The sequence below is a fragment of the Schistosoma haematobium genome, chromosome 3 (genome assembly GCF_000699445.3).
Source record: "Schistosoma haematobium chromosome 3, whole genome shotgun sequence".
NCBI classification, from domain to species: Eukaryota; Metazoa; Platyhelminthes; class Trematoda; order Strigeidida; family Schistosomatidae; genus Schistosoma; species Schistosoma haematobium.
Window position 1 is genome coordinate 10,588,998 of NC_067198.1, and position 131,158 is coordinate 10,720,155.

Here is a 131,158-nt window from a genome sequence, read left to right on the forward strand (position 1 = left end):
TTGATTATCACTGATAAACTATTACATCAATAGACATGACGTGACGAAAATGTAGATCAATAGTTTAACTAGTGAGGTATAATTTCTTTCTTTTTCAAGCCACAGCCCATACTGCAACAAACTAATAAACGATAAGCAGTCAATTCCTTTTTCAATACATTCTAATATATTTCTTATAAGTGTTATTATTTATTTTATTTTAACACACAGATATTGGTACAAGGAGGCACCAAATACATATGCGCCACACAGATCTCATTTGATATGTGTGAGGGTTGTGATACTGCCCGGGTGCCCAAACCGAAGCAGGTGGTTTTCTTAGGGGACCACACCCGGAGCCTTCGACCTGATCCACAGGGCATTGGAGCAACATAAGGAGATGCATTCCCATGGTAGCCGGGGTCCAACGATTGGTTCATACGCCATTTGTTCCTTCAGGATACTGGAGCCCATGTGTACCATTGGTTTGAAATCAGGGTTTTCCAACTCCCCTAGGTGGACTCACCGTGTCCACCAACCCGGTTAAAGCGCTGGACATTCGCTTTTCGTCCTCTCAATTTCGGAAACAACACCCGTGGTGCGAGGAGTCAGTGAGTAGGACTTCCCTGGCAGAGGCTATATACGCGTGGCCATGTGAGAGCATTTCGAGAGGTATAGCGGACTCTCCCCACTCTCGGCCGTACCAGGGCATTTGGGGGCTCTTATAAGTGTAGTTGTCAGTTAAACACTTAGTCCAATTGACAGATCATGAGTTGTCTTCTTTACAGTAATGTGACTAGATGAGACGTAAGTTAACGACATGTAAGGCAGAAGCCAATAGTTTTCATTAATCATTAATCTGATTCAACGTAATCTATACCAGCATAATGCATCACTTCACCAGACTACCTGTGAATAACCTGTACAAACAATGTACCCAACTCTGTCCAAACGCTGTTAGCTTATTGGAGGAGACTGAGATAGCGGCTCAACTAGCTCAGTGATTACAGTTCAAACTATGGAACTAAGTAATGTAAGTTGATATTCCAAAAAGAGAATTGTTCCCATCAAAATTATAAGTACACTTTGCTGACAGGTGTCAGCTAGCACGGAACCTAGATCTGAAGTTTCCTGGAAAACCACCTGATACTAAAACATACTGTAACTAATGTCGAGACATTTCAAGTGGTGGTCACATAGCACCATGGCCAACAGAAGTTAGTCAGCGCCAAGGACTAGACAAACATTAAACTGGTCACTACTTAATGATTAACCAGTGCAAATATTGTCAGCTATGGGCGTTTATGCATAACCATAACTTATGAGATTAATCTTAGGTTCATTTTTTGTAATCTGGTAAATTATAAGCACAGAATTTTACAGCAGTATTGTAATGTATTTCGAATTCTTGTTTGTTCATTATATTAACACTAAAAATTATTCAAAAAACGAGAAAGAACACTAGCAATCATACTGCTTTTAGTGGATTCTATTTGATACCGGTTGATATTGTCGATGAGGCATGGTGAAATATAGTTCCTTATTTAATCTTGCATACGTTTATCGACTTACTAACGCTAATGAATAATGGAATAAAATAAGTTAAATACGAGAGTACTTGAGAAATATGTATTTAATGAAATCCATCAGTGCATAGACCAGAGATGAGAATCGAAGTAGGTAAACAGACCTACTCAAAATACTACTTATTACACGTATTAACATAAATCAAAATAGATAACGCGTAATGCGGCAAAGAGACAGGCATTGGATAAGATAACAAGTGAAGAACATACAAAACACACATAATACATATATACATGTAGAATCACAAGGATACGAATATAAAGTATATGTAATGATGATTACAATTTTCGATAAAAAAAATGAAGTTATAAGGAGGGTAAAGAAATAATCCAATAATCGCATCTGGTCAGAGTGATTAATTTCTGTCCAAAATGTGGAATGAACTCAAACAGATGTTACAATGGTGAAGCTGTGACGTTCTTCCCGTTTTTCTAATACTCCTGGAATCTTTGCCATTATGTTAACGGATACTTATATTATGCATATGAATAAATATTTACTGAACATATCTCTATCATATGAGGTTATAATAGTCAGTTGTACAGATCAACTGTGCGTCATCTTCATATTGTTAAATGTTTTTACATCAGACCGACTCTTTTTTAGATTTCCATGCTTTCAATGATAACTCATCTGTATTGGTTATCCGAATCTTCCAATTGATCAGTCTCTTATTGGCATATGTGAGAACTGTCTCGATAGTCCCAGTAAATCACAGGCATCATAAGCAGAGATGGATGGTAGTGGCTAGTTGTAGAATCCAGGACGCACGTTTCGTCTTATTTGGGACCCGACAACTGAATCCACCTGCATCCCAGAGTTGATGTTCACTACCGAACTCTAATTAAGTACCGTTCACTTCAAACTCCATCGCGCTATATTTTAGCTACTGTGTCCAGCTAGCCACTGGATTGTGCAATAGGGTGAAGTTTAATTCAAATGTATTGGTTAATTGGATGTTCCATTTGATGTTTAGAACTAAAACTGATCAGTCATTTATCCGCGTATGTGCATCCTGTCCCAAATAGGACGAAACGCGCGCCCTAGGTCCCACCTCTAACTATCATCCATCTTAATGGTATTATTCAAATTTTTAAAATTTAATTCACTATATTACGTTATCAACTTTTAACATAATTCATTAACCTGGATAGCATTTTGATTATCTTTGCTTCATTTATAATCCATTAAATTTCGGTACTAAAGAATGCGCTATACAAAATGGAACGAAGATATTGTGAAAAAAGTGGTGAGTGAGTGGTAAGGTCATATGATCATTAAATAATCAAAAATATCATTTAATAAAAGGCATTTCAATTAAAAGGTACAATTATGATAATTTTTTGCTGAAAACGATTTATCTTACTTAGACGAAGAATGTAATGTTCGGCAAGATCAGCTATTAAGTTGTATAATCTCAAGAACAATAACCAGGTAGTCATAATGGACTAAGAGATGCTAGTTACTTAAAACTGTCGTTCGTTCAGTAGCACCACTTCATAATTGATTAACCCCTTCAGTTTTTCATCCAGTTGCATAGTTAGTAAACAATAGTGTGGAAACCGCCGGAATGACATTCCTGAAACATGTTCAAGCTAAGTTTGTGTATTGAGATTGTAACATCAATGAATTATCATGATCATCCTTGCCGAACCAGACCGTTACTTACACATTCTTATCACTGAATATAAGCAACAGTTCGAAGATAACCATGATCGAGCTCGGAGTCAGCGAATATCCTCAACTCTCAAATCAGCTTTCACTAAGAGAGCAGAACTGCTTTCACCAACCCGCTATATACAGAAATCTCTACATCCCGAATAAAGTCAAGATGTCGATTATTCACATAATAAGTAGTAGTCAGCATAAATAAACGAAATTGATTCTCAGATAATACAATTCAAAGTATATCGATGGGTATGATTTTATCTAGTCTATGTACTGTCAGCTGATGAAAATGAAATATTCATGAATCAGTTTAAAGTTTACACTTTCTACTAACCAAAGTGTTTGTTTAAGAAATGTTTGAAAATCATTATTCGCATCAATATCTAAAGTTTGAAATTTGTTAGGTTTCCATAATAATATCACTTTAAAAGTTCTCAAAAAAGAGTTCAGTTGGTTTTGTAAATTCTAGTTACTTATTTCAGGCTCCATGATTCTTCAAATACATAAATAAACTTGTTGTACATTAGACTCAGACAAATACGATATATATTAAAGAATGACTTAAGGGTTAATGAACAAAATAGTAAGTTAATTACACTTCTTGTTAGGATTCAAAGGATTTCTGAAAAGTCAAAAGTTTAACGAAAAATCTCTAGTTTCGGCACTTCATCATAATTATATAAATTTCACATATACAGGCTCCAAGCCACAATATTCAAGTGAAAGCTAATGACACTAAATTAGGCGGAAAAGTCTCAATCCTGTGACTTGCCGCCGAGAAAACCGAATACTTTAACTTCAAATCCGTCACTAGACTGGTGTTTAGGCAAATTGAATATGTCGATGGACACGACACATATTAGGAATAGTTCAGTGTTTAATAATTACGGATCCTCATAATTCGTATCATTCATTTTCCAACTGAAGCTGCTACTTTGACGTGATGACTCAATTGAGTTACGTTGGTTGGAACCATCCCAACGGGTTGGTTAAAGGGCGAACAGACTATAAGGAGTTAATTCACAGTGTGGAAGAGGTCGTGCTTCCGGCTGAATATGAGTGTGATAGCCCTAAGGTCTTTCTGCTAGACAACTAGCATCTGCAGTGATACTGCCCATCCACAACAGGAAGGGATGAAAAAGGACCTTAAAAATAGCATGTCTTACTTTGCCCCATGGATTTTTATTATCGACGACAAGGCTTTAAAAGTAAGTGGTTAACTCATCTAAAACTACTCAAAAAAGGCCATATATGACCGGCCTCAAATTGTTGCGTTTTGACCACTTCTAATTCGTTTTATTTTCAGGTACTTTAAGGTGTGGACAATTGGGAAATGACCGCTGCTCTTATGCTTCTGGCGGCACACGAATTCATTCACTGAAAACCTATTCCAGGGTTTAATTGCCTATCAAAAAATTGAATGGTACATTCTACAAATTATATTTCTGACCGTAACTATCAATATCCAATTTTTCACCAATCTTTAGTGAACACCTATGATACATCTAAACAATCTTTTTTTCTCCAATAAAAGCCAATTCATAATTATGCTAGATATTTATATATACATAAATAAGTAAGATAAGTAAATAAAATTACGTAATATTAAATGATATCTATGAAAGAAGATAAGAGTCTTCAAAACACATTCAAGAGTATACGTTCTTGTTTAGGTCAGCTTTTACAACCTGTTCGTCGTGCAGATACGATAAACACAGTGTTGTAGAACTTATGCACTTCTATTTCCATTTAATGGATTCTGATAAGATAACACTTGCCAGAAGTTTGAAAGATCCCAAATATCTATTCACAACCATATTCATAATGATATCAAAAGATTCATTACACACTTTACTGTCTTCTTAAAGAATAACAATTTTTTTGAATATTGAGGAACCAATAATGAGGAACAGTAAAAAATAACTAGTAATATACAAGAATTTACAAATAGTTAAAGTAAATATTGAATACATTTAGCCTCTTCAGAAAATAAGTCAAACGAAAAACTTCCACAGAGATAAATAATATTTAATATGGTTTTTACTACCGAATCTTCATTGGTGCGAATTTCACGTGATCTAACAACGTGATTGAGTGCTGTGTATGTTTTAGGTTAAAGTTGACAGCTAGATATTTAGAGGGATTTAGTGCAAGGCCATTAGAAATAGACTATCGTTTAGTGAGCGATAACAGTTCCTTCATTTCAAGGAGATCCAAATAGGAAGAAACTGGCGTACATTGTCCGCATACTTAACAAGTGTTCTTTGTAGAAGATAGAAGACCACGTAGAAAAAGGGAAGGGGAGAAAACAGCTCCTTGTGACACACCAGGTTGAATACTTACCGCTATGAAAATATGGACACAAGCAGTTAGTTACCCAGCTCTCAGTATTAACGCTAGCAAACGTGTTTAACGTCAGTTTTGGAGCGAAATTAAAAGCAGAGGTATAGTCTAGAAATCCACATCTAATATACTTCACACCCTTGTCCAAACTGATCATTATACTATGGTCCGAAACAAGTACTTTGTTCATATTTATAACCAAACTTATGTGGATCAGTAAGCTTCTTTAACCCCAACTGAAGCGGGAGGATATGCAGAGATTTACTACTTACTTTACCACTATTAATAAATGATAGTGCAAATACGGCGTAAATGAGTTGTCCGGACATCAAACGCACTATTTAGTATACTTAGCATATGACTAGTAGTGGGATCAAAAACGGGCATTTCTTCCTATTTAACACTTCACAGCTAGATTTATCTGAATATCACATTTTTAATATTCACGTTAAGACTCGAAACTAGTACCTATCGCTTTAAACATTGATTGTATTATCTACTTAGCTACTGACTACACATAGCCACTAACTTGTTAAACAGGTATGAAGGCCATATTAAACGACTCGCTCAAAATGTACACATGAAAAGGGAGATTGGTCAACTGAAATCCTGAATATCAAAGAAAGGAAATTACAAACTCTTACTGATACTAACACACTGTGTCCCAATAATATATGAACATTGAAAAATCTTGAAGTATTAAATAGACTAAATCTAAATTATATAATACGTATGTAACTATCAACTGCATGTAGTCAAGATTTATTAAATAACCAATCGATTACTCAAGTTGATTGTGAAGTTGTTACCCATTAGTGGAATTGAAAGATTGTTGCATAATATCGCAAACTGATTGAAGCGTTAAACAAGTAAACTATTGTAGGTCAGCTTAGTGGTTCTAATTGTTAAACGCTCGCTACGAGAGCTCAAGGTATCTACCTAGTTTTAGTCTATGGGATAGCAAAACAGGCAAATCAGTGCTTTCTGATTTTTAATGGTTTTGTCTAACGAAGACTAACCCGTGGTGAAAACAATGAAAAGATGCTAAGTCACTAACTATAGAGTCTTGAACCATTCGATAAAGCATTGTAGACTTGATTGTGTAATGACTGAGCGTGATAACTGGAAATTTTTATCCATATGTAGTACAATTGTTGGGGATGTTAAATCCCTATAAGTCACTTGGTAAACGTCTTATTCTTGTAATTTTATTTTGGAAATTTGAATTCGTCATTTTGACATCAAAAAGGCCCACTTTTACCTTCAGATTGCATTTTCCACTTGGAAGGACCTTAAATGTCATTGGTTCGTCTACTCTTTTAGTACGCAATTTTGTGATGTACATTTTAATGCTGTATATGTATCCATGAGTTTTGTGCTTGTTCGTTCGTGCTTCAGATTGTTTTCGGAGTATATATTGCTCCGGGATAAATCTGGTCTTCTCTCTCTAGTTAGCAGAGCTGGGGAGCAGTGAAATAGCTTAGCTTGTCTGGTTATTGTGTTGCTGTATTCGTTCCGTTTCGCTGGTTCTAGGTGATATCATAATCTCTTCAAACGTAGCAACAATAAAACTTTATGCACACGTATATACAATTTGTGCTGTCCTTAAAACCGACAATGACGAACTCGAACTTCTTAAAAAGCAAAACATAACTCAACGAATACCTTCAATCAATCCGCGATATCGTGTGACCATTTTCTAATTCGATTGGTGGGTAACTGCCTTCACTGTTGAAGAATCCCAAAACAATAACGAAACAATTATCTAGCACTTTCTAGTTTAAAATGATTACCCAGCCGGGATCAGTTCGTGATGTATACTTCAAAATTCGACAATCTCCACAGACCCTTTTACACCAGTAATTTAAAGAATAAACTAGAGAAAGAGGTGAGAAGTACGGAAAAAATCAATAACATGAATTCATTAGTAAAGAATGTAGCTCTTCAATATTTGATCAACAACATTGGGTGTGCGCTCTTTTATTCGAGTAAGAAAGAAAATGACTGATTAGAACACTACTTTTTTTCTTGAAAAGCCAAACAAATACAGCCACATTTATCATTATTATTATTATTATTATTATTATTATTATTATTATTATTATTATTATAAACGTGATCTATAACGGAATAGTTAGATGAAAAGGGGAAAACAGCGCAACAATTAAAAATGGTAGGGAAGTAAACTATCTTTTACACACACACATACACACACACACTAGCGATCACTATTATGTACTCAATGACAATGATTTTGATGATTGTTTGATTTTTTGTTCAATTAACGTCACAAAGTGTTGCTTTGGTGGTTGACTATATTTACCTAAAATTTGTTCCACCCATAATTGACGTTCACCCAGTGAATTAGACCATGTACCTTAAACGATATAGTATAACACATATGAAGGTATTTTGTATACATAAATGTAACAAAAAAATAATACCATTATACAACTAATCAAAGAATACACAGAGTTAAACAAATTTCTCATTTGCCTATTAAAGCTAAGGTTTAATGATAAAGATAGTCGTCAGTTGGTCAAGCATTTCAACCTCGTTACGCTTACTGAGGTTTAAATAGTTATGCAGTACATAAATCATTATTTTTAAGTGTATGGTTGAAAGATTTACGATTAGCAGCAAGCTAATATTACATTTATTGATTATTGATTTATAACCAATATGTTTGTCTAGACTAGTTCTTAGTGTTGATTTTACGATACAGCTCAAGTTGAAACAAGATCATATGACCAAGTGATTGGACATTGTGGTTGGAGGTAATCTGTAGACAACTAGTTCCAGCCTCCGATTCCATGCAAATTGGTTCGAAAAATACCAGTGAGAGCAACACTACCTTCAAGATTGCAGATATACCTTTTTAATGAATGTCGACAATGGGCCCGAAACTTGAGATAATTACCTAGGTAAAGATAAATGTAATTGGTTATGAAACATAATATAAGTTTGAGGGTTAGTAATACTATCAGTTGCCCAGAACGAAGTTGGTGGAATAAAGTTTGAACCCAGAACTTATTGGTTGATAGTCGAACCCCTTGCTCACTGACTTATCGCTACAAACTGACTAGGACATCCTACCAACTAATTTCAAATAGCAAATTAACAGATGGTATTAATTATTACATTTTAATAAAGTTGACAACCATGAGAAAAAGACTTGTAAACTGTATCTGTAGTATCATTAAGCAATAATGTTATAGACTAGCTATCTAGGATATTATTAAACATAATAGACATTACTGACCAATGGTTTGAGCCGTATTGATAGATGATGTAAATTAACAAGTGCTAACCGTCACCCAGTGAACCTAAACTTACTTTCCGAATTAAATTCTCTATTAAATTTTGATGATGGCTAAGAGTGGGGATTTGGGACACGTAGCATTTTGTCCTACTCGGAACTTGTTAGCTGGACGTAGGAAAAAACATCATAGTGTTGATATCCAGTGTCAAACTCGAACATAGAGGCCTTCGTTTTAAACAACTATGCGTCTAAAGCAAATGACTAAATGGAAATATTAAGGCAATTCACTCAGAATGTACATACACTAACAGAGATTGGTCAGTTGTAATCCTCAGTGGGGAAGACAAACCGTAAGTAACATATTCTCTATGTTTACCATCATTGATACTACTACGATTTTAAATCATTTAGACTATTCCCCTCGTTCGTTTGATCTGTCTGTGTGGAAACTGGAACCAGAACACACATCTTTTTGTCTCAGCTCCTATGTACACTGATTATGACCGATCGAATAGCTGAAACAATAACCAGAAGGAAGAAAATAAGTAAGAGAAATGATTCAAAACCTTTTTTAAATTACCATTTGTTAAAGAAAACACTTACTATATGAATTCAACCCTAAATAGCTAGCAACTGAATGAACCAATAATCTTTGAAATGGATCCAAGCACAATAGATCTGGATGTGAATAATAATTCTTATTATTATTCGTACAGTTGTTAGTCATTGAAGGTGACATTGATTGTGACAACAATGATAATGATGGTGTCCAACGACCAACAATACTATTTGAATTAATTTGAGAGAAAAAATGCTGTCTCAACTCAACTTCAACTCGTTGCATTAAACAAATATCAGTCGGAGTAAGTGGACGTTTACAACGTTTTCGATTGTGTTTTAAATTGTTCATCGTCATCGTGTTTGTAGGAATAGAGTCTGATACAAGCGATAATACACGAGTAGGAATACGCCGTTCTATTTCTAAATCATGCAAATTATCTTTGGTTACATTGTTATTATCTTCTGATTGAACAGATACACCTAGTTATGTATTTAAAAATAAAGATAATAATATTAAGTTATCATATTACTGCAGATAGATGCTAAAAGAAAATATAACCTCTGAACAGGACACGATCAAACTGTCCGTTGGAAATAAAGAAATGACCAGGATCATGACTGGAACACAGCAATAACAAACTGAACGCTTGAAAACGTCAATTTTTCGCAGTGATTAAATTGATTCACAAGCTTTAGCACGGTAAACATACAACTACTACATTTTCAATATAGTATGATAGAGGGGGTGGTTGATAGGTGAACGAGGTTTGTAGTTGTTAAAATGAATAAACCCGATACCGATTGATAGATGATATGTAATGATACAATATGACCAAGTTGATGGCTGTATATGACACTAAATTATCGACTAGAGATTGAATACAAGATACTATGGCTTTGCTTCGTTAATCGATCACCTCGATCACCGCTATAACATAAATCTCAAGGGTGTTTGAAATCAGAAGGCAAACAGAAGCGGCAACTACAGTTTATTAGCGGACACCACAGATCACAAAGCTACAGTCACATCAAGCGAATTTGAAGCGGAGAGGCGAATATGTGTGTGCGAATAAACACAGGTAAATTTGTAGTCAAATAGCATAAGGGCACAGCAAAGGCTAATGATAAGATTTGATTACATATATACATGGGGAGAAGGATGAATCATTGAGTGATATTTAAGCGATCAACATTTTAGTTAGAGTCTGTCATGTGATCTAGTGATCAAAACACTGCAAATAAATAGACAAATTGTTACTGTTCCAATAATATTCTCTGTTAAGTCAATAAAAGAGCTTAACCAAATTTAACCATAATTGAAATTGGTTGTAGGATAGTTGGCATAATACGCATTAAACCATTCCTTTAATAAAATAACGTGCTTAAATGTAAATTATTGATGAGGTTACAGACATGATTAAATTGTATAGGCAATTGGTCACCCGCACTCCAGTCATTTAAGACCTTGCCTAACATATCCGATATCATTTAGTGTTAACTTGGAGAAAAAACACTGAAAAACACAACATTTATGAAATCACACTCGAGTGAAACTTTAAAAGTTGACTAAAGTAATGTTTTGAATGAACAAAGCTTTGATTAGACAACCCACTAGCGTAATCTATTTGACTTGTGGTTAAAAGATTAAAATATGGTCGAGAGACCCGAGAGGTTTTGAGTTTGGTCCTCAGTGGGATCATGGATCGCACTCCTGAAGAGTTCATGATGTCAACAATAAAATTTAAAATATCATTCTCCCTAGTTACAACAACAACAACAAAAAACATTTCGACTAAACGGAAATACTTTCTTTTTCTCCATTATGCGTATAAATAATAGTATCATATATATTACGTATTGGTCATTTCATGACAATGGTGTTGATATTGAATAATCTGAGAAAATTCATCTTAAACTCTCATTTAAGCATTTTCTACAATTTTATTAGATACAAGTACAGAGAACTATGAAGTGGCTTAGTGACTAAGGTATTCAGCTATTTGCCTTTAAGTCCCAGGTTCAAGACTCGCTTTATCTACTTTGATTTGGACAACCGAGTAGATAGTATGATTAGTCCTCATATTTAGTGTGAAATGGTTAGTTTTTCTTTTTTTTCTCAGTATCCTTGAATATAGATGGATCAAAACAAAGGCTTATATATGAACAATGAATATTCTTTTCACAATAAATTCTCATCAGGTTCTACAGTTATGATTCTAAATCAATGTCTTCCTACAGTTAACTGTTCTTCGAATTGTTCTGAGCAACCTACGTATTGATATTTTGCAGAGTACGTCACTTCAGTGATTTCCTTACTTACTATTTGGACTTACTAGAGGAGTGCACGAAACTAAAAACGATTTGTGTATTATCTTATTTTTCTTGGTAATTTATCTATTCTCTTCATCAATAGAAAATCTACAAGATGCATTCTACCTTCAGTTTCTTACTCGCCTCAGATCACAAGCATTGTAAGTAGAGATGAATGGTGATGGCTAGCACTGGAATCTAGGACGTGCGTTTCGTCCCATATGGAACCCTTCAGCTGAATACAGCTGCATCCCAAAGTTGATGTACACTACCGGACTCCAGATCCAGTACCGTTCACTTGAAACGTCATTACGTTATTCACTTAGCTACTGAATCCAGCTAGCCAGTGGCTTGTGCAACGGGGTAAATTTTAATTCATACATATTCGTTGTTTGGATCGAGTCCCGGAGTGAACATCAACTCTGGGGTACGGGTACATCCATCTGACAAGTTCCAAATAGGAAAAAACGCACGTTCGGGAATTACATGGCTGGTCACCATCCATCTCTGCACAAATATCGAAAAACATATTAAGTGGGAAATTATACTTGTGAAATATCTTGGAGTATCAAATTGAATGATTAAAATGTACTTATAGCTTTAATTTGACCTTGGTTGTATCCAGAATCGTTATTTATCCACTTAAATTTAACAAAAAAATCTTCACACATAATACGCATACCATCACACGGCACATCTTAAACAGATGTCACAATAAAATGAATCACATTCTCACATCGTACACAAAGTCAATATTGGAAGATGATTGGACGAACAATTAGAATAGAATTATTTTCGACCTCATTTCTCTTCGATAACTTCCGTCATGAAAGTTGGACTAAATTGCTAGGTTGTTTAATTTCAAGGCCATAGATTTTTACAAATATAATTTCTTTATTAATCAGCACGATGATTGTTCAGATTGTTGAGTTTTATTATGATCACAAACCGATCTAAGTTAAACAACCAGTGAAAACCTGGAAACACTGGACAGTCTGTTCATCCTAGTATGGGATTCCTCAGTAGTGTGCGTTTACACCATGGCCACCGAGGGCCGAACCTAGGACCTTTGGCCTCGTGCGAACACAACCTCTAGGTCACTATGGGCCACGATCCAGTGGTGTACAAGTCTAACTTCAACTAATCAGTAGTAACGCGTGACGACTTTCTATTATCTTTAGTTATTTAGAATTTTATACCACTGAATCCCAACTCAATGATCTAGAGAATAAGCGTTCGAGCGCGAGGCTGAAAATCCTGGCCTCGATCTCCGGTGGTGAGGTCATGGATGTACACTGACGAGGAGCCCGACATTGAGGCGAAACATATGCCCAGTGTTTCCAGATTTTCGATGGTTAACTTAGATAGGCTCGAGATCTCAATACGATTTCACTTTTGATGAATTTTATATACTCGGTGCCCAATTTATTGTGAAACTATTTATTTAAAATTGTACGAAAGTTTTTGTGAAAAACACTGAAAAAATGTACGCAAAAGTACAGTGCCCGTAGCTCAATTACCTAATGTGAAACATATAACAACAGGAAGTTTACTTCAACTTCAATCACTACACATAAGAGGACTTTCGTAGACAGCAAACGTGAGGTTTCAGGAGATTAAAAATAGCAGTTTGTGAACTCGGTCGTTAGCACTAGTCGGATAGGGGAAAAAAGAGTAAGCCATAGAAGAAAGGTCGATGGTAGGGAAAGAAAAAGTATGAATTAGTGAAGAAGGAATTTGATAGTTCATAAAGTAGTCCAGAGCGTTGTTAGAGGTGTGTGAATGGCTATCGCTATCCGGTCCCGAAACTGTAGAAAGATACTTCTTGAAGTATCTGGGTCATATTGGCCTAGGTAGGTATTCCACTGCTAATGATTTACCGACCGACAGATCACATAAGTCTCGTTATATCATTTGTATAGATTATGGTGCCATAGCATAAAACAGAAAATGGTTTAAAAATCTACCCTCTGTGAATAAAATTCGCAACTAGTGAAATGATACTGATGAATATCTATTTACTTATCTGACACTAGTAAATAAGAGGTTAGTGAAAGACTTTCATTACAAATGGAAATTAAACGTTACAGCATTTGTGGTTACGACACAGGTATACGATAACTGTAAACAAAACAGTCCGAATATAGAGGCTAAATTATAAAAAAATACCTGAGTACAAATGTTGATCTTCCTTATCTGTAATGAGATTAGCACTTCTGTTAATTAAATCTTTTATAACCGTGACTTTCGTACAAAACGCATGAGCCAAACCATAACCTCTCAGAATGTGTTGATTTCCTGAATACATTTACAAAGTAGCGTTTCTCGATTGTTTGATTGAATGAAGACATAATAATAAGTTGGAAATAAATGTATTAATCTCGTTATAGATAAGGAAACCAACAGGTTGAATTATCTAAACTTAGGGATAACGATTACCTCAGAGTTTTTAAAGATTATTCATGAAAGAAAAACTGAACTAGAATGTATACCGAAAGATTGGAAGTCCACCGTAGTCATCCTATACCGTAGTGAAACATCGGAAGAAATCGAGAGGGTTCTAAACAAACATGATATAAGAGTGTATTTCCACGTTTGTGACACTATAAGATCAGCATTAGTGGAAGTTAAGGATAGGTTCCTAAAGGAAGAACAACAGATGTTGTTTATGAGATCAACTGTCATGATTACAGTGCAGCTTATGTGGGAGGAACTTTCAGACAATTGAATGTGAGATTGAAGAAACATAAACAATGTTTGAAAAATATTCCCAAATCCTTGGTTGATCTAAAGAAACTTGAGAATAGGCCGGCAATAGCGTTATATGCGTCGGAAACAGGACACAAGATCAATTTTGAAGGGACCAAAATACTTCAGAAAGGTTTTAACACAAATAAAGAAAGATTGACAACAGAAGCGCTGTATATGTGGGCGAACAAGAACAGCCTGAACAGAAATAATGGTATTCAACTAACAACTACTTGGCAAATATTCATTAACAAATAATTGAACCCATTCTCTATCTAACCTGTTTATTTCACATGGATCGTTATTTTGACTGAAATTAATGTAGGTTATTCTAGCAACACAATGATGTATTTGATGATTCTCATTCTAAATGCACATCAATGATTCAGAAACAATTTTTCTCAAACTAACTTGTACTTTTATTTTTCCTTCATATGAAAACATATTAACACCTAATATCAACTATTAATAACTCAATCTTACACATAAACACACAATCCATTCAGTCATTTGTTTTCACATTGTGAACTTTTCACATGATTTTCATTTAACTGACTCATCTTATCCCATTTACTAAAGTCAACATCTAAATATGATTGCACTAGCACAGTATAAATTTGATTTAATTGTTAAACACCATGTGTATTCACTTGATATTGTTTTACTTGAATCTTCCCGTTGATGTTTTTGGACTGAAATTGATCAGTCTCTTATTGGCATATGTGCATACTGTGCGTATGCCTCGATATTAAACTTCAACCCATTGCACAAGCAAGTGGCTATCAGGAATCATTAGCTGAGTGGATAAGGCGATGGCGTTTGAAGCGAATGGTACTGGGTTCGAGTCCCAGAGTGAACATCAACTCTGGGATGCAGGTACATCCAGCTGACGAGTCCCAAACAGGACGAAACGCGCGTCCTGGATTCCACTGCTAGCCACTATCCATCTTTGCTTATAACACTGTGTATTTCTTTGATGATTTTGATTATTAGCCCGAAGAACTCCAGACAAGTTTGCTGGACGAAACGTTGGAATTATTTAAATTTCATTCGCTGAGATTATCCCAAATATAATTATCACATATAATGACTTATCTATACTCGGCGCCCAATTTTCGCCAAACTATTAGTTCTAATCTTGACGAATATTCGTATATCAGAATGGGTTTTGTGGATATTATAGTAATTTCAATAGTTGAGATCATGAGTCAATTGAAGCTAGATCACCATGGAAAACCTGGGAGCACTGGACGGTCGTTTCGTCCTACTGTGGGACTCCTCAGCAGTGTGCACCCATTATCCCGCCTCGCGAAATTCGAACATGACCTATCAGTCTCGCGCTCGAGCGCTTACCCATTAGACCACTGAGCTGGCCGGCATCCAACGGTGTTAATGTCTAACTTCAACTAATCCCCGAAAGTGAGCGACACATCCACCATTGTCATCAGTGAGTTACTATCTCATTCGTATAAATTGTTTGCCACTGAGAACGATTTTGAGCCATGTTACCCAAAGTCTCTAACCAATGGTTGCAACAATCACACGAACTGCAACCTAGTAACACTGCTCAGTCCAAACGACAAAGATTTCATGTACTGCTACCACACCTTGGTTTGGTTTCCCCTAGTTTTCTTTCAGTCCACTCCTACACCAACATTCCTGGTCGAGGTAGGCGGGGGTTAGACATACGTGGCGCATGTCTTGACCTCCTTAATTAATGAGCTGTCTGCATAAAACTATAAAGCTACGCATAAAATTATGACATTTCTATGTAGAAATTCATTAGCAGTTTATGTCACACGATAATAATGATCATAGCTTAATCTTGAATTTAGATTATCAAACAAAATTTCTACAGATCTAAAACATTTTAAAAATGCATACTTCTTTGTAGATAAACACTTGGGTTATTTAGAAATTCATCTGTAGTTTGATTTACCAAGTACAAATTTATGTACTCAGTTAGTTATGAGCTACACGCCTGGTGCATGGAAGTTTTGGTTGGTGCTTAGGAAATTGAGTCCAACTGAGTTAAATAAGTACTGTAATCTAATTTTATCTCCAAATCTATGTGACCGCTCTTTCAATGATGCAGTGAGCTCAAATAGGCTAGCAGCCTGGAGACAAGCCCTAATTTATTCAATACCCTACACTGATAACTGAAGTTGGTATTCAGAGAAGCTGAAGACTTCTCGATACATAGTGGTATTTTAAGCTGAAAATATGAACGATTTTGACTAAAGACGTGTTTCCCGAGGGTAAATAAAATCTGTATCTCCCACCGGTTTTGCCTTCTTCTTTGAGTCTCAGTTGTTGCTGGTTCAAGTGACAGCTCTTCGCAGATTACGCGATAGTGATACTTACCTAGCTGATAAAACCGTAAAAGCTTGAGTGTGAGGGATTAAAAATTCGACCAAATGGTTGAAGGCCAATTTCTCTAATCACTGTGACACTTAGCCACATTTGTAGACATCATTGGTGAACTATTCGCATAGGAAAAGCTGACATCAAGCATAAAATTGGCTAATATATAAAAAGAAACATCAACTCACTAAATGATACCAAACACTACAATTGTCATGAAACCCAATTATCGAGAATTTAACTTGACCACAAGAACTTGGTTCTGATTCCACACACAAAAAAATGAATAAAACATTAAACACAAGTGGAAACTACTTTTTAAAACCAACGCTGATGAATTAGACTTACACATATTAATATTAGATTGTAGAAGTGAATTCACATCATCAAATCGTTTCTTCCTCTCTTCACGCTTAGATCGTCTACATCGATGTTTCACATGACGTTTTGTATGAGATAAAGAAGGCGGGGTATGGTAAATAGCAGAAGAATATGATGATATATCATCTTCAATATCATAATCATCACTATCTGCCATCTCATCATCATTTATTTTGTTTTTTACACGAAGTGTACCAAGAAGCTTCTCTTGTTCTTTTTCAGATAACTGAATAAATGCATCCCAAGCAGCTCGAATACTACGGGGAGGGATTTAAAAAACACAAGGAATTAAATTGCCCATAAGTTTAACGCAACATTCTATGTATCCATTTTAAAATAATAGACAGGAATCATTTGATTGTTTGATGATTAAAATGTGTTGAGAAATGCTATATTTTAGTTGAGGAGATATCGTAGAGATTGGTTCCATTGGTAGGCTGTATTCATCAAAAAACCCCTTCATGTAAATAATAATAATAGTCAGCTCCATATTGGCTTACTTTAAGATGTTTCTAAATTTCTAATGAGAGGTTAAAAGTAGTCGAGTTTAGGCACATCTAAAGTGGAACAATTTTTACCGATGGCACTAGATAATCATTATGGTGAAACACAAATTATATAACAGGGTCACAACCCAGTGATCCAAATGGTTGGGCGTTCACCAAGGGAACTTCAGGTCCTCAGTCTGATCTCTGGCGAGGTCGTGGATGCGAGTCGTTGAGGATTCTCGTACTAGGGCCAAACAGCTGTGTTCAGTACTCCCAGGTTTTACAACAGTACCGCAACTAAGACCATTCTATAAAGAAAATGTTATATTTCCCAAATAGTCAACAAGAATTAATTAAACAAGGGATAAAAATCCTAATCATCATTGGAAAATCCAAAAAACCAACTGCAAAAGAGTGGAAGAATTAAGCTCCTTGAAATTAATACCTGTAGCTCAAAACAACAAAAATATCACAATAAGCTCTCTATGAATACCACCCATAAGTTTGCTATTGTAGTTGTCATCGGCTGGAGTATCAAATACACTTCCCTCCAAAAAATCCAGGTTATAGAATAATTTTGAGAAGAGAGCAAGTTTGTATTGCTGGCTACTGTGTCCTTGAATGATGAGTAGAGTTACGTAGCGATAATATGGTGTATAAGAGAATGCTTGTATGAAATGCAACCAATACAATTAGTGATTATAGTACCAATTGACAAGTTTGGGTCAAGTGATGAACAGAAATACCAGGAAACAATTTATGACTATTATAACGTCATAAAAATGCGAATTTAAAGATGCTTCTGTGTTAAAACTAAAGTCTTCCCACAATTGATAACATTCAGCTAACTGTCCCACCAAAGGAGGGAATATCTAAGGTCAAACCTGATCTACAGTTGAATATGACTTTTTATTTTGTAAAACATTAAACTGCTAATTCTTTATTTTATTTATTTATTTGAACACATAAATATTAGTACAAAGGGGCGCCAAACACATATGCGCCACACAAGTCACTTGATTTGTGTGTAGGCTGTGATACTGCTCGGGTGCCCAAACCGAAGCAGGAACTAGTAATTCATATTCCTTCAATTAATTTATAAACTCAGTTTAAAAATAGGAGAAACATAACAACTAAAGAGTATCCGAAATGACTTAATTTGTAGTGAAAAGTAGTTTCTAATATGTAAACTAAATTGTGAAGTAGACGAGAATTGATTAAAATTATTGATCCTAATAATGAATACTGTACCACTTATTTCCCAATTCAGTACAAGACCATAATTCTTACATATTTTTGCATGTGACTGATTTCACGTGAACAGAATAATGAACAGGAATTATTCAAAATGTACAGTTTAATCATATAAAATTGTTAAGCAATAAAACTCAGTACAGTATTGGCTAAGGTTATTGGTAATGCTCAATAAGTGGGTTGTATCTAGCGTTTTTGACCAATTTTCTGTTCATTTAGTGAATGAGTGCTAGATATTAAAGAGAAAATTTCAAATCATAATTTCACCATATATGTTCTTTATCCGACAAGTTGAGTCGCACTACACTGATATGTTTATAATAGACAGTTACAGACGGATAACTTTAGATACATAAAATGAAATCCACAATAAAATCACTTAGACATGCACCAATAACTCACTTAACCCATGATCCACATGGAAATTCCCAGAGGCCAATATACAACAATCAATTTAATCAATTATATGGACCAAGCTGAAAATAACCCTTTGATATATTTATCATATGATCAGAATAATTATCGGGACTAACCACTTCAAAAGTATCATTTTATACATTTTGTTATGTATACCAATTACATACAAGATACTTAACTGTTAGAGTTGATAAGACTTTACATATTAGTAGTGTTTTTAGTTAAATGAACTATTCAATTATTATATACTATAAGACCTTTCAAATATCTATAACGCAACATCTGCAATAATGTTCAATTCGGAAATAAAATAACGTTCATTTAATTTTAAATGGGTCGGTTTATCCCGTTGTTCAGTCTCAGTTGCATATGTGCATTTTAAGAGAATCACCTCTAGATAGCTAATTATGACAAGTTAATACAGAATAGATGGAATGTGGCTAACAATGGAGCCCAGGACGTGCATTTCATCCCATATGGAACCCTTCAGCTGAACCCACCTGCATCCCAGAGTTGGTGTTCACTACCGGACTCGAATCAAGTACCGTTTGCTTCAAACCTCATCGAGTTATTCACTTAGTTAATGTATCCAGCTAGCCACTGGCTTGTGTAACGGACATGAGCTTTAACTCAATTTGAAATGGATTGGACTCTTCCGTTTTGAAAAGAAAACTAGTAACAATTTGAGTGTATCACCAACATAACTATTAGTAATATTGATAGTTTGAGTTTAAAACCTACTTCTCATCTTCTAGTAATTTAGTAAACGTTGAACAATAATTAAAACTTTCAGGCCAACAATCATCAATATTATCTCCATCGGTTTCAGTAATCACAGCTAATGTATTTAAATAAACTTCTAAAGAAAAAAAGAGAACAAAATATATCGGTTGATTAACAACACACATACAATTTAGTTTATTGTGTAATTTCTATGGTCGAATTTTGTCAATTTAGACGATTTATCTTATTTTTAAACGTGTTTCTTTTACCTAGAGATACTGATTTCAAATTCTTAAAAGTTCAAGTAACTTGATGTATGTATTAATGGCTAAAGCGTACGTAACCTGAGTCAGCCTGCCTAGAAATTTGAACATAATTACTATTATAAAAAATATTTAGTGAGTGTAGTGGACTTTTGTTAGATTTGAAGATTTCAAATAACTACGTGACTTGAAGCGTTAGTATCCACTACAGACTGGCATACTTTTTGAATAACTCATTAACCAGGTACACATTTGTGCAATTGTTTTAGAACCATACTATTAGTATGAAGGTTAGTATGGTAGTAGCCATCTATCCAAAATGGAATAGATGGAACGAGGTTCGAATATACGACCTAATGGCCGGAAGTTGAACGGCCTAATCACTGAGCCACTGCTCCATATCATATTGAGTCACTGAAAACCAGGAGGAACTGAACAGCTGTTTCATTCTAACTTTGGACTCTTTAGAATTGTGAGAATACAACTCTTGCCAACGATTAAGACTAGATTTTCCAGAGTTTAGATAAAGAAAAGCTTGTAAAACCCTATTTTTAAGGCTGTTACGAAGCAAATGTAAAAACTGAACCACAGTTTATATATGTATATTATTATAATGGAATACTAGTTTGAAATGATTTAGTAATAAAAAACTGTTAAACGTATTACAGCAGTATGAATCAGTGCCACGATATGGATTCACTTCCCATTCTTAAATTCCATACCCAACTTTTTAGAAAATATAGTATAGAGTTAATAAATCTTCACCACTGAATCCAACTTCCTAGTTAAGTAATGATGAGTTCCTAGCGAGAAATAACAATTTCCAGCTTGAGTTCATGGTATAAAGGGGTATAACAAATGGGTTAAAGGCTTGGATGAAACAATTTGGCTCTTTATACCACTCTTAAACGTTGCAAAATTGTGCTTGCTTCATAACAAAAAGCAATGGTGAATTGAATAATCCTCTAGACCAATATAGGGTAAATATTTAAAACACTGAATCCCGTATCGATCAAAAAATGTCTTCATACCATTTTCGTATCTTCTCATCGCCCTTGCTCCAAGCCTTATTTCACCAGGACTAGCTTTCACAGGTTTATTCCTGGTTAAAGATTTCTTCGGACGATAAGGAAGAACGTATGATAAATCAGAAAGACCACTCTCTGAAGTTGTATCAAAATCAGAGTAGTGTGGCAATGACTGACAGGCCAAAGCTGATCTGAATAAGGTAAAATGGGGAAGTAATACACACAAACATAAACCCACATGAACTATTGGATAAAACGAATTTTAATGTGTACCATGGACATCAAATACTAAATTGAAAAGGGTTTACACTTAGAGTGACCACGTGTGGCGCATATATATTTGGTGCCCTCTTGTACCAATGTTTATGTGTTCAAATAAATAAATAATAGAGTGACTACACTTGATTAAGTGAACCCTATAATAAAAAGTCTGATTACTATTTTGATCTGCAACTCAGCACTCTGAGTACTCCATTACAGCCACTGAGTTGAAAGTTCTGAATATCTTGATATTTCGCGGATCACTGAATCACATTGCAACCACGTCTATAACATGCACGCGAACACGACTGATCAAAGTTAGGCAATGGAGGAGATGGATTTACTACTTGTCTACGCAGACTTAGTTTCTAAATTATTTTATACATCATTTTTCTCAAGTTTATTCTTCTAGAATTATCTCTGTCCAAGCTTTTAATCATCACTGATACCACTAAAATTTCTACTACTCTGATATTCGTCTTAATAAATTTTGCATTGTCGGTGTGTTATGGCAACTTCAGTATGTGCCACACCCTACCTGTCTTACGACCGACATTCTCAATTGTTTAGTAGTGCTGTAATGTATACTAATCTAATTTTACGTTTAAAACACTCGTTACCCTAGACAGATTGACTGAATGGTCAAACAGAATCCCCCAGATTATAGCAAAACCAAGTCACGCTTGAAAATGATTACGAACTAAATAGTGGTGAGGAGAAACTCAAATTACAGAATGTTACGAAAATGAAGTGGTAATTTGCTCAAAATTTGAACTTGTAGACACTAAATTTTATGATTTGCTTAGGTTTTACCGATATTCAATTGTTCGTACAGAAAATTAGCAATAGACCTTTCGGTATAAACGTGAAGAAAGTACAGAAAAAGATGATTACATCACCAGTTTGATTAGGTAGACATATTACTAATTAGTCGAGCACAAACTAAGGATATTACATAAAAATGCATTGCCCAAGTTACCACATATGCCTTACCACCACATTCAAGAAGAAACTCCGGCCCACCACTTAACTTACCATCTTTACCTAGTACCCTAGCTCAAACTTAGCACAACTGACCGATTAGTTCCACCATAAGCAAATAACGCAACAAGGGAATCTAAGGACAAGTCCCAGCAACCTATGTTTCTAACCTCCCACAATGCGTTTCACAACTGCGACTAGAGACAGAAGGAACCAATGCCCAGTAAACTTATATGGTCGAGATTTTTGTAATCACCTACCTGATCAAAAGATGACACCTTCGTAACAAATGAAAAGATAATGGGGACGAATAACTCGCTCTATAATTTAACCTTACCAAGGCGAGCTAACCTTCCAGCAACAACTTGCATTTGAAGTTAGGAAAACTTACTCTGAAGCTTATTTTATTGTCACTAAAAGATTTTAGAAGACTATGCTCTTGGCCAGTGTCTTAATTAAGCGGTACTCCTTCTCAGGTCCTTGCTCAGTGAATAGTAGATGATAAAACTATTGAGTGGATACTATTGTCACTCCATTCGGTCATCGAACGAGCATAGACTAAGTTTCCTTTTATAGGTGTAAAGTAATATTTACTAAACAGTTCAAAAAAACATGGCATCGAGTGCAAAGAAAACGACCAGTGAAATGGAGAACGATGATATTACCAGCACTTATTCTCACTACCAAAACTTTTGTGTCGGATATTCTATGGCTCGATTTATAGCTATATACTGAAAAATCGAGTGCCAAATTATTCTCAGATTTCAACAACTATGTCCTTACTTAAGATTGTCAAAATGAGGTTTTGCAACCATCATTATTGAAATAAATGTGAATTAAGGAATGAATGAAGACAAATAAAATTCGATTTAGCATCGAATTGACACAACAATCTACTCACGTCAACATTTTCTTGATGCCTTCGATTTTTTGTGAGTTTCTGTTCTGAATAAACGTTGTTTGGACGAGTGATAAAATATTATGGCCCCTAGGATCGATTATCACAAGAGGCAACCGACAACAAAGAACAGCCACAACGACCTACAAGTTGAAAATGGAGAGTTTCGCTTTCAATATCCGGCATTCAATGACTCATATGAACTACTACAGTCAGATTCAGATTTGTGTAGTAAGGACAGAAGGCCTACGGCCTATGTTATTCCTTTTCTAGTATGCTTCTGTGAGTGTCCAGTCTTCTCTTGAAAGAGTCAATTGAAGGTGCGGACACCACTGCTTCAGGCAGCAGTTTCCAAGTATTGATGACTCGGTGTGAAAACCTGTATGCCACGGGTATTTTGTTCGTTCTTGGCTTTTCTACTCGCTTGCTATGTCCTCTGAGGTGTCCCGATCTAGTGGGAAGAAATAGAGAATAAGTTAGGTCCGAAATCATTTCTCAGTATTCTGTACATCAAAATTAGATCTCCCCTTTGTCTGCGATAGGACAGAGTAAAGAGGTCCAGTTTTTCAAGCCGCTCTTTGTATGATGAACCCCGGAGTTCCGGAATTGCACGGGTATCTGCCCTCTGTACTTTTTCTAGTATGTCCGAGTCACCTTTTAAGCAGGGGCTTGCAGCCTGAACTCAGTTCTCTAGCTTAGTTCTCACTAAGGATGTGTATACTGTGGTGAAAATGGTAGTACCTAACTTAGTGAATGTCCTTTTTAAAGCCCAGAGGGTTCAAAACCCCTTGGCTGCGACCTCCTGGCAACGGGCCGTCGACTTAAGATCATTAATCACTGTCACCCCTAGATCCTTATGAGACCGGACTACGGGTAATGACACATCCCCTATGTTGTACGTATTAACCTTTGAATCCCCCAAGTGCATGTAGACACACTTTTCCGAGTTGATAGGCATCAACCATTCTTTAGACCAGTTTATCATATTATTTAAGTCTGCCAGAAGAGTAAATGCGTCTTTGTCTCCAGTTACTACTCGCCAAATTTTTACATCGTCAGCGTATATAACATTGGAGACTGTACTATACTTGTGAGATCATTAACGTACATTATAAAAAGTAAAGGACCTAAGACGGAACCTTGAGGTACTCCACTAAGTACTGGTCTCCAGATGGAGCACTTTGAATTTATTCTTACGTTTTGTCTACGACCTACTAGGAAATCTTTAATCCATTTTAAAAGAGGTCCGGCAATACCATGGTTTTCCAACTTCAGTAGCAGTCTATTAGTTGGCACCTTGTCAAAAGCCTTACTGAAATCTATGTAGACAACATCCACTGAGTTTTCCTTGTCTAGCGCATCAATCCAGAACTCCCTAGCTATAAGGAGGTTCGTTGTACAGGATAGACCCTTTCTAAAACCATGTTGTGCCATGTTCAGCAAGTTATTGGTTTCCATAAATGCCGTTTTGGTCCGTTTGATTATTCTTTCCAGTATTTTAATTACAACACTGGTGAGGCTTACGGGTCTGTAATTCGATGGAACTTGTCGTGGACCTGTTTTATGTATGGGAGTGACGATTGCGTCCTTCCAACCCATAGGTAACACACCTTGGTCAAGTGACATATCGAATATCACAGTCAGTGGGGCCGCAATATGTCTCAAGATTTTGGGGTGTAGTTCATCTGGTCCTGTTGACTTTTCCATGTTTACGATGCTAAGAACCTTAAGCACATCGTCTTGATCGAAGTCCACGGTGAGCAGCGGGTGGTTTGTTGACTCTTTATTTTGGTCGAATTCTTTATCTAGAGGAGGTTCCTGAGTGAAAACTGCCCCAAAATATTCAGCCATAGCCTCTGCTTTTTCCTAATCTTCCTCTATCATTTCAGATTCACTTCCTACTTTAATTGGGTTGGGAATCCAATGATGCATCCTTGTTCTGTAGTTTATGTACAAGAATATTCCCTTGGGCTGCTTCAGTGCAGATTGTGCCAGCTGCATTTCATATTTTCTTTGAGCTTCCCGAATTTTCGTTATACACTCGTTTCTTATCGATCTGTAGCGTTCCATCGTACCTGCTGTGCCAAGGCGGATGGCAACATCCCAGCATTTCTTCTTTTGTCTTAGTAAGCGTCGAATATCCCGCCCTATCCAGGGATGTCCGTGCTTTTTTTCTTTGGGACAGTTCAGGGTATGTATGGTTGAGTTACCCGATTGTATAACTACCTGAATAGGGTCCATGCCTCTTGTACTGATGCCTTTGAGTCAATTTCCCAGTTTTCAGCCGATGCCTCCATATCTGCCTTCCATATGTTAGGACAGGCAGGCGCAACTGTTTGACAGGCACTCTCAGCCATGAATTTGAATAAGATGACTGCATGGTCACTTCTCCCAAGTGGTGGGAGAAAAGCCATTTGACCAACGTCATCACCGTGTGTGAAGACTAAATCTAAAAGAGAAGAGTTTCTTAAGTCGTATCTTGTGGGATCTCTAATGTGTTGTCGAATAGACTTCTTTGCATTTTATCCTAGGAGTCAAGGTACGGGTCGTGTTGGTGTTCTGGTTACTTTTCTGTACTAAGCCAATTGAATACGATAGTTTTCAGATTACTATATACAGAGGATAAATGAGTGCGTTCATTCTAGAGCAGTGATGTTGCTAAGAATATGAGGTATCACACTTCACGGACTGTTGTATTAGTTAAGATTGTATAGTAAGAGGAAAAAATGACAGGTCAGAGATAGAAATCCAGATAAATAAACAGGTAACTAAATTTACTAATTGACTAAATCAGCAACGAAGAATAGTTGAGTCAAACGGAGATAATACTATATGAGTTGGTAAAGGGATTTCCGAATAATAATAAGAAGAAATAATCATGGGAAGATGGAGAAATGTAGCGTAAGTGGGCTAATAAGTACTCTGTGAGTGCGTATAGTTAGACAATGTGCAGGGAGGATTGTAAACCATCAGTACGTCCGTGATCATCGAGTCACCTCTTAAAAACATAAATTGGGAGAGCTTTAGCTACGCTGACCAAGAAGGTGTCAAAGAGGCCTCCCGCGCAATATTAAGAAGGAATAGGCTTGTTTTGTTTTTCTCATAGCTGTTACTGGTATCTAGTAACGTCACTCTCACAACAATGTAGCCGAAACTGTAGCGACGAGGCAACTTACCAGGACTCAGTTTCTATAATTTTCTTAACTCTATTCCATGATTTATCCGGGTTGCACTTCTTGCTGTTTTCGCCCTTAAAACATCTGTTAAAACTTTTCTGATCAACGCCTGGCGTAAGTGTTCACAAAAATGGTCCTTGAGGACTTCGGTGGCTTTGAAATTAATGAACGTCAAGCCTTGATGTTCGGCGATGATCAAAGTTATCTTTTTGTGCTTTTTGTGAAATAAGTTGACACAGGCAGTTAATCCGATTTACAATTTCCAGTAAGGTTTGTTTGAACATATTTCCTATCCTTCCGTACCCCTTTATTATGCTTTTTCCTAATGTAATGTTCAAGTTAATGTCGATATCTCTTAGTGAGGTTCACCATTTATTCCAGACACTCGTCCTTCCCTGAAGCAGTAGTCCTATTCCTCGATTTACCTGGAGCATTTACTTGCCTAGATAATACGGAAACCTATGAGCTGTTTTTCGAAACAACCTCGTGAGTAACGGTCTCTTCAACAGTCCAATACTCGTCGATTGATAGGTCTAGGAGTTTCTGAGGTCATGAAACGTATCGAAGGACGATCTCATGGACGAAAGTTTTCTCGACTTTATCGGAATCATGGATCAAGCGATGTTATATAATTTAGTTTTCATGGCTCTCTGTCCCTCTCCTGTCTTATGACACATGGATTATCTCTCCTTTGTGCGTTCTCACTTGCAGGAAAACCGTACATTTCTTTGATTGTATATTTGGTGTATTTTGAGACGAAGTGGTACCACATGAAGTCCTGTAGCTCAGACGGACCGTAACTATTAAGATCCATGACCCTGATGTAAGTAAACTTCCACCCACCCCTTGGTTTTGTTCTTCGTTACGTCTACAAAGAATAACACCTGACATCCTCCCTCTAATACCCATAATGTCAAAAGATAACTAGTTTTCGATTAAGATAGTGATCTTCAAATCCAACCTAAAACATTTAATTCGGACCTCTTCTGTCTTATCTATTGGTCTTCTTAATGTAATATAAGAAGACTTGGTTGTTTGGCGCTTCACATGGTAGTGAATAAGAACACAGGCAAGCACAACTAAGTGGATTTGAACATGAACTTACAGAATCTCTTGGAAACATTTGAGACATATACAGTAAATAGTTCATTTGCAAAATTTCAATCAGTCATCTCGTAATTTATTGTTCTTTCATCTCCACACCAATTGTTCTCTGTTCTCGTTCTCTTCTTCTCGATCTTCTTAATCTTCTGCCACCAGGCATTTCACTTTCAAGTGATGATAATATTCTACTTATGTCTGTCGACATCAGCAGCACACACAACAACAAAAGTATCTTTTTTGTCCAAGTCTCTCTGAGATGTATACAGAAGGCTTCTTTTGACAGTGCAGTGGTTGGTTCGAATAGCTTCTTAACTGGTTGACAATTCATTAGGGATTTAAAATTATGATATACAGTACGTAAAGTATTTGTTATATCCTAGCAAATATTAAATTACGAGTAACTTCTGAGAAGTAGTAATTGACTAATATTATATGTATATATTCCTTTTATTATAAGCTTTATTTTGACCTATAGATTATTATTATATGATTTGCTGTTCTTAAGTTATGTCCAGTTTATTGATTACTGTCTCCCATGTTCACAGCCGCTTTTTGGCCTGATCTTGTATAAATGTTATTTCCTATTTTATCGTGTGATACGATCTGTTTGGCTGGTATATAAGCCAAGTATGTTTGAAATAAATGATTCGTATAGTGGAGGCTGTTATTGGTATTCTGGATTCAGTTTGGACGGGCTAGGCGAACGAAGGATCAATAGGACGCTAGACTGATCAGACCGAACAAACGTCATTAGTTTAGCACAGTAAAAGTGTGAATAAATCATATTTCAATTGACGAATAAACTACGTGATGATTAGCCGGACTTAAAGTCACGACAGTATTTATGTCAAGTTATTTTAAGTAAATTGATTTTCCAAAATTTGTTTTAAAGAAATGCTGTCGTGAGTCCGGGCATTCTACTAAACTGACTCCAGTACAGCCAGAAAGAGGTTATAATTTTAACAACTAGCTCAGAAAAATTCACTTAATATAAACAAGATTTCTCGACCCCTTAGGATGAAAGTCAGTGGATAACTGCTAAACTAGTTATTCGAAATTACTCTGTTATCAGTCTGTTTATATTCGCTCATAATGTCTACCCAAATATTGGTAACTTCTTTATCAATGGTAAAGAGGCAATCTATTCATTTACTATATGATACTCTCTATCTACTTACTGCCTTTGCAAATTAAATGAAACGAATGTTATAACCGGTTTTGGGTAACCGATAAGCTCGAGAATATCATGAAATGAGTTCACATCTCAGTCTTACTCGCTAGGGAAATACACAATCTCAAACCAGTAGTTATCAGAAAATGCCTAACCTTATTTCAACAAAAGTTTCTATGTATAAAGCCTTTGATATCATGTCAAGGCAGTATTCTTAAACAAGAAGTGTATAATCTCCACATTAAACAACCATCAAGCACTTTGTGCGGATTAACTATAAGAGTAGAAGTAGCTTATTTATAGGTTATCGACGTCTGAAAGTTGAGACAGTAATCCCAGCTACCTATCTATCAGTGCGACGGGAATCAATCGAGAGAAGCTAAGAACTGACTATTACATTAGCGAAAGTTGTAGATACCCATTACACTTGAAATTGATTGTTTTTAAAATGTAGCTCATTTTAATGAATGTTTTAATAGATTACTCAAATTATCAAATGATATTCTATCACAATAAAATCCACTATTCCTTTTAAAAACTGTATACATGGTAACAGTTCTATGAGTTTGAAACTATTCATCGGTGCAACTCCACAGGAGAACAAAATGTGAACCTTCACAGTTATCGCAATATCTATGAACCGGTGAAATCTTATTCTAAATTCACAGTGATGTGATGTCTGTTACTGATATCGAGAAATAGAAGCAAAATATTATCATCACTTGAAAGTGAAATGCCTGGTGGCAGAAGATTAAGAAGTTCGAGAAGAACGAGAACAGAGAACGATTGGTGTGGAAACGAAAGAACAATGAATTACTAGACGACTGATTGACATTTTGCAAATGAACTATTTACTGTATATGTCTCAAATTTTTCCAAGAGATTCTGGAATCTCGTGTCCAAATACATTTAGTTGTTCCCACTGGTGTTGTCGTTCACTACAACACTATATTCAGAATAAAAGTGATAACACTACTAGCACTGTTACATAAAGTAGCTGTTACACAGAAGAAGTTATCTATTGTGTTGTCAGTAAAATATGTTGTTATCATATCAATCCATTCGGTGATATTAACAAAACATTAAGAGGAAGTTGTTATTTCAGTAATAGATTTTTATCAATCAAATCATTAATTCAAACATTAACTCAAATACTTCTAATTATCATAAAGATCTATTCACTTGACAACAAAATTTATATAAATTTAATAATTGAATTCATGAGTCAATTGAAGCTAGACCACCTTGGAAAACCTGAATGCACTGGACGGTCGTTTGGTCATAGTATGGAACTCCTCAATAGTGCATACCCAAGGTCCCATGTGATAATTAGGAGTATTTGAATTATAGTACGAACTAAGAACCCCAGAAATAACGCAATTGGATCAAGAACTACGAGATAAGCACGAACGAATGTATTGTATTTGGAATTCGAAATCAAGCATTCAACAAGTACAAAGGAATCATTAGTTCAATCAAACACCACATCCCACCACCCGAGATTCGAACTCAGGACCTATCAGTCTCGCGGGAGAGTGCTTAATCACTAGACCACTGAGCTGACCGGTATCCAACGATGTTAATGTCTAACTTCAAGTTAATAGACTGTGAGGGAATAAGTAAATGAGGGAGAGAGAGAAAACGTAAAAATAAGATTTGAATTGTATCATGATTATCTTTTTTTGCTTGTTATTTTCTATTTTCGTTATAATGAATCTAGTGCTGAAGACAATGGAATGTTTAAGTCCAGTTTACACATTGTTTTGGTGTATATTTTTATGAGATTATTATTAAATAACTGGATTATTGTATTTCGATATTTTAATTATTATAAGCTTCCACTGGATCTATTAACTATTGCTGTACGTTTTATTATACACCAGTTGTGGATAAATAATCATTTATCTTTTTTCTCTATTCTCTCTCACTTTCGACGTTGTTATGCCTACGTTGTAATCTTCTATCCATGTTAATGTGAGATCAGGAAAATAATTTATGTTACTGTACGAGTTGATTCATATAAGATATAATAAAGACTACTGCTTGATGTGTTCTGCTATAGAAACATAAGAGCTTATATTGGCCGGCCAGTGGTAGTTAAGATTATCTTATTCATGCTTTAGGTTACTCGTACAACTAGCCTAGTTATCCAATTAGTTAAGTTAAATAATTAGCATATTATGACTTGAGAAGAATAAATTAGGATATTGATAGGTGCGTTTATTTCTGAGTTATCGATTTAAAAAGTGCAGGTTAGCGAACGTCATTACAATGATCCTATCTATAACCCATTTGACATCAATGAAATGTATTAAAACTATTTTTAAAAATGTCTCTAATCTGCTTTCAGTCACTTAATATCCAACGTAACTGAGCACTTGTCAATTGGTAATTTCTTTTTGAAAGACCTTATACAAGGTTCAAGATTTACTGTATTCTGGAATTTTCGGGATCCAAGTAACAAAACTATGTTCGGATTCACTGATCTCTTAACAAAGATTAGTTTTATGATACTAGTTTTTATTTGAACAAGGATGACTTTTGGATGACTTTTCTCAATCATTTATCTGAATTTCTCATGTGAGCATTTATTGATAAAGCTTACTTTGAACGTAGGCACGTAAAATATAGTTTGGGATGGACTTTAAAAAACATCGCTTGGACCAGATTGCATGGTGCTTTTTGTTGTTAATGTGATGTGCTATTGATATATTTGTAAGTAGCATGAAAAAAATGTCAAAACTTGTCATAGTTATTTCCACCACCCTAAAGAATGTATCGCCTCAATTGTATGCATTTAAGATGAATGTTGTCTATATTTCTCCCGACATATCTATATTAAGATCTTCAACCATAAAATTCTCCAAGCTCAAACATGAAGAACCTATATGGCATAGGATTCATCAAATAAATATACTTGAGAAAAGTGTCAAAACTCAAACACAGTTTCTTGTAGATAGCTGTAGAACAGATGAAACTTTACATATGACAATTCACTGAAACGATAGACTTTGTAACCTTTGCCTAGAAATGAAATGACTCTATCAAGCCGTCTATAATCAAGTATTTATTGGAAAATTCAGGGTGAAAACGATGTGTTCTATTGAAGCGTTAGATCAACTTAAAGATTATTAAAAAACATAAATGCTCGCAAGTAATTATCAACAACAAGCCATAAAAACTGACTGAGATGTTAGTTTACTCTTTTAAGCTTCAAAAATGATACCGTCAAAGAAAGCATTAAGAAGTCAAGTTTGTTTATAGATTTATCCTTCAGTGACATCAAGATATTTGACGATTGAATTTTGACACAATCATGATACAATTCAAATCTTATTTTTACGTTTTCTCTCTCTCCCTCATTTACTTATTCCCTCACAGTCTATTAACTTGAAGTTAGACATTAACATCGTTGGATACCGGTCAGCTCAGTGGTCTAGTGATTAAGCACTCTCCCGCGAGACTGATAGGTCCTGAGTTCGAATCTCGGGTGGTAGGATCTTGGATACGCACTATTGAGGAGTTCCATACTATGAATAAACGGCCGTCCAGTGCATTTAGGTTTTCCAAGGTGGTCTAGCCTCAATTGACTCATGAATTCAATTATTAAATTTATATAAATTTTGTTGTCAAGTGAATAGATCTTTATGATAATTAGAAGTATTTGAATTAATGTGCTAAGTTGGAAGTTTCAAAATAGTGCATTTTGAAGTCAGATAGTACTAGATGAGCATTAATGAACGTATTATATATGAAATTAATAATAATATGGCAATCAAGTCGAAAGGAATCATTAATTCACACAAATACTACAAACTTGTTCTTAAGAGTTACATTTATGAACGAACTAAAATGTAATTTTCTTAAGATGCTTACAACTTTGGACACTTTTTGTATATTATAGTAGTAACTGTTAAACACATTTAAACATAGAAAATAAGTCTTGGCTATACTAGTTTCAAAAATGTCAAATAGGGAAATAAGGTTTGAAATTTTCATTAAATAATGTTAGTCAGTTAGTCAGCTACAACGTAGGACCAGGCACATATATGCATTGGTCCAAGTTACCACACCTCATTAGCACAACAACATGAAAACTAAATCCATAGAAATAATTACTTTATTGGTAGCAATATACAAAAGAAAGATTGCATATAAGCAAGAAGGAATTAGTTGATAGAAAGAAAGATATAAAGTAATTTTAATCTCACGCTTTAAGGAAAGACAGAGAGTGTATACACCTATGCCATTGTGATAGATTCTGAGCCATGTCACACAGAGTCTCCAACCATTGGTTACGATAGTCACGCGGACTCCAACCAAGTAGTCTGCATCTACCAACATGGCTCAGACTAGAAGCTAGTGACTTCAAGCACGGATGCCACGTTTTGGTTTGGCCGTCCCTAACTTCCTTCCAACCATTCCCAACACTAGTCAGCATTGCGCGTCGTGGTAATCGGTGTTCAAGTATAAGTAACGCATGGCCCAACCATCTCAGTCAATGAAGGTTCACAACCTCACCAACTGATTTGCCACCATTCCCCAATGCCTTGTGTCTAACCTCACTATTGCTTGCCCTGTGATCTCAGAAGATGCCAGCAATATTTCTAAGGGATCTGTGCTCAAATACTATTAGCTTACGAGTATCTTCTACTCTTAATGGCCACTGTCCTCAACCGTCAAGTAGAACAGAACGAACTGCTTCACAACATACTTGCCCCATGTTTGATAGACGGATATCTAACCTTCGCCATAGGTGATGTAAGTGGGAAAAAGCCAAATAAGCCTTTTAAATCCGTGCAGAAATTTCGTCAGACACCAACTCATTAGTGCTAATCAGACTTCCAATATAAGTGTTGCCAACGCGTTCGACTACTTCACTCCTTATCCTTAGTTCAGGTATTGACGCAGGCCAGTCCTGAAGCAACAACTTGCATTTAGAGGGGGAGAAACGCATTCCAAACATCCTGGCATTGTTGCTCAGTGCTACCAAAAGACTACATATTATCAGCGTCTTCACCAAACAGAACTATGTCATCTGCGTATTCTAAGTCGATAATGAAACTTCCTGAAAGGAGATCAATTCCTGAGAATCCAGTTGACGAGAGCGTTATTTCCAGTAGTAGGTCTATGATGAAATTAAACAGAAATGGAGATAGTGAACTGATAATGCACTGATTGATTGCCTATTGTTCGATTACAAGAAGGTGAATTAATACATAGTAATGACATGATAATTACATAAATCATAAACAATCCATCGAATAAAAATTTGAGGGATCACAGTTTGTGAATCATTTTTTTAAAAAAAAAACACTCGTTCATTTGTACTGGTTATTTGAATTTTCCCACTGATATTGAAGACTGCTATTTATATCTCTTTCTAGCGTATATGCATCCTTTGAAGATTGTCTCGATATTTTCATTAAGTCACAAGCATTATACACACAGATGGAAGCGAACAGTATTGAGTTTGAATCACAGAATAAATATCAACTCTGAGATCTAGGTATATCCACATGACGCGTCCCAAATAAGATAAAACTTACCAGCTGGATTTCATTGCTTGCCACGATCTATCTCTGCTTACAATACCAAATATTCACTGTAACAAATTAGAAAATAGTATAGTTGCATAAAATTAGTTCAGATAACAGTTCGTAAATAGAGTCATTTATATATATACCGTTCCATGAAATCTAAATTGTTTATGCTTCATTGAGATCATAATTCAAGTTTTGTTTTAGATAAATAAAGATACTCTATCCTTTCAACTTAACTTTGCCTTTTTTAAATAAGAATTCTAAAAGAACTAATTTCAAGTTATTGAATAATTTGTAAAATTACCATATTCAATATTATATTGACCTACTACTCATTATAGTTTACCAGTCAAAGTATAGTTCACTATCTTTCTGACCAATAAGACTTTTATTGAAGTTAGTTAATCCGTTGATATTTGTTCCTCCCATGGGAGTGTGGACCCTACCACCACCATCACCACCACTAAAAAAAAATAAAAGAAAATAAACACAGAAACTCTAATCTCCCAAAAATAAAATATTTGCCTTACTCACATTCTGTCCTTTTCTCTCTTTCTCTCTCTCACACCCTGTTTTTCTCTTATAATCCCGTTTCTCTTCCTCCAACCAACATATAATGTAACAGGTAAGGGAAATTTTTTAAACATACTTTTTGAGGGGTGAAAATATCGGATAGGAATTGCGGAATTTTTAGACTAATGAAAATGAACCAATCAAATCATCACAACCCACAGGTATTAGTGAATTTTAGCAAATAACATAAAATTTCTGTGACCTTTATATTATCCCATGGGTTTTAATAGACTCTCCAAGGCATAATGAGAATTTTTGTAATGATATGAATGAATGTAGAAAAGTAGTTTGTTAATGATTGGTTAAAAAGTCTTTTAGTCTATTTGTTTGTATGTACATATATCCCTAATGTAACTTATTGTACACCCCCTATTTTCTAGTACATTTCAATTTGATAACCTGTAGTTATATAAGATGAATTTTAACCTTGTATCCTTTCTATATAACTATTCTGACCACCACCATCCCTATGTATCATTCATCTATTTTGTTGTTGTTGTAGAAATAACATTCTCACAAAACTTCTCAAGTTAATCTATTGATTTAACTTATCAAGCTTCAATAAGTATTTCATTTTTATTTCCCAACAGTCTTACTCCCGAAGGATCAGCTATACCATATATCTCATTATATACAATAAGCAAGTAAATGAATGAATGAATGAATCTCTAAGGGTTTTATTGGCCTAACAGTATAATTTCTTGTTCATCTACTTGTTCAACTTCATTGATCGTTCAAAAATATTTCTAATAACATCAACTATTTCATTCAAGATTTGTGTTTTCCCTTGAGGTTTATGTAGTTTAACTGAGAACTTAGTTACAACTAAATACAATCTATCATTTTACTAATATACTTTATGAAATCGATCGATTATCAAATATATATCACTAATATTACCAAATATACAAATCTATCAATTTTAACCTAGTGATCATTATTTTGATTCATTGTTAATTCATTTTATATTATGATAATTTTGATTATATGGTATCTATATTCATTAAAGCGTGAAATCATTAACAGTGTTAATAATTTACTTGATCGATATCTAAATCAATATTGTGTTCTCCCAGTGGAGTTAACGACCTAACATTCATTTGATCTCATTATTTATATTCATAAATATATATATATATATATATATATATATATATATATATATATATATACATAATACACTGACATATATTTGTGACAAATAAACTGAAGTAAACGTGATCCAATTTATTGATCATTGATAACCAACATTCTTGTCTATGGAAACAGGTAGGAAGATCTATATATAATTTAATCTTGTTTTGTAGTTGAAGTTTTGTTCTTTTTAGAGAACAAAAATTGTGTAGAACAAGTTCATAAATCAATAATCATTATCATTATTTTATCAATAATTTTGATGATGGAAAAGAATTATAATTTAGATGGATACTTTATTATTGAATCCTTCAAAAATTAAAAATCATCCAGTTGTAGAGCTTTTAATATTGTTCAGAATATAATTGATGTAATAAGCTCAGAAATTAAACAGTCTAGTTAATATCTTACATACATCTTATGTAGGATGGGAAATATTTCGTTTATAATTACAAATGTTACAATGAAGTTATTTTATGATATGTCCTAGATCAAGTACAATTATAAATAATCTCCAGTAGGACTAATCATCAATTTATAACATTTACTGTTCAATGTTAGTCCATAATTGAAAATCTGAAAGCACTGGATGGTTGTTTTTTTGTTCGAATATGGGATTCCTTAACAGTACACACTCACAATCTCACATGCAAGACTAAAACTTCTGGAATCGAATGAATGTACACTGTTGAGGAGTCCTATACTAGGATGAAATGGCCATTCAGTGCTTCTAGATTTTCAATAACGGACTAACATTGATCAGCTTATTATTTTATTGAAATTCAACAATCTCCATAACCTAAAATTGAAAATCATAGCATGTAGTCACATATTTTCATCTTATTTATTATTACAATCATTTCACAACTAGTTCATATTAGATATCACATTTAGATAACTGAAATAATATTTAATAGAGAAAGAAAATACAATAACTAATCAGTCAATAAATTGTATAATTCACTTTTCTAATACTTTTAAAATAACTAGACTGATTTTTAAGCAAAAATAGATAGTGGCTATTAGTGGAATCCAGAACATTTGTTTCGTCCTATTTGAAACTTTTCAGGTAGATGTACTTGCATCTTAGAGTTGATATTCACTCCGGGACTCAAACCCGGTGCCGTTCGCCTCAAATGCCACTTAGCTATTGAGTCCTGATAATGATTTGCCACAATACTAGATGAATTTAAACTTCACTCCACTACACAAGCCATTGGCTATCTAAAATCGGTAGCTAAGTGAATAACGCGATGACATTTGAAGTGAACGGTATTGGATTGAAGTCCGATAGTGTACATCAATTTTAGGATGCAAGTAGATTCAGTTGACGACTTGTAGATGAAACGAAACGCATGTCTTGGATTCTACCGATAGCCACTATTCATCCAAGCTTAGAATCCTTGTGAATTAAGACAATATCGAAGCAATCCATACAGAATGCACATCTATCAATAAGAGACTGATCGATTGCAGTCCTAAACATCAGTGGGAAAATTCAAGTAAACAGTACTAAGTGAATTTAAATTTATTTCAGTCAATATATAAAAATACATCAACAGTATATAACGAAGAATCATTTCGAAGTGAAATCAGTGATTTTTTGTTACATAGTTGGCAACTGAAATTATTGATTATTTCGGGAACATCTTTAGGTTGTTAACAAGTTTGATAGTTGATGTAAAAAGAAAAAAAAAGATTTCTTGACACTTTAAATCTAGATAAACCATTAAAACGCAAAGCATAGACTTTTCTAAAGTTAGAACTTAACGATATACGTGTACAATTTGACAATGAAATTAGTTCAGGTAAATTCCCTAAGTTTAATCTTTTGTAGAATAATAACTTGATTAAAGTAATACTTACTCACTTACTTACATACGCCTGTTACTCCCGATGGAGCATAGGCCGCCGACCAGCATTCACCAACCCACTCTGTCCTGGGCCTTCGTTTCTAGTTCCATCCAATTCTTGTTCATTTTTCTCATGTCTATCTCCATTTCCCGGCGTAATGTGTTATTTGGTCTACCTCTTTTCCTTTGGCCTTGAGGGAAAATACGATTAAAGTAATAGAGTATTTATAAATCGATTATAATGTATGCTACTTATATCTACATAAGTAGTATATAAAAACCAATCAGACGTGAAATGTTTGACAGTAGAAAGTTGGGAAGATAAAATCGAAGAGGACGCGAACAAACAGTAATTATTATGGCAATAAAAAGAACAATGAAGTTTGAGACAGTTGATGGAAGATTTGCAAATGAATTATCGAACGTATGATTTTTTTACAAAGAACTCTGTAATTTTCGTGTTAATATAGATTGATTGTCCCCAACTGTGTTCTTGTTCATTACATGAGTACTTTTCTATCGTTGTCATTGACTTGATCTTCTCTAGTATTCACAATGGTCATAATAAATATTTAGTGATATCCAGATTTTAGTTAAAGATAATTGATAGATTATAAAACGTTTCTTTGTATAGAGAGCAATTACTGAACGAGAATGACTTGTCAGCCTTCTTTTTGAAAACATTTATTCTCTTAAACAGAATATATAATTGACCCAACAGCAAAATGTCTAAAATGAACATTCCTTCACAATGACATTTTAACATTAAGCATATAATTTAGAAAATTGATCAAAACGAATTTCTATGTTTGATCTGATGTTTATGTATCTGATCCCTAGTTTAAATTGTTATTACACACTACAGAAGAGTTTCACACTAGATTTATTTATTTGTTTATTTGAACACATAAACATTGGTTCAAGATGGCAGCAAGCATATATGCGTCACACAATAACAATGGGGCCAGTAGTAGTTATCATTGATATGTATGAGGGTTGTGATACTGCCCGAGTGTCCAAACTGAAACAAATGGTTTTCTTAGGGGGCCACGCCTGGAGCCTTCGACCTAAAGTCTGATCCACAAGGCAGTGGAGAAACGTCAGGAAATACAGTCACGTGGTGGTCGACGATCAACAATTGGTTCGTACGCCATTTGTTCCCTCAGGTTCCTGGTGCCCATATTCGCCATTGGTTTGGAATGAGGGTTTTCACGCTCCTCTAAGTGAATCCTTCATATCCACTAACCCACTTAAAGCTCTGAATATTCACTTTTTGTCTTCTGAATTTCGTAATGAACACCTGCTGCCTCGAGAAGGCAGTTAGTAGGACTTCTGTAGGAGCGTCTGTATAAGCATGGCGATGTGAGAACATTTAGAGAGAGATAACTGACTCTCCACACCCTTGACCGTAACAGGGCATTTGGAGGCAATTGTAATAACTATGCAGTATAAATATGGGTGGTAACAATGGAAGAAATACTTCCGAAAGTCCCAACTCTATCAATATTCGTCCCGTTATAACAGTATCTTAAATGCTTGCTTCGAATCTAAGTTCATTGTACATGTATCATGCACCTGTATTACTTGCTTAAACCAATCTTCCTTGATTTGTACTGAATAACTCTTTTGCAGTAACCAGGGCTCAAAGCGAAGTGATGAGTTATTGACGTTATTTTGAAGATATACATCGATTACTTTGTTAGTTAACACAACGTATTTCTGTCCTAAACTTTTCTTTTTAATTTCCAACTTTTTAGGTTATAACGTATTTCTTTCTTAGTAAGTATATTCTTAGTAAAGTTGAATAGTGGCTAGCAGTGGAATTTAGAATGAGTGTTTCGCCCCACTTGCGACTGGTCAGTGTTACGTATCTGTACATCCTTTTGTTGATGTTCACTGTGAGACTCGAAGCCAGTACCTATCGTTTCGTACACTCACCTCGTTATCCACCGAGATATTGAGTCCAGCTAGTCACTATCGTGTACAACGATTATGAATTTTATTTGTGAGATTTTATGTATTTCTATCACTAATGTTAACGATTACAAATGATCAGTTTTGTTTAGGATACGGATTGCCTCAGTAATAGGACAACTAGTATCCCAAGTAGGTTATAGCGCTTATCCTGGATTTCAATGTCAAATACTATTCAACTTGATTAAAAAGGAAAAAGATTCGAGCGAATAATTGTTTTCAATAACTTCATCATTAGGCTCTACAGTTATAAGTCCATAATTATGATATTTTACAAAGGCCAAAATAAAGCATGTATTGATGAATTTGACAATGTTATACGTTAAAAATGGTGAACGTTTGCATCTGTTACGACATATATACTTCAAAAAAGCATGACCAAGTGGCCAATATCAAGACAATCCACAGAGGAAACGCATGCATTGAAAAGAATAATCATTGTTCAGATGTCGATTTCTGAACTGCTAACATCTAGCTGGTGATCACTCAATATTTATCGTCAGGATAGGTGGAGAAATAAGGAAAGGAAACTTGTTGAAATACTTTATGCTAAGGATTCTATATTGTACCAAAAATATAATATTGAATAAAGTCATTAATAAAATGAGACGGATCAATTACAAACCTTATTCAGTTAATAGTTGGTTAATATGAACCTGTAAATAGTAGAATACGGTAAAAATATGATTAGTTTTGATAATTTGATCTGGCTTTGGTAATACAGAGTGTGATATTTTGCTTATAATTGATTGATTTGGTGAGACTATAATTTATGGACGACCTTTGAGCGACGTTAGACTGACCTTGAGAGTGTCCGCTTAATAACCAGGACCAAATGAGGGTTATGAACTTGTATGAGGAATTAGGATTGTAATTTACAGTTGACGATTAAGCTTAGGAATCAGATTTCGGGTTTTCATCACGAACTGACGTCGGCTATAATGCCAAGACTCTATTTATCCAAATGGATTAGTGACTTTCGCGCCAAAATCTGAGACCTGTTATCTCATATTTGATTGATTCAAACATAAATTTTAGTCTCGCCGTTGTTTTATTCTAGTTCAAGGTGAAAAGGATTTCAGATCAGACACTTGGTTCTTGTTGTAAAACTTAAAAATCTCAAGTTTATTCCATGGTGATATCGTAGGTACAAACTAGTAAGATCACATTAGTAGTCATGAAGGCTTTTCAATGATACCTGTTTTTTTCATTTATCTTAATCAATGACGTAACTGACCTTCGAATTCAGTTGAACTATTCACAAATCTCATCATAAAACTGTTTGTTTACCGTTTATACTTATTTTATCGTACATTTTATTACAGGTAATTAAAAGTAATTATTATTAATAGAATATAATGCAATAATTAATTATCAGTATTCAATGGCTACAACAATGAGTTTATCTAACTTATCCACAAATATCGATTTATTATCATCATCATCATCATCAGCAGCAGCAGTAGTAGCAGCATCATTACATGGACATGATGTAACTAACCAAACAAATAATAGTCATAATTCATTAGATCAATCAATTACACCACAATTATTTACTCAATTAGGAACAATTACCTCTTCTACAATATCACGTGATCCTAATGAATTATGTACAAATTTAAATATGGTTGATAGACATTTAACAAATTCTAATTTTTCTTCATTTATTCAACAACATTCACAATATCCTATATCAAATCAATTAACATCAAATTCATCAAATTATTTTACACAATCTAATACACATTTATCTACAACTAATTGTGTCAGTATGTTACAACAACAGCAACCGCAACCTCATCATCATCATCATCATCAACATCAACATCAACAACATTCAGAATTGAAACGTGATCATTATGAAATGTTAGATATGTCAACAGATCCAACTAATCAATTTGGTTTAGTACGTTCATGGATAGCTCAACAACAACAACAACAACAAAATCGGCAGAATAATGTTAATCATCTTCATCATCCTAATCCTCATCAAAATTCACCAGAATGTTCTAATTCACCATCGGATCAGTCTAATTTTTTAATTAATACACCTAATCAATCACATGGTTGTCTTATGAATTCACAATCACAAAATAATAATAATAATCCTAATTTTAATCATATTTTATCTATATCACCTAATTCTTTGGGTAATCATAATACAACTAATAATAATAGTAATACTAATAATAGTACAAATAATGGTACTCGTAATGGTTCAATGGTTTCTGCATATTCTGCAGTTGCTGCAGTACATCATTTAACTCAAATGAGTAATCAAATGGTTGGTGCAATAAATGCAAGTAATAATAATAATAATCCTAATAACAATTCTGTTGTTGGATGTTTATTTGATAATACTACTGGTTCAATGATCAATAATCATGTTTCGTTCAATAATAGAGGTTTATCATCGAATCAGTTAGTAAATCCTACAAGGTAAAAATTGTTATATGATTATGCATGCCTCTCTATCTAAAAGAAAACAGTTCTTATTATTTCATTGCATTTATTAGAATGTTTACTTCTTTTAAAGAATTTCACATTTGTCAACAAGCTGAACAAGTAATTCAAATGATACTAGGCAACCAAAAAAACATGTCCATGTAATTAATTTTGGGTCACAAGCTGTGTGTGTGTGCGTATGTGAACGTTAGGGATGGAAATACCACTTGGTTGTTTATATTGGACGGTTAGACATTAAATTAGATTTAAGGTCAGTGTTCGAATGACCGAGATAGTTCACTACTTACAAATAATATCATCATAATCCAAATGATGAATTCATTTCATTATCTTTCACGATCTCACTCAATAATAAAGAGTTTGAAATGAAGTGAGAAAAATGTATGAATTCTGAATTCACTTAGTATTGTTTACTTGAATCTCCCACTTGATGTTTAGGGCTGCAATTGATCAGTCGCTTATTGGCATATATACGTTCTATGTTAATTGCCTCAATATCGCCTTAAATCACAAGCATTATAAGCAAAGAATGATAGTGGGTAGCAATGGAATCCAGGACGCGCGAACAGTACTGGGTTCGAGTCCCAGAGTGAATATCAACTCTGAGATGCAGGTACATTGAGCTGACGAGTTCTAAATAGGACGAAACGCACATCCTGGATTCCACTACTATCCACTATCCATCTTTGTATATATTCTGGTTTTAAATTAGACTGATATAATACAGTATGGCGTATTACTACTTACATTGTTTAATGTTATTTTCCATTATTTCCCAGTGTTTACATATCCCTCTACTTTCTACAATATTGAATTTAGAGCATTTAAAACTTTAGGGAAAATAAATTACAGTTTTTAGATCATTCGATTGGTGTATATTTAATATATTTTAATTAACTAATTAATTCCATAGATTGAAATCATGAGTCAATTGAAGTTAGACCATCATCGAAAACCTGGAAGCACTGGACCACCGTTTCGTCCTAGTATGGGACTCCTCAACAGTGCGCATCGACGATCTCGCACCCCACGATATTCGAACCCAGAACCTATCGGTCTCACGCCAAGCGCTTAACCAACAAGACCGCTGAGCTGGCCCGCATCCAATGGTGTTAATGTCTAACTTCAACTAATCCATAAAATTGAGCGACACATCCACCATTGTCTTCAGTGAGTTCCTATCTCACAACTGACCCAGTCGAACTCCACTGGTAACGGTGCGGGACCGTGGATGCGCACTGCTGATGAGTCCCGTACTAAGACGAAACGGCAGTCCAGTGCTTCCAGGTTTTCCATGGTGGTCTAGCTTCAATTGACTCATGATTTCAATCTGTGAAACTTCTAAAATCTCCACAAACCCCTTCTGATAATTTCATAGTTTTTAAATTATTAATTCAAATAGAAAAAAAAGAAAAAATTCAACTTATGCTGTTTGAACATTTTGTTAATTTAGGGGTTTTTGAATTTTGTGTAGTCATCAGAAGCTGTGAGATGTTGGATTCAACAATGTTGAATTTGAAACAGTTACTCACTCACAATATCAGAGGATGATTTCACAATGTTATCAAAATCAGATAATATAAATTATTGGATATCAACCCAATTTTTTGAAATAATAAGTGCAAATAGAAAAACCTGTAGGTTCTGGGTTTAATCATTGATGAGGTTGTGAATATGTACTGATGGGTCCTGCATTAGGACAAAAGAGTTATCCAATGCTCTTTGATTTTCAATGGTTGTTTACCTGAAGTCAGTTTGTGATATAAACTATGGTAATTTTGTATTGCTCTTTCGTAACAACTATTTGTAACTTTCTATTTTTTTTAAAAAAATTAGTTAGTTAAGGTCTTTTTGTAATCGGAAGTAAACATATTTTTACAGGATCTTAAAGTATACAGAGGGAGTTTCCCTTACGAATTGATATAATTATGAGAATTACAGAAAACTGGGGGTGCACTGAATAGTTACTTTATTTTAATTAAAAAAATTCTTCATAACAAACACTTACTACCACATATATAAAATGGAAGTCAGGACTTTTTGTCCTGATAATGAGTATGATACCATTTGATTCGATGAATAGAAATCCACATATTCATATTATCAATTTCATTCAGTTAATAAAGTGTAGCGTAATCTATAAATGATTGATCACTAGGTTGTGGCCACTTTTATCTTCACCTACTCTTTTAGTGATAGTCAGATTATATTGAATAAATTGCAATATAACCACTAGTCTAAGTAACTAGGCACTATGCTAAAAAGTTAGGTAGTTGAAACTAGTCGTTAGGATAGGCTATTTAATTTAGATTTCGTGTCTGATATCACTCCCCAGTAAGAGATAATCGAAAGTTTGAAAGAACTGATATCCTCTAGTCTGTTAGAATCAAAGTCATTCAACTACACCGTTTGAAATCCTAATACTTAGCTATTTGGGCTTTGATTGATCTTGTATACAACTGGTAAGTTTACAATTAATTGATCTTTAGGTATTGACAAATATCATGTATGTCTAATGTAAACTTCACTCAATATAGTATACGTAAGTTAATGCCTCAGTCTTTATAATAGATTTCATAGTTATATTCAATATAACAGCTTTAAAAATATAATTTATTAAAAAGCTTGTAACTTAAGGCTATATCAAAGCAATGCTCACAGGATGCACATATGCCAACAAAAGACTGATCAATTCGTCATAAATATCAATGGAAAGATTCAAGTAAAACAACACCAAGTGAATTTAAGCTTCACTCTATTGCACAAGCAGGTAGCTATCAGGATTCAGTAGCTAAGTGGATAATGCGATGGCGTTTGAGGTGAACAATACTGGGTTCGAGTACCGAAGTGAACATCAACTTTGAGATGCAGGTACATCCGGCTGATGAGTTCCAAATGGGACGAAACGCGCATCCTGGATTCCACTACTAGCCAGTATCCATCTTTACTTAAAAAGCTTGTGACTTAAGGCTATATCAAGACAATCCGCACAAGATGCATATATCCCAACAAGAGACTAATCAATTGCAGTCCCAAATAACAATAGGAAGATACAAGTAAAAAAACACCAAGTATAATTTATACAGTTTCTATGTGATAATATAAAAGATGGAAAATATTCTTTTTTGTTAGATCTTTAAGCTAGTCATTATTTATTATGTAATTATAGAGGTGAACACTTCCGGATTGCAAGTTTTTTTAAATTTTTTTTAACACCATTATTATTTTATTCACTTCACCTGTCTAACTATTATTAAGATGATTGTGTATAAGTGACTCTGTGAGTTTACTTTTCGGTATATCATCAAAAGAGAAATTTTAAAATGTAATTAAACTCCAAATGATTACGTCATCATCTCTAAAAAGATACTGTGAATATGAACTTGTTTCCAGTGGTGGGATCATTTCAATTTTTTTTTGTAGATAAATACGTATATTTTTATTTTTTTTAAAAAAAAATTTCATTCTCTCTCAGTGAATTAATCATATAGTGTACAAAATAAGAATGAAATTGATATCGGTAACTATCATACACCGTTTCTTTTTTCTTTTCTCTCCTTAAAGTAATTATTACCACCAAGTTTTTTTGGGGGGTGGGGTGGGGTGGGAAACATAGGTAACCTATCATTTATTCTCTTCTCTCTTTCTCTCTATTATGTTTTTTTTTTCGAAATTGAGGATTAAAATTACTGTGATCAAAGATATATGTATGAATATATATATCCCTACCCCCCACAGAATATATTGCAGTTTAATATATTTATTAAGCATTGAATCAGTGGTTTAATTAACATCATCATCATCAGAAGAAGAAGAAGAAGAAGAAGAAGAAGAAATGAAAATTTTGAGTTTTTGATACCCTGTTAGGGTGTGAAGTAATCAAACATAGATGATTAAGCAATCTAATGTCAACTGGTTTGTGAATGACCAGTCACACGTTGAAATCAGCCTGTGATTATCGTCACCTTTGTAATAATTAAGTAATAATAATAATCATAATCAGTACTTTCATCATCCTTAATAAAATTTATCCAAGTTTTTTTTTTCGTTTCCAAAAATAAGAAATGTTCCAGATTAACATATTCTTTAGGATCAGTGAAAATTTTGATTTGAAGTCAAAGAAATAAGTTTATAATGTGCTGAATGTTTAAAGTATTATACAAAATTACAATTGAATGGCTCTTTTGTTAGTTAAATGAAGAGATTTTATAGTTAGTATTTCAATTCATAAGACAAATATTCCATGGTGGTCTAGCTTCAGTTGACTCATGATCTCAACTGTTGAAATTACTACAATCTCCACAAAACCCCTTCTGATACTTATCAACATATACTCACTAGTGATTGGCTTCAAGAGGTATATCCTGGAGTTCTAGTGAGAAGCAGTGAACAGTGGAGTTCAACCGTGTCTGTTGTGAGATAGTAACTCACTGAAGACAATGGTGGATGTGTCGCTCAATTTTATGGATTAGTTGAAGTTAGACATTAACACCGTTGAATGCTGGCCAGCTCAGTGGTCTAGTAGTTAAGCGCTTGGCGCGAAACCGATAGGTCCTGGGTTCGAATCTCGCAGGGGGGCGAGGTCGTGAATGCGCTCTGCTGAGGAGTCCTATACTAGGACGAAACGGCCGTTCAGTGCTTCCAGGTTTTCCATGGTGGTCTAGCCTCAATTGATTCATGATCTCAACTGTTCAAATATACAATAGTTCAGCGGAAAAGATTTTTCAGAGATTCATTTAATTTTTAGTTTGCATTCATTACACACTGATCCCATTTGAAGTATCACTGAACACCGATGAATATTGAATAGCTGTTGCATCACAGTATGAAACACTCACAACCTTATAAGATTGCATAGAGAATACTTAAACATCAGTACCACTAGTTTAGTATACTGTGATATAACTACAATTTATTTCAACTCACAATGCAGCGCGACGATCATTCAATGCTGTTGAAAGTACTCTTTTACCTCCAAGTTATCTGATTTTCATCAGTCACGATTTCATAATTGAAGTTAGACATTAACATTATTGGATATCAGTTCAATAGTATAAATGTTAAGCATCTGCACTTGAAGTCGACAGTCTTTTGTTCAACTCGCAGTTCCAAGCCTATGTCTGTTCAATTTTGAAAATTCGTGAAATAAGATGACACGAAAATCCTATACTTCCATGGTTTTCAATAAGAGTCTAAGTATGATCAATTTATAATTTAGAATCTATGAAATTTTTATTATCTTTACAAAGTCCTACATTGGATATATGTCAATTTTCTTACTTATTTTCAATCAACAGTCACTTTGTAATCACCTAATGTTTAATTATTGAATTTTACAAAGTAAACTATTTGCCTTTGTTGTATAATGTCTTATAAGATAAACGTGATACCATTAAAAGGAAAATCACTTCGAATATAGATTTGCTTGATCATCTCATAAACTACTGATCTCAAGTAACAATGATTATGAATATATTCAATATAGTCTTTTCCGTTTGTTTTTTTTTGTTATCGAAATGTCCTCATTTTCATCCATATAGATATACACATTGTACACCACGAATGGAAGTAGCATGGGCTCGTTTCGAGAAACAACCACCGAATAATTTACGTAAAAGCAATTTTTTTCATTTCATTATTGCTTTATATGATCAAAATAGACATCCAATTGAAGTAGAACGTGCTGCATTTATTGACTTCGTAGAAAAAGATAAAGTAAGTGAATTGTTGACTACTTTTATAATTATAATCATGAACTAATTTAAGTTAAACATCTATTAGAAACTAAGAAGTACTGAATACTTGTTTTGTTCTAGTATGGAACTTCTTAGAGCTAGTGTAGTGAACAAAACACGAGTGAGGACAATCAAATGTATTTGACACAAAAATTCAGAGCATCTCACTAAAATATGAGGAACATATAGTATAAAGTTAATTTGGAAAAAATATCAGTCCATCATCTCAAACTTAACTGTTCCTTTTGCAAATATCAGTTCATTGTCTCAGATTTCATTGTTCATGCATTTTCATACCAATCGCATCCCGTTTCCGTTCTTTCCTTATTGATCTTCTGAAATACATTCTGTGCCTGACCATCGTTATATACTACTTATGTGGATATACGTAACCCATACCACACTAGTACCTATCAATGATCTCATTGGGAGATGAAATTTAGTACTGTCAATTTCACATGTAAATACTTAACCTCTAGATTACGCAATCTATATCTTCAACAAAACATCACTGTATTTAGCGTTTGTTATACAAATATATAGTGCTATTATTATTATTATTATTATTATTATTATTATTATTATTATTATTATTATTTTAACACATAGATATTTGTACAAAGAGACACCAAATACATATGCGCCACACAGATCTAATTTGATATGTATGAGGGCTGTGATACTGCTCGGGTTCCCCGAGCCTTCTACCTGAAGGTCTGACCCACAAGGCAGTGGAGCATCGTAAGGAGATGCAGTCCCATGGAAGCCGGTGACTAAAAATTGGTTCATACGCCATTTGTTCCCGCAGGATACTGGAGCCCATGTGCACCATTGGTTTGGAATCCGGTTAAAGCGCCGGACATTCGCTTTTCATCCTCTCATTTTCGGAAACAACACCCGTGGTGCGAGGAGGCAGTGAGTAGGACTTCCCTGGCAGAGGCTATATACGCGTGGCCCTGTGAGAGCATTTCGAGAGGGAGAGCGGACTCTCCTCACTCTCGGCCGTACCAGGGCATTTGGAGGCCAATCGATATCTATATATCTACCGATGTATAGGCTTAATTCATTTCAATCAATCAATTTATCTTAATATTGAGTTGAAACTACTCAATTGATATAATAGATTTTCTAAATATTCAATTTGACTAGCACAAATATAAATCACAGCAGGATAAGAGAATACATTTTAATAAACTTAACACGCAATTTAAAGAGAGAGACAGAGAGAAGAAACCTGATTTGTATTAAATTAATTTTGAAAGGAAAAAAAGGTTATTTTATGAAAAATAAAACAAACAACTGAAAGGTTACATAACTGATTTCTCAATAGAGTTTTCTAGGTGTTGATCAAAGATCTAAGGTGGTGGTGAGATGTTTGTTTAAGATAATGGAGAAGATTTGTAGCTTAGGTAGATGAATTTTGATGAAGTCCTAGTTTATCAATTGAATAATTTGTTTAATATTATAGAAACTTTACTACAACTCAGTGAATTATATGAATTATGATAGAATAATAATATTAACTGATAAGATGGGATAGGAATGTGAGATCACGTTTTTACTCAGTGTGATATTTTGTTCAGTATAATATGTATATTAGACGGGCTTTTCTCCTATTATGGGAATTTTGAGCAAAGCGAATCCACGATATGCACAGTAGAACGAAACGGTCGTTCAGTGTTTTTAGGTTTCCAATGGTGCTCTAGCTTCAATTGACTCATGATCTCAACTATTAAAATTACTATAATATCTACAAAACTCCTGATACTAATATTTTTTTGTATTCTTTTGGTTTCATCATCGTTCAGTATAAAATGTGGCAATTATTTAGTAGCGATTCTATGTAAAACATATTTTTGTATTTTCACTATTTCAATTACATGATATTGGTTGACTAAGTGGTAAATTAGAATGAGGGTTTGTGAAGATTGTAGTATTTTAACGGTTGAATTCATGAGTCAATCAGAGATAGATCACTATTGAAAACTTGGAAGCACTGGATGACCGTTTCGTCCTAGTACAGGACTACTCACCAGTCCGTATTCACGATTCCTCATGTGGGATCAGTTAAATAAAATCAACTTCTACCATCAGTTTCTTCTTTCTTGTGTCACTTAAATCCCAGCCTTCCTCTGTTCCAAGTTCCAGTTTACTTACTTACTTGGTTAAAACTACTTTTTCAGCGAGTTAGTTTTCTACGGGATGGGGTCGCTAACCCCGTGCCCAACCCTCCTCCATTATCCGGTCTTGGGACCGACAGTAGCCCCAGAGGGGCTCTAGGTGGAGTTCCAGTTTGCCATGGTCCTTTTGATCTACATCGAATCGAATAACAATCATAATCGTATGAAATAAGAAACTATCTTAAGACAGCAAGGTTATAATTTATGAACGAACCAATCACATTTAAGATAACAGTTTTCGAATTTCAGCGCGAAATTCATATACTCATTTATCTAAATACTATTACGGTATTATAGTTAATGTCAGTTCGTGATGAAGACTATAAGTCGAATTCCTAATCTTAACCATCTATTGTAATTCATAATTCTAATTTCTCACATTCCTTTATATCCCTCATCTACTAAAGTAGGTGAACATTTTCAAGGTCAGTTTAGGGTTGCTCAAAGGTCGTCCAAAAATTATAGTCTCGCCAATTATTCCTTTATTTGTTCACGGTTATTTTCATAGTAATTTCCTTTAATAACGAATTAATTTTCACAAATAATTAGGAACAGATTCATTTGACTAGGCATTTAGTTGTAAATAACATATGACCAAGTATAATTGTGTATCATTTAAAATTGTTAGATTTTACATAGTTCCAGTATAAACCAATCCAAGGACTTAAAGTCCTTCAGGTGGCTGAAGCAGTAGCCATTCGGATGAAGAAACCTGAGCTGTGTGTACAAAAGAAATATCTTCAACCACTTCTTCCCTGGCCAACCTCAAGGCTAAATAATCAATAGTAAACTTAGCTGTTTAATGACCTAATTTGACTATTGTACTTATGACCTTTTACAGTCTCTGTTATCTTTATACACAAATCTTTGTATTATTATTATTATTATTATTATTATTATTATTATTATTATTATTATTATTAGTTAAACATCATTATTCATCTCCGCAATACATGATTCATTTACTTCGCATTCATCCCACCTTACAATGTCTTACTAATATTTCACACAACATAGTCTGCTGAGGAGTCCCATACTAGGACGAAACGGCCGTCCAGTGCTTCCAGGTTTTCCATGGTGGTCTAGCTTCAATCGACTCATGATTTCAATCTGTGAAATTTCTAAAACTCTCCACAAAACCCATTCTGATAATAATCAACTGCTCACTAGTGACTGACTTCAGGAAAAACTCCTGGAGTTCTTGTGAGAAGCCGTCACCAGTGGAGTTCAACCAGGTCTGTTGTGAGATAGTAACTCATTAAACATTTGACAGAATTGTAATTACACTATTATTTCTCTCTCCCTATCTGATCCATATTTATTCTCATTATGGATCTTAAAATTTTCATTTAACATATAAGCTGATCCATGTTACCATTCTATATGAGTCATATCAACATGAACAACTTTATTCTATTTTAAATTCACGCGGTATTATTTATTTGAATTTTCCCATTGATGTTTAGGTCTGAAATTGATCAGTCTCTTATTGGTATATGTTCATACTGTGAGTATTGCCTTAATTCACAAGCATTCTAAGCTTGGATGGATAGTGACTAGCAGTGGAATCCAGGACACGCACCACTTCGTCCTATTTTATTTAACAATTCTAAATTCACATGCTTTAACTTTAAACGATGCAGTTTACCCTTAATCTGATCATTTTTCGGATCATTAATTTGAATGTATAATTTTAGAACCTGAACAGAATTTATTGAAAAGAATATTCTTTATTCAAATATTAGTCTTTTAATATGATAGGGATCTTTAAACAATCATTCGCTTGAATCAATTAATATTCTACCAAATGATAACTACTCATTATTATGAATTAGTAATATGATACCCAATAATAAATAAGTAACAGAAGATAAAATAATTGATCATTAAATTATTGGTCGGCTTATTCGATATAGGTCATTCACTTATCATTAGTTATGCAGTAATACTAGAGACTAGTAATAAGTAACCTTTTTTATTATCGTTTATTAACCGACCTCTTTCCTTAATTATTATAGGAACCGGAGGGTGAAAAAACCAACAATGGAATTCATTATCGAATACGTTTACTATTTGCTAATGGTATGTTTGAAGTTCCTAAAAGATAGATTATATTTCGTTTTGTAAAACTGATCATTATTGAATGTTTAGACTTCATGTTTAACTTACACTTTAGAAGTTAGTGAGTAATTCATTCATTTGTAGTCTATATGTACGTTGATTAACAATAAAGTTATGATTAGAATGAGGGATTGTGGAGATTGTAGTAATTCCAGTAGCTAAATTCATGAGTCGATTAAAGCTAGACCACCATTGAAAACCTGGAAGTAGTGGATAGCCGCTTCGTTCTAGTATGTGTTATAGCCCAAAGCCGCCGTTCAGAAGCAGAGAATTATCGATCGGACCAAGGAGGCGTAAAAAGCGTACGAGCAGCCTAGAGTCCTGATTGGTCCTGCTTTCCGCCTAGCCCAGCCAGTTAAGTCCAGAACACCAGTTTCAGCCTCTGTAATATGAATCCTTATATTTCAAACATACTGAGTTTATATACCAATCAAACAGACCACAACGTAACATAAAATAGAAAATAACATTTGTACAAAATTTGGCCAAATGTGGCTGTGAATGTGGGAGGCAGTGACTAATAGACAGGGCATAATTCAAGAATGATAAAACGTATAATAATGGTTCATGGGTCAAAATAAAGTTTATAATAAGAGGAATATGAATATGTATAGTTTAGTTATTTAACAATTATACGATAAAAATATACGTTTAGTATTGGTCCATAAAAGGATCCCAAAGTTACCATTCATTATGTTTATCGGGACCTAACAGTATGTGACTCCTCACCAGTGCTAATCCACGATACCACACCGAAACAACTCGAACTCAGGACCTTTGGTCTCATGCCTGAACACTTAAATTCTAGACCACTGAGCTGGATGAAATTCAACGGTGTTAATATCTGATTTCAATCGATCCATGATCTTGCGCAACCATTCATTTATTGTCTGGGGTAGATACCTGTCTCTACCCGACACAGACCAAACGGCCCTCTAGCGTTTCCAGGTATTCAATTGTGGTCTAGCTTACATCAACTCATGAATTCAACTATTAAAAATACAGAGTTAATTATTCACTTCATATAATTAATTTAGTTTATTGTTTAAAGTTATTAGTACTAGCCATATGACTTCGATACGATGTAATAAAAACTTCTTGAGGCTACAGTAAAATGTTAAGATACCTCGAATAGATATTCTAAGTTTTTTATCGATTCAGATCATGAACTCAAGTCAATTGGGATGTCACTGAAAATTAAATAACATTAGTATCAGAAGGGGTTTTGTGGAGATTGTAGTAATTTCAACAGTTGAGATCAATTTCGTGGATTAGTTGAAGTTAGACATTAACACCGTTGGATGTTGGCCAGCTCAGTGGTTTAGAGGTTAGGCGCTCAAGCGCGAGACTGATAGGTCCTGGGTTCGAATCCCGCGGGGCGGGGTCGTGGATGCACACTGCTGAGGACACTGCTGAGGAGTCCCGCAATAGGATGAAACGGCCGTTCAGTGCTTCCAGATTTTCCATGGTGGTCTAGCTTCAATTGACTCATGATCTCAACTGTGGAAATAAATAACATTAAATAGTCGATTCATTTTTAGCGTAGAACTATTTATAAGGTTGAACTGAGAATCTTTTACAAGTACAATATATTTAAACTACAAAGTTACGTATCGCTGATTCATCACTTCAACTTCAATTACTTTGTAAGCTTAAATATAGAAAAATCTTCAAAACTATACCCAACTAGATTGAAGAATTAGTAACAATGATAGAAAAAGTTTGATCTCTATCAGTTTTAAATGATAACATAGATCAATGAAAGTATTTTTATGAAATAAATATATTCCTTAGGTACTTCTATGAACAACATCTCATAACTGTTTTTATTCATAGCAACCAGTTATAGTATAGTATAATAAAATAATATAACATTTACAAATTACTAGTTTAGATTACTTTTGGATTGCTTAAAACGAAGTAGATGAAGTGAATCTTAAACTAACTGCCTACTAGGTAACAGTTGATCATCTAATCCACCCAGCCAAATCAAAGTATATAGGCATGAAAGTAAACATGATATAACTTCCACAGATATGATCATTTCTATAAAAGAATTCTTTAGATATTCTATAATAACTCATATATAAGTGAATAATTCTCTTTTGTAATCAACTCAATATTCATAATCACTTTCTTTAAAAGGTTAAATATCACATATATTAAGGAGAAAACATTGCTACAGCAAGAATTCGACTTATTAATCATTATATATATCTATATAATAACATTAGGCACGTGTTATAGCTTTTATTATGAATAGATATAAATGATAAATAGGTGGTCTACTATTTATGTATACTCATATCACATCAGTTATGAAAACAATTTGATCTTGCCAATTATTCTATATGTAACCAATTAAAGACATATGTGTTATCATGTCAAAAATGTCAATAAGTGGGAGTGGTAAACTTGTTTATTGTAGTTTTTCTCTCTCTCGTTCGATTTGTTATTCTTTTTTTAAAGTAAAGATAATCAGTGATTAACTCATTCTTTGTAATAACCAGATGAGTATTATTGATTGCTCTGTACTACCCCCCTCACTTCCTATTCACTCACTCACTCACTCGTTCTCAATCTCTCTCTCTCTGTGGTTATTATTTTAATGATATGACTTCATTAAAAAAAATAATAAACTTCGAGATACCGACAAGTATTACACGTGCCTTATTTAAGTTAATAATATGAAAGTGATTTTGACAGTAATGAAACAAAGGAGAAGATGTTTGAGGAGAAAAAAACAAAGCTGAAATCTATGAGGAAATAGATATATATTTCTTTGTCTTTTGGAAATAATTTTTGAGACTACCTTAATGATAAGTAGGCTAATTAAAATAACAAATCAACTTCAATAGAAAGGTGTTTAAGATAAATTTATAATCTTAGTGTTATGAATATCATGAACCGATAGATATGTACTGAAAACCAGTAAGTATTAGAAAACTGGTTCATTCTAGTATGGGACTCATTCATGGCTTGACTCAGTAATCTAGAGGCTAAGCGTTCGTCCGTAAGACCGAGGTTCCCATGTTCAAGAGCCGGTAAGGTTGGGGAGATGCATTACTGTTAAGAGTCTCGTATTAGAACGAAATAGCCTTCCAGTGCTACTTGATTTCCAATGGATGTCTAACTTAGGTCGGTTCGTGATATTAATATCATTCAGTAATCTCTATAAATTCCTATACTGATAATTTTGGTGTTGTTGAGCTCTCTGAACCAGATAGTTTATTTGTGCAGCTTTCGTTTTTGTTCTGAACAATATTATCACTGTTTACTTAATGTAGCAATGAGCTTTTTCACTGTTCCGTAAGTATTTAATCCATTTGTTCTGATGTCCGTATTTATTATTGATTACTAACAGAACAAGCGGGTTTAGTACATGTGGAATGATTAAGAAGCTCACTTCTACATGAAGTAAGTGGTGATAATGTTGTTGAGGACGATAATTGTCTAGCTTAGCATGTTTATTGATATTTATTGACCATATCTAATCCTTACTGAAAGCTTTCATTTACGAAGGACATAAGCTATAAAATCATTCGAAAACAGAGAGTAGTGGATAATTCACGAACCACATTATTCTTATCTCTTTAATAAATATATGACGGGTTGATCCTAGAAAGACAACTAATGAAAATCTAAATGAACTAGGCAGTTGTTTAGTCCTAGTATGGGACTTTTCAACAGTGCACACGCACGATCTCAACTGGAACTGAACCCAAGACCTCTAGGCTTCACGGTAAGGGCTTAAATCTTAGGCGACTGAGACAGTATCGAATCATTTTCGCGAGATCTAAAAGTCCTGGGTCATAGATGCACACTGTCGAAGCATCCAGTACTCAGGTGAGACAGCTACATATTGTCTTCTGGTTTTATCGGTGATTATCTCACTAAAATACGTTTGTGAACTATGAAATTCAATAATATTCACAAATATTCCGTAACAATACTTATCTCTTCAATTAATATCGAATACTGAAGTGTGCCTGAACTGGACTGAACTGAACTTATTATGAGCATTTTAACAGCATCAACTGGAAAAAATCGTAACCTATACTATTTTTATCCACACTTTTTGCTCTACTACTCACTTTCATCATTATGAAAAACAAAACTATGTGCATTAAGGTGTATTAGTGATCATGATTGATATTTACCCATTAATTTGGAATTCGATTCCTTCGTTTTCCTAACATTGTCTAAACAGTCTGAAGTAACCAATATCTCACATTTACTGATCAATAAACCTTCGTATTCGTCAACTACTTTATCCATTATTTATGAAGAAGGTACAATGAAATAAAACTAAAGAGTGATTATTACAAAAAAATCACGTAATATTTCCAGAAATGATTGATAAATAATCCATTATCACGGAAGGTCATCAGCAGGAAACCTTGGATCCATGTTTTGTGTCAGTTAATATGCATCAGTGAGTAGTAACTCCAATAATGAAAGTATTGGTTCTCCATCAAAGACAAGAATCAACTTCCTCTGATGACAGTTAAATAGCATCAACCTTTTATATTATTGAGATGTTGACATTGAACAACTACTGGATTGTGATAAGCATTAAATTGTCTAGTTCTTAATATTGAGTAAATTTCATTGATCTAGTTTACAGTAAATTCATTCAACTGAATGAAAGGATATCAGCTTCATATCGTTTACCAAATGAATTTTACCATGATGCCAAGTCACTTAATCAAGTAATCATTCTGAATAAATTTTTATTTCAGGTGTTCAACAAGATCAAGATTTATATATTCGATTGGTGGACTCATCTACAAAACAAGTAAGTTAAATAAATAAATGAGAAATGACTTTCATTAATAGTTCTTTTTCTATTATTTATTGAGTAACAACCGGTTATCAGATCGTTTCACTGAACATATTTTTGTCTACTTAACAGCATTAATTGATTATGATTACTACTACTATTACTACTACTACTACTACTACTACTACTACTACTACTACTACTACTACTCACACTACTACCCACACAACTACTATTACTACTGTCCTGAATGAGAACACCAATGGGAACAACCAAATGTATTTGAGCACAAAATCACAGAATCTCTTAGTAAAGTCTGGGAACTATACAGTAAACAATTTATTTGCAAAATGTCAATTGATCGTCTCAAACTTTATTGTTCTTTTATTTTCATACCAACCACTCTCTGCTCTCATTCTCCTTTATTCAATCTTCTCAACCTTCTGCCACCAGGCATTTCACCTTCGACTGGTGATACATACTACTTATATCCGTCAATATAAGGAGCGTACACCTCACTACTACTACTTGTTAGTCGTCGAAGTAAATTAATAGTTAAACCTATACCAGTTACTCACTACATTGTATCAGTTAACTAAGTGTCGTTGTAACAACAGAATTTTCAACATTTGACTAAAAAAAAGTTTTTAAATGTTTAATTCTGACTTATTTTTATCATGAAATTTGTCCCCCACCCCACCCCACCTCCACCCCCAAATAGTTTGATACACTTCTAAAGTGTATATAATTTGAATACTTTGTTCATATTTTGATGAAAGACAAAAACACTCATAGTTTGTATATTATCTGTTACTATATAATCGTTCTCAATGATTCATTATCGAGTTTATCTTCATGTTATACTTCATATAAAAAGTATCATCAAGAAGCAGAACTATTTGAGCTGTGACTGGATTTTTGTAGGACTGAAATATTGACAAATAATTGACAGGAGTTCTTGTCGAATATCTTTAACCACTTGATATCAAAGCATTATGCATTCGATGCCGAGTCATTTTAGACTAGTGTAGAACAAATTACAACTTAATAGATAGAATTTGATTTAGCACTAAATGACTAAACAAACGTAATACTGGTCACCATTCAATAACCAATCTATGTACAAAGTAAAAATGTGTTTGACTTTATTTAGATCTTTTTATTATTGAAGATAATTGTCCTCGTAAATTGATATCAGTGAAAACCAGGAGGAACCTTGGATATGTTTGATTATAGTTTAGGACTAATTAGTGATGATCATATATCGAATTATGTGAGCTCTAGTAAAGAGAATCTTCAGGATTTTCAGTAAACATGATCGAAATAGATCACTGGGCTAAAATTTAAGACGGTATGATATCTAGTGATCCGTCAGTTGGTAACATGAAAACACTTTTTTAAAGTTCATTTTCTTCTAAGATCTTCAGTTCATATCATTTGATATTCTTAGAGATTAGTGGAACCAGACAATTTTCCTGTATTCTCTACCCATCAATGAATTTGTTCATAGCTTTACTTATTCTATCTTCAAAGTTCTGTCATAAATCATACAAGTCTGATTAATAGATAATAACAGATAATAGAAAAAAGTTAAATCATATATTTAACATTATAACATATTTACTACAGAACACTGGTTAATCTGTTACATCATTTCAATATAACTTGCTTAGACTGATACCAATAAGGGATAATTAACGGCTTCACTATAATTTACTAGCATCGAAATCCATTTGATATGTATTGATATAGCGTGCAATAGCTAAATCGATTGAAGCGTGAATGACAAGCGAAATTGATTCTTCTCAATCATCTGTGACATGTAATCACTATCTGGGAAGGAGTAATTATATAACTTGATAAATTAGTTATATTCATTAGTTACAAATGTCTGATTGTATGATATTGTAAACATGTGTCCTCATAGTAATTGGTTGTTTGATAAATTTCTATAATATCCACAAAAATCCTTTTCTGATTATAGTCATTATATACTCACTAGTGACGGTCTACAAAAGGCATTTCCCGGAGTTCTAGTGAGAAACAGTGACCAGTGGAGTTCGACGGGGTCTGTTGTGAGATAGTAACTCACTGAAGACAGTGGTGGACGGTGACATCGTTGGATACCGGCCAGCTCAGTGGTGTAGAGGTTAAGCGTTCGTGCTTGAAACCGGTAGATCCTGGGTTCGAATTCCAAGAGCGGGATCGTGGATACGCGCTGCTGAGGAGTGCCATACTAGGATAAAATGACCGTCCCGTGCTTCCAGGTTTTCCAAGGTGGTCTGGCTTTAATCGAATAATGAATTCAACTATTATATTACTATAATATCCACAAAAAACCCTTTCTCTTTAATAAATGTTAAATACTACTCAATTCAATTTATGCAAATCTGATTGTAAATGAATCATATAAAAATTAGCTCACTCAGATATCAATATGATTTATTTCTGGGGTCTATTGAATCTATATTACCAATCTTTATGCTCGATGTTTGTGTTGACGAATTCAGAGTTTCAGTGCCAAGCATAAATCAGTTAAACATTTCACAGACAACAAATTTTTGTGACATTCAGTACATCTATGGCATTTTATTCTTTCTTAACCATTTTGTGTTTTTTTTAATGAATTTTTTCTTAAAGCCTATTGCCTATGAAGGACAAGATAAAAATCCAGAAATGTGTCGAGTACTACTTACACATGAAGTAATGTGTAGTCGATGTTGTGAAAGAAAAAGTTGTGGTAATCGAAATGAAACACCATCAGATCCTGTCATTTTAGATAGGTGAGTATATATATTTGTTTCGTGATTGTTGTAAAATGTAATTTTTAGTTATATTCGATGACCTTTAACTAATGACAAATTATTCCATACAACACATCAACAACTGATAAGGCTGAAAAACCTATGAAACCCGGTACATATATAAATGTTATAACTGATAAAATATTTATGGATGTGTAGGCAAGATTTGATTAATTTGACTCAATGTGATTGTTCACAAACCCGAAGTAGTGATGCTATGTCCTAGTGAACAAATATTACAATGTCTAATGTTCAGTACAAGACTCGAAAGTCCTGATCTTGACCCCTGGTAGAATCGTTCATATCCGCTTCTGAAGAGTTCCATTCTAAGGCAAAACAATTGTGCAGTGATAAAATCCATGAAGAAAAATAAGTTATTGATAAAAAGAGTCTTAGTAATAATCCAATCAAATGGTTTTATTGGCAAATTAGTTTATAATATACTTGAATATCTTAAATACTATGTGGTTATTATTTCGGAAAGTAATAAATTTGCATTTTGGTTGTTATGTCGTCATGGATTGGTTTCGGTTGGACTTTCAATCTGTTCACGATGAGACTTAAATATCTTGGGTTTAATTCCAAGTATAGTTGTGATGTTCTTAATGTTGACGTGTCTCATAATAGGATGAAACGGCTATTCGATTCTTCCTAGCTTTCAATGATTCTCTCAGATGATATTAATCTGTAACCCAAACCAACTAAAATTAAACTGATATCAACATAAACGTTCCGACCAATATTATGTTTGTCTAATCCTTTGATGTTGATTTAAATTCTGTCTATCAATTTGCAGTGTGGTCATTAGCCTAAGTGACTTGAGATCATATATATTATATTTTAATATTAAAGGGTCTGACGTAGTACACAAAAATCCTGGATATATGTTACGTACTAGCTGGTGCCTGTTAACAAAGCGTACCTTTAATCATAAAGAGGCTGATTCTCTCTATGTAATTAGAACAAACGCCACCCAGAACCACAGTCGAAGATGTTACCTTTAAATCATTCGGGACATGACTGAGCTTCTCGAAGATCGTAATATTTATATTGATCAACCTAATGCTTTTTTAGTCGAATCCTTCAAGGAGTATGAGTTTCCCACGATATCTTAGTTACTCTAAACTGATGGAAATCAACAAACACAAGGTCTAGGCTTAAGGTTTCTAGTAAATTAAACTATAGAATCTCTTAGTAAACTATGAGAACCATACAGTAAATAATTCATTTGCAAAATGTCAATCAATTATCTCAGACTTTATTATTCCTTTATTTCTATACCAATCACTCTCTGCTCTCGTTCTCTTGTAATCAATCTTTTCAAACTTCTACTGCCAGGTATTCCATTTCTGATTGGCATTATATACTACTTATGTCTATCGATATAAGTAACACACATCACAATCATATATACTTTCCATTATAGTTGAGTTCATTTAAGTAGTATATTTTCAAATACTTTTTGATATATCAACTTTTGTTAAAGCATATGTCATTCAGAAAATGTTAATAATAATACTTTATAAACAAAATGTCAAATCTCATTATCTATTTCTTCAACATACTTTTTTTGTATTATATCATCACTAATGATGATGTATGCACAAACCGAGAGAATATACACAACTTTACTGGATAAAAAGGGAACAAAAGCCATAAGCAGTAACAATAACAGTACTAATAATAATAGGAATGAACTCATTTCATTCTAGGAATTCGATTACATACTAATCAATCCATTTCATATCCAATAGTGTACACATTCAACGTAATTCTATTTACTATCCCAGTATATACACAAGCTTAATACATATATACATACATACTAATATCTATCAGTGAAAGTTATGTTGTCTATATGTTTCACTGTTGTTCTGTTTAGAATTTGGTTTTGTTTCTCATTTTCATTAAAATACATCTTATCATTTCAACTTTTGAAAATGTTAATTATATTCGACAGATTAACCATCATTTTTAAAGATAAGGAAAAGAAAAAGGGTTAATTAATAGGACTAGAATAAAAAAAGTAAAGTAAACGAAATGATAATGAATCAATAATTCCATGAGATGTGATAGAATTCTTGTGAATAAGAGTAATGCTTATCATCAACTAATGAAAAATTATCAGAATGGGGATTTGTGGCAATCGTAGTAATTTCAGTGGTTGAATCTATTGAAAACACCTGAAAGCAGTGCATGGTCATTTCGTGCGAATTCACGATCTCTCATGTGGGACTCGGATCTAGGATTTTGGGTCTCACATGAGAAAGCTTAACCTCTAGACCATTGAGTCGGTATCCAACGGTGTTAATGTCTAACTTCAACTGATCCACGGTTCCATACAAGGATGAAACGGTCGTCCATTACTTCCAGGCTTTCAATAATCGAAAATTTGTTAGTTATTTCGTCCTAATTTAAGACTTTTAGCTATCCACTATTCTATACGATGTCGAACTGATAATTTCCAGTGGTTTCTTGATACAATGAAACCATAGAATTGTAAACCGATAGTTCATATTTTCATTTGTAATCATTATATGAAAGAAAATAATCACCATTTAATGCTACTGATTAATTTCTGTTTCAACTGACATCAATTTTTAATGAAAACTACATCGAAATATCCAAATATTATTTTAGTGTTAGGTAGTTGGAGGCCGTCGATACGATGTTTTCATCGACCTAGGTTTCTTCCTTAGTAGTTTTCAACAAATATTACTTGAAATCTATTTGAAACTGGTAGTTTGTATGTGGTTCGAACTAGTGTGACACAATATGAGACGTTACCACTGTACTATTTAGGTCACTACTGACATCCACTAATCGCTGGATAAAGAATAATGTTATGTTCATCAAGGTCTGATCATATCCTCGCTTGTGAATAGATACGTTTGAGGTTAACATAAACATAAAGCACTTATCTGTTTTAAGGGTTTATATTTTATATTGTTGATATTGAAGACTCTATATGATCAGCCTCTCTACAAGTATATTTACATGCTGATCAAAAAATTCAGTAAAATCGGATCGTATCTAAAAATCGAATCCAAGATAAGTGATTCTTTTTATGTAGGAGTCGTCAGCTATATATATATATATATATATATATATATATATATAAACTCCGACGTTGAAGTTTTCACTGAGATCCGAACAGAATAGTTATAGTTTCAGAAGTCAATTCATAACTTCTTGAGCTATCCATCAACCTGTTTAACGGGTACGAAATCATATATACATGGAGGGAGATTTGTAGCTCAGATAGATGTTTTTGGTAAATTTTTATTCACTGAATTAATTGGCTTAATTGTGAACCTTTTATCATTCTTCTGAGCAACATCATCGGCGCAATTTTCTACCACCAAGAATATAAAGGTTATCATCTCTCACATATATATATAATGGATAATTAACATCAGTTAACCTTTTGTTTACTCTCTCTAACTTTCATCCTAAATAAAGTACAAACCATTTAAATATTTAAAATATTAAGTTGAAATCACTACCGGTAATAAAGTTAATTTGGATTAACATGAATGGAACATTTGAAAGATCCCACTTATATATCATCATCATCATCATCATCATCATCATTATTATTATTATTCCTCTTACATGTCTATCAATCAAATTTTTCAGCTGTTAACAGAAACATTCTTAGTAATAGAACATTATTTTTTAAAAAAAACTGTCAGAAACACAGGAAAGAAATCTGATTGTGTTTTGATTTATTAAGAAAAATTGTCAAACTATATATATATATAGATAGAACACAATACAATCAAGTGAAAATATAATAGACAGTTACGTTATTTTTTGCTCCCCCTCCATCCATCCATTCATCCATCCATCCATCCTTCCCCCCTCTCTCTGTCTCTGGTTTAGTTACTGTTTTTAAAAAAAAACAATAATTTCACACATTTTTTTGGGAAAAGTTTTCCACGTAGTTAACAAATGACTTAAATAATTAGAAAAAAAAGGGTGAAAGATATTGATATGAATGAAATATCTCTTATTGTATATCATTTAAAAATTCAATTAAATTAGAATAACAATGAAGAAAAGAGAACGAGAGCTAGAGAGAGAGAGGAGGAGGGGCGGGAGGGAGAATGAAAGAAAAAAAGAGTAGGGAAAATGTAGAATCAGAGTAGATATATTTGCCCTATTGACATATTAAACACATGGGAATATTTCTTTTTTTTTTCTTTTTAAAATTGTAATAAAGTCACGAACTGTACTGTCAGTAAATATAAATTTTTCTTTCTTTCTTTCTTTCTGAATCTTTCTGAAATACAAAAAGAATCTGTGTTTAGTTAAGGGGATAGGTAGGGTACAACTGATAATGTGTATATGTTAAAGTTTATTTATATTAATGACATAAGGTATTTTGTGATAAATTCACAATAAATAGATTAATGAACTTCATTAGAACACAATTGTTTTCCTTTTTGTAGTAAGAGAGGATGTGAATTCTTCGGATAAAATAGTTGAATAAAATAATACTTAAATTCATTCTGTAGACATAGTTGAAAAAAAATAGTAGATTGGACAAAACTGTACCACTACAATGTAGTATGCATGGAGGACTGATTCTAGTTAGATAATCATTAGAAATCTAAAAGCACTAAACATCTATTTCATCTTAATATGGTACTGGTTAACAGTGCGAATATATGACTATAGCAGGAGTCGTATACAGGATATTCAGATTTCACAGTGGATGCTTAACTCATAGATATCTAGTAGCTTATATGCCTACGTTCAATCAATTCGTGACATTATATATAACCATCTTCTAATAACATTTGTTAGGTAATTGACTCCCATCCGACATAGTTGGACTTCACTAGTCAGAGATTCATTAGGACTATTGAAATTATCTCTCGAAGTCAGTCATTAGTGAGGTTGATGGAGATGATTTCATAATTTATAACACCGACTGATTTTAATTAGACAACTAATGAAAACTATTTTACTCCTATTAATTCTCTAATTTAAAGTGGTATATATATATCATTATTTGTAAGTTGTTGAAAACTGATAATGCAGAAGTTGAAGTAGAACATATTTCATTCTTATGCTTGTCCTATTAAATAACACAAAATATAAGATGGTGGTTGGAGGTATTTGACAAGATACCTTAGAGCTAGGTTTGGTGCTATTTGGTACTCATAAGTAAAGTGTACTTGTAATCTCGAGGGAACTGATGCATATCCTAAATTCCGCGCTACCTACAATTCAACTATTCTTCAATTCCTATTCTTTCAAAACATTTAACCAAACAAAAATAGTGACTATCGTTACATTACTTTACGTTCCAAATAGCTATTGAAATAAAAAATGTATACAGATCATTCAAATACAGTCATAGTATACACAGAATAAACTATAACTGGATAAGAAAGGTAATAGATTAAAATTAACATACTTTGGTCTGGAATACATAGGTATATCAAACTTAAAATCTATTTAGTTACATATAAATGATTCTATTCATTTCACTAATACGTCTTGTTAATCATTATAGACATTAGTTAATTTCAAGCAAAGTTTGATAGTGGTAAGCAGTGGAATCTAGGACGCGCGTTTCGTCCTATTTAGATAATGCGATGGCGTATAAAGAGAACGGTACTGTGCTCGAGATGCAGATACATCTCAGCTGACGAGTCCTAAATAAGACGAAATGGTGCGTGTTCTGGATTCCACTGCTAGCCACCATCTATCCAAGCTTAGAATGCTTGTGAATTAAGGCAATATCGAAGCAATACGCACAGTATACACAAATGCCAATAAAAGACTGATCAATTTCAGTCCTAAACATCAATGAAAACATCCAAGTAAACAAGTGGATTGATTAGTTCATTTCTTTTTCAAGTGCCCTATTACAGAAACACGCGATTTGGAGGGGGGAATTCAAGGTTAGAACTTAATTTGAACAATAATCTTTTCATACTATTCAAACAACTATAATCTAAAGCAGTTTTAATGTTTATGCTTGTAGTAATAGTAGTAGTAGTAGTGTGAGTAGTAGTAATATCATACACGTGACTGTAATATAAACAGATATAATTTCTCGTTATGTTTATATATTAATACAATATACAATAAAATATTTCATTATCAACATAATTCAGTCTAATTTGATATTCTCTTTTTTTGGTCTTCTTCTTTTTATTTTTTTATTCCACATGTTTTCATGCATCTTCATTTGAAAGACTCATTCAGAATAAACAATATACGTTTATACAAATTGTATACGTTTATGCAAGTTTTATTTAATTACATTTGTGTGAAATGAAAAGTCTGTTAGAGGAAGGGAGAGAGATAAGACACCCTGCTGTTATTTATTTATAAATAAATTGATTTCGAATCAAGGAGTAAAAATGTAGTAATAAGTATGGTTATGATGGATGAAATCAGCAAATGAATCCTGAGAGTTAACTCCTCAGCAATGTTCATCCACGATCTCGGTCGACGGATTCCAACCCTGGGCCATTAGTCTCGCGCGCGAACGCTAAACCTGCTGGACCACTGAGCCTGCCGGCATCCAGTGGTGTGGATGTCTAACCCCAACCAATCCACGAAATTGCGCGACCATCTTCCATTGTACTTAGGTAGATATTTGTCTCTATCCGACACGTATTAGCTCCACTGGTCACGGCTTCTTACTAGAACTCCGAGAATTCCCTCACGGAGCTAGTTCCGAGAGCGCGACTGTGGATGCGCACTGTTGAGGAGCCCCACAATAGGACGAAACGGCCTTCCAGTGCTTCTAGATTTTCAATGGTGATCTAAGATCAATCGGTTCATGATCTCAATAAAAAACTTAATAATTTACACAACCCCTATACTGAAATTTAACTGCTAACTTAATATGGCTGTCAGCTTTGCATATTATGATGATCTAATCAAGCTATATTAGAGATATTTGTTTCTTTAGGTCCTATCAAGTCAGACAGGTTGGTTGGAGAACGGTGAGACTAGAAACAGTAAATATACAGTTTGAGGGTGAAGTTGTACTGTTGACGGTACTGAATTGTAGTACAGTAAAGTAGGTGTCAGACAACTGGCATCTGCAAAGATGCCGATTTCTCATCACGAAAGAAGAGGGCTGAAAATGCCAGTCATAAAGAAAACACACCTCACAGCAAACCAAAGATTCCAGTGACAAGTAATAAGACCTTAAAAGCACGTAGCTAATGCATGTGAAACTACTCACAATGAGGCTATGTATGATCAACGTCAAGCATTTGTCACGCAGACACTGCGGTTACGATCGCGAGTTGTCACTGCCATCCTTATATCAATTTCTTACTGAGATTCCTCAAGAAGAAGGAATTAACAACTATCTTCACATTTTTAACAGTACTTAAGATCATTTTATTCAAAATAAAAATCCATCTTATATTGACCACTTTGACCAGTATACATTGGGACCAGGCTCTACGTTGATAATGACTAGCAATGATATGACTATCTACGATAGTTTACACTCCTAAATTGATTATTTCCCACAAGGATAATGACTAGCATTCAAGAAACAAAAGAAGGCCTAGAATACAACAGTCTTTACACAAGAGAAAAAAACACATCCAAGTTATAAATCAAAGCTTTATGCATAATGTATTACAACATCATATGACTAAATGAATTCTAATGTATGTTGATTGACAATTTATTTAACAATGGATCATTCTAACTTTAACATTGTTTTAACTCTTAAGTTATCTCATTAGTTTTAAATTATCATTTCTATCTGTAATAAGTGATTAATGAAGTAAAGAATAAAGTATTTATAAATGAAAATTCATTACAACAATCTCATTTTTGCTCATTTTTTCTCATTTTTTTTCTTTCTTTTTGTTGTCAAACCAACATTCATTATGTTTTAGACATTTTCTTAAATTCTTTATGAAATGTAATCAGAACTGTTTAAAAAATGCTGGTAATCCACGTGATATGCGCCGATTTCAAGTAAGTTACAATTGATAACTCGATATGATATGAAATTTTTTTTTAACTAAATGAATGGTTTATTATCAGAAGAGGTTTTGTGGAGATTTTAGGAATTTCAATGGTTGAAATCATGAGTCCATTGAAGCTAGACCGTCATGGGAAACCTGAAATCACTGAGAGGCCGTTTCGTCTTAGTCTGGGACTCTTCAGCAGTGTGCATTCACAATCCCGCCTCGCTAGATTCGAACCCAGGATCTGTCTCGCGCTTGAGTGCTTAACCTCTACACCACTAAGCTGGCCGGTATTCAACGGTGTTAATGTCTAACTTCAATTAATCCACGAAATTGAGCGACACATCCACCATTGTCTTCAGTGAGTTGCTATCTCACAACAAACCCGGTTGAACACCACTGGTCACTGCTTCTAACTAGAACTCCAGGAAGTGCCTCTTGAAGTCAGTCATTTGTGAGTAGATGATTATTATCAGAAGGGGTTTTGTGGAGATTTTAGAAATTTCAGTAGTTGAAATCATGAGCCGTCCAGTGCTTCCAGGTTTTCCATAATGGTTTAGCTCATGATTCCAACTATTGAAATAGTTTACTACCAGAAGGGGGGTTTATGAAAAGTTTTGTAATTTTATAATTGAATTCATGAGTTAATTGAAGTTAGACCATTATGGAATAATTGGAAGCACTGTTGAAAAGTCCCATACCAGGACGAAATGGCCGTCCAATGCTTCCAGGTCTTCCATGGTGTTCCAGCTTCAATTGACTCATGAATTCAACGATAAATAGTTTATATTTATTATTCTTAAACATAGTAAGTTAATAATAAAAACTTATAAATGTTAATGATAATTTATATTCGATATGAGATATTTGTAGTGAATGTAATTAAGGTTAGTTTTAGCTGGACAATCATTCAAAATACTGTAACATTGAACTAATTCACCTAACCAGGAATCCATCAGAAGTTGAACCCGGGACAATGAGGCTTCGCATTGAGAGAAGTGTATCGTCACAATTGAGTTAACATTCACTACAATTATCATCCATTTTTAATTGTGATTAATTTCTACTCATAAAGATTCATAGCAATATTCAATATTGAGAGCATACCACTACTATCTAAGTATCCTTATTTTTCGATGACCTGCCAAAAAAATGGGCTTTAGTATTCAGTCCTAAAACTGGTGCTGATATCATTAGAGCGTAATTCCATCTTATATGAGATTTGTTAAAAGATATTTTGCTGTCAAGTTTAAAATATTATATATCAATTAGAGAAGTGTTACTTCAAATAGTATCTAACAATGTTACCGTTTAATTTAAACATCCTCAGTAAGTTTAAATCCCGGTTGGTTTTTAAGTGAACTCTATCTAAAAAGTTCCATAATAACATAAAACAATAATCCAACGATACAATAGTTTCTAATAAAGTCAATTCATGATATAAACACTACAAATGTTTATTTACATAGGTCAATTCCAAAAAAAAGAAAAAAAGCGGTGCGACTAAAATTTATAGACGGTTTTTGAGCGACACTAATAACTAAGACCAAAGGAGTGTTATAAACCAGTATGAGGACTTCCAATTGTGATTTACATTTGACGTTTAAGGTTAAGAATAATATTTAAGTTTTTCATCACGAACTGACATCAGTTATAATGCCAAAACTTTATTTAGTCAAATGGATGAATGAATTTTACGCCAAAATCCTAGACCTATTAACTTATACCTGATTAGTTCGTCCATAAATTAGAGTCTCGCCAGGCGAGACCTTTGAATGAGTCTTAAGTGACCCTGAGAGATATTAGCCAATCAGCAAACAGTCAGTATGGAGTAGAAATATATTATAAAAAAACAAGGAAATAAAGTGGATACACTTGTTATACATGGTTCAAAAACTTGTCAAGGTTAGAAACAGGTTCAGAGGTTCTAAAATCGTAATGCATGCAGTAGAGGAAATCACCCATATGGCTACAGAATAGTCGGCCTCTGGAGCCATGATAAGGTCTCAAAACTCTTTCAGCCTCGACCACATAGCTTCAATATTGTTTATGTGCACTCCGGTTGTTGAGTGCACAAAATGCTACTTGTGGATAACGATACGATGCACATAACCAAGCCTATGTAGGAGTCTGTACACTCTCCAAACATCCGTATATATTGTAGTACCTGGTTGCAGCCAGTATTACTGGTGCTTTTATTATCCAGTTCGCGATAATTTTCGTAATTTGCCTTAGTTATGAATTATATATGAGGTTTTCATCACGAACTGATATCAGCTATAATGCCAGAAATTTATTTAGTCAAATGGATGAAAGGCTTTTGCGTTAAAATCCGAGATCTATTATCTTATACCTGATTGATTCATTCACAAATTATAGTCTCACCGTTTTACTTATTATGGCTGCTCAATTATCACGTTTTTTTTTACAAAATTCCCTGTGAACCGATCGTACGTTAGCATTAAGCACTGAAGTTGGCGCCGTAACCTTGAAATCTCTCAAACGCTTCTGATTGGCTAGTCCATAAATTAGAGTCTCGCCGTCTCGCCAAAAAAATACTTCAGTAGAAATCAAGAACAAGTTATTTCAATTTTCAATAAGTTAGTGCAATGAAAAATTGAAATGAGTAACAAAAAAAGTTTTCTTTTTCAAATGAAAACGTTACAACACATAAGTGACAATGATAAACAATATTAGCTGTATCATTGGTAATCATTTAGTCATTATCCATGTACAGCCTTATATCCCAATGTATCCTAGTTAAAATGGTCAATTTTCATTTTGAATGAACTAATCTCAAGTGTTGTTCAATGTATGAAAGTAGTTGTTACTTTTTGATTACTTACATATATATCATGATAAAATTACTTTATTCATAGTGAACAGTAAATGTAAATAAATATTTGTTTACTCATTTGTTCATTTTTCAATTATTTCGGCATTTCTATGTAAAAAGAGAAAAGAATAGCTAGCGTATGTACATTCATACATACCTACACACATACATATATACACACACATACATAGTTCATCACCTTTTAGGTTAGTAGTATAGGCTTGTGTATAGAGAAGTAAATTGATTATACTTAAATCCCAAGAGTAGTTATTCATGATTATCCATAAGGAAAGTAACATATTTTTTTTAAAAGAAATATGTTTTATTAACTATCTATGTATCTAATGTGTCCATAGATTTTGCTAAAAACAAACAAACGAATTTAAGTGGTTTTTTATTCGACTCAAATTTATATCTAACTTCAACTAATCCACGAAGTTAGACATTAACACCGTTGGATGCCGGCTCAATGGTCTACTGGTTAAGTGCTCGCGCGCGAAAGTGATATGTCCTGGGTTCGAATCTCGCAGGGGGTGAGGTTGTGGATGCGCACTGTTGAGGAGTCCCACAATAGGATGAAACGGCTGTCCAGTGCTTCCAGATTTTCCATGATGGTCTAGCTTTAACTGACTCATGATCTTAACCATTGAAATTACTATGATATCCACAAAACCCATCTGATATTAATCAAATTTATATATTGATGAACTAAAAGTGTATTATGTACATATGCTAATTTGCTATGAGTTTTTGGTTTTATCAAATGTATTTAAGGTTACTTACTTACTTACGGTTGTTACTTCTCATGGAGGAGTATAGGCCGTTTACCAGTATTCTGCACCCAAATTTGTTCTGGGTAATTCTTTCCAGTTACTATTCATCCTTTTCATATCTGTTTCCAATTCTCGGCGTTGTGTGTTCTCTGGCCTTCCTCTTTTCTGTTTCTCTCATGGTGCAGTTTGGTGATTTTCGCATTGTATACTTTTTCCACCTCCAGTGTCTTTTCCTAATTTTTCTTCAGCTAGAAGCTGATTTGTTCTGTCACATAGTAGGTTGTTACTGATGATATCCAGCCGACGGACCTTGAGTACCTTGTATAGACAATTGTTTAGATATACTTGTATCATTTTGATGATGATTGTGGTAGTTCTCGAAGTTTCGGCTCTATACAGCAGAACTGTTGTTGTTTTGAGTTCCATATGTTCTTCAACTGTAAGAATGCCGATGAATATTTAAGCTAGAATAATCAAATTAATGAATTTTGTTTTTCTCATTGAAGTATTAATTTAAAATTATTTAGTTAATGTAAGTCATTTGATCATTAACTCAATTATTTGGCGATTAAACTCTTGTCTCAAGGACTGAACGTCCTGAATTCAATCTCCGATTGAGTAATGAATGTACACTGTAAAGGCGTCACATGCTAAGTGGAATCAGCTGTCTAGTACTTTCTGGTTTTCATTGATAGTTTAAATCAACCAAGTCCGTGACATCAAACTATAATTAACTAAAATAATTATTCTGATAAAAGTCTGATTTAATACAGTTTTAAAGAGATTTCAACGTATTTTCAACGGTTAGTTTTAAAAAAAGAAAGAAAGATGGGATCTCTTTTTCAGTCCTAGTTTGCAAATTGTTAGCGGCAACTAATCGCAATCTTAAAATCTTTAAGTATTCTTGATGTATATGATCTACGCATGCTGACAAATTAATTTCTCAATACGGGATTGTGAAGATTGTTAAATTTTATATTGAAAACCAAGTCTGAGATTTTACACTAGTTATTTCCCATTTCATTACAACAAAGTAATTCTCTACAAGACTATGACTTATAGGCAACCTATTAGTGATATCGAAGTACTCTTGATAAGTATCACCTGCTTACCAGGATTAAAATAAAGTTATAAACAAATGTGTGGTATTCGGACTAGAACTAGAGTTAGGATTTCCATGACGAGTTAACAACAGCTATAATCCCGAGATGCTAATTATCCATACAGGTAAATAAGCTTTCAGCCTGATATTCAACATTCACTATCTTAGATATGATTAGTTTGTGCAAAACTTATAATCCTATGGAATTCTCAAAATAAAGTTGGTAGTTTTCCAAAAAAAATTATCGTCTTATGTGTGTAATTTGTGAATTTTCAAAAATGTGACAAAAAGACGATTCAACAGTGATCAGATCCTATTCATCACGTATGTTTTCAACTAGACTTGTTACTGTTGTATTTTTTGCTGTTCAACATTGACTAATTTCGACGCATGATTCCCATTATAAACTTCTGTCTTTTTTCTCAACCAAAAATACAAATGAAAAGAAAAAAAAATACTAATCACTATGGTGATTACCTCGCTAGGATTTGGCAACAATTTTTTTCATAAATCAAGAACGCGCCAACACATTATCCGGTTAACACATAATTAGTCAATTTAAACAAACAAATGAACGCCATTTTATTTGATGTTCTGTTTCTTTTTTACTCAAATTATTGATTATTTATGACCAGAAATAATGAAGAAAAGAAAAGGTTTATATCTATATCTGTTACCTTGTTTTCATTGTAATTCCTATGAAGGTTGCAATATCATCAACACATGCAATTGAACGTAAATTACTCTGTATATCAGATAATATGTTTGTGCATAATAATTCAAAACATGGACGTCGTATTCGTCGAACAGACTCCATTGATGGTGGTAAGTCTTTATTTGATGATTATCAATAATAATATTCTCGTTTAAAAACAATTTACAGTACTGGCCTATTTTAGTTAGAAAACCAGGAAACACTAAGCAGGTGTTTCTTTATTCTATGGAAATCATTATCTGTTCGTACTTATTACTAGGCTGTCGATGGAATTTGAGACTGTTATGAACTTCTGATTAAGCATCTACCTACAGACTAATGATTAAAAGTCCTAAAGTATAGATTCCTTAGTTCGAGTCTAAAATACATTAAAAGAAATCAGTTTACAGGAACCTATAATACTTTTTTGCATTCATTACAGCATGATTATTGATTGTTTGATCATGTATTTAGAGTATGTCTACCTTTTTTCAGCTCAGTCATTATGGATGAGTAGTGAAGGATAATATTATTGTCTTGCCATTATTACTGATCTAATTCTATCTAATAGGTTGTAATATGATCACTAGTTTAAGTGATTTAATATTTCGTTTACTGTACCTAGACTTTAAGTTGTTGGAAATAGTCGTTAGCAAGTCCTAAACCTTGGTACTTTTGTCAACTGACACATGCCAACGAGACATACTTACAATCCTGAAGTAATTGATAAACTATTTATGATTCGAACTACAACTTTTGCAACATTTAAGTTCATTTAAGTCCATCTAATTCCATCCGACCAAATAGCAAGAAACTAACTAGTCTGTAAACTATTTTAAATAAAAAAATTGTTTCAAAATCTGTGTGCTCTTCATTTAAAAATCACATTGTACTGTATATAATCTATTCTTAAAATTAACTAATTTTGAAATAATTATTTGTTAAAAAGAAAAAATTGAGATCATGAATGGATCAATGTTAGAACACAATTGAAAACTTGAAAGCCGATTTGTCCTAGTATGGGACTATTCAACAGTGCACATCCACGATCTTACACCAAAAATACTCGAATCCAAGATCTTTGATCTCACACGCGAACGTTTAACCTATAGATCACTGAGCTGGATGGTATCTAACAATCTTAGTGTCTAACTTCAACCACTCCACGATATTATGCCATCGTCCACCACTGTCTTCAGTGAATTACTATCTCACACTAGACACGGTTGAAGTCCATTGATGACGGCTTCTCACTAAAACATTAATCTATTCATGATCTCTATAAGAACTCAACAATCTTCACAACTCTATACTGATAACAAAAATATTGTTTATTTTCTACATTTAACTAGACATATTATTCTGTCTGTTAAAAGATAATGTTCTTTATTTCATAAAATTCATCCTATCGAATAAATCCCACTGATTGACAAATCTGTGTTACTGAGACCAAAAAGTACAGTTAACTACACACACGTACATGCACACACACACACACACACACGCATACATACAAAAGACATGTCAATATAAGTTACATCTATCTTTTATTCCTGTGCTTTCATACATGCATGCATAATGTATGTGTAACGCATGAATACTCATTATATAGTAAAGATGTTACCATTTTTTGTTTTACATTTCATTGTTTACTATAAACTGTATAACATGGTAATGTGCTTTAGAAAATAAGTAGAATAGATACTTTTCATTATTATTTTCTTTTACTAAAATGTCTCATGTATTATGCATAAATAGGGAATATTTAAAATAGTTTACTGTTCACAGATTATGATTTCAAACTGAGAGGAGTGAGGGGGTGGGGTGGGGGAAGTAGACAAACTGAAGAGGAGCTAAAATATTGAAGCACAAAAAGAGTTTATTAAGGAATGATAGTTAAACAAGTGAAAATGAGTAATGAGGATAGTCAACAAAAGACTCGATGGATTTTTGTTTAAATGATAAAGAATTACTATTATCATTATTTATTTTCCTGAAGGGTTTCAATAACAGAAAAATTAACATTTTTTTTTACATTTTGCCAATTGGGAAATTGACTAAACGTGAGTTTATGCAAAATAAAATGGGAAAATAAAAATAAAATTTGACTTTTTATTGTGTTTTTCTCTCTCTCTCTTTCACTACCTTTTTATCTCACATGTTTTAAAATTATCCCTAACCCCCCTTTTATATTCACCACTTCCACTACTAATACTATTGCCACCGTCTGTCGAATGCATTTCTCTTTTCAGGGGTAAGGTGGGGGGCGATAAATATAATGACTACGCTTTGAATAATTGATGTAATACTAATATATTTATTTAGAAGTATATATAAATTAAAGTGGTACCAAATGTTATTTGCAAGAAAAGAAATCTGTAAATCTACGCCTAGAATACACTATACACCCCTAAGTCGCAAGTTCCACCTTAAATTTTGAAAATGAAAAAAACAAATGCAAGTTTGTTTTACTAATAAGACGGAGATGAGTATTAGTCATACTATTTATAATTGGTAGTAACAGTAATAATAATAATAATGATAATAGTCATAGTGATTCACTTGAATAAGTACAAAAAATAGACGTCAAAATCTTGAATTTTTGTCTCAAAAAATAACATTATTTGGTGTTTTGGTAATTAAGCGCATATTTAAATATATACCTATTATGTATTATTATTAGTATTATTACTTCTCAAATTAATCAACTATTAAAATTACTACAATCTTCACAAGCCCCCATTTTGATAATAATTATCTTGTGGTCATTAATGAATAGCTTCAAGATGAATTTCATGGAATTTGAGCGAGAAATCGTCACCGATAGTGTTCAATCTGTGTCGAGTAGAGACAGGTATTTATCTCAGACAAAAGATGAATGATTGTGCAAGACCATGGATCGATTGAAACTAGATACTAACACCGTTGGATACCGAGATTAGATGGTGGTCGGAGGTAGTCGACAGGTAACCCTGGACCCGAGTTTTGTGCTACTTGGCACTCGTCAACAAGGTGTACCTGTAATCTTAAGGGAACTGGTGCTCCCTGGCGGATTTGATCCCGTGTCACCCAGCTTCACAGTCAGAGACGTTACCACTGAGCTATCCGGGCCGCGACCAACCTCCTGTAGGACTGAGATGTAATCACAATTGATTGATCACTGGGTGGTGACCATCGATCTGCACTAAATAAAGACTTGACACACATGACATTGATCACCACTCAGTGATCAATCAATTGTGACCGTTGGATACCGTTCAGTTCAGTAGTCTAGAGGTTAAGCGTTCGCATGTGAGATAGAAGGTCTTGGGTTCGAGTCGTTTTGGTGTGAGATTGTGGATGTACACTGGTGAGTAGTTCCATATTCGGACGAAACGGCTCTTTAATGTTTCTATATTTTCAATGATGGTCAAGCTTAGATCGACTCATGAATTTAACCATTAAAATTACTACAATCACCACAAATCCCCATACTGGTAATAATCTATAAAAGTTGATAAATTACTGAATACTTTCAGCTTTGTTTTTTCTTACCAAAAAACTATTTACAAGCATTGATTTAGTCGTAATCTTTGTCACTGAAATTGTGAAATGTGAATTATTGAAGTGTAGATTACTGAATTTTTAAGGATTGATATTGTTAGTTTATAGTTTAACAATTCCAGTATGGGACCTCTTACCAGTAGGAATCCATCACCTTATTGGGAACTGAATGCAGGAACTTCAGGTCTTAAGTAGGGAGCTAAACTTTTAAACCAGGGAGCTGGGATACTGCAGTTTATATGTTTAATTTTAATTAAGTTGTATTATTGTATGAACATTAGTTAATATTGTTGATGAATATTGTCATATATACAACATAGCTGAACTCCACCGCTTACAGCTTCATATCGGAACTCTGTAAATGTCCTCATGAAGTTAGTAACTAGTGAGCACACGATATTTATCAGTACGAGAATTTGTAGAGATTGTTGGATGTTGTTGATATTATGAATAGATCTAATTTGAACAACTAGTAAAAACTTGGAAGGATTGGATGGTCGTTTCATTCCAGTATGGAACGACCCACCACTGCAAATTCACGATCTAACACCAAAAATACTTGAACCCAAGACCGGTCTCACACACGAACGCTTAACCTTTAAACCGCTGAGCTGGATAGCATCTAATGTCTAAGTTCAACCAATCTACGACATTACCCGACCGTCTATCATTATTTTCAATGAGTAACTGCTTCACACTAGGCAAGGTTGAAGTCCACTGGTGACGGCTTCTCACTAAAACTTCGTGAAATCCATCTTGAAGCTAGTCACTAGTCAGCACAAGATGATTATTATAAGATTTATAAATTCAACTTTTAAAAAGATCACTACAATATTCACAAAGCTTATTCTGATACAAAAAAACAATAAGTGTGGAAAAACATTGCTTAAAGTGATAAACTAAAATTTTGGAATTAAAATGGACTATAATTGGTAAGGGTATGGAAACACAATAAGTTGAATAACAGTAAACTATCAATAGAGTACAAGAGGGGGACAGTAATGTCTTTGGAAAACTAGGGGTTAAGATCATGAATAGAAGAATAGGGTAAATAAGTTTCTTTTGTAAGCACATTTCTAGCTATTCAAAATGTATGACATAAGCTTCGACAATGTCAAGAAGATAGAAGCCTATTTGTGTTCTCCCAAATTCTAATCTCCTGAATCCTCATTTTCTCATTTTTTCTCTTTCCAAATTTATTTCACTGAACTATACTCTTTAAATAACATCTTCAAACCTTAATGTTTCCGATTACTGCTCATACTCTTAACGCCTCTACCACTACGGGATTTGAATAGACAACTGCATCTCTGTGCTAATGTGGTTTGGCAACTCGAACTGATGTACGTACGCACGTACTAAGTCCTACGTTGTTACTGACTGACTGACTGACTGACTGACTGACTGAATTTTTTTACACCATGGAGATGACTCTGAACGCTGAATCTGCTTGACTAAATGACCCATGTTCATAAGGTGTTCAATTATACACAGTTAATAAGCTATTGAATTCACTTTTCAGTACCAAGTTACTTTTCTGTTAGTATAAAAAAAGGTAAGGAAATTTCCTTTTTGACACTGTTATTCTATTGAAAAAAGACAACACTTTATGGGAAATAATGCTATCTACTACTAATATTATGCATATACATAATCTTATAGAAATAAATTGTAATGAAAATTTATCCTCTTTTCTATACTAGTTATAATCATTATTATGATTATACTACTAATATAATTAGTTCATTAAATGAGTAGATGATTGAACAAATAAATAATTGAAGGAAACCGATAATCCATGAACTCATATATATATATATATATATATATATATATATATATATATATATATATACGTGTATATGAGTTCACATACACACACACACACACGAACACTCACGTATATTGATGAACAATTCACAGCATGATAGAATAAATTCCCCCCCCCGTTCAAAACTAAACTTATTCCTTTATTATAACAACACACGAGAAAAAACAAAATGTGGTACCATTAACAGCAAGAATCAACAATAAGAAACTGACAAGAAAAAAAATTTATTCACACTTTGTTTTTTTTGTAATGTGAACAGAAAACCCCCTGAAAAAAAAGAAAGAAAGAGAACGGGACACAGCAATAACAACCATACACTATTACTATGTATATACATATAATCCAAATGAACACAAGTTTAGATATGGTTGTAAGAAGGGAATAAATGAGAACAAAAAAAAGACAACAGTTCACCAGTTATACATGGGGAGTAATTAATATTTGCACCGAAAAGAAAACAAAATAATGATAATACATCTGAACTATGAAAGAATAGTTGTCTTATTTGTCTTCGATTTCTGGAGAATGTACACACTATTTACACATAGTTTTAATTGAATCTAGCTCTTCGTCTATCTACTGATTGTTTACCCTTAGGGTATCTTGATTCTTACTTGTTACTCATGATTTTCTTAAATAAATTTAAAGAAAAAAAAAGTAATTTGATTCTAACTGAGAAAAAAGAAAGAAACGATGCCTTTGTGAATGTAATTTATAATGATGTATAATTATTGAATAGAAGCGGGGAGGGGGGAAACATAGTTGAAGGATAGAATTATTTTGTAAATAATTCAAAGATCTTCATTGAATATTAGAAAAACAAAATGAATGACTGTTTATATAGAGAGTAGTGAAGATTTACAGGGAACTGATTTTGGTTATTAGAACAATTGAAAACCAGAAAAAAAAACTATTGGAGGACTATTTCTTCTTGGTATGGGACTCCTCAACATCATGTCTGTGACATAAAACTACGAATTCAACTATCTTTACAATGCCCCCATACAGATGAATCCACTAGTGTTTACTGGTGACTATATTCGACAGGTAATATCTGGAGTTCTAATGTAAAGCCATAATGAGTGAAGTCCACTCATATCGAGCATGTGACAGACATAACGGATAACAATGGATAATGAACGATTGACATCATAAGCTGACTGAAATTCAGAATGTAGACCATGTGATGCTAACTTACTTGTCTGAAAATGAAGTATTCCCCATGAGTTCCTCGGTTTGATCCTTGGTAGAATAGTGAATGTACGATGATGTGGAGTCTCATACTAAGACAGAACTGTTAGAATTATATGATTGCTTAACTAAATACAAATAAGTGAACAAAATCCTTAATGTAATAGCTGGTTGGAAACATCCGTCTGTCATAATTAGCTTACAATATTTCCGGTAGTTGTTCCCATGTTTTACACTGCTGTCTAACTAAAGTCAAATCATGGGATAAAAAATTGTGAATGATACACTAGAAAACTCTTTCATCTTACTATAAAGCGGATCAGTATTAAACACTTAAAAAATTCTTCAGAGACTGAGTTGAGAACTATCGTCTTGAGGTGAGTGAGGTATCTTTGGATCTCTTAGATGGAATCTAATAATTTGCGTTTCTAAATTCAACTAGTTCTTAATACTACACTGCCATTTATTGAGTAATTCAAAGACAAATGATCAACTGAACTGTGATCTGGAAGAAATGATTCCTTATAAAATAAGTTAATTAAAATAGGAGGATTTATGTAGATTGTGGAATTTTCTTATGTTTTAAATCACGAACTGATCTTAGCAAGACCATCATTAAGATTTGGAAAGCACTGAATAGCTGGTTCGTCATAGTATGAGACTATTCAATAATGCGCATCCGTGACCTCAAAACCAGCAGTCGAACCCAAAACCTTTGGTTTTGCATGCGAACGCTGCCCCTCTAGAGCATTGAACCAGTATTTAACGGTACTAATGTCTAACGCTATTGCACAACGTACACCTATTGCCAACGTTAGATAACTGTTTCACAACCGACACAGTTTGGATTCCGCTAATCACAGCTTCTCAATACAGTCTCAGTAAGTACATCTTAAAGATAGTCACTGGTGAGCACATGATTACTACTGGTATAGTCAAATTATTTAATTGTATAAAATTTAAGATAATTTATAACTTCAGCGTACAGTTGTGTAGTTTCAATTCACCAATTTCACTAAAGATGCTAAATTCTATTTTATTCTTTAAGTAAGCTTTTGAATATTTTTATATTTACTAAATCTCAGTCACCTCATTCCATATACCTACATACTTATCATTTGTGTTGATTAATTGCGTTACATAATCTCACATCAAAATATTTATCTTTCTTCATTCCATCTGCATGGAACTGTTGAAAACGTAAGTGTTTGTGCTTCCAACTCCAGCCGGAATATTTTCTATGACTCTTGAGTATCATTACAAATATGTCAGTTGTTATATAGTAAAAGCCCCCAAATGCCCTGGTACGGTGAAGAGTGGGAAGAGTCAGCTCTCCCTCTCCAAATGCTCTCACTACTGTCAATACTGCTACGGAAGTCCTACTCACTGCGTTCTCGAGACAGTGGGTGTTGTTTAACCGGGTTGGTGTATATGAGAGATCCATCTAGGGGAATTTGAAAACCCTCATCCCAAAACAATGGTGACGTAGCCTCCATTATCTTGAGGGAACAAATGGCATATGAACCGATTTTTGATAATCGACTAACATGTGACTGAATCTGCTGACGTTGCTCCACCGCCTTGTTGATTAGACTTTCATGTCAAAGGCTCAGAGTGTGGCCCCCTAAGATAAGCGCCTGCTTCGGTTTGGGCACCCGGGCATTATCCTAGCCCTCACACAAATTAAGAGACTTGTATTTGGTACCACTTTGTACCGTTGTTCATGTGTGTAAATAATAATAAAAATAATAATAGATAGACTGGTCTAAAAGTTAACTATTTTTATGAAAGAGAATAAAATCTTTTCATTGACATTCTGTAAAATCAATCAACCAATAGTGTACTATATTCCAATCTAACCACACTAAATTAATCCCACAAATAGAAAGCATATACATTTAAATACTACTCTATGTACGATAAATTTCCATTAACACTATTGTACTTATCTCACCTTATCTACTTTATTCATAGGCATCATTTTATATTTCAATGTTAATTCTACTATATAAACAATGAATAAATAATGTTACTCGTAAAGGTTTGAATTATCCCGTTTTTAATATTCTAAATTGAATTTTGGTCAATTTTTCTTGTCATACGTGTAATTTGTGTGTACTACCTCAATGTAATCATTTTCATTGCAAGTTTTATCAAGTAGATGAATTATGACCACTGATGGAATTCAAGAAACATATTTTGATTCTATTTTATATAGCTTCACTTGACTCATGAATTCAACGATTAAGTAATCCCAACAGTTGAGATCATGAGTCAGTTGAAGCTAGACCACCATTGAAAACCTGGAAGCACTAGAAAGCGATGTTGTCTAAGTATTGGACTCCTCAGCAGTGTGCATCCACGGTTTACAGGTTAATCGTTCAAGCATGAGTTCGAAGGTTCTAGGTTCGAATCCCATGGGCAGGATCATGGATGCATATTGCTGAAGAGTCCCATACTAAGATGAAATGGCCGTTCAGTGCTTCCAGGTTTTCAATGGTAATTTGGCCTTGATTAACTCATGAATTCAACTATTAAATAATCCCAATAGTTGAGATTATGAGTCAGTTGAAGCCAGACCGCCATGGGAAATCTGGAAGCACTGAACGGGCGTTTAGTCTTATCGTGGGATTCCTCAGCAGTGCGCATCTACGACCCCACTTCGTGGGATTCGAACCCAGGAACTACTGGTTTCGCGCGCGAGCACTTAACCACTAGACCACTGAGCTGGCCAGTATCCAACGGTGTTAATGTCTAACTTCAACCAATCCACGAAACTGAGTGACACATCCACCATTGTCTTCAATGAGTTGATATCTCACAACAGACCTGGTTGAACTCCACTGTTCACTGCTTCTCGCTAGAACTCTAGGATATACCTCTTTAATTCAGTCACTGTTAAATAATCCATTTATTGTTTAGATGAATCATTAAGTTCATATGTCCATTGTAAAATCATTGAAAATTCTTAACATTTAAAGAAAAAAAAACATTTTAAGGTGAATAATCATTATTTAACAAAACGATGACATTGTATACAACAAACTAAACAATACAATGAACATCTATATACTTAATGGTGGTAACATGATCAGAGTTGATTATTGAATAATGAATGAATATACCATTCATTTAAATAAACATTTACTCAATTGTTTATGATAACACATTGAATGGAATGAACTAAAGAATAGGAAAGAAAGAAATAATGATAAGAATAAATAAACTTCATAACTGATGTTTACATTTAATGGAATTATATAATTAATACTATTCATATATAGGTATATTCATCTCAATTGAGTTTATAACTGAGAAGAAATAAGAAACTATAGTTTAATAATGTTTATCGAATAGTTTCCATATATATACTTTATTTAAATAGAGCTTGTACTGTTTAAAATTTATCAGAGGATCTGGTTGTATTGAATAAATTTGATGTAAGTTGAACCACCATTGAACATATGAAAACATTGGACAGCCATTTCGTCGTAGTATGGGACTCCTCAACACTGTGCACCCATGATATCACACTAAAGGGACTGGAACCCAGGATATTCGATCTCACATACGAACGCTTAACCTCTAAACCATTGAGTTCTCAGTATCCAGTGATGTCAATATCTACGTTGAATTGAACCATGATCATGTGCAACCCTTTATCCATTGTCTGAGTTGGATAACTCTCTCCACCTTACATGGATTGAACTCTAATATTGACGGTTTCTCACTAGGATTTGACAAAATTCATCTTGAAGCTAGTCACTAGTTATCATATGATTATTAGTATGGTTAAACCTTCACGCTCAGGAATGAAGGTTCTGAGTTCGTGTGAAGTGTGGATGTGCACTATTGAGGAGTTTTATACAAGGTCTAACATTGATCGACTCATGATCTCATTTAAAACTCATCAATGTTCACAGCTTCATACTGATGATTAAACTAACTGATTAATCTTTTCATAATGTATTGAGTCAAGTATTTATTATTATTTTTTTTTTCTAACCGATTATTTCCATGACAATCTTGAATAGATCATAATAGTTTTTAAAACACAAAAAATGTCATCAACTCACGCTCAAGTTACTTTGGTAAAGAATATACATCAATGTAATGTACTGAAAAAGGTTTGCATTACAACAGAATGTGCACTATACTTACCACCATGATATACAATGGTAAATTTAATACTAATTACGGGTACTCTTTCAGTCGGATTAAACTCTATTTTTATACGATGTAACACCATAGTAAATACATGTTCTTTTTTCTTCAAGTACTTTATTGAATATAAAAATGAAGTTTTGTTACTTAATATGGTCAGTAATTGATTTGTTTTACAGAATTGGTTTAATCTGCCTCCCTTGCTTAAAATCTAAAGTAATTGCATGAGTATGTAACCTAATATTTTCAATCACATATGATAGCAATTTATAATGACTAGCAGTAGGAATAAGGTTGCATATCTAGTTCCATTTGGAACTTACATTATTTCCAGAATCCTCACAAACTTTCGAATGTAACATTATGAAAGGTGACCAATACTGAGTTTTACTGCTAAACCTTACCAAATAATTAAAACGAAAATTATGTTTGGAATTCTTTGGAAAGCTTGGATCATACTGATAGGAGAAAAGTTGATGCTATTTAAATTTCAATTACTGAGGCTATTTCAAATATATCTTGTTTACATTGAATGCCTTTATTGTGTTTGATTCTAAGTTTCTGTCTAAAACAGTTCGTTTAAATTTCAACGACTGTATACTGAAGTTGTTTTGTAAATAGCAAATATTAACGAAACTTTCAGCATGAGGTTGTGATGATCATTGAATTTCATTCAAATCATGAATTGATTAATGTTAGACAATCATCGAGAACCTGGAAGTATTGAACAACCGTTTCATCCTAGTATAGGACTCCTTAACAGTACACATGAACGATATTGGATTCAAGAATCGAACCTAGAGGTTTCGGTCTCGCATGTGACTCATTTTTGCTCGATGTGATAATATTTGAAAAGTATCTAATGGATTAACTTGATAAGTTCTAAATTATCAGAATGGGTTTTGTGAGGATTTTTAGAAATTTCACAGGTTGAAGTCATGAGTCAATTGAAGCTAGATCACCATGGAAAACCTGGAAGCAATGGTCGGCCGTTTCATCCCAGCACGGGACTCCTCAGCAGTGCGCATCCACGATCCCGCGTCCCGCGAATTTTCCATGGTGGTCTAGCTTCAATTGACTCATGAATTCAACCTGTGAAATTTCTAAAAATCTCCACAAAACCCCTTCTGATAATAATCATCTGCTCACTAGTGACTGAATGCAAGAGATACTCCTGGAGTTCTAGTGAGAAGCCGTTACGAGTGGAGTTCAACCAGGTATTCTATGAGATATCGGCTCACTGAAGACAATGATGTAGGGTGTCGCAACTTCGTGGATTGATTGAAGTTAGACATTAACACTGTTGGATGCCGGCCAGCTCAGTGGTCTAGTGGTTAAGTGCTCGCGCGCAAAACCAGTAGGTCCTGTTTTCGAATCCCGCGAGGCGCGGGATCGTGAATGCACGCTGCTGAGGAGTCCTAGACTACGACTACACACCCGTCCAGTGCTTCCAGGTTTTCCATGGTGGTCTAGCTTCAATTGACTCATGATTTCAACCTGTGAAAGTTCTAAATTCATAATGAATGTATATACCTAACTGATAAATCATCAAATGCAGAATTCCATTGTCAATTAACATTACTATCTACTAAATAAATCATAAATCTCTAGTATTAACCATTCTTTCAATGAGATATTTCGTTTCTCTGCCTATGTATACACACATATATATATAGAGATGTCCTTAAAATCATTTAATTTTTCAACATTCTAAAACAGCTCAAAATTCTATCTGATATCCAATGTTGTAATTACATCTGGCATTTTTAGAAAATAAGCAAAAATTAACAGGTGCTGGGTAATAAATACACAAATAAATAATAAGAATGTTAAATTTTTATATTCATCTATTTGGCATATTTGACAACATTTTACATCCCAACCCTTTCCACCTACACACACACACACACACACACTCACTGTACCCTTCTAATCTGACATGTTTTTCTCTTATGATATTGTAAACATGAGATGAGTCAAGAAAATATAATAATTACAACAATATAAACAAACAAACAAGCAAATGAATCGTCAAAAGTACAATATATTCTTGCTTGTTTTTTAACTATATACAAACTACTGATATTTCATATAAGTAATAAAATAAAGTGATACACAGGAGAGTAATGTCAACTTATCAACTTACGGTTGACTGATTTAAATGATAAGAAAAAAATGAGTTATTTAATTGACCAAAGGTAGTTAGATAAATGTTTGTTATTATATAACAGATGTATAATTAAAGGATAAAATGAAGGAATTAGTTTCATAGAAGAAGTAAGATATCAGTGAAGGAAGAAAAATGTGAACACCAAATTTGTAGGAGGAATCTATATGTTTCTTTGTTTTATATTACTGAATATAGATATATAATTTATGCCAATAGGATTATATTTATTTATAAGACTTTGTAATTCCTTATTGTTTATATTCCGGACTACTTTGATCTGTTTCTGTTGTTATATATATCTAACCATCCTGAGAGGGCTACATTGATTCGTCACTAATATTGAGGTCTACGATGTATGTTTTTCATTCTATTTGAGAACTCTAGAATCAATAGCTTAATGAACAGCGATTTTCCGTCTTAATCATAAAGGTAGTTGGTTAGTATCTTATGGTGCTAAAAACAATAGCAACAATAACACGGGGATCCAGATGTATACAGCTGATGAGTCTTAAATGATATAGAAGGTTCTTCCTAGATTTTATAACGGTCAGCATAACAAACATATCGAAGGGTTATTTAAATTTTTACAGTCATAAAAGATATAGAAAATTTTCATTGAGATACTAAGAAGTTTATTATTTGTGTAAAACTTTGTATTTTCAATTGTTAAGTTTAAAAGAATAAATTTTGGTCACTTCCTGTTAGTATTCTCCATCTAGTAGTGAGTATCACTAATGAGGAAAACCCATGTAAATGATGAAATTCATGCATGTTAAACACGTTGATGTCTGTCTAGATTTAACAATTTAAGAATAATGTAATACGGAGCTAATACATCTAAATGATGAATTCTAAACAAGATGAAACATGAATCTTAGATTTTAATGGTAATCACAATCTACCAATATAATTTTAATAGTTGAGATCATGAGTCAATTGAAGTTAGATCACCATGAAAAACCTGGAAGCACTGAACGACCGCTTCGTCCTAGTATAGGACTCCTCAGCAGAACGCATTCACGACCTCGCCCCTTGCGAGATTCGAACACGGGATCTATCAGTCTTGCCCATGAGCGCCTAACCACTAGACCACTGAGCTGGCCAGCATTCAACGGTGTTAATGTCTAACTTCAACTAATCCACGAAATTGAGCGACACATCCACCATTGTCTTCAGTGAGTTGCTATCTCAAAACAGACACGGTTGAACTCGACTGGTCACTGCTTCTCACTAGAACTCCAGGATATACATCTTGAAACCAGTCACTAGTGAGCATACGTTGATTAATATCACGGGTTTTGTGGAGATTGTAGTAATTCCAATAGTTGTGATCATGAGTCGACTGAAGCTAGACCACGATGGAAAACTTGGAATCATTCGATGGCCGTTTCTTTTTATCGTGGGATTCCCCAACAATGTGCAACTGATAGTCAATAACAACTAAGATAAATACAACGTACCAAGTAAACAAATCATTACAAAATCCCTTGAATTAAGCATTAATTTCTTTGAGCTACTAATATTGTTTACTTATCCATACTGGTTATTATTTGCAATATCAACTATAAACTCTCATATTAATGACCAGTTAACGTAGATTAGAGGATTTATTATTGAAGATATATCATTAAATAAGAATATATTTTGATTATCTGTTTGAGTAAAAATACTCGTAATTTAATAAACTCGATGTTCAGATTTCAAAATTTTTAACTTATGTTAATCAGTAAAATTAGTTTAGTAAATATTGAGAGGTTAGGCGTTCGCGTGCTGGATCAAAGGTCCTGTGTTCGAATCCCGTTGTAGGATTATGGATATGTACTAGTGAAGAGTTCTTTACTATGACGAAACAGTTGTTCATTGCTTCCAGGTTTTCAATGATGGTATTATTTATCATTATTATTATTATCGTTATTATTATTAGTTTTATTCAAGATTGTATTTTTGGTACAGTATAGAATTCTCAGCACAAAGTATTTCAGCGAGGTTCCGTTTTCTTATTTCTTAATCGATACTGACAATAAATATTGGGTGATCGCCAGTTTGATATTAGAATTTCAGAAGTCGACATCTGAATAATATTCATTCTTTTCAATGCACATCACGGTATCTTCGATTGTAAATTTTTGTAACTTGTACAGAGAAAGGTCGTAAACTTTTCACAAACGCACCTGAATAGGTTATGCACTTAATTGAAATAATGATCCATTACAACAAACAAGGAAACAGATAACTTGTTGAAATATCTAGATGGCAGGAACAAGTAGTCAAGATATTGAAACAGGCCTCCCGACTCTAACATTCATCGATTTATGTTCTCAATCAAAAACTAAGATGATATAATTAATCAATCCCCATATAGAATTCAACATCTATTCAGTTATACATAATTTCTTAGAATCAGTATAATCTATATTGATTTATGTTACCAAAAGTCTTTAAAATAATTCTTCATAACAGAAAACTGCTGTATTGAATTGTTTGTCATTATTACTATTAATACAATAGTACTATAGTGGACCTTGACTTAAGTGGGAATGTTATCAGAATGAGTTGTGTGGAGATTTTTAGGAATTTCACAGGTTGAAATCATGAGTCAATCGAAGCTAGACCACCATGGAAAACCTGGAAGCACTGGAAGGCCTTTTCGTCCCAGTATGGGACTCCTCAGCAGTGTGCTTAGTGGTCTAATTGGTTAAGGGCCTGACGCGAGACTCATAGGTCCTGGGTTCGAATCTCGTGGGGGGCGGGATCGTGGATGCGCACCGCTGAGGAGTCCCGCAATAGGACGAAACGGCCGTCCAGTGCTTCCAGATTTTCCATGGTGGTCTAGCTTCAATTGACTCATGATTTCAACCAGTGAAATTAGGTGGGAATAATCAATTTATTGTTGAATACAGAATTACAGATTACCTTCGTAAAATTTGAAAATCATGCATTAAATACTACATTTGCATATTTTCCATCGATTGCCTCCTACAAACTTCACCGTTTCTCATTTCCTGTTACTATTAGAATTACTCTCTGTTAGCATTCCTATTCTCATCTATTCGACCTTCTTAACCTTCTACTGCTAAGCATTCCACTTATCGAAGTTACATACTATTCATATCTGTCTATATAAGTAGCATACACTACAACATTATTTCTTTTAATGTGTATCCCTATTCAAAATTCATTTCTTCAATTTAATCATCTATCATTTCATTGTGTTGATTTCGAGCTTTTTTATCGGTTCTTTTCATCAAGTCATTATCTATTGATACTTCATATGAATACAATAAACATTTAAATGAATATTCTATGAAATTGGAGAAATTAAGGGAAAAAAAAGAAAAAATAAAGAAAGAAAATAGACAAGAGAATAGCTAATTTAGAATTCGATGACTTTCCTCCATATTCTCGTTATCCTCTTCAGTTTTCTCTCTTTCTGTTATTTATTTATAAGTTTACTTATTGTTTATATCATTTAGAAGTAACAGGAACATAAGAATTTAACTAACCAAATATTATTATTATTAATACCAAGATTCTAAGTGAAAGTAAGACCAATTCATTTCATATTGAAACATAATATGTTTACTTTTAAGAAGAAAAGTTGTTGTTGTTGTTCTCAAAGTTTCAATATTCTTTCTTTTTTTCTTCTTTTTTCTTCTTGTATTATCAAATCATTGAAGTACTCTCAAAAAAAAGAAAAAAAGCACATAAGCACTTCAATGTATTCAAGTAAAGATTATTCACCAGAGATTGTGTGTGCATATGTGCATGTATGTATGCTTGTATGTGTGTGGGTGTGTGCGAGGGGGGAGAATGTGTACTGAATACAGAAAAAAATGCCATTTTCAATTTAAGGTCATTTTGAAATAAAACAAAACATAATCATAACAACTATAAGTATAGTTTTAAGCAAAGTTGGATAGTGGTTAGCAATAGAATCCACGACTTGTGTTTCATCCAATTCAGTATAATTTTATTTGTATTCAATGATTTCCATTGTTACTACTTAAGTATCTATTACTAAATTTTATTTTTGTCTAAAGTGAAAACAGAAAAAAAATTTTCTTCCATTTATTGCCAACACAAAAAAAGGCCGAAACGAAAATAGATTTCGCAGATTGAAATTATTATAATATCCACGAAAACCACTGATATTATCCAACATATACTCACTGGTGATTGGTTTCAAGATGTATATCCTGGAGTTCTAGTGAGAAGCCGTTACCAGTGGAGTTCAACCAGGTCTGCTGTGAGATATCAACTCATTGAAGATAATGGTAGATGTGTCACTCAATTTCGTGGATTAGTTGAAGTTAGACATTCACACCGTTGAATGCTGGCCAGCTCAGTGGTCTAGTGGTTAAGCGCTTGGCACGAAACCGATAGGTCCTGGGTTCGAATCTCGTGGGGCGCGGGATCGTGGATGCGCACTGCTGAGGAGTCCTATACTATGACTAAACGGCCATTCAATGCTTCCAGATTTTCCATGGTGGTCTAGCTTCAGTTGACTCATAATTTCAATCTGTGAAATTTCTAAAATCTCCATAAACCCCTTCTGAAAATGTATTTGACTGATTAGTTTAATCTACTACTATTTACCACTTATAATGAATATCAGTATTCAGTTCATCAGTTTAATCATCAATATCATCAATATTATAAATTAGATTGTTCCATTAGACTCCATCTGTTACATTTTTTCCTTTCTTAATTTTTTTTGTTTTTTTACTTCTCAAAACAATATTCTTTGATATTTTCCTTGAAAAAACTTGGACCAGATTGTTAGGCGAAATGTTGGATTTACTTCGAAATTCTTTCGCTATGATTTTTCAAATACACCATTCTTCCTCTTTAATATTCTTCTTTTTTTGTTTTCTAAAAACAATGTTCATCTTTAGAAGAGTATAATTCTATTACTGTTGTCGAATTGTTTCAGTTTTTTCTCTCTCGCTGTTCTTTTATTCTTTTTTTTCTAAAAAATTTTTCTACATTTTTTTCTCTCAGTCGATTAAAAACTTTCTGATGATATTTTCTATTTATTTTTTAATTAAAATTTATGAATGGATACTCATTTAAATAAGAACGATGGTGAAATTGTGATGGAGTGGGGAGGGGGAGGAGAAAGAAGAGGTTGTTACTTGTTTAGTGAAATGCAAAATTAGTGTAAGGAGTGGGGAGTGGTAGAGATTTTTGAGTTTTATGATTTATATTACTGATTAATCTTAGTTGAATAATTATTGATAATCCAGAAATATTGGATAGTTGTATGAGTCACGTAGAAAGTGTTCAATCAAGACCTCATCATAGATCTAGTCAAAGACCTTGAAGTTAGACATGTAAACCATTGGATACTAACTAAGTAGTTTGAAGATTAATCGTTTAACCCAAAATATGAATATAATGAGTTCTATACTTGATGAGGTCATAGATAAGCACTTCTAACGAGTATTATGTTAGAACAAAAGAGTTATCTAGTGTTTCCTGGTTTACAGTAATTCTTTAAATAAGATCAGTTCATTACATGAAGTATCAGATGTTAAATATTTCCTCATACATATTTGGTAAAGAAAACCTGGTTAAATGTCTTTTTTTTCTATCTTAAACATCAAAATTATCATGTAAACATTGTCAAATGTTTCGTGAATGAAGCATTCCATACTTATAGTCTAAACCAAGATTCTAAGCATTTATATTTTAACAAACGGAAAAACATCTCAGCAGTTACAGTGTTTCTAATTAAGTTTTTCAGTATTTAGCATTGGGATAATTTGTAACTTTGTGTGATAATACGTTAGTACATATGTATTATGATTCACAACTATTCAGTTCAAGTAGACATGACATGAGAAGGCTAATAATGCAACATTTGAATAATAACAAGCATAAGAATAAGCACCAGAGTGTATCAAATAAATCTTTGGTTTGAGTTTTTTTTAGGATGCCTAAATGAAGTTAAACTACTTACTTACTTACGCCGATTACCATTCATAGAGGAGCATAGTACGCTCACCAGCGTTCTTCATCCAATTCTGTCTTGGACGAACCTTCCCAGTTACTTCCAATCGCTATTCATCCGTTTGATTTCGCCTTTCGATTCCCGACGTAGTGTTTTATTTCGGCCTTCCTATTTTCTGTTTCCCTTCAGCATTGTAAGTTAGCACTTGCCTCGTGATGCAATTTGATGATTTCCGTAATGTATGTCCTATCCACTTTCAACATCTTTTCCTTATTTCCTCTTCAATTCGAAGCTTGTTTGTTCTCTCCCACCGTAGGTTGATGCTGGTGGTATCCGATCAACGGACATTGAGTATCTTATGCGAACAATTGTTCATAAATACTTGTACCATTTTGTTGATGGTTGTAGTAGATCTTGAAGTTTCAGCTCCATACAATAGAACTGTCTTGACGTTCGTATTGAAAATTGTGACTTGTGTATGTTGAAACCTACTGATGCAAAGGCTACTTCCACATTGGTTGTTATTACCTGAGTTTGTTGGTGTGTATGGGATAGAATGGCCAGGTCATCTACGAAGTTCAGATCGTCTAGTTGCATCCAAGCCGTCCCTTTAAATATTGAGGTCTTCATAATCTAGTCAACCACCAGAAGAAATAGAAAGTGGGAGAGTAAGTAGCGTTGTCTGACTCCGCTCCTCACTAGGAGAAATGAAATGAAATAACGATGGTTAAATTATTTGTTTACTACTCAGTAGTAAAGTGATTGGAAATGTAGCTAATTTAATGATAAATTATGTTCATTAAGTGACATAATCAATAAAGTCTTCAACAATTCAAACGCAAATGATCTATGAAACTGATTTTATTCCAATCATTTATGAAACTTAATCATATCATAAGAAGAACCAACTAGATAATAAGTTCATTTGATCTGTCACTTATGATATTGTACATATGTGTTCTCATATAATAAGTTATTGACTAAATAATGTCGTATACAACACAGTTCAGTATATAGATTAATCTGACTATTAATCAATGTAAGATTTTATTTTGATTAATTTTTAGCATCAAATAAACCCTCATCTACCAACTCCATATTCTTAGTTGTATCATCCAATTTACAGTAATATCATGATATACTTGACTGCAGAAGTATTTTTTATAAGGTCTATAGAAACGTTACACTCTATTACTACTACTACTACTACTACTACTACTACTACTACTACTACTACTACTACTACTACTACTACTACTACCGTTACTGTTATGTTCTTATGGCCTGTTAATTATCGCGTGATACGATTGCTAATTCGAACACCAACTTACTGACCAGAACAATAACACATAAATCAGTACGAGCAGTCCAGAGTCAATGATGAGTTCTTATTGTTCCACTATGATAGTAGCTTCTAACTTAACCCATCTGGTTTAGTTAGAACACCAATATTAGTTTCTGTTATATGAATCATACATTTCAGACATACACAGTTTATATACAAGCGAATCAGATTGTATTATGCCATAAAGTAGAAAATCACAATTAAACAAGATCACGCCAAAAGTGGCTGTGAGTGTGAGAGACTGTAACTAATAAATTGAGAATGCCTTAAGAACATATGAAACTCAAAACAACTTTCAACCAATATCAAAGTGAGAATCATCAATACGAGCGTCAAGGCAGTTCTACTGTACGGAGCTGAAACTTCGAGAACTACTACAACCATCATCAAACATATACAAGTATTTATAAGTAATTGTCTACGCAGGATACTCAACATCCATTGGCCGGACACCATCAGCAATAGCCTTCTGTGGGAGAGAACAAACCAGCTTCCGGATGAAGAAGAAATTAGGAAAAGACGATGGAAATGGATAGGACATACATTGAGGAAATCATCAAACTGCATCACGAGACAAGCGCTAACTTAGAATCCTGAAGGGAAGCGGAAAAGAGGAAGACCAAAGAACACATTACGTCGGGAAATAGAAGCAGATATGAAAAGGATGAATAACAACTGGGAAGGAGCTGGAAAGGATTGCCCAGGACAGGGTTAGATGGAGAGTACTGGTGAGAGGCCTATGCTCCTCCACGAGGAGTAACAGGAGTAAGTAAGTAAGTAAAGAATAGTAAATAGTATAATAATAGTTAATAGATCAAATAAAAGTTTATAATGAACGGAATGTGAATATACGTATAACACAATGAGAATATATGTATAATAAAAGTCTACAAATAGATCCTAACAATAACTACCCACTTGTTCTTCATCCAGATATAATAACTACCGCTACTACTAATACTACTCTCATTACTACTGCTACGACTACTGCTACTACTCAAACTAGCAACTTACTGTTGAAACGGAGTGAAATTTTGCGATATCTTTTAAGAAAAAGCAAACTAAATTATTCCTGTCAGAAGAGGGTATTTTTCTATTTCCCTAATATTTCACTCATTCATTCACTTTTTTTCTTTTGATAAATTGCTGAAAACATTAAAATTTCAATAACAACAACAACAACAGCATCAACAGCAGTAGCAGCGACAAAAATAAGTAACCCAACAGTGAATAATTGAAAGTGCTTTAAATTATTCAAATGAAAAAAAAAGGGAAAATAATGTCAACTCTGTTGTTGTTGCTGCTGCTGCTGTTTTTCTCTCATTTTATTTTGCTTTTTGTTAATTTCTTCGTTTTGTAGAGAAAAACTAGACTAGATTTTTATTCATCCACACACAGACACACACACACTCTACCTCTCTCTCTCACTCTCTCTGTGTGTTAGTTCCCCCTCGTCTCTAGAAGGTATCACATTTGTTACATAACTAATTTTCATTATTTTTTCTTTTTCATATGTTCATTTATTGGTTAGTTGAATTCATTAACAGTTTGGTCATAGAGAATAATTTCTTTTTATGTATGTTTATCTATGAATGTTTTGTTGTTCAATCTTTAGGGAATTCACTTTTTTTGGTTATTTATTTGTTTATTTTTTATTTATTTATTTAAAATTCTGTATTTCCATGATAGAGATATTAAAATATTGTTTGTATCCGTGTGTATGTATGTGTTCATGTGTATATAGGCTGTGTATTTTTCTTTTGGCTATCAACAGAAAAACCGAATGTTTCATTTTCAGGTATCCGTTATCACCTTTTTCTTTTTTTCTGTAAATATTCATTCGTTTGTTGTGGTAATTTTTTGTTGTTGGCTTATTGAGGAACATATCAGGTCACTATGGAAAACCTGGAAGCACTAGACGGCCGTTTTGTCTTATTGTGAATAGGACGTCGTCTAGCTTCAAATGACTCATGATCTCAACTGTTAAAATTAATATAACATCCACAAAAACCCCTGATATTAATCAACATATGCTCACTAGTGACTGGTTTCAAGATGTATATCCTGGAGTTCTATTGAGTAGCAGTGACCAGTCGAGTTCAACCGTGTCTGTTTTGAGATAGCAACTCACTGAAGATAATGGTGGACGGTGCTGCGATTTCGTTTAATTTCCATGTATTCTCTGCCCTCCGCTTTTCCAATTGAAAAATAACAACTGAACAGAACAATAGTAAGAGTATTCATAAAATGAACTGACACATTTATTGATTTCGTTTTAGAATAACATTATCGTCGGAATTTAATTTTAGGTGGCTTTCGGGTAATTGACAAAGAGTTTTGTTTCATTCAGACTTTGTGTTAGTCAACCTTTAATTATCAATCTTTATCAAATTGATATATATATATATTGCATGTAGTATTCAGATCTATTATAATTGAGCAATTTGTTTCACGACGAATCTCCTGTAAGACGGATACATCTACATTCCGCAGTAATCAACATAACATTTGTTTAGTTCTTAGCTTTCTTATCTATCAAATCACAATGTGACCGCTAGCTCAACTAATTAGACATCTCATTCATAATGCTTTGATGTTTGATGTCTGGAGATATTTGTTAGGAAGTTTTTTTTCACGGTTTCGATAGTTTTCACTAGTCAGTAAGGCGCATCTACAATTGTAAGTAAACTTGTTCTTCTTATGGGACTAATAGAATTCGATTGACACAAAGGGCTAGACAAACACAACATTTCCAAGGTTGGGTTCGCGAGTCAATCTAAGCTAGATCATTATTGAAAACCTGAAAGCACTAAACATCCGTTCCGTCCTAGTATGAGACTTCTCATCAGTGCGCATTCATGATCCTGCACCAAAACGACTCGAACCCAGGACCTTCGGTCCGACGCACAAACCCTTAACCTCTAGATCACTGAACTGTCCGGCATCCAGCGGTGTTAATGTTTAGCTTCAATCAATTCATGATCTTAAACAATCCTTCATCCATTATCTGTGATGGATAACTATCTCACACCCAACATAGATTCATCGAAGTTAGACATTAACGCCGTTGAATCCCGGCTCAATCGCCATAAAACTTTAAAACTAACTATATTTATCTAAGTAAACTTTCTGTTCTGTTTATTACCTAGTTTTAATGCAAAAATAAAACACTCTACTGATTTGAAATGTAGTTAATACTTGATTTCTCATATATAATCATATGCACTGAAAGTATTCATTCTCTAAAATAGATGATAAAAATTGAATATTTCAGAATTGTTTTATACTACTGACAAAATTAAGTAACCTATATATTTTGTAATTCTTTATTATTAACATTAACACCATTGGATGTCGGCTCAGTGGTCAAGTGGTTAAGTGCTCGCGCGCGAAACCAGTAGGTCCTGGGTTCGAATCTCGCAGGGGGTGAGGTCGTGGATGGGCACTGCTGAGGAGTCCCACAATAGGACGAAACGGTCGTCCAGTGCTCCCAGGTTTTCCATGGTGACCTAACTTCAACTGACTCATGATCTTAACCATTGAAATTATTATTATTGTCTTGTATTATCAATTTCAATGATCTACTTATACATAATATAGTAATATCAATAATTTTCTTTAAGTTATAACATCAACTATTATATTTTTACTTTCTACTACACCCATGGCTTACTCATCATTATTAAATATATATAGAAATGTAATTACGTATATACATAAGGTAATTTTTATTCAAACTTTTATAACCACATAATAAAGGCAGAATGATAGTGAAAGAGAGGGAGAGAGTGAGTGAGTGAGAGTAAGAGAGATAGAGGGTTAATGAGTAAAATAGATAAAGAATGAAAATATTTTCATTTAGAAAACTCACCATTATTTCAGATGTAACTAGACTAGTTAATAAAAGCATATATATATATATATATATATATATATATATATATATATATATATATATATATATATATATTGGACTAATTTCCCTTGGGAGAACTATATTTCTCGGTTCATTTTCCTTAATTTATGTTGAGTTTATGTATTCAACACAGATGATAATGCATTGATCTATTAACTGTTCAATATTTTGGATGTTTATCATATAAACATGAATAAAATAAACATAAAATTATCTAATTTGAAGAAGTAAGTGAATCAATATATACATATATATTGAGATCATGAATCGATCAGTGTTAGACCATCATTAAAGACTTAGAAGTAATGGACGGTCACTTCATCCTAGTAATGGGATTACTTAGTATTGAACATTCATGGTTTTGAACGTGAGATCTATCAATATGAAACGAATTATTAATGAAAAGAACAAGAACAAAGATTACGCGTTTTGTAGTTTTTAATGGTAACCGTAAAACACTTAAATGTTTGTTATTAACTCATTGAGTAGACTGATGAGATTTCTATCTTTGAATGACATACGGATAATTCTTTATTTTGAAAAGAGTAAGAACAAACATTCTAGCAGAATAGCATGAATTCATTTTATTTCGTCGGTCTTCGTCAGCTGCTTACAACCTGTGATATTTAAAATCATAATTACATAATGGGTTTAAATTACTTAGATGAGAGGGTTTAGTTGGAAGTTAATATTGAAGACATATTCGTATAGTATAGTAAGGGTGTAAATAAATGTAATAGACTGAATATTGTAAATATATCCCTTATGTAAAAGAACATTCTACAACATTGGTTGTGACAACAATTCAAACGGTTAGAAACAAATAATTATATAATGAGTAAACATTGACAGGAATAAAATGAGTAGAGTTCAGTTGATAAAATATGATTATTAATTTGAAAGATAGTTGAAGTCGCTTTCCATCATGGATTAATATTGCTTTAATGAAGACCTCCTCAACCAGATATTGTTCGTATGCTCGTTAATAATAGTGTGCTGAGAATTCTCAGGGTTTAAGTACGAAGTCATGATCGATAGGATTCAAATATGTCTAGAATTAGGTAGTGGTCCACTTATGGTATTAAAGTTGGATGTGTAAATATATTAGATTCCAAATTTATAGTCTAAATGGTAGAGATTTACTGTGTTACCTGAATGTCTTAAGTTCGAAATCTGTGATACAGTTGTACATTCACTGATGAAAAGTTGTATAACAGGACGAAATAGTTGTGAATTACTTTCTGGATTTTATTGACCCTTCCCAGTTGATATTAATTTGTTGAAAAAAATTAACTCACAGTTCAACTACTCTTCCCTAAACAATCCAGTTAAATAATCTTGATTAAATACACTTTGGATGCAAATACGGATGGTGGATAGCAGTGGAATCCAGAAAGAGCGTCTCGTCCTATTTGAGACTCGTCAGCTAGGTGAATAACGCGATGGCATCTGAAATGAGTTCAACTGGGTCCGAGTCTCGGAGTAAATATGAACTCAGGGATACAAGTACATCCAGCTGACAAGTACCAAATAGGGCGAAACGCCTGTCATGGATTCCACTACTAGCCACCATCCATCCAATGTCATAATGCTTGTGATTTAAGACAATATCGAGGAAATCCGTATAGGATGCTCATATGTCAACAAGAGACTGATCGATTGCAGTTCTGAACATCAATGGGAAGATTCAAATAAACGACACAAAATGAATTGACACTATATGTTTAGAGGTATTCTTCAATGACTTAACAGAACAAAGACTGAAGACAATAACTCTCAAAATTATTTTTGTTATTTTATTATGTATATTCCGATTGTGTAATTACTAAATTAGTGGACCACTACGACTCCATATTCCATTCGATTGTAAGATTCCGTTTGAGCCATACACTGTTACTGTACATTTTATTATTCCTAGCTTATCGTTGTCTAATTATTTACAGCCTTCCCGATTCACAACCACTTTAGTATATTTGTGTATGATTTTCCATTTCGCAGTGTTATCCAGTTCGTCATATCCATTTATAATTCAAAAAATAATAATAGAATCTAGATTTCTGCCTTCTTCCTCCAGACTCAAGTCATGAGACAAAAGAAAACGTGCGTATCAGTAAAACGATCGATGCTAAGCTTACGTTAGCTCAAAATTAACCCTAGAGTTCAACCAGGTCTGTTGTGAGACATCAACTCATTGAAGACAATGGTGTGCGGTGGCGCAACTTCGTGGATTAGTTGGAGTTAGACATTAACACCATTGGATGCCGGCCAGCTCAGTGGTCTAGTGGTTAAGCGCTCGCGAGCGAGACTGATAGGTCCTGGGTTCAAATTTCGCGAGGTGGGATCGTGGATGAGCACTGTTGAGAAGTCCTATAGTAGGACGAAACGACCGTCCAGTGATTCCAGGTTTTCCATGGTGATCTAGCTTCAGTGGACTCATGTTTTCAACTATTGAAAGATCAGAACATATCATTGATTAAGGCTAGGAACGTTGAGCTGCAATCCAAATAGAATAAGAATACATGGTAGGGAAATTATAATCCGAATTCTGGCAAACGAAATGCAAAAAGGATATCAATTGACTTTTCAGACATAGCAGACGAGAAACTTTGATCGACCAAGGTTTCCTACCATTTGGAACTCGTTGATAAGATGCACCTGTAATCATGGGAGAACTAGTACTCCATGGTGGACTCGATACCTCGTCATTATGTTTCACAGTCTGATACGTTACTATGTTACTATTCAGAGAGCGACTGACTTGTTATAGGACTAAGATATTTACGACTGATTGACCCTATAAAACAGGATCTAGAAAATCACAACCACAGTTCTACATAGTAGTTTTAGGTGAACGATTTTCAAGCATATATATCTATAATAGAAGTCTTTAAAGAATGGAAATGATTTTTTGTCCTATAATAATTTGATATAATATATAATAGAATTGAGTTGTCTTAACAACGGATCATGTCTCTCTGACACATACAATAGTGTACTGTTCTATACAGCTTCCAAACAATGACGCAATATGATTAGTAGAGCATTGGTAGATCGTTCTCTGTAAAAGCAAAAGAAACAAAATAACCGATTTCTATGTTAATGTATTAATTAGGAAATAATTTATTTTCATTGTAACAATAAATTAAGGAGAATGAACTGAGGGTGATGGGGGAAGGATAGAAATAAATTAGAAACTATCTACTATCAGAATTGTTCCGTTTCATTTCGTTATATATAAATACACACAGACACACACATACAACATAACTTTTTCATAGTTTTATTTTTCTATGATTGGCATAGTTAATTTACAATAATATTGAGCTGAAAATTAAACAGTCTGTTAATTCCCTTAGGATTTTTATGAATTTCGTAATCACTACAACCAATCAACCATTTATCCACCCCCTTATTTCCCTTTCATTGATGTATATATATAAATAAGCTGAATAAATGAACACTGACTTAGATGATTGTATGAGAGTGATATTCGACATGTTATGATGCTCATATGTCATGGTGTTTAAGAATAATGCCTTAAGGGTTTGTAATTAGATGGTGTTAAATGAGTCGTGAATATATATTTATTTATTGATAATTGGTGTTGGTTTTGTTGAACTGTAGCAAAGTAATTTGATCTACACTTTGATGGTTTATTATTTCATTCAAAGAAAAAGAGAGAGAAAAAAAAGAAGAAAGAAAGAGGATGTAGGTGGGAAGAAGGGAAATAAGCAGTTAACCAAAACACAATGCTACATACAAATGAGTATATATATATATACATATAATTACATCATTAGGTAGGTGATTCTAAACACAACAGTGTAAAGCAAAGCTCAGACTTCACAGTTATGTATTGATTTTGATATGTTTGGAAGTTAAGAAGTAAACTTAAATACATTTACACTTGTGAAATAAAATGTCTTATTTAGAATATCTGAAATACTCGTATATATGTTTATTCATTTTAATGTCTTAAAATCTAAAGAATTTATGTAGTCTATATTACTACTTATTTGACTTTTATCACTGTAAGATCATATTGTGGTGTGTGCCACTGACATCGACAAATATAAGTAGTATGTATCATTAATCAAAAGTGAAATGCCTGGTGGTAGAAGATTAATAAGATCGAAGGGAAGAGAACGAGAACAGAAAATGATTGTTGTAGAAATGTAGGAACAATCAAGTCTGAAACGATTGACTGACATTTTGCAGTAGGAATAGCCAAGTTTGATACAATTGAGTGACATTTTGCAAATGAAGAATTCACTGTATGGTTCTCAGATTTTACTAAGAGATTCGTGTGATTCTGTGTTAAGGTACATTTGATTGTCCCCATTTGTTCTCGTTCGCTACAATAGCTCCTCAAGGGTTGAGTTGTCAACCTGTAATGCTGAGATTTCATATTTCACGTCATGCACTGATCTTGACTGGACAACCGCTGAACATTTAAAAGAAATAGACATATACTTTGTCTCAGTATAAGGTTTTTTAACAGTGAACATTAACAACCCAAATGGGGCTCAAAACCAGGAATATCAGGTCTTGGTGAAGACATTTAATCTTTAAACCATCGGGCAAGTATCTAAAAACAATCAGTTCTAGATATTATACAACCATCTTTGATTGCCATTGGTCAATAACTGCCTAATACACTTGAATACCGATACACTGGTCTAAAGGTTGGATGATCTTCGCGAGACCTGAAAATCCCAGTTTCAAGCAGCGTTGTGATCACTTTATTCCCACTGTTGAGAAGTTTCATACTGAAAAAATCATATGTCTATTATTTCCTGACTTTCAACTGTTGTCTAATTCGGATTAGTTCGTGATATGAACCATAAAAATCGACTACATGAAAAAAATATTCTACTATTTTTCAATACAAGGAGCATTTACTGATTTTCACTAAGGGATTTGTAAAATTGTACAACTTAATACATAGATTGTGTATGAATAATTAATGTGTATTTTTCCATCCTTTTGTTTATTATCAGTATGAGGTGGTGGAGATTGTTAAGTTTTTAATTGAGATCATGAATCGACTAATGTTAAACCATCATCGGAAACCTGGAAGCACTAGAAGACTGTTTCGTTTTAGTGTGAGACTTCTCAGCAGGGTGCAAGATCCACGATTCCGTCCGCGAGAGTTGATTAATAAGTAGTGTTTAATTTATAATTTCTTGTTTAAGTTACGGGATGCAAACCAAGAAATATCCAACCGATACTCTTTCATCACACTAAACAACTTTCTACTCCTTCTAAGCTTATCCTAAATTAGTTAGGTAGAAATGTACCGATGTACAGTATAATTATCTATAGAACACTGATTAAATAGATTCAATTTGTAATACTTTTGAATATCCCGTTGTTTATATTTGACTGAATTTTGGTCAGTCTTAGTTGGTATATATACAACCTGTGTGGATTGCATCAGTATAGAGATTATATTACAAATTTATTTGAAATAGATTCAATTTGGCCAGTAAAAACTAGTTACATATTAGATGTATCGAAGCAATCCGTACAGGTTGCACAAATACCAATTTAGACGAACCAAAATGAAGTTAAACCATAAACCATGGGATAATATAAACCAGTAAAAAATTAAACTGGAATTAATACATTTTTGCACTAACAAGTGGCTATTTGAACTCCATAGCTAAGTGAATAAGGGGTTGGCGTTTGAAGCGAAAGGGACTGGATTTGAACCTCAAAGTAAACATCAACTCTGAGATGTGTTACGCACATTCGGTTGATGAGTCCCGAATAGAACGAAATTCGCATCCCTTTGGTTACACAGTTAACCATATTTCATCTATTCTACAGAATAAATAATCTTAACATTATGATGCAAAAATCAACCCCTAATTAAATTCTATATCTTAAGTCATTTCCAACAAATTAGATTTTAGCCGTTAAGCGAAATTAAAAACATTATATCCATTCCTTTATCTAAAAAAGGGTTTTGAAACTATAAAGCGTTTTTGCTGTTCTGTTTTTCAGTTTACTCAACTATAAGTCCAGTGATTAAAGCACTTAGTCCAAATGAAGGTTGGGTTACAGGTGGTGAAACGATTACTGTGATTGGAGAGAATTTTTTCCCCGGTCTACAAATTGTTTTTGGATCAACTGCTGTATGGGGTGAAGTAAGTGATGATATTTGTTTACTAAATTATTTAATCCATTGTGAAGCTGCTCTTGATACTACTTAAATGAACATGTAAGACATTGAATAGATTCTAAATACAATTTCAAGTTGTAAAGTAGCAATTCAGTTAGAAAGGATACAATGATTCGATGGTTCCCATTATAATCGTTGTCTAGCAAATACACTCAAGTTCTATATCGCAGAAATATACATTCATCTTATTACTAAACTTATGTTGATATAGTAAGAAAGAGTACAAATAATGTTTCTATACTCTTGTTCTCTATATCTCAAATCTATGGATGATATGTCGAATAATAATATTCTCCAACCCCGTCATAACCATATAGTTATAAAAACAATTACTAATACACAAATGTTTAGCTAATTGTTCTCATGTGTAAATTTTGTGTCTTAACAAGTAGCTAATACGAATTTATTTAAAGATTATAATTATATTAATAATTAAACTAATGGCGTGTATTCGATCTTTGCGTGGGGGGGGATCGTAAACTTCAAATATTGATGAGTCCAACATTAAGAAGAAAAAGATATCATTTACTTTCTGGTTTTTGATGTTGCCTTAACGGAAATCAATCTGTGATGAGTACAGTGTACAGTCATATTTCATCAGCTATTTTTAGGGTGTATATGCTTATTTGAATATTTGGTCAGCAGTAATGAGAATAATATAGAGTGGTTACTGTTTAGATATTTAAGTATAACCTTTTTAGATAATAGATAATGAATCCAAATACTTCAGTTTGTTTACGTTAGTTGACAATTAAGTGAAATCGACAATATCCAATTGTAAGATCAATTACGAAACAATATTTACTTTCACTACTACTACTATTACTACTACTACTACTACTACTACTACTACTACTACTACTACTACTACTACTACTTCTACTACTACTGAACAAATAAAATTACAAATAAAAAACTTACGTTTTCAATTGTTAAAAGGTGAGGAGTTCCAAAGTACTTCTTAGAAAAGTCACTTGGGACCGAGGAAAATTTTTGTTCAATCAGGGTTGAATAAAAGTATTTTATGAACATCAAGAGCAGTGACGAATCATCTGTCACATGTTTACGTGGATATTTATCCTCTTGTTATCATATTAAATTTGCTTCTATAACTTTCTAAAAAGCCAAGGCTTTGTTAAATAGTATGAATACGCATGACTTTTGAGTAAAGCTCTTTTGTTGCACTTGGCGGCTATTCTGTTGTGTTCAAGTTTCTGAGTAGATTTAATCTAGGCTTATTAGAAGTGACTAGAAAATTGGATTGAGTGTTCAATTAGCAAAACTTATCAATAATTCACTAGAATATCCACTTTACATAGTTAAATAAACACTTGAATGATTTATTAAATTCTACTGTTATAAATTGGAGACAAAACCCTAATAAAACTTGATTTTTAAGCGTATATGGATATTGGCTAGTAGTGGAATCTAGGACGTGAGTTCCTTCCTTTTTGAGACTCGTCAGCTAAATACACCTACACCCCAAAGTTGATGTTCACTCCACAACTCGAACCCAGTACTATTCGCTTCAAACGCTATCACATTATCTATTTAGCTACTGAAACTGATCAATTGCAGTCCTGAATAACAATAGGAAGATACAAGTAAAGCAACATCAAGTGAATTGTGCTAGGGTTGAAGCTATCACGAGTTCACATAATCTGCGAACGAGAAACAAGACTCGGTGATCAAAAACCAGTAAGCTAGCTATTGATGCGTCCCAGCCCCGCTAACTAGAGGGAGAAGTCCAAGCTTGGAAAGGTGAAGTATATTCTTCAAACAGCCAGAAACGAGCGATAACAACAAACACAGTTCAAAACGTATATATACAGTACAAAACCGTCCTTGGGGAGAGTTACTAAATAGCATACTAAAAGACGCAACGGATCAATAGCATTTAAGATATTTCCCAGTGGGAAATACGATATGAAGGTGACAAGAGCGCCTTTGGCGCGAAAATAAAGAAATTCAAATTTTCTAAATAAAATTACAAAATTAGGTCCATTCTTAAGTGAGTTCTGGGGATCTAACGTCCCCAACAAATTGAAATTTAATTGTTTTTAAAATAACATTTAAACATTTATAAGTTGTTTGTCCTATTTGTTTTTGCTTTTATTATCTCTTATAATCAGTTGATTACACCACATGCTCTACGTGTTAGTACTCCACCAAGACATTTATCTGGTGTAGTTGAAGTGACATTAGCATTTAAAAATAAAACATTCTGTAAAAATAATCCAGGCAGATTTGCTTATATTGGTAAGTATATCATTTTTAATATTAAATAATTATCTCATCTATTTTTATAATCATCATACTCTTTGTCATTCTGTTCCAGTGATTGATTGAGGGTATTATGTAACTTGATTTTCTTAGGTTTACTAACTTGTTTCTATGTCTAGAAAAACATAATCTGTTTATTATATTCATAAACTAAATAATAATTTCTATATTCTTATAAACTTATATCACAATTAATTGATCACTGGGTGGCGATCAATCTCATGCTTGTCTAGTCCTTAATAGTGCAGATCGAATGCTATCGATCATGTTGCAATGTGGCCACCAGTCTAGGTGACTCGACACTGCGGGCACTATGTATTGAGATTAGATGGTGGTTGGAGGTAGTCAACAGGAAACCCTGGACCCGTGTTTCGTGCTACTTGGCACTCTTCAGAAAGGTGTACCTGTAATCTCGAAGGAACTGGTTCTCCCTGGCGGATTCGATCTCGTGTCACCCAGCTTCACGGTCAGAGACGTTACCACTGAGCTATCCGAGCCGCGACCGACCTCCTGTAGGACTGAGATGTAATCACAATTGATTGATCACTGGGTGGCGATCAATGTAATGCATGTCTAGTCCTTATCAACACCCAGTGATCAATCAATTGTGATTACATCTCAGCCCTACAGGAGGTCGGTCGCGGCTCGGATAGCTCAGTGTTAACGTCTCTGACCGTGAAGCTGGGTGACACGAGATCGAATCCGCCAGGGAGAACCAGTTCCTTCGAGATTACAGGTACACCTTTCTGAAGAGTGCCAAGTAGCACGAAACACGGGTCCAGGGTTTCCTGTCGACTACCTTCAACCACCATCTATAAACTTATATCTCTATTAAATAACTTTGTAGTTACGAAATCAAATTAAATAAGAAAGATTAGTTCAGTGAAGAGTTCTCTTTTCGACGAATTCATTTTCAAAGCTGTACAATCACAAATATATATGTATACTTATTTTTACAGGATGATAATAATACTGATAATAAACTTCTATTAGGCATGTTGACAGTGAGGTTAAATAAACAAAGGTATTAAGAAAGTTTTTTAAAACAAGGAAAGTTTAATAATCGTTTGATTGTTAATGGCTTAAGTATTCATCAAAGGATGGGGAAATTATCATTGGAAAAGGATGGCTCAGCATGATAAAATAAAATGTTGAAACAGAGATGAAATGTAATCGGAATGATCGTGGAAATAAAAACAAACCAGTTGGGGGGAGAAGATTCAAAGAGAAGATGGAAGGTGAAGCAGATGGCTGTAAAGGAACAAGAGTATGAAAAAGAGAGAAAATCTGTAATACATTAAGACCATGGTAGAAGGAGAGGTTGTACCAGTCTCTTTTGCACACACAATTATGGTTCTTCCAGATGTATGGCTATTGCTTCGGCAATGCAAAGAAGATGCAGTCTAATTGTCTTAGGGAGACTTCTACTTACCTTGTAGATGACTTTGAACGCTTAGTCTGTGTTGATTGAATGATCTATGTTCACAAGGTGTTCGATTATAGAACTTCTTATTGAGCCGTTTCCACCTCTTTTCTTAGTCATACCAGGTAATGTTGTTGAATTCTTTTGGATAAAGTACGCATCAAACGACCTATATACATAGCTCAACAAGAGCAGGTAAATTGGTAAATGCACACTAAGTTGGTCAGATGTGAGAATTTATCTTTCAGATTATTGGTGAACAATGATCGGCTGGAGAATAATATTAGCAATGTTGCTGCGTAGAATGTTCTTTTTAAGGAGTCCGAAATTCTCCTCTTTGAGATATATGTCTCTCTATCACCTTTGAAGTCGATGTTCATGTATAAAGTTTTCTTTTCTACTGTAATCATTTGTGTTTTTGGCGTTTTCGGCTTCATGTTCTTATCAATAAATACTGAAGGATATCCGTTTTTTGATAAGTATCTCCTTTAAACGGCCCAATACTTAAGCCATTAACAATCAAACGATTATTAAACTTTCCTTGTTTTAAAAAACTTTCTTAATACCTTTGTTTATTTAACCTCACTGTCAACATGCCTAATAGAAGTTTATTATCAGTATTATTATCATCCTGTAAAAATAAGTATACATATATATTTGTGATTGTACAGCTTTGAAAATGAATTCGTCGAAAAGAGAACTCTTCACTGAACTAATCTTTCTTATTTAATGTCTTAATGGGCGTATTCCTTTTACAAAATCAAATTACCTTGTTAAGAAACTCTTGACTAATTAATTAGGTAGATAGTAATATGTGTGATGAGTTTTGAACATATAATTCGTTTTACAAGCAAAGATAGATGGTAACTAGGAGTGGAATCATAGAGTTGATGTTCACTTCAGGACTCAAATCCAATCCTAAGTTTTGGTAGCCACTAGTTTGTGCAATGGTATGAAGATTAAATTTATTTTGTATTGTTTGTTTGAATCCTCCTATTGATGTTTTAGGACTACAATTGATCAGTGTCTTGTTGACATATGTGCATCCTGTGTAAACTACCTTGAGTTCAAATACTTTTCCCTAGACCATCCAGTTAAGTAATTTTGATTAAATACACTTTAGATGCAAACACGGATGGTGGATAGCAGTGGAATCCACGATGAGCGTCTCGTCCTTTTTGGAACTCGTCAGCTAGGTGGATTACGCGATGGCGTCTGAAATGAATGCTACTGGGTCCGAGTCTCGGAGTAAATAAATATCAACTCAGGGATACAAGTACATCCAGCTGACAAGTACCAAATAGAGCGAAAGGCCTGTCATGGATTCCACTACTAGCCACCATCCATCCAATGTCATAATGCTTGTGACTTAAGACAATATCGAGGAAATCCTTATAGGATGTTCATATGTCAACAAGAGACTGATCGATTGCAGTTCTGAACACCAATGGGAAGATTCAAACAAACAATACAAAATGAATTTAAATAATTTGCTTTTCATGCATAATATAATGTTTTATGAAATGAATGAATTATGGCTAACAGTAGAATTCAGGGAAATGGTTTCTTCCCGTTTAGAACTCGTCAGCGTTAATATTTACTTCGGAACTAGAACGCAGTACTTATTGCTTTGAACGCTCACAGTGTTTTCAATTGAACTGTTGAATTCAAACAATTACTAACATTTTTAAAGGTTTCGGTGCTTAAGGGTTTAAACAATCCTAGTGTTGATATTTAGAACAGAATTCTGGATTAATAATAATGTATATCGACACAATTTGCACTGGATGTGCACATATCAACAAAGACTGATCAAATAATAAGTTCTGAGTATTGATACTGGGATGATTTAAACTCTTAATAAATGAATATTATTATGATCCATGTAAAATAATTTTTTATTTTCTTATCTATATTAATAAAAAGGAATTATTCATATAAAACTATACTGACTTTTCTTCATCTAGCAATGACAGATCCTACAATTGAATATGGTTTTCAAAGATTATGCAAAATTATTCCACGTCATCCAGGTGATCCAGAACGTTTACCACGCGAAATCATCTTAAAACGTGCTGCAGATTTAGCCGAAGCATTATATACAATGCCTAATCGTGGTGGTATTGGATTTCGATCACCACATTTACAACTAGCTTCACAATCACTACAACCAACATCATCATTATCATCCTCTATATTTTGTACTAATCAAGGAGAAACAGAAGAGAGAGCAGAAGAAGAAGAACGTCATCAACAACATTCACAACATCTAACAGACAGTAATCAAAATTTAGACAATCGATGTACATCATCTTCAAGTAATGTTAATAATAACAATAATACTAGTCATATTTCATTATGTCCTAATGTTTCCTCAGTGCAAATGGGATCAATGAATAGTTTTCTAGCACTAACTGGTCAAAACGGCATTAATTTTTATCCATATGGAATAACAACGTCAACGACAACATCAGCGGCAGCGCCATCAATTCTATCAAATTTAGAGTTAAATGAACATCGTGACAACTTATCAGCTTTACATGATTCTAGAATTAGTTTACATAAAGCCTTTTATACATTTGATAGAAAAGATGTTGACAATGTAATATCAAGCGGTTATTGTTGTTGTACTACAACGGGTACATCAACAACCACAACAATGGCAACAACAACGACAACAGCACATTTAATCCATTCTAATTCTAATTCAACATCGATTATAAATGATGATATTATTGGTATGAGTCAAAGTAGTCCTGAAAGTGGTACAGTCACTAGTAATAGTAGTGGTGGTCTAGAAAGTGTACAAAACGATATGAATTGTTTAGATAATATAAATCATAATAATTCTCCAACAAATTCAAATAATGATGAATTACAAAATTCACTAAACTGTCATCATCATCATCATCAACAACAACAATCCCATTCACATCGTCAGTCACAATTGAATCTTCATCGAAATCAGCATGGATTTGAAGATATTGTCGAAGATGATAATGAAGAAGGTGATAACAATGATAATAATAATAATAATAATACTCATGATCATTTAAATAATCATAGATCATGTTTAACGTTAAGTAATAAAAAGTTGAAACAGTCAAATATTTACACAGAATCTATTAACCATAATCATAATCATCATCATCATTATCATCATCATCATCCATTGAAGAGGTTACGTTGTGATTGGTCAATAGAAGAGAAACATATGAATGAAACTAGGCAACGACAAGAAATATATGATGTAATAAAAATGCCAAATGATTCATTTCAAACTATTACACGTAATATAGCACCATTTTTAAGGCATATCAATGATGAAATGAATTATAATGTTAATGTTCTACCTGAAATGAATTCATCAATAATGAAACATCATGATAAACCATTAATCACTACATCTTTAAATACAGATTTTGCATCGAATTTAAATCCTTCTTATCATGTATCACAAGCGAATATATTAGATTCAAATAATGATAATTGTTTACTGAAATCAGTTAATACAAATGAAATAACTGAGGTAATGAATCGAATTTTTTATGAAGTTTTTAGTATAGGGTTGTGAAGATTATTAAGTTTTTGATTGAGATCATGAAACGATTGATGCTAGATCCCCATTGAAAACTTGGAAGCACTGGACAACTGTTTCGTTCTATTGCGAAAATCCTCAGCAGTGCGTATCCACGATCCCGCTGCTGGGATTCGAAACCAGGGCTTTCAGTCTCGCGTGCGAACGCTTAACCTCTAGACCACTGAGTCATCATCCAACGGTTTTAATGTCTAACTTCAACCAATCCACGAAATTGTGCGACCATCTTTCATTTTACTGAGGTAGATATCTTTCTCTACCCGACGTGGATTAGTTTCATTGGTCACGGCTTCTCACTAGAATTCCAAGAATTCCCTCACGAAGCTAGTCACTAGTTAGCAAATGGTAATTATCAGTATGGGGGTTGTGGAGATTATTAAGTTTTTGATTGAGATCATGAACCTATTGATGTTAGACCACCATTGAAAACCTGGAAGCATTGGATGGCCATTTTTCCTAAGCAGTGTGCATCCATAACCCTATACCAAAAAGTTTATATTCTTAAAATTAAAATGAAGTTTTAAACATGACAAGAAGTTATAGAAAACTGAAAGATGATTTTTCTATTCTCATATGTAGTGGTTTGAACTCTCCTTTACAAATGTGAAAATAAAATTTATCGTCGTTTCATAAACTAGTGGCTATTTGAACTTAATAGTTAAGTGAGAAACGCTATGAACGTTTAAAGGGAGAGGTCCTGGATTTGTGTCCCGAAATCAACATTAACACAGATGTGATAGGTACATTCAGCTGACGAGTCCCAAATAGGTTAAGATATACGTTCTGAATTCTACTACAAGCCTATATCTAACTTTACTTTAAGATTGTTTTTCCTAGTTTTAAATTTTTCAGTATTAAGATTGTTGGTGGGCACTATTGAGGAGTCCCAAAAATGAGACGTACTAGCTGTCTAATCCCTAATGAATTCCCAATGCTACCTGTAGTTGATTTCATTTTGGGTTAAATTCTGCGTCATACTTTAACAACATCAACAAACCGAAATTTCGTTTAGTATAGAAAATAGAATAAAACCAATGCTTATATACTATATTTATCTAAAACGTTGACAAATATTCTACCTAAAGTCAACTCTAACGAAATACAACTAAGGTGTTCTATAATAATGGCTCGAATAGCTCCGTCACAAAGTCTCAGACTACAAATCATGGACGATATGGGTTCGAACCCAACATGTAGCTTCAGTTTCCTCAAGACTATAAGCATGCCTTGTTGAGAAGTATCAACTTCCTCCAGAAGCCCAGAAATTTATAGTTACTTCTATCAAATTTAGCGGTAAAATTCATCCTATACGCTTTAGTTTGTCATTTTTCGGATCATCTACTCATAATAACTTTATTGGAAACTGAAATGTATATTTAATGTAACAGATACACACATTATCAATCTAATCAATCATAAGTAGGTATAATTGAGTGTATTTTAGCATCCATGGAAGTTTGGAGAAAAATTCACTTGCGAATCAAGTTGTAAATTACTGGTCACGTAGTGTCATGTCTAATTGATAATTTAATATCAACCAAAATTTTCATAAATAAATATTGTCCATGTAAATTGAGGTTAATTAACTCGTGGTGTATACTACTCAATGTCAACAGATATAAGTAGTAAGTAACACCAATCGGTAATTGAAAATCCGACACCAGAAGGCTATCAAGATCGACTTGAAGAAAAAATAAAAATAAAAATACGAAAGAATTGTGAATCAGAAGAAGCATACACAATGTAAAGGGTAGATGATGATAGTTTGCAAATAAAGTATTCAATGTATTGTTCTCATATGTTATCAAGAGATTCTGTTATTTCCCATTGAAGTACATTTAGCTGCCCCGACTTATGTTCTCGTTCATAATAAACTTACTTTAATCGTAAATATCTTCCATAATCTCGTACGGTCAGTTGGCACATATTTGTATCAGTTGATATACTGATAGGTTCAAAATAAGAAGAAACATTCGTACTGACCTTTGCTATTTGTCAATATCTAGATAATAATGATAATATACTATAATAACCACTGATTAATGAATATTTCTTTATTATTTTTTTTATATAAAAAACCCATTTACTAGTACAATGAACATAGAATTAAAACAAGTAACAATGTCAATCAATCAATTTGTCCACAAATTACATCCTATTCAAAATTTAATAAGTCATCATCTCTTTATGAACATAATAGAGATCGTCATCAGATACCACTTTCAAAATCAACTTGTAGATTACCATCAAGTGAGTTAACTTCTATGGTTGAAAATAAAACGACAGATGATAATTCATGGACTGGATCATCATATAACTTACAGGTTAGTTAAATTATCACCGTTATCATTATTATTAAATTCACTTGGTATTGTTTACTTGAATCTTCTCATTGATGTTTTAGAACTGTAATTGATCAGTCACTTATTGACATATGTACATTTTGTGCGGATTGCCTCGAGTCCTGGAGTGAATAACAACTCTGGGATGCAAGTACATCCAGTTGACGATTCCCGAATAGGATGAAATGCCCACTACTAACCACTATCCATCTTTGTTTATTATCGTTATTATTAGTCGGGTTTATCAAATGGTATACGTTGAGTTCATATTTACCACAACGAAATCCAAAGTCAAATAATGTATGATAGAGGGAAATAAGTATACTCATTATAGAGAAGGTTTATCTAGTAGGAAAAGACAAATGAAAATTAGAAGCGATTACACTGAAAAGTGTATGTATTCATTGAAATTAACTCTTGAAATTCTACTTAAGGAATCATAACTAATGAAATTTATTCATGTCATAATTAAATGGACACTAAAAATCCTACTCAATAATAGCTGAACGATAACGTAAGTCTAAGGAATAGAGGCATTTGAACTATTGGATTCCGGTTAAGTAGTCTAAAGTTATCGAGCTCATTATGCAATCTGGAGATATTGAATGTGATCCAATATTTAGTAGTAGTACGTGCATAATTATCCAGAAGAGCTCATAAATACAAATTAACTCTTCAACATGACCTGGTATTCAGTAATTCAACTGTTTATTTCGGTTTGTAATAAAAACTAACCTCATTTATTCTTACTGATAAAAGTTCATTTAACTGAACTCGATAATTATAAATAGTATCATTAGTTTAACCATTAAACCAATTATCATGTATAAGATAACAGGTCTCAAATTTTGGTGCTAAATTCACTCATTCATTTGGCTAAATAGAGTCTTTGGATTATAGCCGATGTCAGTTCGTGACGAGAATCCTAAATATAATTCTTAACCTTAACCATCAACTGTAAATCACAATTCGAATTCCTCACACATGGTTATAACTCTCATTTATTCCTAGTTATTAGGTAGACATTATCAAGGTCAGTCTAGCTTCAATGGTAGTAATATATAAAAGAAGGATCGTGTATAAGGACACAATACAAGAAGAAAGAATTAGTTGGTAGAAAGTAACGTATAGAATAGTTTTAATCTCACGGTGTGAGAAAAGACAGTGTATACACCTACACCATTGTGATCGATTCTGAGCCATGTCACTGAGAGTCCCCAACGATTGGTTATGACAGTTGCGCGGACCCCGACCAAGTAGTTTGCATCTACCAACATGAATCAGACCAGGAGTTACTGACTTCAAGCACTGATGCCGCGTTTTGGTTTGGCTTCCCCTAACTTTCTTCCAACTATCCCCAACACTAGTCAGTATTGCGCGTCGTGGTAATCGGTGTTCAGGCATATGTAACATGTGGCCCAATCACCTCCGTCGATGAAGATTTACAACCTCATCAATCCCTAGTGCCTTGTGTCTAACCTCATTATTACCTACTCGGTGATCTTAGCAGATGCTAGCAATATTTCTAAGACATCTGTGATCAAATACTGGTAGCTTACGAGTATCTTCTACTATTAATGGCCACGTTTCACAGCCGTTAAGTAGAACAGAACGAACTGTTTAATATCTTACACTATTATGATTTATAAATAGCGTTTGTTTTGGGGCTAACATCAAGTATTGACTATAGCTAGTCGACCATTGGAAACTAAAAAGCACTATATGGTTGTTTCGTTCTGGTGAGGGACTTCTCAATAGTGCTCAATCTTACTAGGCTTTGAAATCAAAATCTTTAAACCCTGAATAGAGTGATTTAGCTTTAGATTGTTAAGTCAGAATCCGATGACCCATACTTCTAAATTCAATCGGTAATACCTGTCTCTGATCACAGCTCCTCATTAGAAATCCAGAAGCATCTGTCTAATTTCTAGCGGTTGTCTCGCTAAAGTCAGTTCGTAATGTAAACCACTACATTGTATGCTACTAATAATCACGTGTTCACATGTGATAAAATTTGGAGTAGATCTCTCAAGTTTTCGTCAGAATTTGTAATTGATGTAAACCAAACATATTAAACATGAAACAGGTACCACTGATAATGACAGATGATGATTGTGATGTATAACGAGTAAACCAGAATTAGAAATGAGAAGTATAAGATCTCGTCTCAGTTGTTTTAAGATTATAGACTGGCCACAAATCCCTAACTTCTAGGTTTTGTTCCTCAGTAACATCATTGTTGTGTACAGTTAAAGAGTCCAATATAATGATAAAATAATTTCCTAGTGATTACTGATTAAAAATGATAATAAACTAAAACAGTCTAATCACATTTACTTATTTTTTATCCATCCTTATATAACTACTGTTCTCTTCTGAATAACTTGTATACTGTTTCGTTTATTTCAATTAACAGCATTTATCAACATCGTTAATTTATCTAGCAGATAACTATACAGATCATGATATAGAATCAACATCATCTTTATGTTCTACAACAGAAACACTATCTTCAATAAAAAATTCAATTAACACTCCATCATCAATATCATCTATTAGAACAAGAACAAATTCTGTACAATCACCTAATCATGAACATCAAATTCATTTGATGCAAAGAATAAAATTAAACGAAGCATCAAAACCTATAAATCATATGTTTCATTCAACTCCAACATTATCTTCACCTTTATCTTTATCAGGTTCCATCTCTTCCTCCTCTTCATCCTCCTCCTCATCATCATCAACGTCATCGGCTACGACTATTCATGAGTCAATGATAAGTAAAGAAACTGTTATGGATTCTTCAAGTCCAATTATACAATGGTCAAAGTAAGTTCAATTCGAAAATAGTTTACATGATTGGTTGACATCAGCTCAAGAACTATTGTGGTAACCAATGAATTGTAAAACTAAAATAGTGTAGTTTACTTGTAGCCCCTAATTTTTGGTTGGTTTTTTCAAAAACTTAATCACTCCTCTTTACAACAAAATTATTCCCAAATTTATTTGAAGGCGTTTTGTGGAGATTGGTTTAATCTGTAGGTTGAATTTATCATATATTGATCTCAGCTAAGATACCATTAGAAACCCAAAGAATACTAGGTGGCTGTTTCGTCCCAGTATAAGTCTTCTCACCGGTGCACATCTATCCAGCTCACATAGATTTAACCTAATCGGTGAGTAATACGGCCAAAAAATTAAATCGATGTCTACAAAATCCATTCAACTCACAAGCAAATCAATTGAAAATGTCCCTGAAATGCTAGTAAGGAGTCCTGACTGTTGGAGATCAGACTGAAAAGTTGTCACTAATGACTTTTGGTTTTTATTATGCTACATCGTGAATCTGTTTAATTAGGATCTGTATCGCTGGAAGTCAATCAACTGTTTCAAACTGCCAATCATTTACTACGGGACTTGAAGTTTCATAGTGTTAACTGGTGAAAAATTCCATACTAGAGTAAAACTTCTGTTTAGCACTCCCCAGTTTCCTATATACATTCATGAATCACACAAGCAAACCGATTAGTGGATATACAATTGAAGCATAAAAGATTATAGATTTATCTAATATTTATTGTGTGATAGTTATAGCAAGTAAACAATGAAATTCATGTTAGAATTTTTGTATATTCCTTAATCACTTATTAATTACCATCTACCATACCATACTACTGGTTTTTATCTCAAATTTTTTCAAAGCTTTTTTAATCGTTACTTTAATTTGAACTTAACAACAAAAGATGAAAAGATCATGAGTCAGTTGAAGCTAGACCACCATGGAAAACCTGGAAGCACTTAACGGCCGTTTCGACATTATTACCATTTGATGCCTGCTCAGTGATCTAGAGGTTCTGGGTTTGAATCTCGCGAGGCGGGATCGTAGATGCGCACTAGTGAGGAGTACCATAGTAGGACGAAACGGTCGTCCAGTACATACAGGTTTTCTATGGTGGTCTAGCTCCAATTGACTTATGATCTCAACTATTGAAATTACTATAATATCCACAAAAACCCCTTCTGATACTAAATGATGAAAAGGCCCATTTTTTGTTTTTCAAAAAAGTATTTATTTCAAGTGTACTTATACTGTAACATTCTGATAGAGATTAAACATTTACACGTAGGCAGGGACAAAAGGAGGGAGATGTGTATGTAAGTGGTAATAAAGGCAATTTTACTCAATTAATCAATGGCTAACTTTTTCTTACTGAACTACGACAATCAATCTCATATTTGCTTTGCCTTTTAGTGTGGATTTCATTTTATCGATCAAATTATAATATAGTCACTAGTTTGAGTGCTTCAAGATCGTGTATAATATATTGAGATATTATGTGGTTAAAGGTAGTAAGTAGGAAACTCTGTGAAGGAACTAATGTTCCATGTAGAATTTAACTCCCCCTATCAACCAGCTTTAGTATTTGAGATATTATCATTGAGCTATTCAATTTACTAGAGAGTAATTTCTATCACAAAAAATGTAAGATAAATCCTCTACGTTCAGTTTAATGATTGAATAATGAAATAATTGTTAGAAGGTTGGTGAAATATTTACTAACATTCAGATGGATACAAATGTATCACTGCTCTTAGTTCCTTAGAAAAGATTTCCAAATCAATCACCCAGAAAAAGTAATCGAAACTTAACTTTTAATTTGAAAATTGAAAATCAACATGAAACTAGATAAAATATTATTCGCACTTAGTAGTAGATAGTCGTTTGACTTTTGAATGTTTAAAGTAACAGACATTAGCTTTGAGCCTATGTGTGAACATCAATGTTGGAATGCATTTACATTGAACCAACCAGTTTCAAATATTATATAGTACGAATAAAAGATATTTAAACAAATTAGAATGATTCCTTTCGTATTCTAAATCAACAAACTTTATTTCTATTCCTTTGCTTATAATTTTGAGAACTAGGTTTAACTAATTCAATCAGGAAAGAAACTACAATTTCCCTTATGATTGTTATTAGCATGAAGTAAATCATCATAAAAAACTATTCCCAAAGGAAAAACAAAGCTACCATTTGATGACTAAGTTTTAATTAGTCAGGCCACTTTCACTTTTTTTTTAGAAAAAATTATGTATGCTTTCAGAAGTAGGCATTAGGAGTTGTCTGAATTGTTAATCTTTTTGAATCGGTATTGCTCAATTCAGCATGAATGAAACAACCAATCAATATGTTCATCGCTGAAATCTTGTGATCCACCTCCATTTATGTTACACAATGGTCGTGATAATGACAAAGCTGTACAATCGTATATATAGGTAGTTATTTTTTTACCTGTAGTAGTCTATAGTATAATAGAGTTGCAAAAACTTAGCAACGATATTGATTGAGGTCATGAATCGATTGATGTTAGACCACCATTGGAAACTTGGAAGCACTGGGCGGCAGTTTCGTCCTATTACGGGACTCCTCAGCAAGGTGCGTCCACGACTCCGCACGCGGGATCCGGACCCAGGACCTTCGGTTTCGCACATGAACCCTTGGCCTCTAGACCACTGATCCAGCCGGCACCCGATGGTGTTAATGTCTAACCCTAACCAACCAAGTACGTCATCGGAGGTCCTGGGTTCGAGCCCAACGAGCAGGATCTTATATATGCACTTCTGAAGAGTCCCATAATAGGACAAAACGGCCGTTCACTACTTCCAGGTTTTTAATGGTGGTCTAACATCAATCGGTTCATGACCTCAATCAAAAACTTAATAATCTCCACAACCACATACTGATAATTATTAAAGATAGTCAAACTTATTCAAGTGGACGTCAATGAAAATGAAGTGGTGTTTCATAATTTAGTCAAGATTATTAAAAAGAAATGTCAACTATTATTTACAATAATTGATAAATGGTAGGGTATTATCTCAATTTAATTTAGTTTTTTTAAAGTATTGAATAAAGAACGGAATTTATTCTTCGCTGAAACGTCTGCATTATTTCCCATAGTTTTACATTTGTGTAGAAATTTTCTTTACAAATCGATGAAATAATATGACGAGACAATAAAATGAACTTTTTGTTTCTACGGTTTCTGAAAGTTTTTTTATTAACAACATGAGGTTGTAGAGATTGTTGAGCTTTGAGATCATAAAGCAATCAATGTTAGACTGTAGATGAGCACTGCTGAGGAGTCCTGAACTAGGACGAAATGGCCGTCCAGTGCTTTAAGATTTTCAATTGTGGTCAAAAAGTTGATCGATTTATGATCTCAATTTCTTTTATTAAGTTATTACGACATAAATCCACCTCTTATTCAACATATCGGCAGAAGTCTATTTTTAAAGAAATGAAAGCTGAACTAGTTCTTCAAAATATAATTCTTTGGAAAAAATCTACTTTAAAAACAGAATACATTTCGTGTTACTTCGTTTTCACATTGTATCGTTTGCACTGTATAACGTCATAACAAGATTTATTGTTAAAGAACTTGGTTCTGAACAAATCGTATGCTCTAAAATGCAAATCATACGGAGTATTTCATAATCTATATTACGAATTGATCTTAGTTAAATAAATATGGACAGCTGTTTCATTTTTAGCCCAATTCCCTTCAATGGTATTGACAATCCATGACTCCACAGCCAATCAAACTGAAAACCATCAGCTTTTACGGTGAGGGCCCAATTTTTTTTTTACCGCATTTTGAGATTTGCACAACTATGTCACAATTCCATTGGTAATTAAACACTTTATACTCAAATCTTATCGGTCACTGCCATTTAAATGTCACGCTAAAATTAAAAGTCATTGTCTTGAATCTGATCGAGTTATTAGTATACCATAATCACACTATTTTATCTCATTATTTGGTTTCAATGATGTTTAAGTTATTTTTTTATCCTATTTCTGCCTTGTTTTCCTTATTCTGATTAGATAACCAAGGGATAACCGTTAACCAAATGAAATGACAACAACACACATATAGTTTAAAGAAAAGCTACACTGCACAACATTTAATTTATTTATTACTGTTATTATCTTCATTAAATAACCCCTCGTTTTTAAAAACAAACAAACAAATACCCTGAACAAAATTAATCGTCAACTGACTAAATCATTCATTCTTTATTCATATGTGCATGTGGGTGTGCGTGTGTGCAATCAACTTAATATCGAGTTCAATGTATTCTCATCATTTCAATCCCAACACTGATATCAACAAAAAAAGGCGAGACTATAATTTATGAACGAACCAATCAGATTTACGACAACAGGTCTTGGATTTTGGCGCGAAATTCTTTATCTATTTGACATTATAGCCGATGTCAGTACGTGATGAAAACGCAAAATCTAATTCCTAACCTTAACCATCAACTGTAAATCACAATTTTTATCCTTCTTACAGGTTTAAAATCCTCATTTAGCCCTAGTCAGTTGGTGAACATTCTTAAGGTCACTTTGGCGTCGTCCAAAGGTCGTCCATACATTATAGTCCCATCATAAAAAATATCAAAGATATCTAATCTAAAAATTTAATCCATACACATTGGCTTGTAGTTAAAAAGAATCAAAAAGTTTTTTCTTTCATAATTACTATGACATAATGATCTTAATTTTTGGCTTTCTTTTGTACAGTGAATGCAAAATAATAATTTTTACAAATTGTAATCTTATTTTGCAAACATAAATGTGTAATAATAAGAAAACTAAAATATGAAGCGTTATCACTTACTTAGTTTAATAGTTTTTGTGTTTGTTCTGATACGGTCAAGAGTGGGCGCAACCAACTCTCTACCTCCACATCGCTACGCGTATACAGATACTCCCACAGAAATCCCACTTACTGCCTTCGTGCGGCAACGGGTGTTATTTACGAACTTCAGAGCACGAAGAGTGAATGTCCGGCGCTTTAAATGGGTTGGCGAATATAGAGGATACACCTAGGGGAGTTAAAAGACTATGATTCCAAACCAGTGGTGTACATGAGCACGACGATCCTAAGGAAACAAATGGTGTGTCAGCCTATTGTTGGTCACCGGCTACCACGCGACTGATGTTGCGCTACTGCCTTGTGGATTAGACCTTTAGGTCAAAGGCTCGGAGAATGGCACCCTAAGTAAACCACTTGCTTCGGTTTAGGCACTCGAGCAGTATCTCAGCCCTCACACAAATCGAATGATTTATGTGGCGCACATATATTTGGTGCCTCCTTGTACCAATGTTCATGTGTTTGATAAATAAATATGAAAAGACATCGTAGAACCAGGAAGTATTGGTTAGTTGTATGGAATTTCTCAATAGTCCCCGTTAAGGACTTTACTTAAGAATGAACCAATAGCATCCAAGTCTTATGGAACGTACAAGTTTCAAAGTTTAGTTAGATAATCATTTTAAATTGAAAAACACTAAGTAATTATTTCATTCTAGTCAGACACTCCTCAACAGTGTTCATTCACCATCCACATAAGGACTAAACCCAGAACCTTCAGGCCTCTTGTTGAATAACTTTATAGAATAACAGTTTTTATCAGAATTAATTTCTTTTCAATGCAATTAAGAAGATCATCTGTATACATGATGAACAGACAAATAGGTGAGATATTTCTGAAAAAAAATATCACACCTTAATAGTATTTTGATTGAAGAATTTTATATCTTAAATCTTTAGCACTTTCTCAACAGTCATAACAGAAACGATCAAGAAATTCAAGAACGATGTTCTTAAAGATAGAAATATTTAAGATATCATGAATTGATCAATATTGGTCGCACAATCTCGTGGATCGGTTGAAGTTAGACATTAACACCGTTGGGTCATGGTCAGCTAAGTGGTGTAGAGGTTGAGCGTTTGCGCGCGAGACCGAAGATCCTGGGTTCGAGTCCTGCGCGCAGGATCGCGGAGGCGCACTGTTAAGGTTTCCCATGCTAAGACGAAACGGCTATCCAGTGCTTCCAGGTCTTCCATGATGGTCTAGCTTTAATTGACTCATGAATTCAACTACTAAATTACTAAAATCTCCAAAAAACTCCCTTCTGATAAACAACTGATATTTATTTATTACCAATCAACTATATCGTAAAAATACATACAAACAAAAGTTGAAATTCTTTGAGTTAATCCAATGTACAGTCAAAATGAATGTCAATTAGCACGAAACTTAAATTCATGATTCCTGTAAACTGTTTCAAATAACCCAACACAAAAATATAGTACACGTAATGTAAACCAATTAAACTAATGTTCACAATATGACTTGATCAATGCAATTCAATTAGCATTAAAGAACTAGAGAAATACAACATTACTTATTATACAGTGATAAGTCCATATAAACATCTCAGTCCTTCATAAGATCAGTTACTAGAGAATAGGTCATGAGATAGTGGTGATGATTTGTAGTTCAGGTAGATGATTTTGATGTAGTTTTGTTCTATAAGCTCGTCCTAGTATGGGACTCCTCAGCAGTGCGCATCCACGATCCCGCACCACGCGAGATTCGAACCCAGGACCTACTGGTTTCGCGCCAGGCGCTTAACCAACTAGACCACTAAGCCGGTATCCAATGGTGTCAATGTCTAACTTCAACCAATCCACGAAGTTGAGCCCCGTACACCATTGTCTTCAGTGAGCTGATATCTCACAACAGACCTGGTTGGACTCCACTAGTAACGGCTTCTCACTAGAACTCCAGGAGTATCTCTTGAAGTCAATTACTAGTGAGCAGATAATTATTATCAGAAGAGGTTTTGTGGAGATTTTTAGAAATTTCACAGGTTGAAATCATGAGTCAATTGAAGCTATACCACCATGGAAAACCTGAAAGCACTGGACGGCCGTCTCGTTCTAGTATGGGGCTCCTCAGCAGTGCGCATCCACGATTTGAATCCAGGACCTATCAGTTTCGCACCAGGTCCAGCTTCAAGTGACTCATGATTTCAATTTGTGAAATTTCTAAAATCTCCACAACCCCCTTCTGATTTAAATAAACAACAATCATAGCAAAATCATTTTTCTTCTCTTCTCTTCTCTACTAAAAAAGAGAAAAACAAAAGAAAGAAGAGTAAAAACGTTACATAATAATTAGGTTTATGTCATATGAAATGAATTTTCTTCTAAATAAAGGTGTGAAATTCCAAAAAAATTGATGAACTGTAAAATCTAAAATAAAGAAAAAAAGAAACAAAGAGAAAAATAAAAGAAAAGTCATCAAAACCATGTTTGTAATTTACTTGTCAGAATCCAATTACGTAATGAATCAAATGTTATTATTACTATTATTATTATTATGAAAGAGGTGTACACGCCTACTTTTACATATAAGTAGTATATATTATTTAGCATAGAAAAATATATAATGAATAAATGAGTAAACGAATAACTAAATGAATGAATGAATGAGTGAATAAGAAAAAGAAAAGATAACCAAAGAATGAAAGAAGTATCAAGAGAAGTAGAGGAAAATTATGCAAAATAAGTCAATTCTTTAATCATATAGATAAACTCTAAAGGTTATAATTTGATAAATAATATTAAATAATAATTAAGTAAACTGTTGTAAATAAATCAGGTGAACAGATGGAAAATGATGAGATAATTGGAGTATGTAAATATGTATGTACAGAACGAATCCATCCTGTTTTAAGGTAATTAAATTAATAATTGTCAACATGGAGTTGAAATCATGAGGTGATCTAAGTTAAATTAATATTGAAAACCTGAGATCACTGGATAAACATTTCGTCATAGTATAGAAAGCTTCATCAGTGTGTATCCATGACCTCACAACTGGCAATCGAACTTAAAATTTTAGGTCTCGTATACGAATGTTTAACCTCTAGACCATTAATCTGACATTCAACGGTGTGAGGCAGTGACTCATAAGAGATGATGGAAGATGGTCGAATAATATTGTGGATTGATCGAAGTTAAATAATAACACCGTTGTATGCCGGTTCATTAGTCTAGAGATCAAGAACTCACGTTCGAGACACACTGTCCTGAGTTTGCCCCTAGTTGCCCTAATACGGCCGAGGTTGTGGAGCATCGGCTCGCCTCCTCCAAATGCTCTCACATGGCTACGCGTATATAGCAACTGCTAGAGAAGTCCTGCTCACTACCTTTTCGTAGCGGGGGTGTGACTTGTGCAGTGCATATGTTTTCGGTGCTCCTTTTTTGTACCAAAATTTATGCATCAGAATAAACAAATGAATATAAATATTCTGGGTTCGATTCCCATGTTTGTGGTCGTGTATACGCGTTGCTGAATAGTTCTTTAGTAGGATGAAATGACCATTCAATGCTTACAGGTTTTCAGTGGTTGCCTAACTTAGACTAGTTTGTAATTTTAATGAAACTGATAGTTTCTGTAACTATTTAACAGATTTTCAATACTAAAATTAGTTAGTGACTTTCAGCGAAATCCAAAAAGGCATGTTTCGTCCTGTTCAAAACTCGCCACCTTGGTATCCCATCATCTCACTACTTATGCTTGCGATAATTTGAAACGAAACCAATATGTCAGTGTTGTGACTGGAACTAAAGATTAGTTACTAGTACTGGTACAACTGTTCACTATGACTATGAAATAACATTTGTCTGTTACTTATTGCAACGAAACGAGATAGTTATGGCGGTGTAAGGAAGAAAGCATGAGTATAGAAGAAAACTAACTTATTCACCAATCACTAATTTTAAAGAACATCCACAATAATCATAAAATTATATATTATTTTAACCGAATGAATGGAACTAGTATGGTATGTGCTACTGATTTCGACAGATATAAGTAGTATGTATCATTAATCGAAAATGAATGTCCGGAGGCAGAAGGTTAAGAAGATAGAAGAAAAGAGAAAGAGAACAGAGAATGATTGCGGTGAAAATGAAGGAACAATGAGGTCTAATACAACTGGTTGACATTTTTCAAATGAATTACTTACCGTATAGTTCTCAGAGTTTACTAAAATGTTCTGTAATTTTGTATTCAAATGCATTCGATTGTACCCATTTGTGTTCTCGTTCACTATATTAGTAGTTAATCAATAATCAAATAGGTGTGCATATTTAGTTTTAAAAATCAATAAATCAACTGAGTTGACCTACTAATATAACTCATAACTGAATTATCTATTTATTTCCATCTTAATAACACTTGTACAGGGAACCCAGAGCCTTTCATTTAAAAGCATCAGTGCGTCGTCCCATGATATAATGGGTTCACAAATTCAACGGGTTGTGCAACAAGAATGAAAGATTTCTATTTGTACTTATTTTGATTGTTTTATGTTAAAGGCTGAAACGGTTAAGTTAAACACTTCTGTACTGAATATTCTGATTGATGTTGATATGTAGTTGGGATAATCTTTCCTGAATACTATTTGCAGTGGAATATAGGACCTCTGTTTCGTCTTGTGTCGGACTCGTCAACTGGATGTACTTGTCACATTTGAGTTACTGTTCACTCTGGGATTCAAACCGAATGCTTTCCACTTTAAGCATCAAAAACGTTATCTACTTAACTACTGAGTCCAGATAACTATTCACTTGTTCAACAGAATATATGTCAACTAAGAGTTATTATAAATCAGCCAAAGCATCAGAACATCAGACTAATCCAAATTATAACTCTTAATACAAACCCAATAGGATGTACAATACGATATCAGTATGTGAATGTTCACACTGAAATAAAAAAATCAGCATTGTTATAATGTATTTAGTATAAACCACATTTAAAACAGTATTTAAGAAAGAAATTACAATCTATTGCTTTCATGGATTAAAAGTATAGTGAAAAAATCTCTACGAAACCCCTTTCTAATAATAATAATAATACAATAGAAACTACTGAGTTCAAGTCTAAAGTGTGAGTTTCAAGGATAAGATACAACAGTATGCAGTTGAGGAGTCCTAAGCAAGACCATACAGTCAGTCTGTTAGTTGCAATGTATAACCTAGTACGTAAGTACATTGGTTCACAGTGCCATACTTTATTACCCATCGAGATGAAATTATCAGGCCACATCCCAGCGAAGTAGATGTAGTCATAGTGTTAGTATTAACAGAAAAAATCAGATATCAAAGATACTATTCAAGAGAATATAAATTAGTTCAATTAAAACAAACGGAAATTATAAGGAATTCAGAACCTTAGAATTTCGGGGTAAACAAAAAAGAGATGCATTCAAATTCTCTAACCATTAGTCACAGTAATTACACGAACCCCAACCATGTAGTCTACACCTATTAACCTGTCTCAGTCCAATTGCCAATGTATTCATGGGCTGGCACTATATTTTGCTTTCTTCCAGCCTATCTCTACATCAGAGAACATCGTCCGTCGAGTAAAGCAATAGTTGGGCATACGTCATGCCTCAACCACCTCAGTCGATAAAGATTTACTATCTCACCAATCTATTTGCCATCCTTACCTAGTGCCTTATTCCTAACCCTGGTATTGCTTACTCCGTGGTCTTACATTACACGAACAGTACTTTAAGGCACCTATGATTGATTCCTAGTAATCTACTAATATCCTATATTCTTTATGGCCATATTTCACATTCATAAAGTAGAACAAAGTGAACTATTGAGCAGTAAACTCGTCCTTTGGTTGACAAATTCATATCTCGCCTAAATCACAAATGACCCAAGTTTAGAAAAGCCAATTGGATTTTTTGAATCCATGAGAAGATTTCATCGAACACTAGCCCATGAAGACTGATGAAAATCCAAAGATAATTGAAGTGGTCAATACGTCTAACTACTTCACTCCATATTATTAATCCAGGCTTCGATACAAAGCCAATCTTGAAGCAAAATTTTGCTTTGGGAAAGAGAGATTCACATCCCAAACATGCTTGTATTGGTGTTTAAAGAGGTAAGAATACAACACAAAACGCTTGTTCTCGATTCCACTGCTAGACACAATTCATATGTTTCACTGGTTGAAGTCATGAGTCAGTTGAAGCTAGACCACCATGTGAAGAAAGTGAACAGCCCTATATTGGCCTATTTAGTGCAAGCTAATCATAGTGTCAGTACAAACCAATCCTTTTCAATTATTTATCGGGTCATTAATATTTTCCTAAAACTGGTCAGACTGAAAGTCCTTCAAACGGCTGAAGCAGTAGCCATCCGGATGAAGAAACCTGAGCTATGAGTACAAAATAAATATCTTCAACCACTTATCCTCCCCTGACCAACCTTAAGTTCAGTTAATCAATAGTAAACTTAGCTATTGAATGACCTAATTTGACTATCGTACTTACGACCTTTCGTAGTCAAATGTAATTGTCTCTGTTATCTTCATTCACAAATATTATTATTCGTTAAACACCATTATTAATCTCCCATATACATGGTTCATTCACTTCACATTCATTTTTCCTTATTACGTCTTACCAATTTTTCACGCAATATAGTCTTCCATTAAACAATTAATCGAATTGTAATAGCACTATTATTTCTCTCACCCTATCTAACCTATATTTAATGGTTCAGATCATGAATGAATTGAAGCTAGACCACCATGGAAAACCTGAAAGCACTAGACGGCCGTTTCGTCCTAATATGGGGATCCTCAGCAGTGCTTAACCACGATATTTATTCTGACCATAGATCATAAAATTTTCACTTAACATATATGCAGATTCAAGTTAACAATCTATATGAGTCATATCAACATGAACAATTTTATTCTATTTTAAGTTCACTTGGTATTGTTTATTTGAATCTTCCCATTGATGTTTAGGTCTGAAATTGATCAGTCTCTTATTGGCATATGTGCATACTGTGAGTATTGCCTTAATTCACAAGCATTCTAAGCTTGGATGGATAGTGATTAGCAATGGAATCCAGGACACGCACCACTTCGTCCTATTTTATTTGACAGTCCGAAATTCTCATGCTTTAACTTTAAACGATGCAGTTTGCTATTAACCTGACCATTTTTAGGATTACTAATTTGAATATGTAATTTTAGAACGTCTTGATGTTGTAAGATCTCCAGAACTCAGTTGATAAATACTTTATTTTTGTAATTTTATTTTAACATTTTGAATTTCTTGTTTCCGCGTCAGAAGTGCTCAATTTCATCTTCATGTCCTATATCCCACTTGGGAGGATCTTTAACATTATTGGTTCATTGTATCTTTTAGTATACTATTTTGTAACACTTCCCAAGGATATCTCTATGCTATATATATACTCTTGATGTGTGCTTGTTGTTGTTCATGTTTCTGGCTGCTTGTAGAATATATTTCCATCTTCCAAACGTAGACTTCTCTCTCTAGTTAACGGGGATGGGATGCTAGTTTATCAGTCATTATGTCATAGAATCTTCGTTTCCTTTCTTAGATGAGCTCAACTTATAATCTTTTCAAATATAGCACAATCTAAAGAGAATTTATTGAAAAGAAAATTCTTCATTCAAATAATAAACATTTTGATATGATGAAAAGAAAAAGTCAATTCTCGATTGATTTACTCATTATGAGTTTAGTTCAAGATTACTTCCGTTTTGATTCAATGTAGTATTTGTTTTCCTTTCTCGTATGATATTTTATTCTGTATAATATGCGATATTCTTGTATTCCATTGACATGAACTACGCTCAGTCTGCGATTTGTTATAACTCTAAGTATGTTTCATATATGTGATTTCATCCTAATTATTAATCAAAATGGGTGTACAATCAATATATAAATGAGTGTATTTTCGACTAGGATTGTCGTCGTCGTGTTTTGGAGGTTAATAAATCATCACTTATATCAGTCCTTGTGTTCTTACTTTCGTATCGTGGGAATTGTAGAGGTCCCTCGTTCCGAGTATAAGTAATAAGCGTTTCCGACATAACAATCATCGACGACCAGATACAAAAAGTAGCATTAAAAGAGCCAAGACAATAAGCATTCAAACGACAAATTACAAAAAAATTTAACGATGATAGAAATCTTTAAATCATTATTTGTATTATTATCAATTAAATTTCCTTCGACTTATTTGTTCACAGATTCTTTAAAGATCCTTTTACCGTATTCTTTATAAGCATATTTCAATGAACTAACTAACTTGACATTGTATTTTAAGGGATTAAAAATTCAAAGATTCCTAAAATAAAATATTATGATTATTATACTCATACTACTACTACTGATAATACTACTAATAATAATGAGTAATATGTATTATATACATTAATTTATGATACGGAATAGAAATGGATTTATCAGTTATGACATAGCAAAATGATAATATCGGAACATAATAAAAATCTGTCATAAAACAAGTCGTATTAATTCTGTCTCATGAGTTGTTTTATGTATTTAGTTATATGAGTGTGTGTAAGAGAGAGACGGAGTATTAGATTTCTTCCAGCTTTTATACGCTTATTACCCTTGTTTATTTATAAGATAATAATGAATGTGATTAATCTAAGCTCTATATTTATTATATGTATGTATGTATAAGCATATATAGGCTTATATTTAATTAGCTAACATAGGCTTAATGTATATTATCTTTGGACAACAGCAATGATAATAATAATAATAATAATAATAATAAAATCAGTAATAACAACGAATAACATAAAACATAGAGAGAGACAGAGAGAGTGAGGGAAACAGTAAAGTGAATTAATGATTTCCTATCTCTTAGAAATAAAAAAAACTATTATTTTCTTTCGTATATCTGTAACATCTTTTAGAATGATACTTTTGACGGTGCATACATGATATTCTCAGCTTTCTTAATTCTTCCATTTCCACTCCATCATCATCATCACCACCACCACCACCACATTTCCCTTCTCCTCCTCCTATTTCTATCTACCCCTAATATTATCACTTATATTATGTAATCAAAATCAATAAAATGGAGAATAAAATATACACAAAAGAATACTTAAGCAATGATGAGTAAAAGATAATCTGAGTAAATATATAAAAGTATACTGAAAGATTTGATATAATTCCCTATTGAAATGAAATAATAAACTATAATATTATTATTATTATATTAAAACAAATTGATCTTTGATAAATTGAATCATTATCCTCTTATTTTATATCATTTTCTATTACATTCACTTTATTTCTTTAAATGAATTAAAGAACAATCTATAAAAAGTCTATGAATTCATTTATTATTGTATATATGGGCAACTTGAACCCATGTATATATATATATATATATATATATATATATATATGCCTGGTCCTATGTTGTAGTTAACTAACTAACTGACTGACTAACTAACTTCATTATTTATGAAAATTGTAGATGTGTATTGAATTCAAGAAAAAGAGAAACAAAGTTTACAAACTATAAACATGTTCATTTGACTATTTAAAAAGAAAAAGAAATGTAATTAAGTAGTTAATAATCTTCTTATTAAAATTAATGCTTCAATTGTTCTTCCCTCCTCCCCACCTCCGACCAATCCTTTTATTTCAATCAAAACAAATACCTGGTTTTTAAGTTTATTCATCATTAAATGTCAAATGTTATACTTGACTAATTCGACTAACTTGTTTTATTCATGAAAAAGAAAAAAAAATATTTTTAAAACTAAATTTAACATGGGTTTTGTGGAGATTTTTGGAAAATTCACCGATTGAAATCATGAGTCAATTGAAGCTAGACCACTACAGAAAACTTGGAAGTACTGGACGGCCGTTTCATCCTAGTATGGGACTCCTCACCAGCGCGCATCCACGATCCCACACCCCGCGGGATTCGAA

The 131,158-nt window shown here is 33.6% G+C and overlaps 2 protein-coding genes across 3 annotated transcripts; one reads left to right on the top strand and one right to left on the bottom strand.

Moving 5' to 3' along the window:
* Positions 1-7,582: 7,582 nt before the first annotated feature.
* On the bottom strand, positions 7,583-27,126 carry MS3_00010578 (uncharacterized protein; the record flags this gene model as incomplete). Of its 2 annotated transcripts, none has more annotated exons than XM_035733334.2 (7): positions 7,583-8,497; positions 9,443-9,880; positions 17,171-17,460; positions 20,104-20,221; positions 21,380-21,567; positions 23,520-23,659; positions 27,118-27,126. In XM_035733334.2, 7 exons carry the CDS (start codon positions 27,124-27,126, stop codon positions 8,370-8,372), a joined length of 1,311 nt encoding a protein of 436 aa, XP_035587259.2. In that variant the 3' UTR covers positions 7,583-8,369. The 2 variants fall into 2 exon arrangements, with proteins under 2 accessions (XP_035587259.2, XP_051068919.1); XM_051218953.1 differs by having other exon boundaries at positions 7,633-7,954.
* A 12,112-nt stretch (positions 27,127-39,238) lies between these two features.
* Positions 39,239-121,451, top strand: EBF1 (Transcription factor COE1). Its single transcript, XM_035733335.2, has 14 exons — positions 39,239-39,389; positions 41,499-42,483; positions 48,051-48,225; positions 52,444-52,507; positions 57,289-57,344; positions 59,970-60,112; positions 68,026-68,107; positions 73,516-73,636; positions 103,628-103,770; positions 105,938-106,064; positions 109,479-111,040; positions 113,200-113,433; positions 115,868-116,283; positions 120,347-121,451. Exons 2-14 carry the CDS (start codon positions 41,918-41,920, stop codon positions 120,348-120,350), a joined length of 3,693 nt encoding a protein of 1,230 aa, XP_035587260.2. The 5' UTR covers positions 39,239-39,389; positions 41,499-41,917; the 3' UTR covers positions 120,351-121,451.
* Positions 121,452-131,158: the final 9,707 nt, after the last annotated feature.

What these genes read in the sequence shown, in the direction of transcription:
- EBF1 (XM_035733335.2), top strand. Translation starts at nt 41,918, where the DNA reads ATGTCAACAGATCCAACTAATCAATTTGGTTTAGTACGTTCATGGATA. An exon ending in CAGTTAGTAAATCCTACAAG is followed by an intron (nt 42,484 to 48,050) that starts GTAAAAATTGTT and finishes TCATCCATATAG; the next exon opens with ATATACACATTGTACACCAC. An exon ending in GATCCTGTCATTTTAGATAG is followed by an intron (nt 60,113 to 68,025) that starts GTGAGTATATAT and finishes ATTATGTTTTAG; the next exon opens with ACATTTTCTTAAATTCTTTA.